The sequence below is a fragment of the Natrix helvetica genome, assembly GCF_964273705.1.
Source record: "Natrix helvetica genome assembly, chromosome: Z".
NCBI lineage: Eukaryota > Metazoa > Chordata > Lepidosauria > Squamata > Natricidae > Natrix > Natrix helvetica.
The window spans coordinates 23314926-23441504 of record NC_138554.1 but is presented as its reverse complement, the minus strand read 5'-3'; the positions used below and the strand labels follow the sequence as shown (position 1 = coordinate 23441504).

The 126579-nt window shown below is 43.0% G+C and overlaps 6 protein-coding genes across 15 annotated transcripts; 3 read left to right on the top strand and 3 right to left on the bottom strand.

The window, feature by feature from the left end:
* Nucleotides 1–11244: 11244 nt before the first annotated feature.
* Nucleotides 11245–20491, top strand: LENG1 (leukocyte receptor cluster member 1). The gene is made up of 4 exons (XM_081971560.1): nucleotides 11245–11527; nucleotides 15393–15560; nucleotides 16393–16652; nucleotides 18839–20491. Exons 1-4 carry the CDS (start codon nucleotides 11396–11398, stop codon nucleotides 19071–19073), a joined length of 795 nt encoding a protein of 264 aa, XP_081827686.1. The 5' UTR covers nucleotides 11245–11395; the 3' UTR covers nucleotides 19074–20491.
* A 629-nt stretch (nucleotides 20492–21120) lies between these two features.
* CNOT3 (CCR4-NOT transcription complex subunit 3) lies at nucleotides 21121–71121 on the bottom strand. 4 transcript variants are annotated; one of them, XM_081971556.1, is made up of 19 exons: nucleotides 70982–71121; nucleotides 59838–59885; nucleotides 57502–57576; nucleotides 57033–57100; nucleotides 56711–56785; nucleotides 54805–54894; nucleotides 45658–45786; nucleotides 41076–41171; nucleotides 40036–40255; nucleotides 38335–38468; nucleotides 37877–37933; nucleotides 36231–36546; nucleotides 34554–34659; nucleotides 32469–32646; nucleotides 30483–30582; nucleotides 28086–28287; nucleotides 24147–24279; nucleotides 23862–23987; nucleotides 21121–22442 (listed from the first exon to the last, which is right to left on the bottom strand). In XM_081971556.1, the coding sequence occupies exons 3-19, from the start codon at nucleotides 57524–57526 to the stop codon at nucleotides 22344–22346; spliced, it is 2154 nt and encodes a 717-aa protein (XP_081827682.1). In that variant the 5' UTR covers nucleotides 57527–57576; nucleotides 59838–59885; nucleotides 70982–71121; the 3' UTR covers nucleotides 21121–22343. The 4 variants fall into 4 exon arrangements, with proteins under 4 accessions (XP_081827682.1, XP_081827684.1, XP_081827683.1 ...); XM_081971558.1 differs by lacking the exon at nucleotides 70982–71121 and adding an exon at nucleotides 70845–70877; XM_081971557.1 differs by lacking the exon at nucleotides 70982–71121 and adding an exon at nucleotides 62587–62767.
* Nucleotides 71122–73556: 2435 nt separating this feature from the next.
* PRPF31 (pre-mRNA processing factor 31) lies at nucleotides 73557–87760 on the bottom strand. The gene is made up of 14 exons (XM_081932061.1): nucleotides 87610–87760; nucleotides 85660–85845; nucleotides 85287–85347; nucleotides 84997–85080; nucleotides 83525–83622; nucleotides 82163–82269; nucleotides 81106–81275; nucleotides 80457–80614; nucleotides 80282–80371; nucleotides 79077–79204; nucleotides 78170–78242; nucleotides 76781–76909; nucleotides 75473–75571; nucleotides 73557–74659 (listed from the first exon to the last, which is right to left on the bottom strand). The coding sequence occupies exons 2-14, from the start codon at nucleotides 85831–85833 to the stop codon at nucleotides 74531–74533; spliced, it is 1500 nt and encodes a 499-aa protein (XP_081788187.1). The 5' UTR covers nucleotides 85834–85845; nucleotides 87610–87760; the 3' UTR covers nucleotides 73557–74530.
* Nucleotides 87761–87876: 116 nt separating this feature from the next.
* TFPT (TCF3 fusion partner) lies at nucleotides 87877–95254 on the top strand. Of its 4 annotated transcripts, none has more exons than XM_081932062.1 (7): nucleotides 87877–88122; nucleotides 89513–89545; nucleotides 90312–90538; nucleotides 90804–90874; nucleotides 91256–91325; nucleotides 92265–92489; nucleotides 94108–95254. In XM_081932062.1, the coding sequence occupies exons 3-7, from the start codon at nucleotides 90314–90316 to the stop codon at nucleotides 94240–94242; spliced, it is 726 nt and encodes a 241-aa protein (XP_081788188.1). In that variant the 5' UTR covers nucleotides 87877–88122; nucleotides 89513–89545; nucleotides 90312–90313; the 3' UTR covers nucleotides 94243–95254. The 4 variants fall into 4 exon arrangements, with proteins under 4 accessions (XP_081788188.1, XP_081788191.1, XP_081788190.1 ...); XM_081932065.1 differs by having other exon boundaries at nucleotides 92265–92500; nucleotides 94108–94231; XM_081932063.1 differs by lacking the exon at nucleotides 87877–88122 and adding an exon at nucleotides 88163–88297 and having other exon boundaries at nucleotides 89509–89545.
* Nucleotides 95255–96704: 1450 nt separating this feature from the next.
* Nucleotides 96705–105064, bottom strand: NDUFA3 (NADH:ubiquinone oxidoreductase subunit A3). Its single transcript, XM_081933662.1, has 4 exons — nucleotides 104982–105064; nucleotides 101482–101556; nucleotides 100263–100340; nucleotides 96705–96890 (listed from the first exon to the last, which is right to left on the bottom strand). The coding sequence occupies exons 1-4, from the start codon at nucleotides 104995–104997 to the stop codon at nucleotides 96802–96804; spliced, it is 258 nt and encodes an 85-aa protein (XP_081789788.1). The 5' UTR covers nucleotides 104998–105064; the 3' UTR covers nucleotides 96705–96801.
* Nucleotides 105011–123665, top strand: TARM1 (T cell-interacting, activating receptor on myeloid cells 1). 4 transcript variants are annotated; one of them, XM_081933659.1, is made up of 6 exons: nucleotides 105092–105138; nucleotides 106950–107002; nucleotides 112405–112689; nucleotides 113986–114273; nucleotides 115438–115698; nucleotides 122975–123665. In XM_081933659.1, exons 3-6 carry the CDS (start codon nucleotides 112449–112451, stop codon nucleotides 123103–123105), a joined length of 921 nt encoding a protein of 306 aa, XP_081789785.1. In that variant the 5' UTR covers nucleotides 105092–105138; nucleotides 106950–107002; nucleotides 112405–112448; the 3' UTR covers nucleotides 123106–123665. The 4 variants fall into 4 exon arrangements, with proteins under 4 accessions (XP_081789784.1, XP_081789785.1, XP_081789786.1 ...); XM_081933658.1 differs by lacking the exon at nucleotides 106950–107002 and having other exon boundaries at nucleotides 105011–105138; XM_081933660.1 differs by lacking the exons at nucleotides 105092–105138; nucleotides 106950–107002 and adding an exon at nucleotides 107918–107939.
* Nucleotides 123666–126579: the final 2914 nt, after the last annotated feature.

The window sequence follows — 126579 nt, the reverse complement described above, 5'->3', positions numbered from 1 at the left end:
TTCAAACTTGGCAACGTTAAGACTTGTTGGCTATCCTGGCTGGAGAATTCTGGGAGTTGAAGTCCACAAGTCTTAACGTTGCCAAGCTTGGGGATCCCTGCATAGTCCAACTGTGAAATGGGAAGCATTCCTGATGTCAAGTCTTCCCCATCCATGCAGCACTGCAATCAGGGGTAAAATCCAACAGGTTCTAACATGTTCTGGAAAACTGGCAGCGGAAATTTTGAGCAGTTCAGAGAACCGGCAAATGCCATCTCTGGGGTGGGAATGGAGATTTTGCAGTATCCTTCCCCTGCCACGCCAACCAAGCGACGCCCACAGAACTGGTAGTAAAAAAGTTGAATTTCATCAGGGCTGCAAGTGACATTAATCTAGCATGTAGGGAGAAATGCTAAAGTGTGTTTTAAAAAGCAAGTGCCAGTCTTGGTGTTACAACCACAGAAGAGATTTTTCAGCATTCAACAAATATAATTCTGTAGTCGAAGTGCGGTCACTCCAAACCAATGATTTTCCAAACCAATGATTTTCCAAACCAATGATTTTCCAAACCAATGATTTTCCAAACCAATGATTTTCCAAACCAATGATTTTCCAAACCAATGATTTTCCAAACCAATGATTTTCCAAACCTGGCCACTTTAACATGTGTGGACTTTAACTCCCAGAATTCTACAGCCAGCATGTCGTCAAGTTTGAAAAGCACTAGTCCAAACCAATCAAATAGCAGGTAGGGATAAAGGCGAGCGAATGAGAATTACGGATGAACCAAGCCCCCATGCGCTTCCGTAGTGAAACTACCCCCGCAATCAGGCACAAATATTGCATCAGAACATAGAGCAGAAGGGTGGGGCTCAATGGCGAAGTCTGTGGAGATTTTAGCACTGTCATAAGCAGCCAGAATGAATATTCTTCCCAAGAAGTCGTGGCACGTCCGCAACAAAGACAATGTGGCTCGCGTACGACGGGACGAAGCGGAGGCTGAAGTTCAGCGGCAAAAGAGGGAGGCCCGAATCCTCTTAGCTGAAAGAGAGTTTAGAAGTCATCAAGGGGCATGCGCAAAAGTTTGCAATTATTGCATCGAAGTGGTCGCAATAGTTTTAAATAGAACATTCTACTGCGCATGTGGGTAGTGTCCATCTGTTTTGTGTTTGTTTTCCTCTGAAGGAAAGGTATTAACATTTATTTCTTTTTATAGCGAGTTTGGGGTTATGGTAATACTTTAGTACATGCATCTAATCAAATCCATAAAAGTTAAGTGCTTCCAAACGGACAATCTCAACTCCCTAGTGTGGAAGTGAGGTAAACATTATTTCCAGGGATCTAACTCCCATTTGGCCACTGTTCAGAAAGCGTTATAGTGCTAAAGGTTTATATGGAATCTGAACATTGTGTCTGGATTCTATCACTTTGTGAATTCTGCGTACAGAATAATCCTGCATTCATCTTCCTGGATGGATTAATAAAGAAACAAAGCCAAACCTGAATTTTATCCAGACTTAGAAAAAAAATGAACAAGGTGGCAGTTTGGTTTTGACAACAATGGCATTCCATTGTTGTCAAAATCAAACTGCCTGCCACCTTGTTCAATTTTCTGTATTCTAACAACAGAAGCATCCTGTTTAAAAAAAAATGCATTCAAACAAACCAGAAAGATGACTTGAACCTCAAAGTTATCTTTGGGATGTTCTTAAAATACTCCAAGCATGAGGGTTTTTTACATTTCTGGGAGGAAGATATTCTAATAACATGAGCTATCCTTTGAACAGGCTGATAGTTTTTTTTTTAATCTAAAGATCTGATTTACATACCTGGCCATCTCAACAATGACTCTGAAAGGGGATCAGTGATTAAAAAAACAACATCAATGCACGTGCACACACAAACCAAAATACACGGTAGCTGAGAAAAAGAAGAGTCTTCCACCGATGCAGGACCTGATCGCTTGGCATACTCTGGAGATACAGCTTCAAACACACTACCATATCTTTGAAGCTTTATAAAAGACAGCAGTTCTTAATTGGCAGCTAATTTTGAATGTGAAACAGCATTCAGTATCTGGGATCCTTCTGTACATCTGGCCTGAATGGATGAAATATGAGAAAAACCTGATTTAAGAATATTCTGAAAGATTTTAAAATAAGGAACTAAATTTTTACCAAAATGGATTCTACTCAATCTGGGATTTGATTGAAATCAGGATTTCTTCTGTTATTAAATCAAAGGAAGAAAGAAGAAAAGTGACAAGGTGTTATAAGATCATTTTTGTTATTATTGTGAATGTTGGAGGATCCCATTGTTGTTTCCTTTAATCTGAATCTTAAATTAATATGGAGGGACCAAATAAATGAGATGCAAAGCTCTGCGTGATGTATTAAAGTGCCTTTTTCTGGACTTCTGCCACACTTATATCCTAACATTCTTTTAATATTAATTATTTCCTTTTCCTTTTCTGACAGTCTTGTATATCCCGAATTGAATAATTTATCCCCACTTATGATAGGCAGTCCCAGAATTCTCCAGCCAGTTTGTGGCCAAGTTTGAAAAGCAGTAGTCCAAACCAATCAAATAGCAGATAGGAATAAAGGCGAGCCAATGACAACTCCGAATGAATGAAGTCCCATGCGCTTGCGCAGTGAAACAATCAGGTGCAATATTGCATTGGAGCAAAGGGGCGGAGCTCGACGGTGACGTCTGCGGAAATTTTAGCACTGTCATAAGCAGCTGGAATTAATATTCTTCCCAAGAAGTCGTGGCACGTCCGCAACAAAGACAATGTGGCTCGCGTACCATGGGACGAAGCGGAAGTTTCAGCGGCAAAAGAGGGAGGCCCGAATCCTCTTAGCTGAACAGGAGTTTAGTAGTCATCAAGGGACATGCGCAAAAGTTTTGAATTATTGCGTAACCTCTAATCCAAACGGTCGCAATAGTTTTAAATAGAACATTCTACTGCGCATGCGGGTATTGTCCTACTGTTCAGAAAGCGTTGTAGTGCTAAAGGTTTATTGGAATCTGAGCATTGTATCTGGATTCTATCACTTTGTGAATTCTGCGTACAGAATAATCCTGCATTCATCTTCCTGGTTGGATTAATAAAGAAACAAAGCCAAGCCTGAATTTTATCCAGACTTAGAAAAAAATGAACAAGGTGGAAGTTTGGTTTTGACAACAATGGCATTCCATTGTTGTCAAAATCAAACTTCCTGCCACCTTCTTCAATTTTCTGTATTCTGTAACAACAGAAGCATCCTGTTTTTAAAAAATGCATTCAAACAAACCAGAAAGATGACTTGAGCCTCAAAGTTATCTTTGGGATGTTCTTACATACTCCAAGCATGAGGTTTTTTTACATTTCTGGGAGGGAGATGTTCTAATGACATGGGCTATACTTTGAACAGGCTGATATAGTTTTATTTATCTAAAGATCTGATTTACATACCTGGCCATTTCAACAATGACTCTGAATGGGGATCAGTGATAAAAATAAAACAATGCAAGTGCACACACAAACCAATATACATAGTAGCTGAAAAAAACAAGTCTTCCACAGATGCAGGACTCCCATCGCTTGATATACTCTGGAGTCTCAGCCTTGAACACAGTGCCATATCTTTGGAGCTTTATGAAAGACAGCAGTTGTATCCTATTGTTGAAAGAAATGTCCTCCTGGGTTCGGCTCCAAGTGGGGAAAAAGACACTGGAGACATGGAAACTGCTTGGAAAGATGGTTTAATGGTGGACAGGACTACATGGCTTGAATCCTGAACAGAAAAGGTGATCGCATGCTTCAATGAAGAAGAGAGCAGAGGAGAGAGAGCGAAGGGACTTGCTGGGCTTTTTATAATCTGTTCAACCCCACCTCTCTGTTTCCTGTTCCTGTGTAAGAAACATATTCTGATTAGTTGTAAGACTCCCATGGGGCCATGCAGGGGCAACTCTCTAGGCCAGGGGTGGCGAACACGCGGCTTGCGAGCCGCATGCGGCTCGCGGCCAAAATAAATGAGGCTCTTTGCAACTCTCTAGGCCAGGGGAGGAGGAGGAGCTTCCGGCGATGGCGGTCGCCTTCCTAAGCTCCTAAGCTTACCATGGAGCATCCCGACTGGGTAGGAGGTTGCTGCCGGCCCTCATGTCATCGGAGGGCCGAGAATTGGGTAGCCCGACCACCCTGGCTTGTTTTGGGCTCGTTTTAGCCCACCAGGGTTGGTCGGAGAAGAACGGAGAGTGGAAGGAGCGGAGCGGCTGTGAGCGGCTGAGGAGGAAGCCGGGAGGCAATGGTGGCGGCGCGCGCAGCGGCGCGAAGGCGCGAAATTTGAACTGCGTTGCGAAAAAAATGCAAAAAAATGGGGGAAAAGCAAGAGAATGGCACCAAAGAGAACAAGGTTCTCCCTACGACTCCAGAGAAGACAACGAGGCACTGGAGGCTCCGGAGAGGTGAGCAGATCAGGGAGACAGTCAGGAACGGCAAAGGGAGATGGCTGCAGCGTTGGAGGTGTGGAAAGAGCTGCAGCCAGGGACTCCTCTATGACATTTGGCTGTAGCCTGGCTGCTCCCATGCTCCCGGGAACCTGGAGAACCTGGAGAATGTTCCTATAATTTTTGAGAGCTTTACCCAAATTGCAATGATCAATGAGGCGCCGGATGGGGACCAAGATGAATGTGTTGGGGAACCAGAAGTGAGGAGAGGAACTAAAATAACGGCTGGGGATGGCCTAGAACTTCAGAGGCCACTGGAGGCCCGTTTCAGGGCTATGGCTGGCCTGACTGATTGCCTAGATTAAAAACAGCTGGGCTCAGAATGCTCCCCCCACCCACTAAGGATCCCACATCTGTAATTATATCTATCCTCAACCACCTTAGACTGTTTCCCATTTTTATGACATCTCTGCCTTGCTCCACTTTGGGAATATTTGAACATTTCCCCCCCGCCCTCTTTCCAAGTACTATCTGGATACTAAAGCCTCCAGCTAAAGTACTTTCCAAGTACTATCTGGATACTAAAGCCTCCAGCTTTAGTATCCCATTAAGACCTTAGCCCTCCGGCTATTGACTTTTACTACCTGCACCCTTATCCAATTGGGCTTTAATATTCTATCAATTTATTCAAGGTTAGACCTGCTCCGCCCGCGGGAGGCCCCTCTCTCTCAGGTATGGCCCTTGGCTCTTACAAGGGCCTGCCTTGATGACGGGTTTGTGAACCCTGAGAGGTGGAAGAAACGGAAGCTGAGGGGATTTTTAGTCAAATGTTTTACATTGTTTTTAGGGGGTTCCAGGGAGGGGGGGTGGGTTAACCAGGCCGGGAGGGAAGCCAGCGCCAGTCGAACAGGTGAGTCCAGGAGGGAAGTGAGCGGGGTGGGGGGGGAGAGGGAACAAATTATTCCAGTAGAGGGTTGTTTTATTACATCGGTCGCGGGGAGGGGGGGATGCGAGGACAAGAGAAGATCACAAGGTCGGTTGGGAGACCGTGGCTGTTGGCTACGCCCGGTCGTTTGTACCAACCCCCGCAGCCTAGGTGGTCAGGAACTACAGAGCCAGGGCCTGCGGCTGATGCTTTGCAATGCAAGGTCCGTAACCAACAAGGCCCCCCTCATTAGCGAGTTGATCTCGGAGGGGGAGCTGGACCTTGCAGAGATAACGGAGACCTGGTTGGGCCACGAGGGTGGTTTACCCCTCGTGGAAATGTGCCCACCGGGTTTCCGTGCATTTCATCAGCCTCGGGCCCTGGGTAAGGGTGGTGGGGTGGCGGTAGTTATACGGGATGGTCTGGAACCGAGAGAGTTCACTGTTCCTCAGATACCCGGTTGTGAATCCCTAGGTGTGAAATGGGGCCCAGGGAGGCAGTTGGGCCTGCTGATTGTATACTTGGCTCCTCGCTATACATCAGCGGCCCTGCCCGAGCTCCTCGAGCTGATCTCAGAGACGGCGGTTGAGATCCCCAGGCTTTTGGTCATGGGGGACTTCAACCTGCCGTCGACGGGAGCAGCATCTGAGGTGGCTCGGGAGTTCATGGCTTCCATGACAGCCATGGGCCTGACCCAATTAATTCAGAGCCCCACACACGAGGGCGGTCACACACTGGACCTTATTTTTGTATCTGAACAGTGGACGAGTGAACTGGGAATAGGGGACTTAGTCATTACTCCCCTGTCATGGTCAGATCACTCATGTCTCCGGCTCGACTTCCCTTCCGCTACCCCCCACCGCGAGGAGGCGGAGCCAGCCTCTCCAAGCTGGTACCGCCCCAAGCACCTGATGGAACCGGATAGGTTCCAGACGGAACTTGGGCCACTACCTGTAGCCCTGACCCGCGCTCGGTTGGAGGACCTAGTGGCCGCCTGGAATACGGCGGTGGCTGGGGCCTTGGACCGGGTTGCGCCTTTGCAACCTCTCCTGCGGCAGCGATCCACCCGAGCTCCTTGGTATACCGAGGAGCTAAGGGTGATGAAGCGCCATAGGAGACGTCTAGAGAGCAGGTGGAGATCCTCACGCTCCGAGTCTGATCGAACACAGGTAAGAGCCTATTTATGGACCTACCTTGTGGCATTGAGAGCGGCCAAACGTAGACATTGTGCCGCTCTTATTGCGTCCGCGGATAACTGCCCTGCTGCCCTGTTTAGGGTGACCCGCTCTCTCCTGTCACAGGGGACGCGGGGGGCACCCTTGCAGGGTAGAGCAGAGGAGTTTGGGGAATATCTGCAGGACAAAGTCGCTCAGATCCGGAGCGGATGGGCCCCCTCCAGTGGGCCGGACGAGCCGTCAACAGTGAGTCTTGTGAGACCATTCTGGGAGGAGTTTGACTCTGTTGCCCCCGAGGATTTGGACAGGTTGCGTGGACAGCTGCGACCCACCACATGTTCAATGGACCCGTGTCCCTCCTGGCTGGTACTGGCATCCTGGGAGGTGACACGAGGCTGGCTTCTGGGCCTGGTGAACGCCTCATTGGGTGAGGGCTTCCTACCAACTGCCTTGAAAGAGGCGGTGGTGAGGCCCTTGCTCAAGAGGCCTTCACTGGACCCAATGGAGCTGGCTAATTATCGTCCAGTCTCCAACCTTTCCTTTTTAGCGAAGGTTGTTGAGAATGTGGTGGCACAGCAATTTCCACGACACCTTGACGAATCCGAATATCTAGACTCACGCCAGTCCGGCTTCCGACCCGGGCACAGCACAGAGACAGCCTTGGTCGCGCTGGTTGATGATCTCTGGAGGGCCAGAGATAGAGGTTGTTCCTCTATCCTGGTCCTATTAGACCTCTCAGCGGCTTTTGATACCATCGACCATGGTATCCTATTGCGCCGGCTGGAGGGGATGGGAGTCGGAGGCACCGTTTTACGGTGGTTCGGCTCCTACCTCTCCGACCGGTCGCAATGTGTGTTGACGGGGGGGGCAGAGGTCGACCCTGAGGTCACTCACTTGTGGGGTGCCACAGGGGTCGGTCCTCTCGCCCCTCCTGTTCAACACATATGTGAAGCCGCTGGGAGAGATCATCCGTGGTTTTGGGGTTGAATACCATCTGTACGCTGATGATACTCAGCTGTACGTTTCAACCCCAAATCACCCCAGCGAGGCTGTCGAAGTGATGTCCCGGTGTTTGGAAGCCGTCGGGGTCTGGATGGGGGACAACAGACTCAAACTCAACCCCTCCAAGACTGAGTGGCTGTGGCTACCGGCACCTCGGTTCAGTCAGCTGACTCCAACGCTGGCCATAGGGGGCGAACAACTGCCCCCTGTGGAACGGGCGCGCAATTTGGGCGTCCTCCTTGATGCCCGGCTGTCAATGGACGACCATGTGGCAGCCGTGGCTAGGGGGGCATTCCACCAGGTTCGCCTGGTGCGCCAATTGCGCCCCCTTCTGGACCGGGATGCCCTACGCACGGTCACTCATGCACTGGTGACGTCTCGCCTGGACTACTGTAATGCTCTCTACATGGGGCTTCCCTTGGGACGCGCACGAAGACTGCAGCTAGTCCAGAACGCAGCCGCGCGGGCAGTCATGGGGAGTACTAGATACTCCCACGTAACACCGCTCCTGCGCGAGCTGCACTGGCTACCTGTGGTCTTTCGGGTGCGTTTCAAGGTTTTGACCACCATCTTTAAAGCGCTCCATGGCATAGGGCCTAGTTACCTGCGGGATCGCATCCTCCCACATACATCCCTGCGGCCAATTCGCTCTCACAGGGAGGGGCTTCTCCTGGTGCCGTCCACTAGGCAATGCCAACGGGCGACACCAAGGAGTAGGGCCTTCTCTGTGATGGGCCCAACCCTCTGGAATGACCTCCCCCCCGACATTAGAACCACCACTGACTTCCGCTCCTTCCGGCAGAAACTGAAGACTCACCTGTTCCGACTGGCTGGTCTGGCATAATTCTTAACGTCTACCTCCTGGCATATATATTTCCTACTGGTTTTTTAGGGGACTTAATTTTATAAGACACTGGGGTTTTAAACTTTGTATATTTTAAATTATTTATTTAGCAATTACAGTTCTGTCTATTTTATCCTCCTCTTATTTATGTATTTATCCATTTAATAATTTTTAATTGTTATTATGTATGATGTTTTTGATATGGACTGTACACCGCCCCGAGTCCCTTTTGGGAGAGGGGGCGGTCTAGAAGTGCTAATTAAATTAAATTAAATTAAATCTTACCATTATTTAGTATGCTGTGGCTCATCGCGCGCTAAACCCGGAGGTACGGTCGACGCGACGATGCTCCAGGCAAGCGTCGTCGCGTCGACCGTACTTCCGGGTTTAGCGCGCGATCTAAGCCACAGCATACTAAATAATGGTAAGAGGCAAAGAGCCTCATTTATTTTGGCCGCGAGCCGCGTGTTAAGTTAAGATGAAGTCTTAAGTTAAGATGAAGTGGAAGATGGGTAATAATTAGGGGAATGGAGACTTTGGGTTGTGGAGTCCACTTTTTTAAAAAAATACAAAAAAACCAGCCCTTAGAACTTGAACTTTGCTAATCAGAATAAAATGCTAAGACTAAGTAGTCAGAGGAAGGTTGTAGCAGTACTGTCAGTCACCTATTGCACCTCATCATGAATCAAGTATTCTATATTTTAAAAAATACAAACTTATATCTTAGTTACTAGAGATCAAAGTGTCCAAGGAAATAGATTAATTCAAATGCAATGAATTAATCATTATACTGAAGTTAAAAGACAAGCAATTATCAGAATGGTGGCTATGGCAGAGATCTTTCTAAATTTTTAACATTTCATTTAACTTAAAATACTGGAAGTTGGAAAAGATTGGTGATCTGCCAATCATTTGTAGATATACCAAACCCATAGAAGCACAGGGTTGGAAGGGACCACAGAGGTGATTGTTCAATTTTATCTTTAAATAAGATTAAGACAATTTGCTTTGTAATCCATTCTAAGATTAAGAAATGCTGCTCCTCTATATCTTTCTTTTGAGTCTTGTATGATTTTGAATCTTGCTCCCCCACCCCACCACCCAGCTTCCAGTTGGTGCCATTTGGAATAAAACATTTATCTTAGATAATATCTAAGTTTCAAGGAATTGTTCATTTCATTCAATAATTTGTTATAATTGTTTTCAAATGTATTATTATTATATCCTATTAAATAAGAGTTCTAGATATTTCACTATATTTTTCTCATATCCCAATCCCCCTTTTCATGTTTTTTTTTTCATTGGAAATTGAATGCCTTATTATCTTACTTTTCATTTAATTTTTTATCTCTAAAAGGTAGCCAAAAATCTTTGGATTCTGCCATTAGTATCTTATGGAGCTTTGTGTTTGCATAATCGTTACTACTATATCATTTGCATAGCATTTCATCTTGTATCTCTTTCTACCTGAATCTTTAGCTGAAATATTTGTTTAGCTTTTCAGTTCTGGCCCGCCAGGACCTCCTAACCCAGGGGTGTCCAAACTTGGGAACTTTAAGACTTGTGGACTTCAACTCCCAGAATTCCCCAGCCAAGTTTGGACACCCCTGTCCTAACCAATTATAAATAATAAAAGAGAAAATGCCCATCCTTGCCTTTGACTTTCCATATTAAAAGATTGTAGAGATTATTCCATTTACTGTGAATTTTAACTTGTCAAAAGCTTTGTGTCTAAAAATATTTCCGTTGCCTTCCGTTGCAGCTCTAATGGGTTTATAAAAATTTATAACAAAAAACACCTGACTGAGCATGTTATATTATGTGTTTAATATATTATTGTTAAAATTATATGCTTTTGTGTGAGTGTTTGTCTGTTTTGGCAGGTCACTGCGTGGTGTGGCTCTCTGACTCTCACAGTTTAAAATTTTGGCTCTTTTTGTCGAACTTGTTCGCCACCCCTGCTCTAGGCTATGTTTTGAATCCCAAGTTTGATTGAATTCTCAGATGCCATGTGGCGACTTGGGTAAAGGGCTAATATTATCATGCCTTAATCCCATCACTCTGGAATTGAAGAGGAAATCTCTTTCTTATATAGTAGATTGGCTTGGGCATCTTAATGGCCCATTGATAAAGGGGGATGGGGAGGAAGCTGCAGGGAGCTACTTTGTCTTTAAAACGTGTTTCTCTCTTTTCACATCCAGGAAAATATAATATTCTGCTTTTTCAAGATATTTCATTTTTCTAGGAGAAGGATGGGTCTTAACTTCCTATACTAGGTTTTAATTGGCAGCTAATTTTGAAAGTGAAACAGCATTCAGTATCTGGGATTCATCTGTACATCTGGTCTGAATAGATGAAATTTGAGAAAAGATTGATTTAAGAATAGCTATTCGGAAAGATTTTAAACTGATGAACTAAATTCTTTGCCAAAATGGATTCTACTTAATTTGGAATTTGATTGAAATCAGGATTTCTTCTGCTGTTATTAAATCAATGGAAGAAAGAAGAAAAGTGACAAGGTGTCGTAAGATCATTTTTATTATTATTGTAAATGTTGGAGGATCCCATTACCTGTTTCCTTTAATCTGAAGCTTAAGTGAATATGGAGGGATCAAATAAATGAGATACAAAGCTCTTCATGATGCCTTTTTCAACTGTCTTTTTCTTTTTTTTCAAATACCCTTTTCTGAACTTCTCCCACACTTATATCCTAACATTCTTTTAATATTAATTATTTTATTTTCCTTTTCTGACACAGTCTTGTATATCCTGAGTTGAATAATTTATCCTTACTATGATAGTCTATCCCAGAATTCTCCAGCAAGTATGTGGCCAAGTTTGAAAAGCACTAGTCCAAGCCAATCAAATAGCAGGTAAGAATAAAGGCGAGCCAATGAGAATTCCGGATGAACCAAGCCCCCATGCGATTGCGAAGTGAAACTAACCGCAACCGCAAATTATTGCATCGGAACAGAGCAAAAGGGCGGGGCTCCACGGTGAAGTCTTTTGGAGATTTTAGCACTGTCATAAGCAGCCGGAATGAATATTCTTCCTAAGAAGTCGTGGCACGTCCGCAACAAAGACAATGTGGCTCGCGTACGACGGGACGAAGCGGAGGCTGAAGTTCAGCGGCAAAAGAGGGAGGCCCGAGTCCTTTTAGCTGAACAGGAAGTAAGTAGTCGTCAAGGGTCATGCGGAAAGGTTTGGAATTATTGCGTAACCTCAGTATTTCAAGTGGTCGCAGTAGTTTTAAATCGAACATTCTACTGCGCATGCGGGTTCTGCCCATCTGTTTTGTGTTTATTTTCCTCTGAAGGAAAGGTGTCAACATGTATTTCTTTTTATAGCGAGTTTGGGGTTATGGTAATACTTTAGTACATGCATCTAATCAAATCCATAAAAGTTAAGTGCTTCCAAACGGACAATCTCAACTCCCTAGTGTGGAAGTGAGGTAAACATTAGTTCCAGGGATCTAACTCCCATTTGGCCACTGTTCAGAAAGAGTTGCAGTGCTAAAGGTTTATATGGAATCTGAACATTGTGTCTGGATTCTATCACTTTGTGAATTCTGCGTACAGAATAATCCTGCATTCATCTTCCTGGATGGATTAATAAAAAAACAAAGCCAAACCTGAATTTTATCCAGACTTAGAAAAAAAATGAACAAGGTGACAGTTTGGTTTTGACAACAATGGCATTCTATTGTTGTCAGAATCAAACTGCCTGCCACCTTCTTCAATTTTCTGTATTCTGTAACAACAGAAGCATCCTCAGTTTTAAAAAAATGAAAGATTTTAAACTGCGGAACTAAATTCTTTGCCAAAATGGATTCTACTTAATCTGGGATTTGATTGAAATCAGGATTTCTTCTGCTGTTATTAAATCAATGGAAGAAAGAAGAAAAATGACAAGGTGTCATAAGACCATTTTTGTTATTGTAAATGTTGGAAGATCACATTGCTGTTTCCTTTAATCTGAAGTTTACTATTAATATGGAGGGAACAAATAAATGAGATGCAAAACTCTGCATGATGTATTAAAGTGCCTTTTTCTGGCCTTCTCACATACATACATCCTAACATTCTTTTAATATTAATTGTTTTCTTTTCCTTTTCTGACACAGTATATCCTGAATTGATATATTGTTCTTTTTTTTCCAGAATTATTTTTATTTTTTATTCTCTTACATACCATTTTAAGTATATCTTCACATAATTGTTATTCTTCTTTACATTTATCATTTTTATACATTTATTGTTTCATTTAATAGGTTATAATATACAGTTTGGGTTGCTTTTGTTTACCATCCCTTCCTCCTGTTGTAACACCACCTTATTTTCCCTTTCTTTTCTCCTTCCCTTCTCTACTTCCTTCCTTCCTCTCCTTCCCCTTCCTTCTTCCCTTCCCTTTCTCCTACTCCTACTCTTCCTCTTCCCCTTCCTGCCCTCTCTCCTTCTCTTCCTCTCCCTTCTATCCTCCTCTCCTTACCTTTTTCTTCTTTCCTCCATCTTCCTTTCATTTTCTCCTCCTCTCTCCCTTTCTTTTCTATTATTGTAGGTGTCTCTTTTCGGTCTCAGTTTATGTTTCCTTGGGATGGTATTTCCGCAAACCCAAATATAATTTAATATCATTTCTTATTCCCTTACCTTCGCTAATCTATCCTAACTACATCCCCCCCCTTTGTGTCTCCCTCTTGGATATATACTTATATATTTAATATTTTCTTTTCTGTTTTCCTCTTCACCCCTCCCCCCTTTTCCATTTAACAGTGCATTGTCTGGGTTCTATATCCCTACTTTCTTTTCTAGTTTCCTTTCTCTAGTCTAGCCAATCATAAAATCTTCCCCATGTCTTGAAGTACTCCAATTCCTCTTTTTCCTTTATTTTCATTGTCAACTTACTCATCTCTGCACAATCTAATATCTTTTTTATTATCTCTTCATCTGTTGGTAGCTTATTTAGTTTCCAATTTTGGGCAAATATGATTCTTCCTGCTGTAGTTACATGTATAATCAAACAAGTATCCTCTTTCTTGAATTTCTCTGGGATAATACCTAGTAAAAATATCTCTGGTCTAAATTCTATTTCTTGTTGTAACATTTTCTTTAACCATACTCTTATCTTAGTCCATATTTCCTTGCTTCTGCACATGTCCACCACATATGATAATAGGAAGCTATTGCTTGTTGACACTTCCAACATTTCGCTGATTTGTTTTTAAACATCTTTGCTAATTTTTCAGGTGACATGTGCCATCTATAAAACATTTTGTATAAGTTTTCTTTGTAAGCTGTTGACATGGTTAATTTATAGTTCCTTTCCCATAGTTGTTGCCACTTTTCTAACTCAATCGTGTGACCAAAATTCCTTGCCCAAGTTACCATTGTATCTTTAACCACTTCTTCTTCTAACCTAGTTCTTAGTAGATAGCTATATAGTTTCTTGATTATTTTTTCTTCCGTTCCCATAAGTATCTTATCCAACTCCGAACTTCCTAGTTAAAACCATATTCCCTTTTATCTTTTTCATATCTTGATTGTATTTGCAATTGTGAAAACCATCCTATATCAATCCCTTGTTTTTCTAATTCTTGTTTTTGTTTTAGTTCCCCTCTTTCTGTTAAGATATCTTTGTATCTAATGATATTTTTCATACTACTAATATTTGGATGTGTCAATGCTTCCATTGTTGAAAACCACATTGGTACTTCTAAATAGTGTTTCCCTTTCACTCTATCCCATATTGTTAACAATCTATCCCTTACATAATGTCTTTGAAAATAGCCACGTGCCTTACTTTTACCATATCACAAAAAAGCATGCCAACCTAGTTGCAAATCATGACCTTCCAATGTCAATAATCTTGTATTACTCAGTAAGATCCATTCTTTCATCCAAGATAATCCCGCTGCTTGATAATATAATTCCTAGTTTGATAATCCAAATCCACCTTGAACTCTTGCATCTTGCAACATTTCTATATTAATTCTTGCTCCCCCCCCCGCCATATATATTTTCCCACTATTTTATTCATACTTTCAAAATATTTTTTCTCTAATTTTATCGGTATTGTTTGGAGTCGGTTTAGCAGTCTTGGTAGTATATTCATCTTTACTACTGCTATTCTTCCCATCAATGATAATTGTAGGTTTTTCCATCTTTTCAGATCTATTTCTTTGTTTTCTCACCTTATAATAGTTATCCTCCTTTAGTGTTACACACCTTGAAGTCAATTGAATACCCAAATATTTCACTTTTTTCACCACCTATATGTTCAGTTTCCCCATCAACTCTCTTTTCTGTTTTTCTGTCATAGTTTTCACCATAATTTTTGTTTTATATTTATTAATCTTCAAGCCCGTTACTTCTCCATATTCTTCTACTATTTCAACTAGTTTTGGCCCTGTTTCTATTGGATCTTCCATAATAAACACCAAATCATCTGCGAATGCTTGTAATTTATATTCTTCTTTCTTGACCCTCATCCCTTTTACTTCTTTATTTTGTCGTATTTCTCTATTCAAAATATCTAGTGTCAGTATAAATAATAATGGTGATAGTGGACATCCTTGTCTAGTTTCCTCCGTGATCTCTATCTTTCCTGTCATCTCACCATTTACCATTACTTTTGCCAATTGGTTATTGTATATCGTTTTGATCATATTTATGAATCCCTCACCAAATCCCATTATTTGAAATTGCATTATCATAAATTGCCAGTTCACATTATCAAAGGCCTTTTGTGCATCCAGAGATAACAATGCCATTATATGTGCTCTTGATTGTATTACTGTACTCCTATCATCTGAGGAGATCTGGTATAGTCTAATTTAAAGGTTAGCTGATTTATCGATATTCTATTTAAACACAATAATTAAATGTAGACTCTGTGGCTCGAATGTGTTAGATTTGTTTTTATTATCACCTTACTTGCTCTTGACTTGAAACACACAGAGGCTTTCACACTATTTAGGAAGTTGTCTTGGACAAATTGACCTAAGTGTAAGCCTTGGATAGATATCTGCCTTTGATTTTAGGCCCGGACCGAATTCTTACGGAAGAAAGCACGTCTGTCAGGAGGTGATAAGAGTGGCTCAGACCTTGTTTCTTTGGATTCAGAAAAGCCCTCAGGACATCTTAACCTCTTTCAGGGGTTGCAAGAGAGTGGCAACAAAGAATATGAAGAGGAGAAGAAGCAGGAAAAGGTAATTGTGGAAAAGTGGGAATGCAGTTTGCCAAAAAAGTTTACCTAAGTGGGCACTGAAAGCCTTGAGATAGGCAGACTCCTGTTTATGAGCTGTGAGAACGTAGTACGAACAGTAGTATTAATATTTAGGTACACATCTTTTAAATAAATCTGCTTGTTGATGAATAGAATCCTGATTTAGCAGGTTTTTTTTAACCCTAAATGCATTATTCCTTCCTGATAATCTAAATGACCAGGCTAATATGTCAATGTAATATGTCAGTCATCCAGGCAAAAGTATCTGAAGGTTGAATCATGGCAACTGGATTCAACTTTCAGACACCTTTGCTAGGATGACTTGAGAGTTTTTGCATTGACATATAGCAACGCATTTTGGAGAGGAAACCCCTGAAGTTGTGGTAAGAGTTCGTACATTCCAATGACACTTTGCCTAGCTAGCTTGCTCTGATTGATGAAGCTGCCTTGAGAAGCACTGAAACGTCTAAAACTAACAAAAATATTAGTCCTGTTGACATGATTCAACTTTCAGACAACTTCAGCTAATTTTCGTATCCTAAATAATCATATTCTTGTACTTTAAACCATAGTAGCATAATGCCTAGTGGTTACTGTTAATTAAAACATGTCAGGAAAAGGGTGATTATTAGATGATATTCTGCATTGGATCACACGATGTTCACTGAATCCACAGTAAGCAGTTTACTTTACAGAAGAAGAATAGGGAAATACTCCTTTGATTAGAATTGTATACTTGGAGCACTAGAATATGTATGTGGGGGATGGATGGATGGATAGCATGAGTAATTTCCTTGGCTTTATATCCCTTACAGGAACGAAAGGAAAAAGCTCTAGGAATCCTGACTTATTTGGGCCAAAGTGCAGCAGAGTCTCAGACATCCATTCCATGGTACCAGGAGCTGCCAGATCGTAGCAAAATCAATGCCAAAGATGAGAAACTTAAGGGAAGGCTGGACCCCTTGGCTGAGATGGGGAAACATTTATACAAGAAGAAGTGCTCTAATAAAAAGGAAGAAAAGAAAGAAAAAGGAAAACCAAAGCACAATGAAAGCAAAGGAAACCTAGCACTTAGGTGGGTAATCCCTTTCGTTGTGCACTCAAGAAAATTGTCAATATCGAGCAGCAAATGGCTGTTGTTCAGTGAGGGATTTTCTGTTTTTGGAAGGACCCTGCAAAGCAGAATATAGGGTGGTGGGCCTACTAGTATTTAAGGATTAGATCTGATTTTGTATATGGCTGCCAAGTTATCTTTGTGAGGCCGGTGTTTTATTGGGATGCAAACCGGGTTGCATCTTTTGTTTGCTTGGAATAAAGCCAGCTTATATGTAGCTATTATAGGATCACAGGGCATGTGCTGAAGGTACACAACAGTGTCAACCATGTTGGAGCTAATCTGATTAAAAGAATAGCCCTTCTGATTCTGCAGAACCTCATATTCTATGCACGACCATATTATCTGCTCCTTTTAAACAGGCCCCGGGGAATATAAAACCAGAACTGTACTACTGGTAGTCCTCGACTTATGACCACAATGGAGCCCAAAATTTCCATTGCTAAGCAAGGCAGTTGTTAAGTGAGTTGTACTGCATTTTATGACCTTTTGGCTACAGTTGTAAGCGAATCACTGCAGTTTTTAAGTGAATCTGGCTTCCCCCATTGACTGTCAGAAGCCAGCTGGAAAGGTTACAAATGATGATTGCGTAGCTTTGGGACAGCGCAAATATCGCAAATGCCTGCCTCTTGTCAAGCACCCAAATTTTGAACAAGTGACCATTGGGGATGTTGCAACGGTGGTAATAACATCATGTCACTTTTTTCATTGGCACTGTAATGTCAATTGGTCACTAGATGAATAGATGTATGTCGAGGACTAATGCTTATATACCATAGTGCAGTGATGGCTTAACTTTTTTTCCTAGAGTAGCAAAAGCACGCATGTGCCCACATCCATAATGTAATACACCTCCCATGCATCCCACCCCCTGCACATCCGAGTGTGACATCCCTGCACTCCCCTCAACCCACGCGCATGCCCCCCCATCCCAAAAGAGTGCTGGTGGGAGGGAAAGCCTCCCATCCCAAAACAGCAATGGGGAGGGGAAAAAAGCCTCCTGTCCCAAAACATTACTGAGAGGGGGGAAATCCTCCCTTCGCAAAATAGTGCTGGGGGTGGGGGGAATCTCCGGAGATCTGGGAAGGCACAGACTACAGAAAGTGAGGAGAAAGGTGTTGTGGCCCAGCAGCGGCCGTCTGAGCTGTTGGTGGGCTCTGACAGCTCAGACCATTAATGGACTGCTCTGGAGGATGAGGAAGACTCTGGAGGGTGTTTGGAGTCAGAGCAGGAACAAGAGAGGCCTGTTGGCCACCATGTGGTATCTGAGTCAGGGAGCAGTGAAGAGGAACAGAGGGAGGTTGTCCCTGATCTGTGTGTATGTAGAGCTGAGAGGAGAAAGGAACAGCTGTGGAGAAGATGTCATAGAAGGGAGTAGGGACAGCTGGCTAAGGTTGTGGCCCCTCCCAAAGAGTTTATAGGTGGAGCGACGGGAGGGGAATCTTTGCAGGAAACAACAGTCCATTTTACTAGCCATTGAGAAAGCATTCCGTAAGTCTAATCTTGGTTTCTTGAAGATAGTGTTCTAGGCTCCTAGCCAAGGGGTGGCTTTATCTATGTAATAAGTTGTGGCAGACAGCCAAGCCGGTGTCTGCATATTCATTGGAATCACGGGACAGAACAAAAGATATGCACATGTGCCTCCCGCCTGCAGAGTAAACCCAAAAACCAGCTGGCCAGCAGGAGGCACACGTGCTGGGCAACGGCTTGCATGCCCACAGAGAGGGCTCCGTGTGCCACCTGTGGCACACATCCATAGGTTAGCCATCATGGCCGTATTGCTTTACAGCATCCCTGAGCAGTTTACAAATATTAACATACTGGCCTCAACAATCTGGATCTTCATTTTACTGATCTTGGAAGAATGAAAGGCTGAGTCAAACTTGAGCGCTGCCAGGATCGAACTCTGGCTGTGGGCAGAATTAGCCTGCAATACTGTGTTCTAAGCATTGCACCACCATGGCTCCTACAACCTGTAATTCCTTCCCTAAAATTCAGTGCATACTTGGAGATCCCCAAACCCCTGATTATTGCAGAGATAGAATTTAGGCAAACCGTATCTCTGCCTCCCCTTGTGGATTGATGAACTTTCCTGGGTCCCATCTCTCTTCCCTTTCTTTCCTTTTGCTTTCCCTTTCCCTTTCTAGGTGCCCATCTTCTTCCCCATCATGCTCTCTAGAACAGCTCCGCCAGGAAAGGTTGCAGAGGGAACAGGCAGAACGAGCTCGAACCGAATCTCTTCTTGCCCAGAGATCTGGAATGGGTCCACGCCGGGAGGAAGAGGAGGAAATGGATGAAAGGAAACGTGGCTACAACTCACAGTTCAACCCCCTGCTGGCAAGACAGAGAGCAGTGAAAGACAGTCGAATTGAGTGGGTGTAAAGCAGGAAGTTAGTCAAACCAAGTTCTTCAGCTGTGAAACTGTTGAGTGCAAAATGCTTCATAGAATTTCTGGCCGTAAAAAATTCTATGAAGAAATTCTATTCTGAATTGATGTAAACATTTAGTAATACAACACGATGTTGGCTATGTAATAGTATACATGTGGTTATGTTATGAAAAAATAAAAAAACTTTATATATAAAAGATTTCTGGCCATAAGCCTGCAGAATCAGGCCAAAAATGACTTGTCGTATGGCTTCTAGGACGACTTTTGCTCAATTATAATTATCATTCACTAGAAAACAATATTGAGCAGGAAAATCAGCCAAGCAATTAATGAATCTATTTTCACTGTTTGCTCTGAACTGCCAGAAAAAAACCCCTCAAAGCTGGATTAAAAAAGGATAAAATTTCCTGATCCAGTAACCTCGCTTTATTCTTTATAGCCTTCCTGAAAATAATATTTTAGGGGGCACCATGTCAATGATTCTGAATTTAATTGTAAATATAGAAGCAGCAAACCCATCTCAGGCAGTATGGAGAACTGAAGCAGTGCCATGTACATCTGTCTTGAAATAATAGTTTACTGCCCTAAGAGATGGACCAAGGTACTAGTCAAAAAGCACTAAGCCTGGAATATACTGAGGAGACTTCTTCAAGAATAAATGGTGGAAGATCCTGGAGGTGGTGAGGGGTCATTCTTTTTTTAAAAAATGTGGTTGTCAAAATTAGCATTGCCAGTTTTCCTGCCATTGTAATTCAGTGCTCATTTTTGTATGTGACCTTCTGCCATTAGAAAAATGAGCATGAGAAAGATTTTGGCCCACTGTGAAGATTTATCCTTGTAATAAGAGCATTCAGAGGCAGTAGTTGTAAGGTTATGTTGTAAGATGTGAAAGACTGGAGTACTTCATGGTAATGTAGGCTAAGTGATGTAGGAGAGATGGTGATGTGCTAATTAGCCAAATTATGCAAAAACAGGACTGTATTGTCCATAACGTGAACCTGCAAAAGCACATCTTAAGAATAAGATTGGTTTGTTACTCTGGACTTAAAGCTTAACATGCTATCTATGTATTATAAACAAGTGATGATTGATTGTGACCATATTACTGAATGAGATTGATTTGTTACTCTAGACCAGTGTTTCTCAACCTTGGCCCCTTTAAGCTTGCTAGGGAATTCTGGGAGTTGAAGTCCACATGTCTTAAAGGGGCCGAGGTTGAGAAACTCTGCTCTAGACTTAAAGCTTAACACGCTATCTATGTATTGTAAACAAGCGATGATTATTTGTGACCATATTACTGCAGAATTCTCTAAGATTGGTTGGAAAATAAGCAGCCACAATTTGCTTCAAATGTTGCTGGGTATCTGGCTGCTTATTCATTATCCAAATAAACATTTCCCTTTTTAGTATATTCCCGTGATGTTGTCCTGGTCAGCCATAAACTATATTATTTTGGAATATTACAAATTCTCACAAAACTAGCAAATGGATTGCTCAAAGCAGGCCAAGGAAATTTACTTATAGTCATACTTATAAAAATGAATGTTCTTGCTTCAGGCTTCTAAGTTGGGGTTTATAGAGAAAGGTGACCTTATCGTCACCACACGAATACCTCACTGAAAAAAGTTACTTATGATCGCTTTTCCATTTACGACTATTGCAGCATCCCAATGGTCATGTGATCAAAATTCAAACATTTGGCAACATTGGATTCATATTTATGACGGTTGCAGTGTCCCAGGTTCACATGATCACCTTTTGACAAGCAAAGTCAATGAGGGAGCCACTTAACAGTTACTAACTGAACAACTGCATCAATTCACTTAACAGTGGCCAGAAAAGGGCATAAAATGGGGCAAATTTCACCTGACATCTCGCTTAGCAACAGAAATTTTGGGCTCGATTGTAGTTGTTAGTCAAGGACTATCTGCATAGGGCTTGAATATATTGTGCATCATTCTGACTCACAGCTCATACCCCCAAAAATTGCAGAGTCCTTTCTCCCACCCCCCACCCCCGCGTACAACAGAAGAACAACACTCATATAAAACTATTTATTCATAAATATTTTCCAAAATGAAAATAGGCTTACGAAAAAATATCTTAACAGCGGTGTGGGCAGGATGCTCCAGTTCAGGGGGGCTGGTTGAGAAATCAGTCCCACCTCCCCCCCCCCAAAGTTTTCCCAAATGTCTCCCTTTCCAATTAGGAATAAATTGCAAATCTTATTGGGGAGAGTGGGGGTGTCTTCCTGTGGGAGGAGCAGCAGATTAGATACAAGCTCTTAAATTTATGGTGGCAATATTTTGGAAGGCTGGAAACGAGAAGCAGCATTTGGGACCAGGGGACGGGGGGGGAATGGGAAGAAGGTAGAATCTCTAAAGTCATCATTCCAGTCCGCAAAGGGACTCTTCCAAATGAGGAGGATTAAGGGCATGATGACAGTAGATGGCCTTTAAGGGGTTCTCCTTACAACTTGCAAAAAAAGCAAGTCAAAAATTATGGCCAAAAACTGACAGGTGCCAATCCACCAGAATTTCCGTGGTCACCGGGAGCCTTGGTAACTTGAGGTTGATGCTTCCAAATTTGCAAATCCTATTATTATTTTTTGCCAATTTGCCATTTCCAGCAGTGGCAAGTGGACGAAGGGGTCGGAGAACGGTCACCACAAAGCTTCATGGGACCTGATATTGTCAAAAATCATACTTGGGCATCTAGCCAAACCGGGGGGGAGGGACAGGGGGGGACAGGGCGGAGTTTGCACCCAAAAAAAAGTTTGGGGAGGGCTAGCAAAAGGGCAAGTGGGGTGTTTGTGTTTGCTGCAATAATTACGGGGCTGAAATGCTCTTATTTAGAACACACACACAAAAATGGAGAACGGGAGAAGCCACTCTTTTGGTGAGATTCTCAAATTCTTTTTTTTTCCTTTTAATCTCCATTATGGCACCCATATTTGGTGCGTAGGAAGGGTGTTTTCCCCCCTCCCACTTCTGACCTCTTCACGGGCAGAAGAGAGCAAAGAAAAGGCAGAGGAGAAGCCTGCCACTGCCGCTGCCCCTCTTCCTCCGTCCTGCGGTCATTTTTAAAACTTGCATGCATTTTTTTTAAACATGCGGCTTGCCCCCTCCCACCCCGGTTGTAATTTGGGGAGGAAGATGAAGAGAAGTGAGGGGTAGGTGGGTCTTCCTTTGCCGCTGCCCCCAGCACATCACCACAGCTGTCTCTGGAAGGAAAACTTGGCACCCCCTGTTGGCCCCAGGGCATCACTGCAGGTCCCGGTCTTCCAGGTAGCGGTATTCAAAGGTGAAACCCTCCTTTTTGCGCTGGCCCCATTTCTCGTAGTCAAAGTAGATGTAAGTGCCCTGAGCAGAAACAGGAAACACAACACAATTTGTGACCTCTTGCCTTACTGAACACATTTAAAAAGTAATCTAAAGGAATCCTGGACTGTTGCTAAATGATACCTGCCCTCCTACATGAAAGCAGAAGTCCTGTGGCTTTCAGTGGGCCTGGTTCCTTGTCATGCAAGAGCCTCAGAGAATGTTACTTGAAGTTTACAACTTTGGCAATTTTGGAGGAAGCAGTAGGAAGTTATGGCCTATTCTTGCTATGTCAATACTAAGGAAGAATAGAGAATTATTGTTTGAACCTCTATTTCAGATTTTAATCTGAACCCTTGCATCCTAGACATAAATTTTAATCTAACCCTTGCATCCTGGACATAAATTGTTTCAACACCTACTTCAAAACGATGCTATAGAGCACTGCACACCAAGACAACTAGACACAAAACAGTTTTTCCCCTAACGCCATTACTCTGCTAAACAAATCATTCCCACAATACTGTCAAACTATTCATTAAGTCTGTATTACTATTAATCTTCTCATTTTTCCTATCACCTATCTCCTCCCACTTATGACTGCATGACTATAACTTTGTTGCTTGTGTCCTTATGATTTATATTGTTTCCTGGTACGATTTGATTGCTTATTTGTATCCTATGACTATTAAGTATTGTACCTTGATTCTTATGATTTTTGAAAAGCGTATCTTGTCTTTTTATGTACACTGAAAACATATGCATCAAATTAAATTCCTTGTGTGTCCAATCACGCTTGGCCAATTAAGAATTCAATTCAATTCAATTCTTATTCTATTCTTTAAAAAAAGTGCCCCTTATGACCTGTATGGTAGCTAAACCCTGCATTGCTGCAATGAATACAAGGTCATGGCTGATGCTAATCTGAATACAGCTGGGTTACTTTTCTTTTTAACTATTTTTATAGATAGTCTTTGACTTACAACTTGTTGCTCAGTGGCTATTCAAATTTACAATAGCACTCCCCAGGCCTACAACCCAGATTCAAAGTTCTGATGTCCTTCCTCCACCAAATTGCCTCTTGAGTATTCAGCAACCTTCCGTATTTATGGCTGCTTGACATAACAAAAAACACCCATTGTGGACAATGGATTTATCTAATGATTGCAGTGTTTGCTTAATGACCACTAAAAAAAAAAGTGTAGAGTCAGGAATAGTCACAGGGTGACCTGCTTAATGACTGGCATGATTTACAACTGTAATTTTGGGTTCAAATCAACACTACCTGCATATATGATTTCCCCTCACAAAATCAAAATGCCATGTTGTGTGAAGTGCTCTGCTCAAAATGGACACATGCACGCACAGTTGCGTTCTTCCTACGAGGAATGGACCCTTCGTCCTTGCTAATACAGATAAAATTGCATTGACGGGCCCATCTTCCGTTACCTTCACCCTCACCTGCTCAAACTCATCAGTGATGGTCTTAGGTTCTTCGTGCCGCTGAAACCACATCATGTACTTTGTATGGAAGCGCCACGATTGCTTCTTCAGTGCCTTTGCTGCCAGGTATTGTGCCTTCGTACCCTGGGAAGCGAGAGAGGAAAAACAGATCAGAGCTCTGGGATTTGCAGGTTGAGAGGAGAGATGCCGATCCAAGTAATACTTAGGCATGACCCAGCGAAGGGAGGCAGCACGATTCCTCTCCGACTACCAAAGGGGATGGAGGGAGGGACTGTCTGTTACCTCCAGGTAGTAGAAGATGAAGAAAAGGGTCTCTGTGGAGAGGCGCTGGTAGAATTCCACCGTGTCGGAGTGTGGAGGAGGCATCTGGTGGTGGTATGGAGGAGTCGGACAGGGATTCCGAGGCAGGTATTGCCTGTGGGATGGGGACAGGAAGGGAGAACAAGAGCAGAAAAGACAGAAATAAGATGAGGAGAAAATCAGAGAATTCACAAGATTTCTGTGTGTTCTCCCCTTCATAAAGATACAGACTCCTACCATATTTTTCGGAGTATAAGACGTACCAGAGTATAAGATGCACTAAGATTTTAAAGAGGCAAATTAAAAAAAGTTTTTGCACATGCAAACCTCCCCAAAATGGCCCATTTTTCACAAAAACAGGCCTGTTTTGTCAACAAAAGGCTTTTAGGAGGCTTATAGAGTGCTCCTGGGGGCAAAAACGAGCAAAAAAACTGCCTGTTTTTCGCTCATTTTAGCCCTCTCCAGCCCCCAGGAACACCCTGGAAGCCGCCTAAAAGCTATGCACGGTCATTTTGGTGAAGGGAGACCAAAAATGGGAGGCCAACAATGCTGTATTCAGTGTATAAGACACACCCAGCTTTTCACCCTCTTTTTTTGAGGGAAAAAGGTGTGTCTTATACTCCAAGAAATATGGTAAGTGTGAGGAATAACAATATTCGGCCTCAATCCTTCCTCAACTGATGGCTACCTGAAGGCTGGATCCTGAGGTGGTCAGGCTCCATTCCCATTCCCTCCCTCAGGCCATTTAATGGCCGGAATTCTCATCTACAACATTAGGAGCTAATCCCGAAGGTGCATTTAAAAGAGGCAACTGGGCTTTCTGGTTTTTCTTTGAAGACGTTTTGCTTCTCATCCAAGAAGCTGCTTCAGTTCTGGAGAAGTGAAACATCTTCGAAGGAAAACCAGAAAGCCCAGATGCCTCTTTTAAATGCACCTTTGGGACAACCGTGACCTGGATGACTGGGAATCTCCCCAGACATTAGGAGCGAATCTTCCCAAACAGGTCAGCCCTCCTGAGTTTTAGGAAGTGACCCAAGGAAGAAAGAGGAATACTTTGTGTTCATGATGAGAATTGTGGCAAGTTGAAGGAGTTTCAAACTGGGTCGTGACACTTAAGTGAGGGGGTGGGGAGGCAACATAAATTTTTGTGGGACTGGAACAAGCAAAGCGAAGATTGCTGCCATAATTTGCTCCTTTTGGTGCCCTGACAAGCATTTGTCAAGCAGAGCAGAAGTGTGGTCAGACAGAATCTAGCTACATTAAATCTATTTATTTACCTCAATGTCCAACCAACAGCACACCTGTGTGTATATGTGTCCCAGGATAATGTTGCAGGATCCAAACTGGGTTGGTCACTGGGACTAGAGCTTTAGTCTTCCGAGCTTTCAGACTCGTGCTGGAGCTTGTCCTTAGGAACTTCTCTGTGTGCTCTGGGCTGTTCTGTGTGTGGTATTTATTGGTGCCTGTTGTGTGTAGTTTTTTAAATGTAGATTCAGGGTGTTGGAAGGCTGGCTATTATTGACTGTTGTTTCCTTGTGCTGCCAAGTCCCTGTCTCCTAAGTACTTGGTAAGTTGGGGATAAATCAGCACTCCTGTTGATTGACAACGTGCCTGTTTCCCAGGCTTCAATCACTTCCCTGGCTGTTTTTGTGCCTGCTTGTCCAACAATCTTAGTAGCTGCAAAATTGAATGTATGTCCTTATCTATTGCAATGTGAGGCTACAAATGAGTTTGGGTCGCCTCGTATGACTCTCACTTGAGTCCTTGCAATCCAGCGGTAAGTGGATCCCCTGCAGGAGTCCATTAACTATTGTAGGACAAATGAGGAGGAAGCTACCCAACAGATTCCAAGGGATTAACCCCCAGGTTATCAAGTATTTAGGAAGCGGGGGAGGGGAGGAAGGGGAACGGACTTTGCAGTACAAGGAACCAACAGCCAACAGCAGCCAATGATAGCCAGCCATCAAGACCCTAATCTACATCTGAAAAGCTACACACAATAGGCACTAAAGTGCACAGAGAAGTTCTCTGAAGATAGGCTCCAGCACAAGTCCAAAAGCTTGGAAGACAAAACCTCTGGTTCCGTTGACCGACCCAGGTTGGATCCTGCAACGTTTTTCTTTGCTTCTAATATGTTGTTTGCAACCTCTCCCTCCGCCAATCCCAGGGAAAAGGCTAGAGAGCAGCTTCTGCAGCTACATTCATAGCCTTCTAATGGCAGCCAGGATACAACAGGCCTTGCTCTACGTCTGGTTTGTCTATCTGATGTGCTCATCAGCATCTCCTGATTGCATGAATGCGCATGGCAACTGGATCAATATCAGAAGCAGGCAAGGATGGTGAGAGAGTCACAGATAGTCACCGACTCAAGGACTGAATGTTTGAGCAAGGTCGTAATTGAAAGGCCAACCCTGGTGGCTTACATGCCCACACACAGGATCACTGTAATGGTGGGCTTTCCTTCCATTTGCTTGTCCAGGCAAGAAGAAATCCTGACAAGGCTCCAATTCTGGATTCACAAGCCTCCTGGCTCACACATCTAAAGCTGAATTGCTGCCAAAATAACTCTTGTGCTTCCCAGACAATCCATTAGCAAAGTCAGGAGATATATTTATATATATATATATATTAATCGATGATGCTATAAAGCAGGGGTGTCCAAACTTGGGAACTTTAAGACTTGTGGACTTGAACTCCCAGAATTCCGCAGCCAGTCCACAAGTCTTAAAGTTCCCAAGTTTGGACACCCCTGCTATAAAGCATAAATTCAAAAAGCAGGGAACAAAAAGCAAGAGCAATTTTCTCAAGCAAGAGCGAATATTTCAGGAATTATGCAAAATTAGCGAGCTCATCCTTCTGGTTAAAAAGTAGCTTGAAACAAAAGAAGAATAGAATTCAGGCAATCCTTGATCTACAACAGTTTGCTTAATGACAATTCGAAGTTACAATGGCACTGAAAAAAGTGACATTATCATTTTTCATACTTAGGACTGTTGCAGCGTCCCCCATGTTCACGTGATTTACATTTGGACGCTTGACAACTGACTCACATTTATGATGGCCCCCGTGTCTAGAATATAAAATGGGAGCAAACCCTTCTAGCACTGATGGTGTTACCTAGTTTGGTAATAAAATGTCTGCAAAAAAGCAACCAACCAAGCACCAGGTACCTCCCAGTTCTACCTCAAGATACAAATATTCTCTTCTATCGATATTACTCTTCATGTGATCACCCCCAACGTATTTGAGGACTTCCTTTTGTCCAGCAAAACAGCCATTTTCAAAAGAAAGGCTCTGGTAGCCATTTCCAAGGTTTCTCTTGGAGTTGGTGGTTCTGCACTCCTTTAACATACTTATTACATTTGATAAGGGACATTTAGCTCTATAGGCAGTCCTTGACTTGCGACCTATTTGTTTAATGCCAGTTCGAAGTTACAACACTGGAAAAGGGATTTTGCCACCAGTTCTTGCCACCCCACAAGGTCATGTGATCAAAACTTGGGCACTTGGCAACTCGCAGGTGTTTACAACAGCCGCAGTGTCCTGAGATCACATGATCGCCATTTGTGACCCTTCCAACAAGTGAAGTCAATGGGGAAATCCAGATTTGCTTAATGACCACGTTTCACTTAAGAACTGCAGCATTTTGTTCAACAACCATGGCGAAAAAGGCCATAGAATCAAATGTGCAACTCACCGCCTTACTTAACAACAGAAATTCTGATCTTGGTTGTGGTTGTAAGTCAAGGATGACCTGTATGCTCAGGAACCATTAAGAGAAGATGCTGGACTAATTTGAAAACTACATCAACAATATAAATTTCAGAGCCCTGCAGCCTTCCCCCATTTCTCAGAGGAGATGGTCTATTGTTACTCCAATGCCCTCATGACCCCAGGCTTTTTCCCATGGTTCCCCCTTACCGGATTCTTTCCGAGTCAGAAGGGTGAGGCATGTGGTGCCAGGCGGCCTCTTCCATGGCCTGTTGGTAGAGCTGCTCCTTAATGAGAGGCACTGGCCCCAGAGGGCACACCCCAAGGGAAAGCGGGATGTTCACCTCCGATAGCTGGATGGGGGGCTGGTTGGAGGCTGGCTGAGATGTTGTGCTAGTAATTAAGATGTCAGCTGGAGCAAACAAAGGAGGAAGAAACACTCAGAAATTGTACACTTAGGGTTGTAGTTATTTTGATAATCCCTATTCCTCTCCAAATCCTACATTTTTCTTTTTCAAACCTGGCAATCTGAAGATTGATGGACTTCAAACTCCAGAATTCTGGCTGGCTGGGAAATTCCAGGAGTTGGAAGTCCACATATTTTAAAGCTGCCAAGTTTGAAAAATGCTGTCCCTGGATGCGACCAAAAAGATTTGCCTGGAAAAAATAACGAGAGCAAAAATAGGTGAAAATATAAACCAGGCTTCAGTGGTATATTCTATTCTTGACGTCTAACCTGGGAATCATTTTAGAAAATTGTAAGCCAACCCTTTTGGAGCACACCAAGGTGGAGAAGGCTGATGGGGAGGAAACATTTTCCTCCCCCCCCCTTTTTTTGAAGACCTCCATTTTTCCCTTCCAGATCCCTTTCTCCTCTTTAATTTCCCTGATCCATGCTTTTGCCGAGATTCTTCATTTTGCTGTGCACAAAAAAAAAATCAAGTATTCTCTTTGTTTCTTACAATCCAATGGATAAAAAAAAAAAAAAAAAAAGCAGTCGGCAAGTCACAGGCTAACTCCTGGCCTGAAGAGATTTATTTTGATGGATATCCTGTTTTCCTTCCAAAGCAGAAGGCTATTGATTTCAGAATTGCCAATATATTGGATGGCCGAAGCAAGAAGAAACATTTGGGATTTCAGGAACAGGGAAGATTAGAAGAATTTGGGTCTGATGCTTTATTAGGACAGGGGTGTGTGTGTGTGGGGGGGGGGGGGCATATAGCAGTAGCACGTAGACATATATACTGCTTCACAGTGCTTTTACAGCCCTCTCTAAGTGGTTTACAGAGTCAGCATATTGCCCCCAACAATCTGGATCCTCATTTTAACCCACCTCGGAAGGATGGAAGGCTGAGTCAACCTTGAGCCAATGAGAATCTAACTGCCGAACTGCAGCTAGCAGTAAGCTGAAGTAGCCTGCAGTGCGCACTCTAACTACTACACCACCTTGGCTCTTATGCATGGGAGTTAAATTTTGGTGGCCAGGGCTATATTTAACTTTGCTAGGGATAGAAGGATCCAATTGCAACGAATGGGACCAGGTTATCTGAAGAACCGTCTCAGCCTAATGGGATTGGCCGCCCCACTCATTTTGGCAGAAGGGACATGCTGTGAACCTCAGCCAAGGAGTTTCGGCTACAGGGTCTAGGAGAAGAGCGTTATCTCTTTGTTCTATGGAGGTACCCACCCTTCTGCCTCCCAGAAGACCATTAAAACATTGTTCTGCTAGTTAACTTGGGGTCTTGATGGGGGTGCTCTATGCTTGAGAGGACTGGTGGACTAATTGGGAAGATGCCATCAATGTGCCACTCTTGCTTTTGGTTTTCTAGTTTTGCACCCAATTCTTATTAATTTTAATATTTTAAATCCATCCATCCATCCAATGGGGCTTCATCCCACATGTAGGCAGGACTGGGATTTTTCAGTGTGTGTGTAATTAGGCAATTTTCAGCTGCGTTTAAGAACAAAGATTCTTGAGGGTACACAAAAACAAAATCAAATTAAAAGATGGAGGAAGGACCATCGAACCAGGAATAACATTAAAGGAGGATATGCCTGAAGGATCCACCTCCCCTATACTACTAGGAGGACCCTGAATAGGTTTGTGAGTTGGAGTGCCTAAGTGTGAAACCAGTATGCTCAAGTGGGAAGCTCTTGGCAGATAACAAATACACTGTGTGAATATGGAGAGACGCAGAGCCCGCCCCATCTGCTGGTATGTCAGCTGTATCAAAAACATGTACTGATAATGACTTATATCTAGCAGTTTAAAAGTTTGATCTAGACATGGAAGACGCATTTAGGATTTAAATTACAGTTTTAGGTACTTTCTGCTTCAAAATACTGGGAAATGAAGTTACTGGATTTCAGCAGGAGATCTCTCTCTTTCATACGAGAGGGAGGGAGTAGAGAGGGAGACACAGAGAGAGAGAGAGACAGACAGACATCTGCACAATTTCCACCCATCACAGCTCTCCAGACACACAGGCTTTTGATGCGGAATCTAGCTTTTGACACCCTGATCCTGAACTTCAGAGGTTTTGCACTGGTTGGCTTTGTTTCCGACCATAGCTTAAGGGAGGAGATGCCCCCTTTCTCACTACTTACCCCTTTCAGCCAGGTGAAGAGATGGCACAGGGTCTTCTATGCTAGAGCTGATCGCTGCCCTCTCAGCCATGGATTTCAACGAACTTAGAGGTTCAGGTGCCTACAGGGCAAAAGAGACATCCAAAGGAAAGGAGGTAAGGAAGAACAGATATGTGTTTAAAAACTCTGCTAAAAACAAAACGAATAAACAAAGTTTGTGAGGGAGCTCAAGCCAATCATGTTTTCTCTGATTAGCAAACCTTACAGAGCTGCTGAAAGGCTAACATGGAACAAACCCAGCTCCATGTATCAGCTCGTGTGGTTCTGTCCTAAAACAGCTAAAGCCATGCTGAACCACATCAAAGGCCTTTGTGGTGTCCACAAGAGCAAATCAAGGATTTTCTTAGAAATTCTCAAGCAGACAATTAGAATGAAAACATCCCCAGTATTTAATCCCCCCAAATATTCTGCCCTGGTTTTGAAGGAAATGTATTTTGTACCATGGCCAGCAGCCACTCACACATTCATCTTTTCATCTAGATTCTTACATTTTGTGACACTCAATTCCACCATGCACTGACTTTAAAAAAAATTATCCTATTTCACTCAACTTCACCAGAAAGACATAGACTTTAATATTATGGGAAATGGATAAAAAATATTTCCCCCATGTCTTGTGGAATTTTATACATCCCTACTGTGTTCTCCCTTACTTCTCTTTTGCCTCTCTATAGTTTAAAACAACTTATTACATTTCTCCTTGGAAAACTGCTCCAATCCTTCTACTATTTTGGTCATTTCCCTTTTCTAGGATTGGGGTATCAATTTCAGCCTATTATGCTAAAAAATGAACATTGTATTTCAAATCCAATCATACCAGTCCCAAAGGTGCTTTTTCAAGAGGCAACTGGACTTTCTTGCTTTTCTTTGAAGGAGTTTTGTTCTTCAGCTCTGGCCGGATGGTGGGGAATGGAAAGATTTATTCTCCCTGCAAACAGCTGGTCTTTGCATTCTTTTAGTGAATCATTAAAGCCACCTGGAGGTTTATCAGTGTCATCAGAGTAACCTGAGTGGGTGCAAATAGGTGTGGAGCCTTCTGGGAACTGCTGAAAAGACTGTGTTGCGGACCGGAGATAGATGATGTTGTATCCCTTCCCCTCTGTTGAGAGAGGGCTGTTCATCTATCTATCTCTGGTCTACAACACAGTTCTTTCAAAAGAAGGCTCCACACCCATTTGCCCCACTCAGGTGATTCTGAGAACATTGATAAACCTCCAAGTGGCTTTAAGGACCCCTAAATGAATGCAAATGACCAGCTGTCTGCAAGGAGTATAAATCCTTCCATTCCCCACCATCCAGTCAGACATGAAGAAGCTTTTTGGATGAGAAGTGAAAAATCTTCAAAGAAAAACCAGAAAGTCCAGTTGTGTCTTGAAAAAGCACCTTTGGGACAACCATGACCTGGATGAGTGAGATTGTCTCCATAGACAATCATACCACAGATTTATTAAAGGGAATTAAGAAATTGGCAGCTTAACATCTAATTTTATTTCTAGTGATGCCCGACAAGAAATCTGGCTTTTTCACAATTTCACTCATAGCCAAAAAAATCCTCATAGAATTGATAGTTTTATCTAGCTGTGTATCGCAAACTCAACCTGTTTCCTAGCCAACCATCACCAGCTCATTTCCTGCCAACACGTACATGATAAAAAAAATTTAATTTCTTTAATTTTGTCAATGTCTCTGTCCTGAAGCTTTCTTTGGAAAGCTTGTGCTGTGCCAGTTTTATTTCAGACATCTAAACAACTGAACACTTTTTTTTCATCCTAACACTGGTCCACAAGTTGGAAAACTCTGGTTATAGCACAGGTCTTGGCATGTCCCAGATTAAAATTTTCAGGTTCTGAATATTCTCCCAGCCATCTTCCCCGAAAGTCACTGCAATGCTTTGAATCTGTCTGTTGGTTGAAAAGTATGGCAGAAGAGAACCCGAGGGCTTCTAACCTTGATCTCAGGCGTGGAGCTGAACTGGGGTGGCCCGTTGAGCAACGTCTGGGCAGATTTGCTGTCGGAGAAGCTGGGTGTGGGTGAGGCAGGTGGGTTGGCAGTCAGAGGCACCAGGAGGCTGGATCCAGTGCTATTGCTGACACTTGATGGCTGAGGAGCTGCACTGGGCTCTTTCCTACCAGAAGGAAGCAAGACAAAGATATCCCTTGGGCAGATGGACCCCTATTTCTTTGGGAAAATGAGTCAGAAGAGGCCTTACAGATTTTAAGGAAATAACTTCAGCTGCAGATCAGAGGTGGTCCTTGCCTTATGATTACAATTGGGGATGGAATATTCTTTACTAAGCAAGATGCCCATTAAAGGTAAAGGTTCTCCTCACTCATGTGCTAGTTGTTCCTGACTTAGAGGGTGGTGTTCATCTCTGTTTCAAAGCCAAAGAGCCAGCGCTGTCTGAAGACATCTCCGTGGACATGTGGCCAACATGACTAAATGCGGAAGGTGCGCGGAATGCTGTTACTTTCCCACCAAAGTTGGTCCCTATTTTTTCTACTTGCATTTTTACATGCTTTCAAACTGCTAGATTGGCAGAAGTAACAGGAGCTCACTCCGTTACACGGCGCTAGGGGTTCGAACTGCCAACCTTTCTGATCGACAAGCTCAGCGTCTTAGCCATTGAGCCACTACGTCCCAAGACGGCCATTAAGCATGTCCAATTTTGGAACTTCTTTTTTTTTTTGCCACGGTTGTTAAAAGTGAATCAGGAAGCCATTAAGTGAATCTGGCTTCCCCCTTTGACTTTGCTTTTTGGAAGTCGGCTGGGAGGCTCGCAAATAGCAATCACAAAACCCCAGGATGCTGCAGCTCTTGCAAATACGCGCCTGTTGCCAAGCGCCAGAATTTTGATCATGTAGTGGGGGGGGGGGGGGGGGGGGAGAACTGCAATGGTCTGGAGAACTGATTGTAAATCTTTTTTTTCAGTGCTCTTATAACTTTGGATGGTTGCTAAGCAAATGATCATAAGTCAAGGACTACCTATACCTCACTAGCATGGATCTGCAAAGGAACCGGACTGAATAATCATCGTTAAGCCAAATCACTCTCTTCTTAAAAAGCAAACTATTACTTCTTTTCCCCAAGTTATTCATGTTCCAGGCTGTATGCATGTTACATCATCACATGAAGGTGGAAATCCTGTATTTCTGAGGAATAATTGGCATGTTGGCTTAATCTCTGTAACAACCCAGCAGAAAGTGACTGAGGCTATTATTCAGTCAGTCTGCTATAGATTTTCTGCAGTTATGCTAACACGGAGCGATTCCCAAACTGTAGGGTGACATTGTTAAAAAACAAACTGCTTTTGAAAACCTGTCTAGAATAGGAATGTTTGGGAGTGGGAGGGTGTGGGAGCCTACAGATACAGGTAGGGCTACGTTTGTTCAGTAACGGTTCAAAGTTAAGTCAGCGCTGAAAAAAGTGACATGATTACTTTTCATGCTCATGACCATTGCAGCATCCCATGGTCACAAGATTTACCTTCAAATGGTTGACAACCGGTTCATATTTATGACCGTTGCAGTGTCCCGGGGTGTGTGTGTCATGTGATCACGTTTTATGGCCTCCTGACAGGCAAAGTCAATGGGGAAGCCAGATTCATTTAACAACCAAGTTACTAATTTGATAACTGCAGGGATTCACTTAACATGTGACAAGAAAAGTCGTAAAATGGGGCAAAACTCACTTAACAAATTTCTCACCTAGCCCGCAGAAATTTTGAGCTCAATTGCGGTCGTTACGTCGAGGGCTACTTGTAATATTTTCAAAGGGGAAAGAAGAAAGTAGCAAGATATTCAAAACTATTTCTCAGTTCCTGAGAGTTAACATGAATGAATTTTATCTTTTGAATTATTTAGATCCTGAACTACTTAGAATTTTAAACACATTGAAACTGAACCTGTACCTGGAAAAACACGCGATGGTGCTGGTGAGACTGCAGTTACTGGGGTCCAGCTGCCAGGCTTATAGGGAAAAAAGTTATATTGAGAGGGAGGGAGGGAGGAGGAGCAAAGGGAAGAAAATACTCACGTGGAAGCACTGGGTGGGTTGTGTGACGTTGTCTGGTTAGGCAATGACTGGTTGCCGCTGCTTAGTGTAGAATCTGAGCTGCTGTCAGCTACCACGGAGCTGTAACCTGGCAGGAGACAGAAAGGCTAAAGGTCTCTGTAGCACAGAGCTCTGGATCTCTCGATTCCTGGCTTATCCCATGCCAGATTTTTCCACAGCTGGCTGCCCTCTGGATGAGCTGCACTTCAACTGGCTGCCATGCCTGATAGGATTTACGGGAACTGAATCCCACAAACCTGGGATTCAGCTAAACTGCAGGAGATTGTCCTCTATTGGTAAAATAGTCTACATCAGGGGTATCAAACTCGATTTCACTGAGGGCCGCATCAGGGTTGCATTTGACCTTGGGGTGGGGGTGGGCAGCTCGATGTCACTCATGTCAGGGGTGCCTTGGTGGCCCGAGCACCCTGCCAATGAAAACGGGCTCCCGAGCTACATTTCCAGCTGGGACGGCCTCCTGCAGCCCTCTGCCAGTGCAAATGGAGCTCCAAATGGGCTGCATGTGGCTCTCCCGAGCTCCGTTTTGGCTGGCAGAGGCCCCGTGGGCTAGTCCTTTGCTGTTTCCAGGGCGGTCCTGTGGGCCAGATCTAAGCATCCCACCGGTTGGATCCATCTCCCGGGCCTTGAGTTTGACATCCCTGGTCTACATACAGGTAGTCCTCGGCTTTATGACTGGCCGCTTAACAACCATTTGAAATTACAACAGACCTCCCCAGAGCAATTTATAACTTGTTGTCAGAGTTACAATGACTATATATCCGCCTGTGGTCACGTGATGGCATCTTGGGGGTTTGGCAGCCAGGTCATCTTTATTATCAGTTTGCAGCATTACGTGAAACCCAATTTACGTTTTTTGCTGGTTTCCAGCGTTTATTTCCATTTTTCAGTAAAAAACACCCATTGGGGACAATGGATTAGCTTAATGATGGTGGTATTCACTTAGTGACTGCAGTTGCTCTTTTGGACGCCTCATGTGGATGTCTCGCCTTAAGACTGCAATGACCCACAACTGCTAATTCTGGGCTCAATTACAGTTGTAAGTTGAGCACCACATATACTGAGCTCACCGTGGAAGTAACAGCAAAGATATTCAGGTAGTCCTCGACTTACAAGAGTTCATTTAGTGACCATCCAGAGTGACAAGCGCAGTGAAAAGTGACTTATGACTGTTTTTCATATTTACGACAGTTGCAGCATCCCCGTGGTCACACAATCAAAATTCAGACTCTTGGCCACCGACTCATACTTATGACGCTTGCAACGTCCTGGGGGTTATGTGATCCCCCTTTTGAGACCAGCAAAGTCAACGGGAAGGCCAGAATCACTTAACAACCCTGTTACTAACTTAACCACTGCAATGATTCACTTAACAACTGTGGCAAGAAAAGTCATAAAATGGGGCAAAACCCGCTTAACAAACGTCTCACCTTGCAACATAAATTTTGGGCTCCATTGCGGTCATAACCCAAGGACTGCCTGTATAAGCAAAAGCTCATCCATGTGTCCCAAACAACGGGAAGAAGCTTCTTTTAAAGACCGTGTTCTGCAGCATGACTGCAGGGTCTACACCCCAGGAAGCCTGGAAAACCCGAAAGAGGAGCCACCCTGACACCTGGGGCCCGTCTGCAGCAAACTCACTGGTTGCACCGTTCTGCTTGCTGGCGTTCTGCTGGGTGCTGGGAGGCCGGGGCTGGGAGGCGTTGGTGCTGGGAGGCGGGGGCGCCACAGCCTGTGCGTAAGGGGTTGGGGTAGTCGCTGCATGCCCTGCCGGAGGGTTAGCTTTGCTACTTGCATTCCCGCTGCCAGCGATGGCCCCGTTGCTGTTGGAGCCAGGCCCATTGCCCAGGGAGGACGATGTGCTAGAGCTGCCGCCCATCGGGTAGCTGGGAGGGATGGTGGGAGGCGGCTGGTGGTGGTTGTTGTGGAGGCCTTTTGAACCGTTCTTTGCTGGGGACTAAGGCAGAACAGAGAATGGAAGGTTTGTTTTCATCTGTCCACCCAAAGAATCCCCACTTTCTCTGATCAAGCGGAAGAGACTCCAGGCCATTCATATCTCAAAACCAAATACACAATGGAAGAGATTAAAAACAAATCAATTACAGGTAGTCCTCATTTACCGGCTGCTTGTTCAACAACCGTTCAGCGTTACAGAGGTGATGAACAAGTAGGTTTATGACTAATCCTAGAACCTGTGGCTGTCGCAGTATCCCATGGTCATTTAACAGAATGACAGAGTTGAAGGGGATCCTGGAGGTCTTCTAGTCCAACCCCCTGCTCAAGCAGGAGAGCCTATACCAGGGATGATCTATAAGCACGGTCAACTTAGATATTTCCAATTTTTTGACATTTTCTTATTTCTATCATTTTTTTCCTTTAATTTTTAAAAATGCTTTTATTCTAATAAATATTAGTAAAATATAAAAAAAAGAAAATAGATTTAATGTATCATAATTGTTTTTTGTATTTTTTGGGTGTGTGTGTATGTGTGCTTGGCCACCACCATTCATTTACAAGTCGCAGTGTCCCAAGATCAAGATTACAATTTTCACAGTGGGCTTCTGACAAGCAAAGCCAATGGGGAATATGGCAGGAAATTGCAAGTCACAGTTATATATCATGCCTAATGACTGCGGGGATTCACATAACAACCACAGTCAGAACTGCCATCATAGCTTGGGCGGACTTATGTGATGTGTCACTTTATGACCACAATGCTTATGACGCAGTTGCCAGTCTCAACTATGGTTGGTGAGGACTACCAGAAAAACAAAAAACAAATAGAATTGCTATATATATATATATCCCCATCACAAAGACAAAACCGTAGGGATTTTCAAATTCTGACTCCTTTATCCTTTCTCATAAATAGCCAAATGAAGCATTTCAGTCATACCAAAGTACAGAGCTACCTGTCTTTGAAATTCCTACATGGAATCGGTCGAGTGAAATGCATTCTCACATTAATGTCACTTTGCTCGTAGAAGCAGGTGCAAGTAACCCCAAGAGTGCCTCAACAGGCAGTATTTCTGCATGCAAAGAGATCTGAAGTGGATGGATTTCTCAGAGCGATATCTCTGGGGTAATTCAGGAAATGGCTCAAGACACCAAAACTAGATTGTACTATTATCAGGAACAACAAAGCTCCGTTAGTTCTAACTAACTAGTCCCAACACTTCCTCCCCAAAAGAGTCCCAATGCCCTTCCCCCTAACCAAAACTTGACTGTTTTCAGGCTCTCCCACCATCTTCATTACAAGATGAAGAACCCCGGGCTTTCAAACTCACTTGGCTGACTTCACTGTCTGTTGACCGTCCTCGTTTCTTATCATCTTCAGAGTTCTCCTAAAAAGGAAAAAGAAAGGTTACATACCTCAGCAAAAAGCAGCATCTAACCAACTCTCTAAGATGAGAAGCCAGTTCAGCCCGGCTTCATATTTGGAGGGGAGACTGTCTCGGCCTTTGAGGGGACTGAGTAGACTAGTTAAGCGACAAGCATCTCCCAGAAGGCGGCAATGGCAAAGCACATCTGTAACCTTGCCGTGTGAACTGAGTGGATGCAGCTAGCGGGCCCCAAGTGCAACTCAAAGGCATCTAATTGAACATCATCACAGGAAAATGTGTTCTCCTGCGGGTAAACATGGAAGCTGACCTCATGAAGCCCTCATCAGAGTTCATGCATGAATGCTTTGTTCCCACAAACCCATGGATGTTCCCTCAGCATCTTCATCAAGGACCCTCCTTACCGTTGTGCAGTTTGCAGGGCTGGGTGGGATTGGGGAGCTGGATGTGGTCGAGGTGGGTGTGCTGCTGGACTGGTTGAACATCTCATCTTCCATGTGGCTATGGCTGGGTGGGGAAGTGGCTACCAGTGCCTGTGCTGGAAGACCAAGAGCAAGAGAAGATGAAGAAAGACGCTTATGCACTCAGGCAGAAACATTATGGCCAGTTAAGGCAATCACAGAAAACATAGCTCAGTATATTTGAATTCTAGATCAGGGGTCTTCAACCTCCAGTACCTGGACTGGCCCTGGGCTCTGGCATGCCAGAAACCGGGCCAGGCAAACAATCAAAGCCCTCTCTGTGGGATGCTGGCAGCATGAAAACATGCCCCCCCCCTCCCCCAGTCCATGGAAAAACCTCTCTCCACGGAACCCTCCCTGGTGTCCAAAAGAATGGGGACATTGTCCTAGATGTTTAAGTGCAATAATCACGGTAGATTTTGTAAAATATAACAATCTTTTTGCACCTTGCAGGCTAACCAATGTCTTATGCAAAGCGTTCATGGATCACACTTACTCTTACACAGGTAGTCCTCAATTTACAACCATTTGTTTAGTGACCATTTAAAGTTACAACGGCATCAAAAGTGACTTATGACTGTTTTTCACACTTACGGCCGTTGCAGCATCCCCCATGGTCCCATGAGCAAAATTCAGATGCTCATGGGACCATATTTATGATGGTTCATATTTATGACGGTTCATATTTATGACGGTTACAGTATCCAGGGGCCACATGATCACCTTTTGTGACCTTCTGATAAGCAAAGCTAATGGGGAAACCAGATTCACCTAACAGCCCTGTTACTAACTGCAGTGATTCACTTAACAACTGTGGCAACTAAGGTCATAAAATGGGGCAAAACTCACTTAACAACTCTCTCTGAGCCAGAGAAATTTTGGGCTCAATGGTAGTCATAAGTTGAGGACTACCTGTACATAAAAATAAAAGGAGAGCTCATAGCAAAAAAAAAACTATTTTTTTTTGTTTAAAGAAAATCCCATCATTATTTCTTGGAGGAAAAACAAATTAATTCTGAGAAATAAGTAAAAATTACAGCTATGCCTTGTTTTGCACCTACCTTAGTTGGCGACTATTTGCAAATACAATGGTAATAAACAGTATTAAAAATAACATTTTCCCAGTGTGGGTGCCTGACAATGAAAGCCATCAGTATAAAACTGATTTAAGAGTTGGTCAGCTTCAGGTTCTAATCAGCTAATTAAGGTCACAGAACCGAGCCTAGTTAACTTGCAGTTAGCATGTCTTAGGAATACACTGGGTTGGGGGACAAAGGCAGTTCAGCAAGAAATCACTTGTTTAAGCAATCTCTCCATTCTGTGAAGAGGCGGGGGGAAAAAAAGGGGGGGGGAATGGTTGGACACAGGACACTGTACATCTCCCTCCCCCTCTCTCTCTCTCTCTCTATATTCACAGTGTCTATTTTGCTTAACAACTGTTGGAATGGAATGCACTTGTTAAAAGAGACTGTATAATGATGACTGCAGTTCAAGAAGCAAAAGAGGATCTGCGGGGAAAGATAAAAATATAAGGGGTTGTTTTGAAGGTCTTGAGTTTTATGGGGAGGGAAACTATGGTGATTTTATTGCAACCACTTCAACTGTCATCTCCCCCATGACTGTCCGCCCGGAGGCAACACTTACGAATGTCTTCTAAGTCGAGGTCATCGTAGAGAAACTCGTTCTCCTCAAAATCGGGGTCCTGCGAAGAATCTACGTAATACTCCACATCATCCTTGATTTTGCGGATAGAGTCCACGTTGATGGAGTCGTTGTCCAGCATGCGCAGGATTGTCTCCAGCATCCGGATGTGGTACCGATGCTTCTCAATGTGCCGCTTCAGGCCCTCGATCCGGTCTTGCTTCTGTTTCCCGTGGGAAGGACAGGTTGGATCACACGCTAAGCCAGCGTTTCTCGACCTTGGCAACTTTTAAAATGCAGGCTGGGAATTCTGGGAGTTGAAGTCCACACCTCTTTAAAAGTTGCCATGGTTGAGAAGAAGCGCTGGGCTGAGCCATAAGGGGGGCTTTTTGGGTTCTGACTTAGTGAATTCCTAGTCTTTGGGTTGGGATGTGGACATGCACATTTTATAATGCGCCATTTCCTGACCTCCAAATGTGTTGGTGTCACAAAACTCCTGGAAGGGGGAATCCTGTCTCTCCAATCTTTGGAGAGCACAATGCTAAAAAAGGCTCTAAAAATGTTGTTATTGGCTGCTCAGGCTTATTGGGAAAAGAAAAGAAAAGACAGGTAATACATGCCTCTGAAATAACTGCCAATTTTGGATACGCTATGTTCTGAAATGCTAAGTCCAACTCAGACATGAAACTTAGGCTATCCACTTGCAATGCAAATTGACTGCCAATTCACCCTTTCGGTTCACCTGTCTCCGATATAGGAATGATTCCAAGGAGACCCAGTTTCTAATCCATCCTCAGTCATGGAAGCTCCTTGGAGTACCCTCTCCCTCTCTTCAGCCCAGCTCAACTCACAGGGCTGTTGTGAGGGAAATAAGAAGTAACCAGTACACTGTCTTGAGCTCCTGAATGAAAAGAAGGGTCGGATCTTATCAATAAAGGATTTCACAAACCCTCAAATGCCTGGATTTTCCACACTGAGCTCCATTCATTAATCCCCAATACACTGTAGGCACAAACGTCTAAAGAGCCATTTCATCAACTCACATCCTTGTCTCCTTTCTTCTTGCGTGTCTGGACCGAGAGTGACTCCACTTCGCTCTCAAACTGATCCACCTGCATGTTCAAGGTGTCTATTGTATTCTGGGAGAAAGGGAGGGAGGAGAGAGGAAGCAGACAGACAGATCATTATCCAGATTACAGACTAACAAGAGTTGGAAGGCCATCTAGTCCACACACACACACACCCTGCCTAAACAGAAGACCCTACACAATTCCTGACAAGGTTACTTAGCTATGCAGGAAAAAGGAACGAACTAGGCTTGTTAATGAAGCAAATCACTGCCGACCACCTAATGAGTAAAAAATAATAATTAATCTACAGGGATTTCCAACTGGAAAGCCCCAGAAATTCTTGGAGATGTGTGAAAAATTGAGAGCATATGGGGTAACACCTTGTGTGCCAGCTGGAAGTTTTATCTTCTTCAGAATTGCAATTGTATTACCATATTTTTCAGAGTATAAAACGCTCCAAAGTATAAGATGCACCTAGATTTTCGGGAGGAAAACAAGGGAAAAATATCTGCCTCTCAGCAATTTGCTTCCTTGCAACAAACAGTACAGACAATATACACTGTTTGTAGTGTTATATTTCAGACTATACTTGTACAGATGCTGCTAAAATTGATATACTTATTTATTTTTATTTATTTTATTTGATTTCTAGACCGCCCCCTCTCCCCGAAGGGACTCGGGGAGTCCCCGAAGGGACTTTCTGGAAGTATAGTTATTCTCTGCTATTTAAAATAATAGCACTTTTTAAAACAATACTACAGGGCCTCTTCAGATCAAGCATTTATTTTAAAAAGCTTCTTCATTTTGCTAAGTTGCCTAGAACAATAATAAAGCAGTCTTTAAAAAATTAAGTCTAATAATTTGAACATTCTATAGGCATTTATTGTTGACTTACCTCTTTGCAGCAAACAGCCTGATTAGCTGTTTACTGCAAATTAAGAAAAAAAAATCTGCCTCCCAGCAATTTGCCACCAGCAAACAGCAAGTTTCACTTTCAATTTCTCCAGATCATCAGCTGTTATAGGCTGCAGGGATTGCTACAGCTCAGTGATGGCAAACCTTTTGTGGCTTGCGTGCCAAAAGCGGGGGGAGCACAGAGGGGTTGTGCGCAGGTGTGCCACACCCATAATGCTATGCGCACGACCCCAGTGTGCATGCGTGCAGGACCAGTCCTCCCCCCCATTTTTTGCATGCTTTTTTCGCCCTTCCCAGGCTCCAGAGGCCTTATGAGCCTGGGGAGGATGAAAACAGCCTCATCCCCCTCCCCAGAGGCACTCCAGAGGCTTCAGGAGCTTCCCTGAAGCCTCAGGAGCACGAAAAACCAGCCCTATGGGCAAACCAGAAGTTCAGGAACAGACTTCCGATTTGCTCGTAGGGCCAGTTTTCGTTCTCCGGAGCCTTCGGGGCTCCAGAGGGCTAAAACCGGCCCTATGAGCAACCCAGGAAGCTCCTGAAGCCTCCGGAGGGTGAAAAATGGCCTCCAAAGAAGGCCGAAGTCAGCTAGCCAGCGTGCACATGTGCGCTGGCCAGCTGACAGGGCAACGCCTAACGTGCCCTGACAAATGGCTCCGCGTGCCACTTGTGGCACACGTGCATAGGTTCGCCATCACGGCTATAGCTTACTGAAGCCTCTGCACCCTTTGCTGCAAACAGGTAAATTGCTGGGAGACAGAGGCCAAAGGGTTGGGGCCAGTGGGCGGGTGGGGCTACATTCAGTGTATAAGACGCAACCAAATTTTCACCCTCTTTTAAGGGGGGCGGGAAGGTGCATCTTATACTCCAAAAAATACGGTAGCTTCCAGCCTATGATCTATTTTTTAAAAAGCGTTTTATCAGTATCATTTGCTGGGTAGCATAGAGCAGACATTTGTACAATTGAAGTGTCTCTGGTGGCTCTCTTTAAAAAGACCATCTGATTTATTTTAAGAATAACATTTCCTGGGCTACAATCCATAGATCTGATGAAATGATATCTTGAATGGCAGAGGCTGTTTCCTGATGAGGCTTCTGCAGGGCACTGGGCTGCTCTGAATGCCAGCGACAGACTTCTTATTTTCTGGGCTATTGTTTTCTACCATTTCTGGTTATATGTACATACATGAACAGTATATATGTTGGAGGGAGGGGGGAGGGAATGCTTTCTGTGTTTTCTTCATTTAATTTCCTCCTGATCTCAGTGTTTCCCTTTCTCTTTTAAATATACAATAAAGAAAGCACAGATGGTAACGATTAGGTATTACTAAAAGCAACCAGCTTCCCACCCAGTTGTTTGTGATGGTATTCTTAACAAGCTATGTGCATTAATTAGCTTGGCAATGCTAGGATCTCAGGGCTATAAACAACCATTTGGCCAATGGATCTTGCAGCTCTTCGTAATCAGTCTCTTTCCATTATCTATACCCAGAAGGGCCCAATATTAACGCTAACTGGAGATGCTACTTTTGTCATTATCAGTCCTTGCTGCATATTCATTCCTTCTGACTCTACTTTTATTTCTTCTGCTTCATTAAGTTCGGAAAGCCATTTAGGGTCATGATTGAGTTGTGCAATATGTAAATAAATGAGTAACTGTGCACATATGTGCACAAAAGCTGTACTCAAATGCCACTTGAGCTCGTTTTTCCTGCATTTGAGGAAGGATTGCCACAAGATTGTGTTTAACTGGCGCTATCATTTGTCTGGAGCACACTAAAACACCCAATACAAAGATAAATCCTGTAAGACGCCACTTTTACAGCCAAATATTTCAACTTTCCCCAATTTCTAAGCCTGAACAGAAACCAGCCCTTGTAAATTGCTTCTTTGCTGTTAGAAAATCAGGCCAAGTTGCAATTTGAATCAAATAATAATCGAAGCAATGTCTTTTTTTAAAAATAATAATAATAAGTGAGCCCCACAACGGATGAACCGCTGCAGAACTTGGTGGGAGTTAGCAGAGATAACCAAACTGACTGCCTTGATTAAAAACAAAAATACAACTACTTTTCTTTCTGCTTGAAAACTGCTTCTGGACTTTGTGCTCCAGTGGGAAAAGATATATGACACGCTGACTTTGGGTTTTACTGATTAGATATCTACTAATTAGATTTTTGTTGTTGTAGAAATAGCTAGTTTATACTACTATCTAAAAGTAAAAAAAAAAAGAGGTTTGATGCTGTTATTTTATTCTACTGCAGCAAAGGAAGTTAGAAGTCAACACCATTTCTTTTCCTTTTCCCCCACACTTTCCCCTCGCCTATCTTTCCTACTATTTTCTTTTTGTATTTCTGTATTTTATAGTATTATACAATACAATAGTAGAGTTGGAAGGGACCTTGGAGGTCTTCTAGTCCAACCCCCTGCCTAGGCAGGAAACCCTATACCGTTCCAGACAAATGGCTATCCAACATCTTCTTAAAGACTTCCAGTGTTGGGGCATTCACAACTTCTGGAGGCAAGCTGTTCCACTGATTAATTGTTCTAACTGTCAGGAAGTTTCTCCTCAGTTCTAAGTTGCTTCTCTCCTTGATTAGTTTCCACCCATTGCTTCTTGTTCTACCCTCAGGTGCCTTGGAGAAAAGCTTGACTCCCTCTTCTTTGTGGCAACCCCTGAGATATTGGAACACCGCTATCATGTCTCCCCTAGTCCTTCTTTCTATTAAAATAGACATACCCAATTCCTGCAACCGTTCTTCATATGTTTTAGTCTCCAGTCCCCTAATCCTCTTTGTTGCTCTTCTCTGCACTCTTTCTAGAGTCTCCACATCTTTTCTACATCGTGGAGACCAGAACTGAATGCAGTATTCCAGCAGTATTAATATATACATAAATAAAACTTTGGTTAAAATAAAAGTCAGTGGGCCAAGAGATGGGAGACACACAACTTGTTAACAAACTGCCATTTTCCAACAGCATGGCACCCCAAATCTATTCCCCAAACTACACTGGTTACTGACAACTCCTGTGAATTGACTTGAAACTCCCTCTGGGCTCCCTCCAAGGTCCTTCCCAGCCCTATGATTCTATGGCCATCTTCAACCTCTGTCCTGCATTCAATAAGTTCAAAGATACGGCTGCATTCTTCTCATTGTGCAACTGTCTGTTTAGCCCAGGGTCATCACCACCAGAACTTCTCCCTTATTCAGGCAAGAGAATTTCTTTCCAGAGAATTTCTTTCCATTTCTTGTCATGAGACTTTTTGCCATTGAGCAACCAAAACATCCACAAGAGTCTCCTTCTTGGAAGACAAAAATCCTGGCTTCGTTCTTTAACCTTAGAGGAGGGGGTGAGGGAAAGGGCTCTTTTAGACTGGCTGGGGAATTCTGGGAGTTGAATTCCACAAGCCTTAAAGTTCTCAAGTTTGGACACCCTGCCTTAAGGCCATCAACCACCGCAAAATTATAGAGTTTCAGGATGCTCTTCACCCTACCTAGTAACTTCTGATAAGTCACATAAGTAATTTCTAAGATGGACCATTTACATTTTCAGTCTAAGGTTGGGGAAAATGAGTTCTGCTCCCCGCTTTCTCCAGAAGCTGCTTTGCCACCCAATCCAGCCAACATTCCCTAGTTCTCACCGTCAGCCACTGCCCAACTTCCTCTTTCTCCTTCTGAGCTGGGTCCACTTTCTGGGCCAGGCCCAGCCCCTCTTTGGAGTAGGCTTTTGTCTTGGTCTCACGTTCCACTACCTTGAACCGCTCCATTTGCTGGAAAGAGAGATTACAAAGTCTCCGTGAGTTAACGCAAAGCAGGAAACAGTTCCCAGGGGGGTTCAGAATCCAGCCCCTAGCAGGCATTTTCCAGCCTTCGATCATTTGAAATGAACGTTTACACTGCAATAAAATAAAATAAAAAATAAGTGCTCTGATGAATATAACTTCAACCACCATTTTTGATCTGAAAGGAGGGTGGGAAAACCCCAAAATGCTTATGGTCAAATCATAGGGCTCCTCCATATGTAATATCTCCACCACTCTCAAATTTTCAGAAGTGGGTGAACATATACAATGCCATTGTTTGTATTTGGCAGCAGAATCAATTAATTTATATTGGACTCCTTGGTGCTTGTTGAACTTGGTTGTTTGCCTGAAGAAATTTCATTGCCCATCTAGGCAACATCAACACCGTTGTTACCTACAATACTTGGGTACTGAAACATCTGTAAACAAGCAATCAACCAAGCTCAGAGAGCACCAAGGACCCCAAAGTTCAACCCCGACTGACAGATATTTTCTTCTATTGCAACTAACTTCTGGCTCTGCTTCAGGATAAGCAAAGTCACCACAAAGACAGAATGAATGAATGTGCAGAATGAATTATGGAGTCTGAGGTGGTGGTTGCATCTCATTGCATCTCCCATAAATTCTACATCCTCGGGAAAGTTTAAGCTACCAAGATACTATTAAGCTATCCTTTCATTTTCTCTTTTACAACTGAACAGCTTCCCCCCTCATGGTGACCAGTCTGGTTGCTTGAAAATCACTGAACAGGTGGGAATGACCATTGGCTTACCTGAAGGGTCGTTTTCAGGGCGCTGCGAAGGAGAGGCCAAGCAAGGGTTAAATACAGCCAATCTGCCCAGAACTGAATTGAAACTTTAGGCCACACCCTCTGGTGCTGATTATCTTCAGATTTTTTCAATGAAGGCGTGGAACTGTTGTGCACTGAGTAGTCCAACAATATATTCAAAACTTTTCCAATAAACCAGAAATCCAACTGGAACTGTAGACTTCTAACTGAAGACCAGCGGAACTAGACCTCAGGGTGGGGTGGCCTCTCCTTCGCAGCGCCCTGAAAACGACCCCTCAGGTAAGCCAATGGTCATTTTCCAGGGCGCTGCTCTGGAGAATCCAAGCAAGGGACATACCCAAGCCAAATGTCACTAGGGCAGGAAAGCAGCTGCATTCAGGGTCTCTCCGCTGATATGAATGCCCTGAAGAACTCGTTTTCCTAATGCCCCTTCCGCTGAAGCAAACTTGTCCAACTTATAATTCCGGACAAACAGGGACAACAACGTCTAGGTGCCCGCTCTGCAAATCTCCTCGATTGGTGCTCGAGTCGCCCAGGCTGCCATGGTGGCAGCGCTCCTAGTAGTGTGGGCCGTGATATGGTTAGGCACCGGTTTGGACTGCAGAACGTGAGCGAGGGCGATGCAGGTCCTCAGCCACCCGCCTATCGTAGAAGAGGAAACTCTCTTGCCCTGGGAGGCCGGTTGGAACGAAACGAAAAGAGATTCAGATCGACGAGAGGCAGCTGTGCGTTTGACGTACCTGCGAAGCGTCCTGCTGACATCCAGCATGTGCCAGTGTTTCTTCTTTGGATGTCTAAGATGCGGGCAAAAGTTCGGGAGAACTATTTCCTGGGCCCGGTGGAACCAGGAGTTGATTTTGGGGATGAATGATGGGTCCAGTCTGAGGACCACCCTGTCCTGCTGAATTAAGCATAAATCCTCTCAGACTGACAAGGCTGCCAGTTCTGAAATACGTCGCGCCAAAGTAATGGCAACTAAAAAAACGGTTTTAAATGTCAGATGTTTAATGCTGGCTGTCCGGAGGGGTTCGAACGGAGGTCCAATGAGGGCACGCAGAACCACGTTGAGGTCCCATGAGGAGTACCTATGAACCACAGGAGGCCTCAGATTAGTTGCTCCCCTGAGAAAGCTGCGGATGGTAGGATGTCGGCCGAGAGATAAATGCTCCTCAAGGGCCAGGATGGTGGAAATTGTGGCTACCTGACAGCGTAGAGTGTTGGGCGCCAGGCCTTTGTCGAGGCCCTCTTGCAGGAAGTCCAGGATGACGGGAACCGAGGCTGAGGATGCAGAGACCCCACGAGAAGTGCACCAGCTGGCGAATGCCCTCCAGGTGGCGTCGTAGATCTGGGTCGTGGATGGGCGCCTGGAGGCCTGGATGGTGCAGATGACCTTGGCCGAGAGGCTGCCACTACTCAAGAGGTCCCTTTCAAGTGCCAAATGGCTAGTTGCAGCAACTGGGGCTCCGGATTTTGAAAGGCCTCTTGGCTGAGGGAGATCTCCTGCGGGGGGATCCGCCAAGGTGGTTCAATGGAGAGGCTCACTAGGTCTGCAAACCAGGTTCTCCTGGGCCAGAACGGTGCCACCAGAAGTACCTCCACTGCCTCCGACAGGATCTTCCGGATGACTCTGGGAAGGAGAGGTAACGGTGGGAACGCATACAGCAGACCCAGCAGCCAAGGGCAGTCCAAGGCACTGACTCCCTCGGCCTGTGGGACATGGAACCTCGTGAAGAAACTGGGGAGGTGCGAGTTGGTTGCGTAGGCGAACAGGTCCACCAGGGGGCAGCCGAACCTCTGGGATATGCGCTGGAACAGACACGGATGTAGTCGCGACTACGAATGGTTGATCGTGGCCCTGCTGAGCGAGTCTGCTTGAGTGTTGGATGTCCCTGAGATGTGCTCCACCTGTATCAACAGGAGGTGCTTCTCCGCCCACCGACCTAGGGCGTCGGCCTCTTACATCAGGGATCTGGAGTGTGTTCCCCCCTGGCGGTTGAAGTGCGCCTTTGTCGCCACATTGTCCGTTAGCACCCTCACGTGACACCCCTGAATGCCATGCTGGAAATGCAGGAGGGCCAATCGGACTGCCCTCAGCTCCAGCCAATTGATGCTGTGAGCGGCTTCGGTTGGGGACCATCTGCCCTGCGCAAGTTGACTGTGGAAGTGGGCCCCCCACCCGAACAGGTTGGCATCTGTGGTGATGGTGAGACAGGCCTGCTCTCGGAACTGGGAGCCCTTTGTCAGGGCTGGAGACATCCACCACCTTCGTGGAGATCGGAATGAGCCTCATCGAGCTGCTTTCGTTGGCCCTCTGGTAAGGGAGCAGAAGCCACTGGAGGGGGCGGGAATGAAGTCTTGCCCACGGAACGATGGACAGGCATGAGATCATTTTGCCTAGGAGTTGCGACAACTGCACAACCTTGGCTTGAGGGGATCGCTGCACTTGTGCGACCCTTTCCTTGAGGCTTGCCACTCGCTTTGGGGAGAGGGAAACCTGGCAAGAGATGGTGTCGATGACCGCCCCCAGATGCTGTAACCTGGTCGTCGGGTGAAGATGACTTTTCTCCAAATTTATGGAGAACCCGTGGTCTTGGAGGACCTGCATGGTGTACTCGAGGTCCTGGGCTGCTTGCTGGGGTGGGGACGATTGGATGAGGACGTCGTCTAGGTAACAGTGTAGCCTGATCGGTCGGGATCTGAGGAAGGACGCCACTGCCGCGAGGATCTTCGTAAACGTCCTGGGGGCAGACGACAGGCTGAATGGTAAGGCCCGGTACTGGTAGTGGCGGCCGGCATAGGCAAATCTCAGGTACCAGCGGTGGGCTTTGCGAATGGGTATGTGGAAGTAGGCCTCTTTGAGGTCTATGGATGTCAAGATGTCTCCTGGTCTGATGCAACCCAGGATAGACTGTAGGGACTGCATCTTGAATCTCCGGTAGGTTATGTGATGGTTTAACCTTTTTAGATCCAATATCCCCCTCCACCCCCCGGAGTTTTTGGGGACCAGGAACAGGATGGAGTAGAATCCTGTTCCTTCCTGGCCTGTCAGAACCGGTTCTATGGCCCTGATATCCCTGAGGTGCCTGATCTCCTGCTCCATGAGAGCCCTCTTGACCGGGCACGAGGGTGGGGCACCGGATGAAGTGACGTGGAGGGAGGGAGAGGAATTCCAAGGTGAGACCTAAGCGGATGGTTTGTAGGACCCATTGGTCCGACGGGTTAGGAAGAGCTGCAGACGACCTCCTATGGGAGCTGACCGCTGATGGTCACTTGTACCTTTTGAGAGGACGGGAACCAGATCCCCCCTGAAAGGGGTGTCTGGAATAATGTTGTTGGTGAACTCTGTCGCGAAAGGACTGACGGTCTTGGGACCGATCAGTCTGCTGTGGGTACGCCCGATGGAACGGGGCGGAGCTGGAGGACGGTTCAGAGTTCTGTAGGAGTTGGAGCCCTTCCTGTCAGACTTTTTTGTGACCGATGGCATCACTTTCTTTTTATTGTTCTTGTTTTCTACTAGGACTGGGTCCAGGACCTCCCCGAAAAGCTTGTCCCCTTTAAAGAGGGCCGAGACTAGCTTCCACTTGGAACGCATGTCCACATTCCAGTACCTGAGCCACAGAAGGCGCCTAGTAGTGACGTTGGACGCCAAGGCCTGAGATGCAAATTTAGCCGCACTCAGGGTGGCGTCCGCTGTGTACTCCGTGGCTGCCATGATCTTATTGATATCCTGCCTCAATTTGATATCCCTGGCAGGAATTTTTGTCAATAACTGTCTCAACCTGAGGAGGGCGGTCCTAGAAAGGAAGGAGGCTGAGGCGGACATTTTGATCACCCAAGCTGCCGCCTGGTGCGTTTATGACAAGCGGTCTCAGTTTTCATGTCCTCCGCCTTCAGACCCTCTAGCAAATCAATGGGAAGTACAGAGGTAGAGGTAAGAGCAGCAACCGGAGGATCAATTGGAGGTAGCATAAGCAAGTCCTCCAGGCTGGCATCTACTGTGTACAGCTTCTTATCATTGCTGGCTGGTTGTGCCCATTGCTTTTGAACCATGTTGAGGAACAGCTTGGGAACTAGAACTATCTCCTGGACCGACACAGGCTCCTCAAAGAGGTCCCCAGATAGATCATCTGGGTCAATAGTCGCCTGAGCTGGGGGCGTGGACCCCAAGCGGGTCGAAATCTTGGCCTTATCCAGGATGGTCTTAAAATTGGTAAGTTTAAATAGGCCCGAAAACACTGTTTTTTCGGAAGTGCCTTTTTCGTCCCCAGAAAACTCAGCTTCCTGTCTAGGGAGTATGTCGTCCTCCTCCTCCCAGTCAGAGTCCTCGGTGGCCACAGAGGAATGAGGGGATTGAGGTGGCTGGGTAATGGTTGCCTCTCTGGGAGCTTCTTGGGGCTGTAGATGATGGGTCTTGCGTGTGCGCTTACCCCTCTGTTGCATGCCCGCCTCAATGCCCTGGGCGATAGCCCTATTAATGATTTCCTGCATCTCTGCAGAAAGGTTAGGCCCCTGGTCCTCAATGGGGCGAGCCCCTGGAGTGGGCCTGGGGAGCGGCTGCTGAGGCACCAAGGGACCCACGGGAGCTGGCCCCTCCTTCAGGTCAGAAGGACAGGCGAAGAGGTCGGCCTGGTCAGCCATTGAGGGGCCTGGAGAAACTGTCATGGCAAAGGAGGTTGTAGGAGAAAATTCTTGGCCCTCCTCCTCACTATCAGAAATGGGGCATCCCTGAGCTGGAGGAACCTCCCTAGAGGGCTCCTCGGGAGTCACTGATAGGAGGGCTTGGGCCTGTTGTTGGGCCTTGGAAAATTGTTTTTCTAGGGCCTTCTGGCGGCATAGGGCGTCCCTATCCGGGCCTGATCCCTGCTTTGGTCCAGGCCTGGAATAGGGCTTGCTGCCTCTGATGGCCTCCCTGGAAGCTTTGCCGGTCTGCCTTAGGGAGGCCTGGAACAGACCCCCATTTGCTCAGGATTCTCAGAGATCTGATCCACCATGGTGCTAATTTTGGGCCTAACTGGGACAGGTAGGGACCACCTCCACTAACCACCTCCACAGTAGCCCTCCGCAGACCAAAGGTGCTCAGGAAGAGGCACAGAAGGTTGCAGGGTCGGATCCAGCCAAGCAGGGGTTTGGCGTGAGCGTTGTCAGCTCCTAGCGCCTGCAGGAGAGTTCATGATGCGACCCAGGAGGCCACGATCCCTCGCTGAGTCAGGCTGCTGGCAGCTGCGGCATGCGGTTGGGAGCGAAACCGAAACCGGTGGAATTCAAAATGGCGGCCGGAACTCTCCGCCGCCTTTTCGCGCCTTAAAAAACAGTCGCCGGCAATAGCATGCAGCCCTAAGAGGCCGCGCTGCACACCGGCTTCAGGAAAGCACGGACTGCAGCAACGGGCTCACAGTGGGGAATCCCACCACACCAGGGGTGCTGCGGCGGCGCTGGCGGTGGCACTCCAACCCATGCGCCTCCCTCAACAGCTGCCTGTGGTCCCAAGGTGTCTGGGCGAACCCTGGACACCAAGGGAATCGAGGGGGTGAGGAACAGCCAAATGTAAAGAAAAAGGAAAATTTTGTCTCACCAAGCCTGCTCTGTTTAATTCTTTTCCTAACCTCTATGGAGAGTCCAAGCAAACTACCAGAATTGGAGAGAAACCCAAAGCGCATCCACTGGGCTACCTGAATTGAAAAAAACTGGAGATAAGCAGCACTAGAGGCGTGGCCTAAAGTTTCAATTCAGTTCTGGGCAGATTGGCTATATTTAACCCTTGTTGGGACTCTCCAGAGCAGCGCCCTGGAAAAAAAATGTTGGGTTGTGGGGAGGGACACAAGATTAATTGGATGTGGATTTATGCAGTCTCCCATCAGTTGGAGAAATTCCTAACCAGTTTAGGAGAAGCAGAAGCAGAAGCAGCAATTAGAACAGGGGTGTCCAAACTTGACAACTTTAAGACTTGTGGACTTCAACTCCCAGAATTCCTCTTAAAGTCTTAGTCAAGTTTGGACACCCCTGAATTAGAATGATTGCAGAGCAGATTAAAACAAGAGGGAAATCTCAGACCATTTAAAGTGGCTTTTGTCTGCATCTTAATTTCACTTTCGATCTATTTGATTGCCACTTGTAGGTTAAGTTTCAAAACCATCCTTAACCTGATATTGCTTGGAAGTGATGAAAGTTGGCTCCAAAAAAACCAGAAGGGAATCCTGCTGAGGAATCTTGTCCAGAGATAAATTCTACTGCCTATCCTTGAATTCAGAGTCTTAGTCCTTTAAAAATAGGGACTCACTCTATTTCTTCCTATTCAGGAATCCTGGCTCCTGAACTGTTGTGGTAACTTCCTTAACAAAATTCCTAAGCTTATTTTGTCTACAATGCTGAGTTATTCAAATAAGCAGGCCAACCCAAACTAGTGAATCTCATTAACATGGTGCTACTACTATAGTGGGACTGATTTTTTTCCTAGCTGAAAGTATCAAAAGAATGGTTTTGCCACGCCCATCTAGCTGCTACTAATATTCTCATTGTCATGCCCTTTAATTGGGCAAAATGATGCATCATATGGCAACAATTAAGTACCTTAAATGGGCTAATTTATAGAATGTATCCAAAATCTGGGACCCAGGACCTTGAAATTTGGAGAAACTGTAGCTGCTTCAGTGCTATTGGCTGCTGCTGCACTGAAATGATTTATATTTTTTTAATGTTTCATGATAGTTTCCCAGCCAGTCTTGCAATCCCTTGCTCTTTCTCCCACCCTGGAGCAGTAGGAAGTGGAGAGAAAAAAGGAAGATTTCTGATCCTCCTCACCAAATTCCCACAAAGAAATTCAATGAGAAAATCAGCAGGAAGTCAGAGGTCAATCCTGCTCTTATAGTTTTTTTTGTTGCTTTCTGCTTCTCCATTTAGGAAGGGAAATATATCTGAAATGGTTCCCCAACAGGGCGCGGGTTGTCTAATTCAAATGCTTTTTTAAATCAGTATTTTAATATTTAATTGCTTCTACATAATATATATTGATGGCTATATATACATAAGTGAGGCACAAAAAGACATTTTCAGTCACAAAGTTAGTAACAAGTATTGTCCACAAATACCCAAAGCAGTGTCACATGGACCTGTGCAGAGATGGGTTGCTCCTGGTTCAGCCCAGATTGGGCGAACCAGTAGTAGCGTTGGCAGGAGGCTCTGTCCACCCACTTCTGCACATGCGCAGAAGCGTCGCACAGGCAGGAGCATGCCCGAACCAGTAGTAAAAAAATTGGCAACCCACCACTGGAGCCATATCATAGAGAACAACCCCAAATCATGAATGATGCAGCAAATAGCAATAGCCCTTAGACTTATATACCACTTTCCAGCCTTCTCTAAGCAGTTTACAGAGTCAGCATATTTCCCCCCAACAATCTGGGGCCTCATTTTATCAATCTGGAAGAATGGAAGGCTGAATCAACCTTCAGCCAGTGAGATTCGAACTGCCAAACTTCTGGCAGCTGGTAGTCAACAGAAGTAGCCTGCAATACTGCACTCTAACCACTGTGCCACCCGTGGCTCTTAAATATGCATTTTTGTCCCCACAAACAGATACTGATGATCACCATCAGTCCTTTTTAATTACAGTGCTTAGATTTGACATTAGAAAAATACGACAGGGAGGTTTGTAAGAACCCCCAGAAAAAAAAATGTATAAAATGTCTACTGATTCAGGTTGCCTAGGAAATACAAGATACAGCTTGATCCTTGCAAAGTCTCTTATTTCGAAGTCTCCACTCTCAAAGTTTAGAAAACCTTCCACAAGCACTACCAGTTAAACCCTTAAACTAAGAAGGTCTTACGGTCTATCCCATGTTGTCACTCTAAGGAAGGTTGTGTGGAAAAAGGTCCTGGGCTCCCCACAGAACCCCTTTTCTATCACTTACTCCACTTAAGTAATAAGTGAGATGGCCAGGTGGCTCACCTTTATGAGGTCACACTGCTAGCAGCCAATGGCAACACTGTTAAAGAGGAGCTAAGCATAAAAATATCAAGAAGTCTTAAATGCAAAAGCTGGTAAGAACTAAACCTATAACTGGACAAAATTAAACCTGGTTCATTTAGTCCTCCAAAACCACAGAGTTTCCTTGAAAAACATCCATTTCACCTGAATTTTTGCTCAGCACTGACACATAATAGCTAGTAGATTCTTTTCTCTCAGTTTGAATTTTTACCGTCTCAATGAGTTTCCGGTTGTCTATTAGCTGCCTTTTGTCTTTAATCTCATTGGATGCAACCCATGTCTTGATCTGGTCCCTCAATCTCTGCAGAAAGAGAAAAGTAGTTCCATGATCAAATTCTGTTCCCTTTATCACTAGATCTTTCCAGCAGAGACTAATCCTAGAGTAACACCAATAACAGTGAAACTTTTTAGAATAGTCTTTACCAACTTAGTGCCTTCTAGACATATCAAATTCAAATTCCATAATCCACAGCCAGCCAATGATCATGGTGGTTAGTAATTATACAAAATTCAACCCTTCTGGGTGTCTTCAGGTTAGGGAAAGCCTGTGAGTACAGAAATAGTCAAACATAAAGAATGAGTATGGGACTCATTTCTATACTCCTCTGCTATACAGATACAGACAGTCCTCGACTTACAATTGACCCCACAATTTATGTTGCTAAGCGAGATACTTGTTAATTGAATTTTGCCCCATTTTACAACCTTTATTGCCACAGTTTTTAAGTGAATCATTACAGTTGTTAAGTTACTAGCACGGCTGCGAAGTGAACCTGGCTTCCCCACTGACTTTGCTTGTCAAAAGGTTGCAAAAGGTGATCACATGACACCAGGACAGTGCAACCGTCATAAAAATGAGTCAGTTGCCAAGTGTCTGAATTTTGATCATGTCACCATAGGGATGCTGCAACAGTCATAAATCACTTTTCAGTGCTGTTGTAACTTAGAACAGTCATTAAATGAATTGTGGTAAGTCGAGGACTACTTGTGGTTAACCCATGACCACAACTGGGACAGAATTTCTAACTAACAACTAAGCGAGGCAGTTGTTAAATGAGTCATACTCAATTTTGCAATCTTTTGTGCACGGTTAAGCAAATCACTGCAAGTGAATCACATGGTTGTTAAGTGAATCCAGCTTCCCCCATTGATTTGGCCTATTGGAAGTTGACTGGGAAGACTGCAAATAGCAATCATGTGACCCTGGACACCGCAACCGTCGTAAATACATGTTGATTGCCAAGAGTCCAAATTTTCATGATCATGTGATCATGGGAATGCTGCAACAAGGACCAGTCCTAAGCCACCTTTTTCAGTGCTGTTGTAACTTCAAATAGTCAGTAAATGAATGGTTGTAAGTCAAGGACTACCTGTAACTATTTGATTTCACTTTCGTACGTTACAAGTCAAGCCATCAATAACTCAACATAGCTTGCTAGACCAGTGATGGTTAACCTTTTTGGCACTGAGTGCCAAAACTGGAGCACTCGCGCTTGCAAGTACATGATTGCGCCGGAACCCAGAAGAGAGCAGCTGGTTGGTGCGCGTGCATGCTGGACTGTCTGGTGCACGTGTGTGATGGAATCCAGAGTATCAGCTGTCAATGGTGCATGTGCCCACAGAGAGGGCTCTATGTGCCATCTCTGGCACGCGTGCCATAGGTTTCCATCACGGATCTAGACCTATAGATTACCGGGCTAAGCCCGAGGGAGGGTCAAGCATGTCATCGGTCATGAATCCCTTCTTGTCCACAAACGATCTATGTCCAGCCCACTTTGAATTCCTGTGACTCTTATCTACTGTAGTTCAGATTCTTGCAGACATCACTTAAGCTTGCAATAAATATTTATACCCATTTGAACTGCCTGGATTCCATGATTTCCTTGGAACTCCACAAGACCCTTTGACACACACAGGAATTCTGATTCAGTCTCCGGCAGAGGAATGCAAGCACTGCATTGCAACTTCATGAACTCCTCATCCCCTCTTCTTATCCAACAAAAGCCTTTTGGGGACGAAATTTCCCATCTGCCTTTCCCTGGATTTAAGGCTATTTCCCATAACTAATCTCCTGAGATTGGGTTGTCAAAGAATACTGAAGCTTGGCTCATTCTTACCTGGAGCTTCTTAATCTCCTTTTTCAAATCGGCTTCATATTTCTCCTTCTGATTGGCATTCGCTGCATTATGGAGCTGTAACAGAGAGAGGGGGGGGGGAGGGAATCCCAAGATGTGATGAAGGCTGGAGTTGACAGTGTCATGGAAGAAGTGGAGGGCAAAATCAAACTGGATAAAGGAGGAAAAGCGGGAGCTAAATGGAAGCCTCCCCTCCTCTCCCTGATCTTCCGTCCCCCAAAATAAAATTAGGATGAAGAACTACATGGGGTGATAATAAGGAGATTGGACAGAACCCAGGCAGAGAGACGACAACAGCCCTCACCTTCTGCCAGATATCTTCAAACTGCTCCACACCTTCCGATACCTTTTTGAGACACCGATCGATCTCACCTGCAAGAAGGGGGTGGGGTTTGTCCCAAAAGATAAATTAGTTGAAAGCAATCACAGGAACTAAAAGATTCATACCTTCCCTGAAGCCTAAAAGGGGAAGAGAAAGACAATCTGAATTTTAAAACGCTGCCTGTTTCTCCTTCTTCCCAAATTCGAACACCTTTGCCCCCATTTTAGTGATTTCCTACACCAACAGAAAACCTAACTCTTTTCGCACTACCCTAATCGCATCCCATACTCGTTTGGAAAATACAGCCTCCTGTGCCAGGCATTCAAAGAAAGAATCCTGTTTGCCTTTTGCTAAATTTATGCCCGTCTCTTTCTTCTGCACCAGTCTAAGTGAACAGGCCCTCTGCTCTTCTGCTACACAACCAGGCTCCTAGCCCAGCCACGGAGCTTACCTTGTAGCTTCCTCTTATCTGCCATGTTTCCTTCACTATAGGGGGGCTCTCTTCATACTTTATAGAGCGTTGACACTTTTAAGGAGAACAAGCAGAAAAAAAATTACAAAAAATAAGGCAAAGAAAAACCAGGTGTCCTAAGCCTATTTTCCTTCTACATTCCCCCATACCCCAAAATCTACTCTGAAACAGCAGCATAAAGTAGAAAATCAGGGATGAGGTATAGTCTTCAACTTACAACAGTTCATTCAGTAACCATTCCAAGTTATAATGGTACTGAAAATAATGGCTTATGACTGTTTTTCACACTTACGACTGTTGCAGAACCTCCATGGTCACATGATCAAAATCCAAATGCTTGGCAACTGACTCCTATTTGTGACGCTTGCAGTGTGTCCTGGGGTCATGTGATCAAACTTTTGTGATCTTCTGACAAAGCAAAGTCAATGGGGAAGCCACACTCACTTACTATCCATCTTACTAACTTAACTGCAACGGTTCATTTAACAAGTGTTTCACTTAGCAACAGAAATTTGGGGCTCACTTGTAGTTGTAAGTCAAGGACTACCTGTACTTTTCCATTCCATGTCCAGAAAATCTTTTCTCCATGGGGTTTTGCCAATTAAAGATACAGAACTCCCCCCCTCCCAAATAAAATCCATAAAATCTACCTGAATAATAGGTTTGCAAAGAAAAGGTGTGTGTGTGTGTGTGTGTGTGTGTGTGTGTGTGAGAGAGAGAGAGAGAGAGAGAGAGAGAGAGAGAAATATCAAGAAGAGCTTGGTAGCAAGTTTTCCAAATAATGAATGTTATTAAAAAGCCTGAACTAGGGCTCACAAAAGCTTATGCCTTTGAATGAAATGTGCCAGTCAGAAAAGAAGCTACCAGACTCCTCCTGAAATTGTAGGCTCTCCTCCTCCAATGTCTGCAAAGAACAGAAGAAGGAGGGTAGGAAAAACAGAGAGGGTTTTTTTTTTTCCAGAGGTGCTGAAAGCATTTTTCTCTCCTTCAGAGAAAGCCTGAACAGGAAAGGCCGAAGAAGGGCATTTCTAGGTAGGAGAGATTTGGAGAGGATTTAAACAACATCGCAATTTTCAACTGCTCACTTTTGTCAAACCATGTTTGTTCAACTATCGCAACTTTTAAAGACCAGTGGACTTCAATTCCCAGAATTCCCCATGCCGGCTGGGGAATTGAAGTCCAGTAGTCATAAAGTTACCAAAATTGAACATCTATGCTTTAAAACAATGCATTGGTTTTTTTTCCCCTCAACATCGCCTATCCTGAGGTTTTGGAATGTTAGGCAATGCTTTTCAGAAGTACAAACACAAGGAAGGAAAAAGAGCCCCCTCCCCCCACCTTCAGTCCTAGTGGCCAATTTTGAGCCTTAAAGTGGGACTGTCCCTTTCCTTTCTTGTGTCTCTTTAAGCCAGTGTTTCTCAAACTTGGCGACTTTAAGTCCTGTGGACTTCAACTCCCAGAATCCCACAGCCAGCATAGCTGACTGGGGAATTCTGGGAGTTGAAGTCCACAGGACTTAAAGTTGCCAAGTTTGAGAAACACTGCTTTAAGCCATCGGATCCAAACAGGCCCTGAGTGGAAAAGAGTCTCTGCGGTTAGCCTCCTAACATCCCCCAGGCTGCATTCCTCAGTAAATCTCACTTGGGCTTTAGAAATAGCCCTTCGAAAGGCCAAATCGAGAACAGGTAGTCTTCCATTTATGGCCACAATTGAGCACAATTGATGTTAAGTAAGACATTTGTTAAGTGAGTTTTGCCCCATTTTACAACTTTTCTTGCCGCATCTGTTAAGTGAATCCCTTCAGTCGTTAAACTAGTAATTGGTGGTTAGGTGAATCTGACTTCCTCATTGAGTTTGCTTGTCAGAAGGTCTCACAAGATGACACCGGGGCCCTGCAGCCGTCATAAATATGAACCGGTCGACAAGCATTCGAATGTAAACCAAGTGACCCTGGGGAGGCTCCAACGGTCACAAGCACGGTCATAAAAATGGTCATAAGTCACTTTTTCCAGTGCCGCTGTAACTTTGAACAGTCACTAAATGGACTGTTGTAAATTGAGGTCTACCTGTAGTTGCTTGCACCTCTCAAATGTCTCGTTTCCTCAATTGGAAAACCAAAGCAAACTAAGGATGAAAATGAAAGGAATCTTAACTGAAAGCCATACCTTGAGTACATATACAAAACTGGAACAGGAAGGACATCTTAAGCATCAACAAGCATCAACTGTTATTTCTAGTCTAAGTTATTCAGCAGAGCAGCTTTAGCTGGGAGGCCCTGGGCCTTTCTGAAGAAAGCAGATCAATCTTGTACTTACCTAGAGGCCCCTGGGCACTTGCTGTTGACCTACTCTTCGGCCAGGTTCCTATAAAGGTGAGAAAATATATGGCTAGCAGGAGGAACCATGCTCACCTTCCTGCATGCCAGGAAGCTTAAGAGAAAATCTATACAGATCCCCATGGCTTAATCAACATGCTATGCTATAACTGGTTCAAACTCAGCCAATTGGGGGACAGGTTTGGAGTATGTATTTATGAGACATGTTTATCCATAGTTAACTGAGCCACGGTTCATGGACTTAACCCATTTTTTTTCTAGGATTACCTAGCAGACTTGACTCTAAATTAACCATGTTTTGGGTTCTGCACAAATCCAGCTGTTATACAATTGGGTAAGAGAACTGAGCACAACAAAAACGGTAGTTTGTTTTTCTCCTCTCCCTCCCCCCCCCAAATAACATCTAGGTCACCATCCCTCACATCTGCAGTATGTTTTTTTCTCCCTACAGGCTTTCAGTGCTTTTAAAAGCCACCGGCCATGCCGAAGTAAGCAGGTTAAGCTTTTGCCTGCTAGGCAGAGAATCAAGCTAGCAAGCCTTCCGGTCACTAGCATGAGCAGCTGCTTGCTTTCTTGACAGTGATAAGAGAAAAGCCTCCAGATGATCACAAAGGGGCATCTCTCTCTTTCTTGACTGAAAATGTGCTAAGAAAAACCATGAGCTGCCTGTGGGGGAAAGGCTGGTGAATATTAGGGATTAACTCCCATGGCTGAACAAATTTTGTGCCCCACTCCTCAAAATATCACGAAGCTGATGTTTTCCTTCTCTTTTTAGAAAACCCCCGAAGTCTAGTTCTCAGAATTTTGCTCTAAAGCCAATTGCATAAATAAAATAGCATCTTGAAGTGATAAACTAGACAAGTTTATACTTGGAGAAATATCATATTAGGTGGACCCCTTATTTTTTTTTAAAAAGTCCCTAAACTTAAAAGGTGGTATATAAAAAGATTAACCCTGTGTGCTCTTTGCTTTGCTAGTTTTCAAATCTGGTAGATTTAGGCACATACAGAAGATACTATTATCAGCCTATCCTATTATTCTGTTCTAGATCAAATCTGGACTGCTGAAGTCCATTTCTTTCCCCAAATTCTCTACCTGGCCTGGCATAAATTTCCTGAAATTGTTCTTTCAGGCACCTTCCTTTTCTGCTAATAACCAAATTCCACCCCAAACTTGTCAAGGGAACTATGAGTCCAAAATGGCTCTCCCATCTCTGTCCCCATCCTATGCAAGTAATCCTTCATGAACATGAATTTGTACACAACATGCTAGACCAAAATGTAATTGATCTAGATAGCTTAATATGTGGTGAGAACCGAGACTATTGTGGTTTATTCCACAAATTATGGCTAAGCAGTGGTTTAATGCCCAAACCTCAGAGAAGTACAAAGCCTTGAGTGATCAAGGGAAGTTCTGGCTAAGCCACGATTACTAATCAGCCAAACCTTAGTTTGAGCAATACAGTGATCGATAAATAAACCACAGTGACTGGGCTCATACATTTTAAGCCAAATTAGCTAGCCATATTTTAGCCCAGTGACCCCAACCTCTGATAATCAAAGGCCTAGATGCATTTTGTCTTCACTCATTTCTACTCAGAAGCAAATTACAAAGTTAAGAGAAAGAATGGATAATAATGCAAGCACAAGATACATTCACACATTATACATAAAGGCTTGCTTAACCCTGGTTTACTAAATAAGTTACTATTATGCACATTTAGCAAACTGAGGGTGTAAACTTTCCAGAAATGTTGAAAAATAAAACTTGTAGAAAACAATTCAAAAAGCTTTTCCATTTTTGGGAGGTGAGCAGAACAGCATTTAAAATACGAAATACTTATGTTTAGCATTCTTTGTAAGTATAGATAAATGGATGCTACTGCCAATGTTTACCCCATTCCCAGGGTTTTGAAGACTAGTGAAGGACAGGCCACAATCCAGCAATCTCTACATCAATAAGAGGAAGGAAGCCTATTATCAGAGATAGGCTGAGCCCTTCCTTCTGCTGTAAAAATAAATGTCAATGCCTCCTACATTTGTATTTCAGAGTTACACTCTAGTGTACTATATATGATAATGCAATTAATATTACATAAAAGTCTTACTATATAGTTTTCATAAATCATTTGGAGGTAAAAATTAGGAAACAACATGGGAACATTTCTTTTAAAAATAATCAAGCTATATTTCATAATCCATTAAGAAAGAAAACAAAAACATAAAGGAAAACAGCAGGGAAGCTTTCCCCCTCCATTTTTTAAATCCCACAGCTTACACATGACTGCATCTAATTACATTAAATCAGGAATGGGTAACCTTGAGATCCAAAGACTTTCACAGCTCCCCACAACCCTTCTTAGTAGCCCCATTAGTCACCTCTGACTGCAGTTACCAGAAATACACATCACAGCTCTCTTCCATTCCGAGGTGGGAAGTAAATAATACACACACAGACTAAATAGGTACAGCACAATTCTGATTCCAGCTGCTGTGCTTCTCACCTCACCTATTATAGCGCCAGCCACAAAAAGCTGTCCACCCCACCCCCCTTGCTCTAAAAGTATAAGGCTGTTTTACAAACCACATTTCCTGGTTCACCCAACAGACTAAATCAACAAAGAATAAAACCTGGTTTTAGTTTAGTGTGTTCTGTGAGCCCAGCAAGAGAGCTGCCACTTCCAAGTAGCCAAATTTCCACCTAATGGGAGGGGAAAACGGCATTTATACCTCTAAAATCAATCTTTGCAAAAGAAGAACCTCCCAGCTACGGTTTCAACCAGACTGGTCACTTTTGCTTGCTCTGCAAACCCCTCTTCTTCCTCCTGCTGAGGAGGCAGCATGAAAATCCTGCTAATTACAGGAAGCCTGGGTGGAGAGTGGACCATGAAATCTGCCATTGGAGGAACAGAGCTACGCTTTCATTGCCCCTCCCTCCTTTTATCTCCCCAATAGTTGTTCCAGACCATTAAGAGCAGCTTCATTTGCTGTCATTTAGCAAGTGTTGATCTCTCTTTTCTCCCAGCTTTACCTGCCAATTTTTGCACGTTACTGCTGTTGAAAAGGTTCACTAGGAAGTGAGGTCAATTCCTGAGAGTTAGTTTGCAAATTCAGGTTAACATCAATACAGCCATCTTAAGACTTCAGCTCCCAAGTTTCATCATCAGCCGGTATGGGCTGTAGCAGAAAATCCTGAGAGCTTTCCCACACTTTGGAAAGGCTGAGCAAGAAAACTGATCTATATTTTTAAAAAAAAAACTGGCTGAAAGGAGGATTTTGTTCAGAAAACTGAATAATTTGTCCATCAACAGGCAATTTGGTTTGGTTAGTGTGGTGTTTGTCCTGCTGGCTAAGGAACTACGAAAGTTGAAGTCCACACATCTTAAAATTGCCAAGGATGAAAAATACTATGTAAGCACATAGTGGATACTATGAAAGTGTATGCCAACACATCTGGAGAACACTGGATTGGAAAATGGTACTCTGTGGGATAAGCCCTAGGAACCTTAGGAATGGGGGGTTTTGCTACAGATTTCCACTTTGCTTATCAAAACGCTTACTTACATCTTTATTTTAAATTCCTTACATCTACTCTATTAAACAATTTAGTGATTTCCTAATATTCTAAATTTTAATGGGAAGCTTACTTAGTGAAACAGTACATGGCCAAACCATTCTATATTTATAAAAGCTTATAGATTCACCACTGACAGTCAAGTATGAAGCATCTGGCAAATAAGAATAAACATAAAAATGCAGGGCCATCTGAGACCATGTATTTGTGATTACCGTAATATCATACTCCATTATCAGATCATTTTGCAGAAAAAGCCCTTCCTGGTTTTCATCAACCAAAGCAACAGAAAGGAAAAGCGCTTTAACATGGTTTGGCTGTGTTCACATAATATGCTAACTATACTATGGTTTATTGAAATGCCCAAATTCACTTTTGCTAAAATATAATCAATTCATTTATGGATCAGTGTGTTGTGTAAATAATAAGATTTATTCAATTAAACATGGGTATGTGAAAATCCAGACACACAAATTTACCATCCACATTTTAGCCAGCTGTATGAGGTAAACCCAGCTTTCCTTCAGAAACTAGGTAACTATAAATCTTTCTTGATCTACAATAAATTATATAGAGGATACTACTCCAACTGTCTCAAATAACTTCCAGCCTATCCTGGTTTAGGAGCTCTCTCAAGTTTTACTTAAGCTTAACAGTGACGTACAAAGCAGTTTTCTGTTTTTAGGAAGCTTTTTTTCGCCTCACTTCTTTAAAAGAATTCCTGACTGGTTTCTGAAAAAAAAAAAACAATAACAGAAAACTTCCCAGTATATAAAGGTTCATTTAAAGGGTGAATTGTTGTTTACTGTGCAGGCACAAATGACTTGGTCTGAGTCAAAGTGGACCAATTTTAAAACAAGACAAATAATGATTTAATTTGCCCAGTATCAAGGCTAATTTAAACTTTATTTCCCACTGTTTTAAGGCTTAGTCCTAGATACATCTCTGAATTCAGAGGAAGAAACAAAAAGACTTGAGCTGTTCTTTAATGTGCACATTAAGTAGTTGCTAGAGCTACTAAAACGTATCTATCCATCAATACCAAGAGACACACAAAGGAGCATAAATCCACACTTCCTGCTTGTATAAGCCTTAGGCCTCTTTTGCAGATGGATTTTTGTTACTTCAGTGAAAACTGATTGTTTGCCAGGCACCAACATACCTGCTTGAAAATATAACCACAAAGAAGAAAATGCTATTAATTACTGGGCAGATTTATGTTACTCCAAGGAAAGTATGCATTAACTGGCTAATAAGCCAACAATGCAACTATATTTATTCAGAAGTAATCTACGTTTTGCTTTAGTTCCTTCTTTTATGCAGAAAAACAGCTTCTTGACTGTAGGGGGGGAGGGGAAGTCATTAATATAAAATTACATTTAATTTTTAAAATCAATTATCCACCATCGGTTACCTCGGATAGATTTTCCTATATTATTTTGAAGATAAGGAAAAAAAATAGATGGTGATTACCCACATAGTCTTGGAGATGGGGTGCTTTATGTAAAATACAAAAAACAAAAATAACAACCCATATTGAGGGGGCTGATTATAACTGCGGAAGAAAACCAACTGAGGACAATTTAGCCACCATATTTATAACATCTGACCATTGATTAAGAAGAGATAAACAGGAATATCCCCCAATTTCTAAAGTCTCAGTGACTTAGAAAAAGGAGAGAAAACATAAATCCTGTACAAGTTTCCCCAAAGCCAGTGGAAGCGAAAATGAAGCATATGTTGGATTAAAATAATAATATCAGACCAGAAAAGAACAACCTGGTAAACTCTAAAATATTTAGAATCCAGTTCCTACTTGTTTCAGCCAACTGGATTGTGGAAATTGTAGTCTAAAGCATCTAAAGAGCAGCAGGTCTTCCATTCCTGCCCTGAGACGATATTATAAGAATGAAGCTGCTGTTGAATTTAATTCCTATAATATCTAGCTTGTTGTCTGGAGCTGATGGAAACACACATCTGAAAGGCAACAGGCTGGAAAATGCTGCAGTAATACCAATACATAGCAAAATAAATTGCAGAAATGAGTGTTCACAGATGTACCCGATAAGCCTACTTCCGTACGTTGCTTTGTCTTTTTTTTTAAACCCATCTCTGTATTACACCATTGCTAAAATATATGATAACAGAATCTGAAAGTTTACTAGTCTATTGCATGTAGAAACACTTTCTTTTCTCTATCCTGCAACCACTCAGATTTCTCTGCTGAGCAATAGTGTGTTTACAGCACAATTTCTCAACCTTGGCAGTTTTAAGATAAGTGGATTTCAACTTCCAGGATCCCCGGGGGAGCATGGCTAGCTGGGGCATTCTGTGAGTAGAAGACCACTCATGTTAAAATTGCCAAGATTGAGAAACATGGGCTTACAGTATAGCATTTTAAGAGTCTTGTTCTATCTATTCTAACTGTCCCAAAAAGTGACCCAATATGACAGTTAGTCTAAATGGGACTTGAAGTAAAATTTTCATGTTCCTTATTCATCCAATATAAAATGAGACTTTTTTTTTTTACAAATTTTGTCATCTCTGCATTGACCCACAAGGGCCTACAAAATCCATTTCAGCTTCATTTTCATTTTGATAGTTAACAGAATAACAAGAGTTGGAAGGGACCGTGGAAGTCTTCTAGTCCAACCCCCTGCTCAAGCAGAAGACCCTGTATCATTTCAGACAAATGGCTAACCAGTCTCGTATTTGAAAACATCCAGTGTTGGAGCACCCACAACTTCCGAAGGCAACTCATTCCACTGATTAATTGTTCTCACTGTCAGGAAATTTCTCCCTGGTTCTAGGTAGCTTCTCTCCTTGATTAGTTTCCATCCATTGTTTCTTGTCCTGCCTTCAGATGTTTTGGAGAACAGGTTGATCTCCTTTTTTTTTCTGTGGCGGTCCCTTAGATATCGGAACACTGCTATCATGTCACCGCAACTAGACATACCTAATTTCTGCAACCGTTCCTATGTTTTAGCCTCCAGGCCCCTAATCATCTTTGCAATTATGCAGTTCTTCATATTCTCCTTTACGCACATACTCTAAGCAACCAATGTAAAATATGGATATTAGTGGGAACTTGCTGCAGCACATACCATGAATACAACTGTTGCAATGACAAATAACCTTGAACCACTAAGACTGAAATGCCATTTGCAGAGAACAGGCTGTTGTGAAGGGGTAATAAAAAAGAATTCCTCAACCAGAACCTAATCCTCGTAACATTCTTTCACATTTTCTTAATATTGGCTCCCATATATGTATGGCAGCCTTCATAGTACACCATTCTGTACTTTGCTGGCATACAACCTCTCAGAAGTCAGATCTTTTCTTGATGCAAATAGCCTTGCTTTTCTCAGTGCTAACACTGCACCAGCTGAGGGACTGAGCTGCAGATTAAGAATCTAACTATGAATCTCCTCTGTTATGAACTCACTATAGGTGGTCTAATAGAAAATGCTTTCTCTGTAATGCTCCTCTAAGATGTGGGGATGAAGATATAAAAGGGAAAAAAGGTGAAATTGACACGACTGTTCCCTTTTGAACAGAGAGCACTGTAGGAAACAGAAGCACACAAAGGTTGAACAAATATCTCCAAAAGGACTGGAGGCAGCTTATAAAAATAAGGAGAAGCTTCTGCCAATGTCTAGTTGTTTTATCACTGATCTTTCAAAGAGCCAAACGAGGACCACTGCAGCTGAATGGGAATTCATAGTGCTGGGAGGGACCTTGGAGGTCTTCTAGTCCAATCCCTTGCTCAAGGCAGGAGACATTATACCATCCTGGCCAAATAGCTGTCTAGTCTATTTTTGAAAATCTCCAGTAAAGGGTCGCTCACAATTATGGGAGGCAAGCTATTCCACTCATTAATTGTTCTGTCAGAAAGTTTCTCTTTACTTCTAAGATGGCTCTCTCTTTAACAAGTTTCCACCCATTACTTCTTGTCCTGCCTTCTGGTGCTTTGGAGAATAAATTAATCTCCTCTTCTCTGTGATAGCCTCACAAATACTGAAATATTAATTATCATGTCTATCCTAATCCTTTTCTTCAATAGGCTGGATATACCTAGTTCCCTCAAGTATTCATCATACAATTTAGCCCCCAGACCCTTTATCATCTTTGTTGCTTTTCTCTGCATACTTTCTAAGATCTCAGAATCTTTTTTTTTTGTATTGTGGTGACCAGAACTGTACAGATGCAATCTTAATATATCTGCAGGCTTTCATGTTGTCCAAGCAGAGGTTGGATGGGTATTTGTTGCTGATGCTTAAATTTCAATTACTAAATCAGAAGGCTTGCTGGATTCAATTATCTAAATAATCCCCTTATTTTCTATGAAGGGCTCTTGAAAGATTTCACAGCCAAAGAATAACTTTCATTGTACCACAGGGTGGGGGTACATTTAAAGGATTGTACAATGGGCAAAGGCCTACAATCAGTTTTTACATTCAAGGCACAAATGCAAATATGCTACATTGAAGGGAAAATCTGATTTTTCTTAGCTGTATGTTTTATGTGGAGAAAATCCTACGTTGCTTTCCTGTACCAACACTTGTAACTTCAAATAATATCATTGAGCTCTTATGCTTTGAAAGCTTACCATCTGGAAGTATGCTTTCCACCTCAAGGAAATGAAATCATGCAATATTTTTATTGACTGCATTTTGTAGCGTAGCCCAACTTTCTGGGTAAACAAGCTACCATTAAGTTATAGCAAATGCTCAATCAATCTGGGAATTCAAATCCCACCATAGCTGAGGCTCTGTGTATCCTCCTAGACAACTCAGTATATTAAACGCATCCTCCCACACACATCCCTGCGGCCAATTCACTCTCACAGGGAGGGCCTTCTCCTGGTGCCATCCACTAGGCAATGCCAACGGGCGACACCAAGGAGTAGGGCCTTCTCTGTGATGGGCCCAACCCTCTGGAATGACCTCCCCCCCGACATTAGAACCACCACTGACTTCCGCTCCTTCCGACAGAAACTGAAGACACACCTGTTCCGACTGGCTGGTCTGGCATAATTTTAACGTCTACCTCCTGGCCTACACATTCTTACTGGTTTTTAAGGGGAATGCTCTTTTAAAGTTAATTTTATAGGATTTTGGGGTTTTAAATGCTGTACATTTTAAATTATTTACTTAGCAGTACAGTTCTGTATATCTTTTTATCCTCCTCTTATTTATGTATTTATCCACTTAATATTTTAATTGTTTATTATGATGTATTTTGATATGGACTGTACACCGCCCCGAGTCCCTTTCGGGAGAGGGGGCGGTCTATAAGCGCTAAGAAATAAATAAAATAAATAAATAAACAAACAGTTTGCTTCCTGTCTGCTAGTATCAAACATACTGCAATTAAATTACCTCATATGAAATGAGGCCACTATATTGGCCTGCTGTCTTTTGCAAATGGCATCGGTTCCTTCTGGCCTCTTCTGAATCTCACATGTAAGAGCCCCTTTAGCTCAACCTTCCCCAATTCAAAACCCTCCAGACTTTTGTATCTTACCACAACTGCCAAACACAGTTAGGATAGACAACTGTCATGAATGATGAGAATTGCAAGCAAACGTATCAGACAAGATTTAGACCAGTGTTTCTCAAACTTGGCGACTTTAAGTCCTGTGGACTTCAACTCCCAGAATCCCCCAGCCAGCTATGCTGGCTGGGGAATTCTGGGAGTTGAAGTCCACAGGACTTAAAGTCGCCAAGTTTGAGAAACACTGATTTAGACTGAAGACTCCTGCTGGTGTGGAGACTCCTGCTGGGGCATTATGAACTTGCCGACCTGATGTGGCTTTTAGTTACGAATTTTTGTCAGAAATTTGGTTGGTGATAGTATGAAACAGTTTTCCTACGCAACTGCAGCATTCAGGTTACAGAACCCAAGAGGTCCAGACGATTATGTCTCTTTAAGCACACAAAACATGGTTTGTTTTGAACAGTTTTATCACAAACCAAAACATGGTTTGTTTTGAACAATCTCGTGGGTGGATATGAGCTGATAAGCAGAATTTAAAATAAATACATGAAAAAGAAAGTGTGTTTGTTTGCTGAAAAAAATCTACCGTGCATTTGAAACTAGGATTCAGCAAATCTAACAGGGATTGGATCTGTATAGCACCACCCTGTTGATATTATGTTCAGTATTAATGACCTATCAAAGAGGGAAGAGAATTTCTTTGATTAAAATCAACTAAACAACAGCCCAGAGTTATACATTGATAGCAAATAGTTGTTGCTTATTGTCCAGAATCTATTATATACCTGGAGATCATTGTCTCCTGGAAAATATCCTGTTTAAGGCATACAAATACTTCAATAGTGTTACTCAGATGAATGAGGATATTAAAAGATAGATGAATATGGCAACATAGCTTTAACTTGTAAATAACTACACTGTTGAGTCTTTCCCGCATTTTTTTCTTTTGAAATAAATTTTGTAAGGCAAATCCTACTTACGACGGTGGTCTCCACAAGTCTGGGATCCTCCAGATGTATTCAAACTTCATAAACCTCCAACCAGCACAATTCATTTGTGGCAAGGTGATATCCAAAGACTATACTACTGTTGTTTACATGCAGAAATCAGGCAGAGTGCAGAGTTCTGCATCTTAAAAATTCTTAAAAAGTCAAGAGTTTCTAGCTCTTGATTTTGTTAAAAGCATGGAGGCAAAGCCCACTAAAATCTTAGCCAAGGCAGAATGCACTGGAAGGAATAAACCAAGAAAGGTCTATGTACTTGTATTATCTAGGCTCCTAAGAGTGATGTACTCTTTGGATATCACCTTGCCAGAAATGCTTGTGCTGGTTGAAAGTTTATGAAATTTGAACATATTTGAAGGTTTATGAAGTTTGAATATAAGAGAAACTCCACTGAGACATATCCTTATCTCCCCTGAGGAGTTTCTTGTAGTTGGAGGGATCTTTGCCCTGACAGGCTAATGGGCCTACCCCAAATCAACTCTACATTGGAGAGAACATTTCCACAGCTTTCTTCCCCAGACTTTCTCCCCGTGCAGGGTTGAAATGGGCGAGGGGTTGCTCTGAAAGCCTCCTCTTTCCAGGCAGAGCTAATGACCTGGTTGCAACTTTTAAGTGATTCCGCTGCTCCCTCTTGCACAGACCCCACATCCTCCATGGGCACCTTCAGCATCACCGGTAGAGAAGACCAAACCTCCCCCTCAGAGCATCCCACCCGAGGCTGCCACACCGGCTCTGCCTTGCCCTCGGGGGCCTAAGGGGCCCCAATGCTCACAGGCGAGGGGGGGGCTCATCTTTACAACCCCAACCCGGCCATCCCCTCTCCAGGGCCCCACTGATCGTCGCCCCGAGGCCCCCGGAGGAGCTCCCTTCCAACGCCAGAGACGCCGCCACCCCCTTCCCCAAAGACTTACAGGAGCAGCTTTGCCCTAAGCATCGTCCACCCCCTATGGAGCCCCCAACAAACACTTTGGCCCCGCCCCCTACAGAGCCCGTAGGCACCTGCAAGCCCCGCCTCTAGGCCAGGCTCCGCCCCCTCCCGCTGTCTCACCGACAGCTCCGGCGTCTCCGGTTCTCTCTCACTCTCCTTCTTTTTTCCCTCTCTCTTTCTCTCGCCCCCGTCTCTCGGGCTCCGCGGCATCCAAGATGGCGGCAGCCTCCCCCCCTCTATTTTCTCTCGGTCCGCCCTCCCCTAAACTGCATTGGCTAATCCTCCCGCTCCTCAAGCCTCTGGCCGTTTCGATTGGATAATAAGGAACTGGACGGAAGGGGGAACGGGGAGGGTGGGACGACGCGGCGCAGCCGCAGCTGTCATTAATAGAAATACATGGGATCTATTTGTCAAGAGGGGGTGTCCTTCAAAGCGCTCTCGTGCTGCCATTGGCTGAAGAAGCGCAGATGGAGTAGTAGGCGTGGTTACGCCTACTACGCGAAAAACAAGCCGAGTGGGCGGAGTTTACGTCAAAGCCTGCCTCCTAATGGGCAATAAAAATGTCCCTCAAATCTCACTCTCATATCGCTTCCTGTACACGAATACTGGCAAGAGTAAGAAAGGCTATTGGATGGTGGCCCTGTCATTCATTCCTTAGTCCTGCTGTTTGGCTGAAACTGATAAAAAGGCGGTAGCGCGAAAGACTTTGAGCCTTTGCCTCTCCATTGGCTGTAAACAAGCAAGCCTGCACATGTTGCATCCTCATTGGACCGTTGCGTCGCCCCGTAAAACCTTCCCCTTTTTGTACTGGCGTGCACGTTTTGAAGCTGGTTGCATTAAGGTAAAAGGGGTCGGGGCGGGACAATATGCAGGAAACTCTTAAAAGGCAACCTGTCAATTAAACCCACTGTATCCAATCAGGGAAGGAAGAACGACCATCCAAGGTAGATTTTCTTCTATCCGGGCTTTAGTCTAATGATTTATTTCAGCACTTCCTATCCAGCTATCACAAAGGCTTCCCACAGATTTAGGCGGACGCAACAGTCTTCACCAAGTGATAAAAATGAAGGTGCTATTGAAATATGCACAGAATCTCAGCATCGAAATAAAACAGGTATATGAAAGAGAGAGACCAACTTTACTAGTGATATAACCCTTGGTGTGCCGAATCATATTGTTGCATAAGCTGCAAGTCTGCATTTACAGCATATCAAGCAAACCTCACTGTTAGTAAGCACACAGGAACTTATCTTTCTACATCTTCCTTAAGGACTCTTTAAGCCCCTTGGTAAATCTGTGGTTGGTTTCTGGATTTCTATTTTTAATACTTAAAATATTTTTAAAATTCTCATACTGGTCAGTTTATTGGCAATACTCTCTTCCTAATTCTTTACAAATCTAACTCACTACATGTTGGATTCCTTGTCTTTGCTTATTGGAGGCAGCGTTTTGCATTTCCTGGAGGTACTGGTGTTTTGTTTTCAGAATTTATTTGGTCATGGTTTTGGGTCATAGGATCGCACAACAGATTATAAATTCTATCACTACAAAGAAAAACAAGACTAAAGAGCTGCACCTCCTGAATACTGCAAGCATGATTAAGCCTTTTGATTCATTTGGAGACAATGGAAAATGCCAGATTAAATCTCTGGTCTTGCAATGTTGGTTATTACTAGAGGGAAATTTCACCACAGAGCTGGGGTTTTGCACCCATCCTCACAAAAACATAATCAAATATATATGCCAGGAATGGAATTATTATGTCAATTTTGGGCAACACCCATCACTATGGAGGTGGGCATAGTTACAGTATTTTATAACCAAATGCATGGTGACATTTTTTGTCGATGCTAAATTTCATGTGAAAAAATCTGTGGCCTCTTAGTGACAACTCTTGATGGCACCTAATCTGTGCTCAATTTACAAGAAGGTAAAGTCCTATTGCAAAGTTATAGAAAGTAAGAGCTATGCTTAGAAGAATAATGTCCAAGCCACAAGACAACAGAGATAGCAAGAATTCTAGCCTGTTCTTACTCCACAAAACAATTGGATCAGACACAGGCATTAATAGAGTTTCTTCTTCTGAACTTTACACTGAATGCTATTTTCAAACTATTGTAAGTAAAATCTATATATATATATAAATGGCTGTGTGTGTGTATTCCAGCATAAATCTGGAACGCCTCCAGCAATTTCAACTAAACTTGGTACACAGATGACTTACTCTCTGGAAACAAATACTGTGGGGGAAAGACACCCCTAAAACCCCTCGGGGTGTGTGTTCTGTTAAGATGTGCCTTCAAATGACTTCTACCGTACTGCAGTAAAATGGATTCTACTGTACAGTGCTATGGAGTTGCCATGGTAACAGCTTCACAGTACTCCACAAGGGGGCTCCCTCTGATAAGGGGGAAAATCCAACATTAGAAATTGTGGCGACGTCTATGGAAGGAGGGTTGGGATAAATACCCAGGCAATGCCGGGTTATCAGCTAATATACTATAAAACTCAGTTATGTCACCACCCTCTAGTTGTTCTCCCTTAAAGTAATGAAATGTCAGTTCAGATTCATTTATCTTATTGTTACATACACATATCCACTATGATCCTGTGCTCTTAGGTGAAAAGGAGACTGATTTTTTAAAACCACGGTGGTTTTAATACACCAAATAAAACCCTCATTGACATCTGGAAGTAAAAATGTATTTTAATTTATTTCTGTATTAGAAATAGAATGCAATTTCTCCTCACATTCCCACAATTACACTCAACAACATTTATTTACTTTGTTACTGACACAAGTTGTGGGCTAGATTCATACTACTCTCACTTCTCCCCCTTTAAATAGAAGTAACTTCAATCCTAACTCTGTGCTGCCCAAACATCTTAGATTGCAACTCCCATCAACTTTAGTTAGCATGGCCATCTGGAGGACATGAATTAAAGAAGGTGCAATCCCAATTATAGCAGTGTTCCCCAACTTTGAAAACTTTTGTATGTGTGGAGTTTAATCCCCAGTATTCAATAATAGTCATGTGGCTGAGGAATCCTGGGCCCAAATCCACATAATAGGGAGACAAACAAGTATACAAACATTATTAGAGAAATTCTGTCCAATGCTCCACCTCCTACATTAAAATGTAGTCCTGTTAACTAATCCCTGGGCAATATGTAATCTACATGCGTAGGAAGCAAAGTGGTTTTAACTCAGAATCTATTAGCCTAGATACTAATGGAGAAAGAGTGGCAGCATCTCAGGCTGTTATTTACAAAATTAGTTTGCAATGAAGTTGAAACACAAGACAATCCATGGTAGGGGAAGATAGGACAAGCACAGCTCTTTATATGCCATTAAACATCTTACCACTTAACCAAATTATTTTGAATACTGAAGGAGAACCACGGCATAATTCTATTAGGCCATTCCACCACATCAATAGCTAAAACAATAGCAAGCTCCCTGGTGGACTATATGATAACAGAAAGTGGGGGGGGGGGGGGGGGGACGACAACTGATATTATTAGGATATTTGGAAAGAACCTCGAGTTGAGTTGTAAAGATCAAATGGGCTATTGTGCCTCAATAAGGTCCACATCCAGTGTAGACTTTCCTATCAGCATGTGTGATGTGGTTCCAACTACTGGTCGAAACCTCCGCATCCATATTTGTTATGAAGTGGACATGATACCACTCTTCTCACTCTTTACTTTTAAGAATTCTGCCATGCTGGAAAAGTATTTCTGATTGGCTTCGGTGACCTTCTTCTCAGCTGCCTGTGGATTCACAATCTCCAGACCCTGAAAATGGATAGGAGAAAGATTGCATGGGCAAAATAAAAAACAAAGAATATGCAGAGTTTATCCAATCTGTCATCCTGTAACCATGGAATTCTAGGAGTTGCAATTGCAAAAAAAACCACCTGAGAGCATCAGGTTAAAAGAGGCTGCTCTGGAGTAGAGGAAGGGCTGTAATATACCCCAATTCCTCCAGCCTGGAGACAAAAAAATACCAATACAGGAGAATATTTGCAACCCAAAATAGAAATGAAGGGTTCTTGTTGCTCTCGAGCTTGGTTGTTTTCTTACAGATGTTTCATTAGCCAAACTAGGTAATATCTGTGCTAGCATGATGACAATGTTACTTACTTAGTTTGGGTAATGAAACATTTGCAAGAAAATAACCAAGCTCAGACAGCAGCAAAGACAGATAATTGCTTGCAGTTGTTTGGTCTGTTTTGCAAAAAGAAGGCAAGGTAGAAGATTCTTAGGCAGTTCATAGTCCTCCCAAGCATGACCTACACTTGCTAAAACCCTTTGGGCACAAGGGAAGAAATATCCATCTTCAGGACTACAGGAAAAGTTATATATTTCTCAAATTTCTACAGCACAGTGTATTCACATTCCTAAAAATTTATTATTAAAGGATACTTTCCCTCCACTATGCTTGAGCAGATTCATTTCTATACTATACCCATGCTCCATTTTTCCAAATTGGAAAGAAGTTACTATTCCAAATTCTTTAGATGAACATACAGAAATTTCCTCCTTTAGTGCTTTCCAGTCATGGATGAGTAACGGGAAAGTGGAATATAAGCCATGAGCAATGCTTACCTGCAGTGGAGTGAATGCCACACTGGAAGCTGTGCCAGAGGAACGGTCCCGAATGGTTGACTTTCCCCCATACACCATGCTTTGCTTCTGGAGTGTGCGCTGATTGGGACAAAAAGGTGACATCTGGGGTTTTAATATGTATTGGATAATATATATAGATAGGCTTAGACTTACAACCATTTGTTTAGTGACCAAAGTTACAAGGGCAGTGAAAAAGTGACACGTCTGTTTTTCACAGATTAAAATTCAGATGGTTGGCAACTAGAATGTATTTATGATGACTGCAGTGCTCTGGTGCCACATGATCACCTTTTGCGACCTCTTAACAAGCATAATCAATTGTTAAGATTCTCTTAACTATGTTACTATCTTAACAACTTCAGTGATCCACCTAACAACCATGGCAGGAAAAATTGTAAAATGGGACAAAACTCACTTAACAACTGCCTTGCTTATCGGAAGTCTACGCCTTTGTTTTTCTTTTTCCACTTCTTTTCTACACTTCTGTCTTCCCCCTTCCCTCCCTTCTGTTTCCTACTATTTGCTTTTGCATATTTGTATTTTATATTGAAAGCTGATAAAAAAACTGTAAATGCTTATCAATGGAAATTTGAGGCTCAATTGTGGCTGTAAGTTGAGGACTACCTGTATTTAATATATTATGTATAGAAATCAGTAGCTAGAAAAGATAACAATCAAGTATTCTAGGTGTCCTCTGGGAACATTTGCAGTCTTCCTCAAAGTAAAATCCTAACGATTGCCGCTAGAACAGACAGCTAAATTAAGGCCCAGTAGAACTTTCAGGCTCCAAGAAGTACTTTACCCAGGTAGAAGGGAAAAGGTTTTGGGCAGGGAGAGACTTCCAAAGAGCCCTTCCAAAGCAAGACTCAAGCACACATGCTTGAAACAATCACAGAGTGATGAGATTAAACAGTTGATCTTGTGACTTTGACTGTACACAATGACTGAACCACAATTTACAAACTACAGTGGTAGCATTCACGTGCAATAAAGCAGGGGTGTCTGACCTTGGTAACTTTAAGATTTATGGACTTCCAACTCCCAGATGATTAGCTGAGGAGCTCTGGGAGTTGAAGTCCACAAATCTTCAAGTTGTCAAGGTTGGACACCCCTGAAACAAAACATTAAATTGCAGCATGTTGCATGAATTTGGTCAAAAGCACGAACCCAATTCTGGAGGCCTGTACAAGCCCGGAGGATTTGCAATGAGATAGAGCCAAATTTGCTCCTTAGAAGGACAAAAACAGAAATTAGACATTGCAATTTGCTGAGCCTTCATTTCCTCACCTGCAGTGTTTTTGAGATGCGGGCCTTTGTGGCCTCGTTGACTTGTGTCTGCCGGACACGGCCACTGCCTGATTTGCCTAAGTGTCCAAGACTGAACCCAAGGTCTTCTTGGTAAGCATCTTCTTCAATCTAGAAAAAGCATGAGAAGAAGTGAAGTAAATAATGTAGAAGTGAAGTTTTATGTCATTTCGATACCACCAAAGGACTCCTTTCATTTTACAGAAGCTGTACCCAAATGGACCACATGGGCTGGTTCTAGCTTAAGCAGATGGCCCTTCAGATACCCGAACACCTGGACAAATATAGCAATTTAGGTTTAAACCAGCACCTGGAATTGTATTCAAAAGCCTATTGGTAGTTAATGCCGTGCTTACAATACTGTTATATAGCATTGGTAGACCTCACCTATTAGCAGCATATGAACAGCTGCATTTTATGCCAATGGCATACTCTGGGTAATCTTCAAAATAGGTTGAAATATGTACAGATAATATTCAACTTATGACTAATCATTTAATAATCATTTGAAGTTACAATGGTGCTGAAAAAAATGACTTATGATCAGTCATTGCACTTATGAGAGTCAGTGTCCTGGTGGTCTCGAGATCCAAATTTAGGTGCTTGGCAACCAGCATATATTTATGACGGCTGCAGTCTCCCAAGGTCACATGATTGCCATTTGCAATTGATCCAGGCTTCTGATAAAAGTCAATGGGCAAAGTCAGATCTGCTTAATGACTGCATGATTCACTTACCTGTGACTCCCTTAATGATCACACCACTTAGCAATGAAGATTCCAGTCCCAATTGTGGTCACAAGATGAGGACTACATGTACTGCAATAGTTGATTTAAGAGGTAATAAGGACACAGGGAGTTGCCGGAAGGGAACTCAGGATGTCCCAGGAAAGGCTATAAAAATGATGCATCTGGTGCCTCACTCTCCCCTGTCTATCTAACATCACTTGTAAGATTAGGAATACCCCCAAATTGTAGACCTGTGGTTTCAGGGGGGATGCTCCCCAATCCAGAGTCATCAGGAGCAAAGCACAGGCATGGATACTGGAGCATCAGCTTAAACGTTTATGAAATGTTGTCTCTTTTTTATCAGATTAGTTATCTAGAGGCAAAAATGTTTTGCATTCTCAATTCAAATCTGTATGTTCGGAAAGCAGCCCTGAACATTTTGAATGTAGATTGGGCCTTGAACTGACAGAAGAAAACAACCAAGTTCTGGTAGTTATTTACCACGGTAACAAAGTTACATTTTTCTTATGAAGAAAACATTAAACTTCCATATATAACTTGGTATTCCTCAAATGTGAAGAATGGGAACTCAAGACATTTGAAAGCAACAGAAAGAGAAATGTGGCTGGGCAGAATCTCATACCTCTCCAAAGCTCATCCGGTTGGCTTGCTTCCGGATTTCTGTTAAACCAAGGCGTTCTTTCATCTTACGATATCTAAAGCAAGCAAAAAGATTATTAAAAAAAACAACTGAAAAATGCCAGGAGCAAATTTATTTTATTATGACCCAAGCTAGCCTAGGACCGTAATAAGGATCATTTGATTTAGATTATAACCTATGCCTTATATATAACATCCAGATGAGTTATGAACTATCAGAATCCCTGGGTATGGGTCCCTGACTTTGTGTACTTAATCCTTCCCCCCCTTTCCAAATATTTGGAAGCAATTATTAGCTCTACTACAATAAAAATGCACGTCCTGGTCAATAAACAAAATAAAGTTACTGTCTACAGGAGGAAAAGAAATGGCATTGAGGAAACAGGAGTGATGTCTAGAGATTGGCAGCTATTACAAGCAGGCAAGACGATTATCTGTCAACTGCCATGACCACAAGCTACAATGAGCAGCACATCCTTGTGGGAATCCTGTGGGAGCTGGGTAGCAACTCAAAGAGGAACCACCACCCTGAAGCAACACCTCATCCCAACTACGGTAAGAACTTTTGGAAGGAGGTGAAGGTTTTACATTTTATGGATATACATTTTTGCTTCAAGTGAGTATTAAAGGACTGAGTATTAGCAACATATTTATATGGAAATATCACTTGCAAGTCGTAAAGGGTAGAGAGCGACAGTCTATTGATGGGGATGGTGTGTGCTGCAATAAAGCACTGCGTACAGATTGGCTATGCTGTGGTGTGTCCAATCCTTGGAAAACAAAGGACCTTGACAGACAGATATGAATGTGAGCTGATTCTCACTTCCTGGCATTTGACCTGACCTTCCCCTTAACTCTTCCAAACCTTTGTGCCTGCCCGCCCCCCCTACCTGCGGCCTCCCCGTTTCTTCCTCTGTCCATCCAGAGGGGCTGGCAGTGGCTTCACTTGCTTCACTGGAGGTGGCTCCTGCCACTTATCAAACTTCCTCTCAATCTCTTCCTTCAGATCATATCCAACCTGGATGGTTAACAGAAGGAAAACATGAAGTCACAGCACGTGGAGCTGGAGGTCACAATAGTGGAAAGCTCTGGAGAGCAACATTGCATCCAGGTGGGGAAAGTGAGGGTTCCAACTTAGGCTGAAGAAAATTGGTTGCTATGCCTGTTGTTCATAGACTGCATGCATGCACTTAAGTAAAACCCTGCCATAAATCCAGGTTCAGATTTTTTCTCTGTTTCCTCTGTTATCCGAAGAGGTTGTATTCTGGGCACATTAAAAACCAGAATGACTATGTTCCCATAAAGTTGATCTATTGGCCTTCTCAATTTCTCCTCTTGGCCTAGCTGTACCTTTGTAATATTTCCCTAAAGAAAAAAACACTACCTTCAGTTTTAATCTCCCTCTCACAGTAGATCCATTCCCTAGGCCAAACTGAAAACTCTCTTCTCACAAAAGCAGGGAAGTGTAATAAATTACAATAGAACCTGGAAACTCAAATCCAAAAATTATCCAGACTCTGACAAAAGCTAGCTAATCTTCCAATCTACTATATCTCAGAGGTTTGGTGTAGATATAATCAGGATTGTAAAGTCAACTCTGTTCTTCTCGAGGTTCCTTAGAAGAGGAACAGGAAGGTATGCAGCCTTCTTCCTTGTCTTGACAGCCCTCTTTCACTTAGGGGAATTAGCCCATTTCCTTATTTAGCCTACAGGAATTCTCCACAATGTTTTTAAACACAAAAGCAATAATTACTGCAGGCACCCAACTTTCTCCAAAAGGGTTAAATAGCTTTCTGAGGAAGGTCCTTATCTTAGCTCTTGCTGCACATCTTTGGCGAAACAAAGTCTTTTAAAATTTCACTTAAGAGATGTCCCAGGAAGTCTGGCTTATGTTTCTATCCCTGCTACTACCCCAGTGCTCTAGAGCATGGGTCTCTAATCCTGGTCCACCGCCTAGTGCCTGGACGTATCCATTTAAAACTGGGCCACGGAAGTGGTGGGTGTGTGCCTGTACATGTGAACTATCCCCTCCCCCCCACTGCCTCCTCTTCCTCGGCCAGGAAGATTGGAGACCCCTAGAGCCGCTTCACCTCACCTTCCCTTCAGAACTCTCATGGAAGCTGTCCACTCGAGCTGCTAGGGTGCATTTTGCTGCCACCAAGCGTGCCGCTTTCCTCCGCAGGTCCTACAAAGGAGGAATGAAAATCAACGCTGGAGCCTCATGCACCAACACACCCAACAGAAAAGGAGATTTGGATTCTCACACCTACCGGGGGCAATGACTGTACAATGTCACTGTGGTAGATGTAGCCAGTGTGAGGCAATACAGAAGTGCTGGAAAAACCCGAGAGAGTTTTCCTCTGGGCTCCCAGGAGCATGATGTTGCAAGCTGGCATCTTGGAAAGGTTGGTGAGGCCACCGGCAATGCCTTAAACAAAGAAGAAGCAGAGAGGGAACATCACACAGCAGGATCAAACAGCCAAGAAGCTGCAAGGCTTTTGTTCAGCCGATTTTTGGCAAGTTACTTCCCCCGCTTGTTGAGATTTGAAGAAAAGGGCCTCCCCCTGGGAAGCTGTGCTTGCTGTCCACAAAGAAGGATTCTTGCTAATCCTTCTTTGGAGATTTGCCAGGATTAATCATATTCTCAGAAACAGAATCTTCACTGTTCAGCAGGGCATTTCTTGGTTCCACAGTTTTAAATGAAGAAACAAAAACAGCTCACAGGTGAGCTATTCTGACAAAACTTTGGACAGCTGAACTATAAAAGGTAAAACAGTTTCCACTAATAACAAAATAAAGTCAACCTTTCAGAGGGGAAAGATTTCACTTCCCTCTAAAGACCACATTATTTCCTACAACTCTACAGTTTAGTCAAAAACTCTTACGCGCAAACGCACAGCTCTCCAACAACAGACTTACCCATGATCTTGGCAGCAGTAGAGGCCCCAACAATGATGGACAAGTTTGGGGCAATAAAGGACATGCGGGACTCCACATACTCATAGATGCGGTGCTTCGATTGGTTCAGCTCTAAAGCCATGTCACAGGCCTCCTCGATGCGTTCCAGTTCCTCCTCTGTCAACTGTTGCCTGCAGTGACAGAAAGAGCCCTCTTGAGATCTTCCTATTTAATTTGCACCTCTGATATTAGCAATGTGCTAAACCACGGTCCTTTTCATTAGTGTCTCTCGGTAGCATCCCTGTAGATATTAGTTCCGTCGCCCCTAACCTGGTGGGACTGGGTTTGGCTTTAGATGTGGTGGATTGTACATTAACTCTTTTAATTCATTTATCTATGCTGGAATGTGGAGGGCACAGAGTTAGGGAAGAGAGAGAGAAATGAAATCTGGAGACAAATAGCCCTTTTCAGAGTTTGCAGGATTCAGGAACATGTGTAAGGGCAGAGATAATAAATAAGGTAACATTTTCCTCCTTTGGTTTTGATCTTCCGCATGCAGGTAAGCTGCATCAAGAATATTTGAATTATGCTAACAATTTTATTTCTGCTCTAAAGTGTGCTTGGAAAAAAAAGATATTCACCTTTCTTGTCTCCCTACCCTTTCTCATATAGTCAGATAGTAATGATTGTCAGACATCGATGTACAACTGGCACAAACCTCCCACTCCCCTACTTTCATTTGAATTCCAGCACTTTTTCACCCATCATGCAGAATATAGAGTCCTCTAAGAGAAAACTACTATAATGGTTAAAAGTAAACCAGTTCTGCAGGAGTGTTACTCATTCTTGTAAGCTTTTTTAAATACCTAAGAGATCTTCCTCTGTTAGAGGAAGGTGTCAAAAACTATGCCAAAGAGAACGCTGGAAGATTTTTCCTCTTAGAATTAGGAAAAATTGAAAGAATGTCTCACCTTCAGTCAGAAGTGGAACAATTGGGGGGGGGGATTTGTCCCTAGACCCTAATCTCCCACACCCCTTCTAAATCCTCCCCTCAGTTCTTTCAGATGACCCATCTTACCCTTGAGTAGTAGATGCGGTGACACTGACCACCATGATTGTGGCATTGGTAAGGATCTGTTGAAGGTTCTCATTGTTCTTGCATTTGTCCAAACTGTTGCCCAGTTCCTGCAAAGGTCCGACATTTGAAGGGAGGTTGGTTTTTGACCAGGAATTTTTGTATAAATATATGTTGGGCTGACAAGCACTGTGAGAAATACCATACTTCATTTGATTTCAGGCCATCAAGAACAAAGGAGTTGAAAGATATGCCTGTTCTGGAATTGTTAATTAATAGATGAACCATGAACCACCAAACTGCCAAATCTTCTATTCTCCATATTCTAGTTTTAGTCTATTTCCTATAGAATATTATCTAACCTGTCAGCCTCATCCTTGCCAAATATAAAGCACTGCAAGGTACCTCCTTTAGCTTTTGTAACTAAAATAATTTTTTTCCTCATCTTTTTCTCATTCCTTCTGCCATGTCTTGTGTACAGCAAGCCTGAGGGAGAACTTTAGTCATCTTTTTAAGTTAGTGTGTGCACACGTGAGAACAAAGTTTTAAAAATATTTCAGAGAAAGCAATGCTAATGTTCTCATTGTTCCTAGATAGAACTTGTGTGACTCAGTAAGGATCAATACCAGCATTTCCTGCACCCGTTTTTATTTGACTTTTATTCTACTTTTATTATTTTTATAATAATTTAAGGCAGGAACCATGCATAATACTTCCTCTTCCTATTTCTCCCATAACAACCCTGTGAGGTAGGTTAGGCTAAGACAGAGGTATTGGCCCAAGGTGGCTTTCCTGCCAAAGGTTAGACTGGGTCTCACCTATATTTTCCATTTCTGTATTTTATTCCCACCATATGTACAGGATTACAACTTTTAAAATGGGGAAAATGCCAGGATACCAGATAAGGGAAAGCTGAGGAAAAGTACTAAGTTTCAATCCAGCAAATCTAAACGCAAATTCTTATAGGGCCATAAAATTCAGTGAATCAGCAACAAAATAAAGCAATGGGGTGTGGGTGTTAAGAATGCAGAAGCAAGAATGGACGATGATGGTAATAATAATACATTTAACTTACTTGCCGCCACCTAAATCTCAACTTCTCTGGACAGCTGACAACAAACAAATGTCAATAAAAACAATAAAAATAAATATGCACAATGGCAAGTGTGATGAAAGGATGGGTTTCAATGTCCCTCACTGAAGTTATGGGTGAAGAGCCAGGACTTTGCAGTTCTTCTAAACAACAGCTGAATGGCAGCCAACTTAATCTTGGAGGGGATCTCATTCTAGAAGGCAGGAACTTATGGTAGTCATGACAGTAAACAGAAGAATGAACTTTGCATATTTTAAGAAGAAACACAATACCTTAACAGTCCGGATGTAGTCCAAAGCATTGGGAACAAGGGACTCTAATTCTGGGAATCGCTTGGAGTATTTGTCTCGGATAAACTTGTGAATAATATCTAGATACAAAAGACAGCAAGCATTAAGGTGATTGGTAGGTTGAACAGGTTTCCTCAACCTAATAATCCGTAGATGGATTAAACTTTAAACTTTGTAATTCCAAGGCAGGATGGGAATAATGTTAAATTCTGATTCAATGCACCTGGCACTTGCCAGGTGGGGAGGTGTGATGGAATGTATTCCAGATTCCCAGGAGGGAAGGAGTGCATTCCAGAGGAGCAAGAGACTTTGTAGTTTAGAAAATTTATGTGAAAGAAAGAGGGTGAAGATGGCTCCTCCTTAGTAGTTCTCAGAGTGTACATTTTTATGGTGCAAATAGTCATTTTTAGTTTGGCAAGATTTTAGCCAATAGGTGACAAAACAATACAGATAGTCCCCAAGTTACAACCATTCATTTAGTGATCAAAAAAAGTAACTTAGACTTTTTCATATTTTTACAACCATTGCAGCATCCCTATGATCACATGATCAAAATTTAGATGCTTAGCAACTGGCATGTATTTAAGATGGCTGCAGTGTCCCGTGATCAACTTTTGCAAGCTTCTGACAAGCAAAGTAAATGGGGAAGCCAGATTCACTTAACCATCATGTTAACTGACTTAACAACTATGGTGATTCACTTAAGAAATGTGGCAGGAAAGGTTGTAAAATGAGGAAAAAACTTACTTAACTGTGTTGCTTCGCAATGGAAATTTTGGGATGAATTGTGGTTGTAAGTTGAGGACAACTTGTAAAGGAAACTGCTAAGAGAGTCTCAATGAGTCTTTCTTGGTTTTAGAACCTGATAGAAGGCAAGCCACCAAAAATGTTCTGCCTCAGTTCTTTTTAGTCTGCTGAATCAAAAGGTCCCTCCAGAAACAGTCCAGACTAGATTTTTTGTTGCTGAAAGAGGAATGCCTATGGAGACTCTCAGTCATCCAGGTCATGGTTGTCTGAAAGGTGCTTTTTTAAGAGGCAACTGGACTTTCTTGTTTTTCTTTGAAGATGTTTTACTTCTCATCCAAGAAACTTCTTCAGCTCTGGCTGGATGGTGGGGCTGAATTCTTCAGTCAGAGCTGAAGAAACTTCTTGGATGAGAAGCAAATCGTCTTCAAAGAAAAACTGGAAAGTCCAGTTGCCTCTTGAAAAAGCATTTTTGGGACTGGAAGAGGAACGTTTCTTAAACAGCTTTTGAATGGTCATGCATTTTATGGCATAACAATGAGCCCATTCATATATCCTTGCATCTCAAACTTCTACACTGTTAGTTCACATTTTTTCTCAGAAACCCATAGTATTGATACCAATACCGATGTATCCCTATGCAACACCTATAGTGTTTCCAGTATGTTTCTAGCCCTGTCCCAAACCAGCAGTCAAGATTTTTCACTCACTCAGTTCATTTTCAATCTCTACGGTGAGGTTGTTGGCATCCACAATGACTCTGTATTCAGGAGCAGCCTCTACTGGACCTAGAACTGGAGAGAGTCAAATAGAATGGTCAAAATCTATGCTATGCAGCTGACTGTGTGGTGGGTTCATAGACATTGCCAAGCTTTTGACTGAAGGGAAATGACTTGTCTTAATGCAGGAGCAGGATGTGACCTTAGTAGGTTCAAAAAAATTAATGGAAATGTTATCAGTACTGCTGTTTCTTCATAAACAAATCTGAACTGAACAGTACCTTCAGATGCTTTTGGTTGCTTGCTGATGTACTCCTCAATCTTCAACATAATTTCAGCAAACTGCACAAAAGAAATAAAAAAATCTAAAGATGTTTCCCTTCCATCTTGAACTTTAGAGTGTAAAACAATAATGGCAGATTACTCAACATACCATGTTCAGTCCAAAATCAATTTTGAAATTTTACTGCATTCTGTAAATTATTACTGGATTACTGTATTCAACCTAAAGCCATTTAAGGGACATGTTGTATTTTCCTAATTTCTAAGGTATACTTTATTTCTGACTTCACTTGATCAAATTGGCATGATCCACAGAGATCACAAACATATTAAACTGATGAGTCCTATGTGAAAGATCTCTATTCCTTTTACCATTTTGCTATCCCACAGCTTGGCAATACTCTTGACCGAATCAGTTGCCAAATCCAGTTGCATCTCTTCATGGACATCTTCAATGGGAGACTCGTCCTCTTCATCTGCAAAACTCCCATCTTCTTCCTCCGCTGCTTCTTCAAGGTCAGCCAAAAGCTCATCTGCTAAAGACATGGTGGATCAAGGCTAGAAAGAGAATAAAACTGGATTAAAGAAGTAAGTCAAAGCGGGTTAATAAAAAAGAAAAAGTAGTTAAATGAAGATTCAGCCTTCTATTAATATTTTCTCTCAATACTGTCTTGGAAAGTGTCCCAATTCTATATTTCTCCAACCAACCTTTCTTCAGAAGGTAGGATTTCAGTTTCTAGACGCCACTATTGGAATATAATCCTTGGTAAAATACCATGTAATAATTGTAATCTGTAAAACACTCTAGAAAGTAATACACAATCTTAGAACCCCAAATAAGCACAACAATCTAGAATGATAAACTCTTCGATTCCTTTCTGGTTCATTCTGTCTGAAGGAATAGCCTTCTTATCACAGTTGTAACTGCTTTCTTATTAAATCCATTTCAGTCAAAAATTTCCAGATCTTACCAGCTCCTTCCAATATGTCTTTTCTAATCTCTTAGTTTCTATCATAGAATCCTTCAGCTTTCCAGTTCTCCCAAACAAGATATGATATATACAATCATTCCTAGAAAGCACATGAACTTCCCAGCCTTCCCCTCTCCCATTTGGGACCCCAAACTGCTGCAGAATTGAAGTACAACAAATATTATATATTGTAATCAAATGAAGCATATTGTAAAAAATCCTACCATGATACTAAATGTGTAACATTGTTAGGCAGAACCTAATAAAAAAGAAGAGTAAAAATAATTACTGCTCCAATGAAAGAAAATTGCGAGGGAACAGCGAGGGAATGGTGTTGAGGTAAAAGAAGGGTGTATATAGGAACTCATACTGATCTCAAAATTATGACATACACAATGTTGTACAAATGCCACAATTACATAAAAGGAATGTGACACAAATTCCTAAGTTGCAGCACCTGCATGACAATATAAAGACCTATCGTGTCTCCACACACATGAAGGCTCATGGAGGTGCATCAGAAAAATGGGAGAGAGGGGGCTGCCCCACCATGATCCTTATAATAACCATATTTTCCTGGAAAAAATGAACAACAAAAATGCCATATCTAAAAAAGGTTCATAAAAATAAAATAATTGTTTATAACTCTGCTTTACAAAGAAAATTTGAAGAGCAAATCCAAGAAAAACAAATTAAATTGAAAGGGCGGCTTCCTGAAATAACAGATCATTCTTTACAATATAATGAAAGGCATTTGGGAGTTGATAGTAAGATGAATTGATGTAAAGATTTAATAATACAATACGATGCTGGCTATGTAATAGTGTACATGTGATTGATTATATGTTATGAAAATGAACAAATAAAAAACTTTACAAAAAAAGGAAGGCCTGAACAAGAGGGGCAGAATTGGGTACTAAGCTGATGTCTCTGGAGGTATATCTTTCCCAAGGTGTGGCATTTCACTGCATGGACCTTGTCCGTATGTTTATGGAATCGTCTAACCAGCTCTTCTTTTTCTACAAATAAAAACTGATATTTTTTTCCCAAGCCTTTTTGAGTCTCTCTCTCTTTGGCATTCTGGTGACTCAAGTACATTTTGGAACCTTACAGTATAACCGAGAGGTCAGGCAGTGCAGCTGCGAAAATCCTGGGGAAGAGCCAGTTAGGACCCCTCAATGAGCGACTGGGGTTCGCCAAACTCAGCAGCCCCTCTTGGCCTACCTCAGAGGGTTGTTAGGAGGACTAGGGGGAGAATTGGCGCTTTAATTCAGTATGTAGATTAAACAAGGCAAGGATTAGAACAGCCACCTCCCCTTTTTCAGGATTCCCATCGCCCCCACCCCCTCACCGGATTCTTCTTCGCTTCAACGCCGCTCCGGCTTCTTCTCGGTCCCTCGTTAAAGTCGTCACGCGACAAAACACGTCGCTCCTACGTTCATTATGGACGCCGCCAGAAACCGAAGAAAGAAATAGTTTATAATAATAATATTACTTCCGATTCCGGTTCGGCCGCTATTACTTCCGATTCCGGTTCGGCCACAGCTTTTCTCCTAGTCCGGAACCTATGGTGACATCATCATCATCATCCCTTTTTGCGCGGTCGTCCCTCGAACGTATCTAAGGGAGGAACAGGATTCGTTTTACGTAAATGCGATGCGACATACTTTTCTGTTTCTGGTCCGATCATGTGATGCTCAGAGATCATCGGCGTGCGCCGCCTCCTTTCCTCCAATTAAACTCCGGGCATGAAACTTCTTTGTTGCTACAGGTGTTTTGTTACGTCATCAACCAGCGTCGGGTCATCGGTGTATTTTTCGTGGCCTCATTGAAAAAGGTGGGAGCGGCGTAGAGACGGAGGTAGGTTGGATGTCGGAAAAAGTCCATTTTTAGAAGGTAGCCTTTTGCAGCCTGACACCGTTCGCTTGGGTTGGGCTCTTACAATTCCCCGTCCGGAGTTGTAAAGCCGTCCCTTGGAGATCCTCTTTGCTGAATCGTTAACGAATGGCCCCTTTCTTCACTTGAATTAAACCCTGCTGGTCAGTTCACTAGAATGATTTGTACTTATTTTGTGTGATGCTAGAATTCAAACCAAGCATAATTGAGCTTGGTACTCTGAATGGGTTGAGATTGCATTTTCCGTTTTCTTAGCAAGTAATGACGATTGCTTGGAAATTTCCAAATAGACTAAATTTCAAATTTAGACGCCGTGGCTCAATGGCTAAGACGCTGAGCTTGTCGATCAGAAAGACTGGCGGTTCGAATCCCCAGCACCGCCTAATGGAATGAGCTCCCTTACTTGTCCCAGCTTCTGCCAACCTAGCAGTTCGAAAGCATGTAAAAATGCATGTAGAAAAATAGGAACCACCTTTGGTGGGAAGGTAACAGGGTTCCATGCGACTTTGGGGCATTTAGCCATGCCAGTCACAAGATCACAGAGACGTCTTTGGACAGCTGTGGCTCTTCAGCTTTGAAACAGAGATGAGTACCGCCTCCTAGAGTCAGGAACGACTAGCACATATGTGCAAGGAGAACCTTTACCTTTACCTACTAATGGTGATTGCCTGAGAATTTTCAAATACACTAAACTCGAACAGTTTGGAAGTTTGTATGTGGGAAGCTCCTTCCCCAGAAGAATGAAATATTTTTGGAAATATTAAAAAAGGCAGAATATTATATTTCTCCAAAGGGAGAAAAATGTTTTTAGAGGCAGAAAGCAGCCCCCAGTCTTTCTTAATAGCCCACAGCAGATGCCAGCACTTAAGAGATAAAGAGATTACTGAAAGAGGAAGCCAACTATCTAGATGCCCCCATTCATAAGCATAGCAAATACTGCAGGCAGAAATCCATTCAAGAAAAGATATTTTAAAACGGCTTGCAGCAAAGTTTGACAGCTAACAAAAGCAGAGTAATAGGATTAGAATAAGCAGCCCCTCACCTAAGATCCAGCATAGGACAAAAGCCAGTTAGCCACAGTAGGAATTACACAACATCCTTTCAGAACGCAAACCCCTTCATGGCAGTTTAAACTTCAAAGTCTCAGAAACCTATAAAGATCCATCCACTCATTCAACCATTTGATCAGCTGCCCCAGAACCATACACCCTGGTGGTTCTGTTCACCAATAAACATAATCTTTCTTTCCAATCAACCTCCATGTTATTTCCAGTGTCTTGGAACCGAACTAGATTTTCCTTACAACATTTCTTTGTTATATTGTCTGTTCTTAACATTTGTTTTCAACTTACAGGTAGCTCTTGACTTGGGACCAGAATCTTTGTTGCTAAGTGAGTGGCACCTGATTTTGCCACCCCCCCCCCTTTTTTTTTGCCCACGTTGTTAAACAAATTACTGTAGTTCAGTGAATCACAAGGTCATTAAGCAAATCCAGATTTCCCATTGATTTTGCTTGTCAGAACCTGGCCAGGAAGGTTACATATGATAAACACATGACCTCAGATTTCTACAACCGTGGGAAATATATACCAGTTGCCAAGCAACCATATTTTGATCATGTGATTGTGAGGATGCTGTGACAGTTGTAAATGCAAGGCCTGGTTGTTTATTTTTTCAGTGCTATTGTAACTTCAAATTGTTGCTAAACGAATGGTTGTAAGTCAAGAACTACCTATAGTAACCAAAGGGAAACCGGGCAAACTTATATGATGAAAAAAAACAGGTCACATTTAATTGAGTAGGACTTATTTTCACAAAATATCTACAGAATTATTATATACTCTAAATAAGTTGAAGTTTCATATAAATCACCTGTATCCTTCTGTTTTAAATGTTGGATGAAAAGGGAATTTACCTCTTAATTTCATAGATCCTTTCTTCCCTCCCTCCCTCTTTTCTTTTTCTTTTCTTCTATTTCCCCTCCCCCCATAACAACTCTGTATGGTAGGTTAAATTAGGCTGACAGACAGTAACTAGTTCAGATATTTGGAAAGATGTAGTGCTTTTCAAGTGAATCCATGAATTATTTTACTGTGATCAAGTTGATGTAGCTGGTTAGTTTATATTTATTGCTTTCTTTTTAAATTTTTTGAACAGTCATGGCTGCTGTGAGTTTTGAAGAATTTTCAGTGCCTCCTGGCTCAGAGCTGGCATTGCCTCCTCTTTTTGGTGGAAATATCTTAGAAAGTGAGTTAGAAACTGAGGTGGAATTTGCTGATGGAGGGATACCAGAAGATGAGGAAGAGGAGGATATGTTGCGGCAACAGGAGATGACTCGGCGCAAGTGTCAAGTGCTTGCCCGACGATGCAAGGAGTTAGAACAGGTACATGACGGGAGTGGATATGTTTTCTCTGTTTATTAACAATGTTTCTAACAATAATTGAACCTAGGTCTTTTTGGCCTCAGTCCAGCATGCTATTTATAATAGTGTAATATGTGTTCAGGAAAAAGGACTATGTGGATACTACATAGAACAACAGTGAAAAATGTAAGCAACATGACCGTTAAGTAAAGACTTAGGTGGAAGAGGAAGGAATTGTTGAGTAAGTGAAAAAAGATGAACAGCTAATATTGACCCCCCATTATAGGTGAATGAGAGAATGTTAAACCGGCTCCATCAGGTCCAGAGAATAACACTGCGTCTCAAACAGGAAAGGAGGTGAGTCGGAAGATACGGTAGGTGCAAAGTGTGTTAAATATATTCCCCTTTGTGCAGTACTACAATTTTAAAACTAGTTGCATTTGGACCCAGAGGATATTTAGTTTAGGATGGGGAACCTGTGTTTTTCCAGACTTTGCTGAGCTGCCCTTCCTAGGATTGCCAACAATAACCTGGGAATTGTACGCCATCAAGGTTTAAGGATAACACTGCTTCTGAACTTTGGCACATTTATACCAAAGAAATGAATTTTTAACTTCTTTCATCTAAACTATCTGTTTATACCCCATTTTTCATTTTGTGAGGCAGGATTCTGGTTAGAAAGGGACACAGTTATACAAAATGGTTGGTTTAAAATAATGTCTTTCTACTTCTCCTGAGGTTTCTCATGAGAGTTTTGGATTCCTATGGTGACGATTACAGACAAGGCCACCTTGATATTGTCTTAGAGGTAAGAAAGAATTTTCGGGTCAGTAGCCTTGTTAATGCTTCTTTGGTCTCCAGGAAGGAATATTATCACACATGCTAATACTGCGTTTCTCCGAAAATAAGACCGGGTCTTATTTTCTTTTTACTCACAAAATATGGCTTGGGCCTTATAAGGGGAGGGTTTATTGATTTAGGGTTGCTGGGCGGCTGCTCTCTTTGAGGGGAACAGGCAAAACCTATCAGGGAAGAACAGGGAACAGAAACAGATTTGGAGGTGGTTGTTTCCCCTCTTTCCTTATCATGGATTTGATTCCTGGTTGTAGTTTACATTCCCTTGTAATTGTCATCCTCCATCCATCCACCCTCCTATCTTTCCGCAAGAGCCTAAAGGCCAGGCTTTGTTGGTTGGCTGGGATCCAAATGGGGGAGTTTCACAGTGGAGGTGGCTGCTGGATTGATGGTAGACTTCACCTCCATCCCCCCCTTCTCTGCTCTCTACACATTAATCTTTCTTTTTTTTGGTAATCGTGTTATTGTATTCTCATTGTGTTCTTTTTCACTGTTCTTTTTATTCTGTTATCATACTTCTGTTTACGCTCTTTCCATTTCTTCCTTTTTATTGTTGTAAGCTGCCTAGAATAGCCCCACAGCAAAGTAGGAAGCAAATAAATGTAACAAATAATAAATTTGTCGCCCCCCCCCAACAAGTAGTATTCCAGAATTGCTCCTTTTCTGCACTTGATTTCTGCAAAAATAGAGTTTGCTAGCCAAATGCCATGAAGTTGTGAGTGCCTTTGTATCACCCAAATCGTATAGAAAAGAAAGGCCAAGTCTCTCACTCTCTCTCTGTCCCGTCCCCCCCGCCCAGCCCCCTTCCATATACTGTAAATGCTATATGGCCACCTATTGGGGGCAAATGTGAAAGTGGGAGAATTCTAATTGCATTGCTTTCTCTATTTAGGATGAAGGAATCCAGAGTGCCGATGTTGCAACCCCTGGCAATGCAGAGAATGAGCCCTGTGGGAAGGAAACCTCCAGGTGCCTGCCTGCCCAAGAGCCAGAAAGCCTCTCCCCTAGCGAAGGCCCCGTCAGCAAGAAGCGGCGACGTCATCTGCGTGAGGAGAAGGAGGGGAGGATACGTCGGGCAGCCCCAACATTGCTGCCCATGGAGGAATTTCCTGTGCAGGTACTGGGAAGGTTTGATGATCCTAAAATGTAAATCGGCTGTCAGGTTTCCAAGTGATGAAACATTTTCAAAAAAGAAATATGCAAAGTCCATCTTCAAAAACAAAATTATTTTATTTAGGTAGGCATCAAATTCACAAAGTCTGTTGTAATTCCAGATTTGACACAAACCGGAATTACATCACATAATATTGTAAGTTGGAAACATCCCACAAAAGTCACATTCTCCAATATACTATCAATTCACATTGCCCTGTGTCTTCAAACTCCACCTTCCGTTCTCAGCAGGAGCAGCCTCTGTTCCCACGGGAAAGAAGGTCACCTAGTCAAAACAATCCTCACTATCTATTCGCTCCTCCCTCCCACCTTAAGAATGTGATGAGCCTGAAAAACCACCCTTACTTAGTAAAGAAAAAGAAAGGAATAAACGAGTATGATAGAGAGCTAAATAAAATGGCTACACATATTTCAATTTCAGACTCGACATCGGCCTCATGCCATAAAATATCTCCCACCCACCCACCATCTGCCCTTTGGGCTACCGTATTCCATTGCCCCCACCTGTGCTGCCCCCACCACTTTACACTCCCCATTGCCCCCGACCTTCGCTGTCTTCTTCATCATGCTGCTGTCAAGATATGCCTGGCCAAGGCAGCTGCTGGCCCGTTGTGAGGTCTCCACACAGCCTTCACAGGCCTTGCGCAGCTAGCAGCTGCCTCAAGAAGAGCCAGGTTTGATATATCCTAGCAGTGGGAGGAAGAAGATGGCAAAGGTCAGCTGGGGTGGCAGACTTTAGGACAGCCAAAAAGGTGGAGGGGGTGGGAGATAGACGGGTGGTGGAGTTGAAGCAGAATCAAGCACAAGGCAGAAGCAGCATGAGTTCTGGCCTATGGAGCACAACCAAGACTATTGGAACGGCCACTAGAATGCAGTGTGATTGTGTGTTGTGTGGCCTTAACAACTCCTTAGTTCGTTGATGGAAATTCCTGTCCTACTTAGGACAGTTAAGATGGGACTATCTGTATTTATATACTGTAGGCTACAATAACAGTATCTTGAAACATGACGGTGTTTCTTCCCCTTCCCTCTCTTTTACCAAAGAGAATCGAGATGGGACAATGTCCTAACACTTGTTCTTCTAGGCTTTTTCACCTTTTAAATAATGGTTACCACATATTTTCTCCAAGACTGTGTCTGTACTCCGGTCCATCAAATTATTGCATATATGCTTATTCAGAAGTCTCAGGAGTGAACATTATCTAACATGGGTTTAGATTGGAAGATATTTTTTTATTCCTTCCACTATGTTATTTACAGATAGTGATGAAGATAGACAAGCGTTCACTCAAATCCCAGAAGCTGGGGAACAGATGCATTTGTGTTTTCTTTACATTAGTAAATTTGGCCAAACTTAAAAAGCTATTTTACTTGTTCTGAGTTGTTCCTGAGGGAAATCAAAATCTGGAGCTGATTGATATATTTATTGGGAACAATTAAAATGACACAAAAATACAGCATGTCAACTTATGTGAATATATGCAACCTGGCTTCTTTTCACTGCGGAGATTAATGACTCCTTCACAATTAATGATAATAATTTTTGGGTTTTGTGGCTGCAGATAAAAGCTGAAGAAGATTTCCAGTGTGAACAGGATGATGTTCTCAGCTCTGCCTGGCAGCAATCCAGTCCCCAGGACAAGTTACTCCATTACTCAAAGTTTCCCAGCCCTGGTGTCTGTTCTGATTTTGACTGAGGCTGGCCATTCATCTAAAGGAAAGCATATATACCCATGTGGCAGCTAGGCTGGCCATCAGGGTGCCCAAGAAGATGAAAATTCCTGCAGGCGTCTTCTTTCCTTATAGATATCAACCAGCATCTAAGGAACAGCAGGACATCAACCCCATCTGACTCCTCAACTCCAATCCAGTGAAAGATTATCTGAACTGCTGGGGGTGGGGGAAGTGGTAGGAGAAGCGGCGATGGAGTTTAAGCAAGGAATCAATGTGTAAAACTTTGGAGTCAATGTGTAAAAATAATCAATGGATTAGCTTGAGTCCACAATGGACTCAACTTATGTCCATAAACTTTCAACGGGGACGCCTATTTTGAGCAGAAACATTTGTATCCTTTCAAGATTGAGGAAGGACCCTTTTGAGAGGTCAGTGTTCAGCCTTTCCACATTTGCCCTTCTGGTGGGTAGAGGACAAGTGGTTTTTGTGCATTAGAAAGTGCACAGAAAACAGCGATTGCTGCGTTCTACCATGTCGTTTTCTGTGGATGTTCTTGGTTGGAAAAAACCACGTGTTGAGGGAAGGCTGAGTTCTTTCAATCTTTCTTCAAGGTTTTTAACCGTGTCTTGATCTATGGTATCATGAGATCCAGCGTGATTAAATGGCCAATTTAAGTCTGTATGAAAGGAAATAATTTGTGTGCTATTGACCTGGGTATTTATGCAAATTGTTTCATGTGTCAGTTTAAGAACCTAGCATATCTTTGCCAGTCCAAAAGAGAGCAAGAACTGGCACCCTTTTCCTGTCGTTTCCTCCTCAAAGAAAGATCCAGTTTCAAGACTAGCTGTACGGATCAGGAACTCTCCCTTCCCCCGCATATACCCTCATGTTAGGAATGATATTTGAACAAACCACACTTTTGCTCTAATTGCATTTTTAGATTTCAAAGGGTTACAGAAATGTAACTGAACAACAAGTTTATGGCTTCTACTTTGTGGCAAGATTTGAATGAGGTATTAAACCAATCAAACGTGACTGTGTGTCTACTCTCATTAACAGTGCATCTTATGGGGTGCCCCCTTTAACCAAAATCTAAGGTGTAAGGGAGCCAGTTTGGTGTAGTGATTGAGGCAACAGGCTAGAAATTGGGAGACCATGAGGTCAGCAACCTTAAGCACTCAAAGAGCCATTTGGATCCGTTTCCCACAGAAAAGATCGGGAGCCACAAAACCAGGGGTTGAAAAGCTCAATAAATCGTGTGCCGGCGGGTGTCACACATTGGTGGTTGTGACACATATTTTGAGTGACGGAGCTGCAGCAGAGGGATGAAATAGTCACGTGTGGCTCCAGAGCCATGGGTTGCCGACCCATGCCCTAGGCACAAAGCCAATGAGGTGACATTGGCGTCACTCACTCTCAGCCCTAGGAAAGAGGCCAGGGCAAACCTCTTCTCAAAAATATTGCCAAGAAAACTTCAGCCTCTTGTCCAGGAGGGGAGAGGGGTGGGTGGGCTATCCTCAGCTTACACAAGTCAGAATTAAAGTAGCTAACTTTATTTTTAAATGCAGTTCTTTCCTAACATTTTTCTAATTATCGAAGAGGGGAAACACTATGGTTGTAGCAATGCATTATGACACAGACTGTTTAAAGGGAAAATCTCAGTTTCTGTAAAGAAAACTGGCAGTCATTCTGAATTGACACACATTGTCAGCCTTAAAAGCTCAGCACACTCCGTAGGGGAGGTAAGACGGAGGCAAGCATACTCTTACGAACTAGTCTGCGTGGCTTAATACATTGCACAAATTGTGCCTGTAGTTTTTTATTAGCACCCCTTGGCTCTACTAAAGAAAGTGAAACAGGCACGTAAACCACAATTAACCGGGCCTCTATATATAGCACATTAAATCATTGACTGACTGACGTAAGTTTAGAAATTAACTGTTGCATTAATATATCATGCTACGTTGAAACCAAACAAACCATATTACAGCTTAGCATGTATAAACACAGTCAAATTTTCCTCCAAGACTTTGGTTCAATGTCCTAATTTAGAACTGGGTGGTAGAAGGAAGGAAGCCGTGTCAAAAGAATTGGGGATTGAAATACCCCCCCCCCCCCATATTTTTTCCAAACAATTTTATGACACTGCCTAGCCTTGTCTTCTCTTAAGGAATTCTTATATTTCTTGACAATATGAAAAACAGAATCTTCCTCATCTCCCCCCCCCCCCCAAAAAAAAACCTGGTGTAGCAGGTTGTCAGTGTTTTTCTTTCACAAACTGCTGTTTGTGACAATATGTGCAATGGTATCAGACTCTTAATTCAAGAAAAATATTCCCAACTCCATTAGTTAAAAAAAGCCCCATGACTTGATTAAGTCTCCTAAGAACTTTAACTATCTGATTTTATGAGGATAGGTATTCCAAAAAAGTGCAGTGTTCCCCCTTGGATCTAAATTTCCAGCCACAACAACCAGAGAAGTCTGCTTTTAAATAGAACAGGAAATTTATTGCCCCCGAGAATAACACACATGTACATCCAAGGCAGGGGAAGTTTTGGGGGAGATCTACCCTCTGCCGATTCTCATTTCCTCAGCCACTCAAGTTGTTCACCTTCCTTGTCACAAGGATGAGCAGGAATATCTGCCATGTTACCATCATCTCGAACTGGCACTATGATGAAGAAAGGACAATCATGAACATGAACCAAATGAGCATTCTGTAAATGTTCAGCAGCAGCACTTATAGAATTACATAGGGTAAGGAAGGACATGGACCACTTGATTCAATGCCTGGATTCATATAAACTATAATGTGCTTCTTTTGGCCTAGCATGGAGAACAAATCCTGCCTCTGTGCTCTGTAGGTTGTGGTAAGTTAAGTAGATAAATCTATTCGGGCCTGATTTCATATCTAACACGCTAAGGCAAAATTACCAGATTTTTTTGGACTATAAGACGCACCAATGTATAAGACGCACCAAGATTTCAAAGAGGTAAGTCAGAAGAAAAAGTTTTTGTCCTCCCCGGTCCCTAGGAACACTCTGCAGGCTTCAGCAGGGCTTGGGGAAGGCAAAAATGCCCCCATTTTTCACCAAAACGGGGGCATTTTTCCCTTTCCCCAACCCTGCTGAAGCCTACACAAAGCTTCTGGGAGGTGGAGTAAGGCAAAAACAGCCAGTTTTTTGCCCATTTTTCACCGAAACAGGGACATTTTTCCCTTTTTCCCAGCCCTGCTGAAGCCTGCAGTGCTTCTGAGGTGTGAGGGAAGGCAAAAATGCCCTCATTTTTGCGAAAAAAGGGATGCGGTGGCGGGGCTTCAGGCGATCAAAAATGGCTGTATTTGGTGTATAAGACGCACCAACATTTCCATGCTTTTTTAGGGGGGGAAAGGTGTGTCTTATACTCCAAAAAATATGGTAGCTCTTTTATTTGTAGCTAAGCATTCAGGTAGTCCTTGATTTATCATCATTTGTTCAGCGACAGTTTGAAATTACAATGGCACTGAAAAAAAAATGACAACCGGTCCTTGCACTTATAACTGTTGCAGCTTCCCAGCAGACACATCATCAAAAATTGGGCGCTTGGCTACTGGCATTGATTAATGATGGTTGAAGCATCACAGAGTCACGTGATCACTATCTGACCTTCCCAGCTGACCTTCCCAACAAGCAAAGTCAATGGGAGGGAAACTTTATTTACGGAATGACACAGTGTTCATTGGATAACTCTGATGATTCGATTAATGACCATGGCATAGTCATTAAAATCAGGTGCAACTCGCTTAACAATTGTTCCACTTAGCAATGGAATTTTCGGGCTCAATTGTTAAGTCGAGGACTACCTGTACTGTACAGATAGTCCTACGATTGTGACAACAATTGAGTCCAAAATTTCTGTTGTTAAGTGAGACATTTATCAAGTGAGCTTTGCCCCATTTTACAACATTTCTTGCCACAATTGTTAAACGAATCACTGAGGTTCCGAAGTTAATAAGAGGACTGTTAATTGAATCTGGCTTCCCCATTGACTTTGCTTGACAGAAGGTCACAAAAGGTGACCTCATGACCTTGGAACACAGCAATGGTCATAAATATGAGCTGGTTCCCATGCATCTGAATTTTGATTCCATGATCCTGGGGATTCTGTGAAGGCAACTGAAAATGATCATGTCACATTTTCAATGCTACTGTAACTTTGAATGGTCTCTAAACGAATTATTGTAAGTTTAGGACTACCTGCCTTATGTAAGCACATTCCCCATCTTTTGAAAAACATCCAATGTCAATACAGCTAATTGTAAATTCATTTAATCTCTGGTTAAGTAAATTCAGCATCATTGCATGAGATTTAGTTCACTGATTTACCTACAACTGAATCAATACACTAAGCTATATCTTGTGGTTTATACACCATAATGGTTAGGATGCTCAAATATCAGAAATCTACCCATGGCCAACACAGAGAAATCTGCAAATAGGAGTTTTCCCTCCACTTTTTAAAATTTTGTCTCTGATGCCAATTCTCTGCCTGCCCAACCCAATAATAACTAAAGCAGGAAGAAAAATAGTTTAAATTGCTCCAGAACATCCCATCCTTCTGGCTCTCTTCATATAGGCAGTCCCTGAGTTAAGCATTAGATCCATTCCTAAGACTGTCTTTAATTTAAATCTGTATGTAAGTCGGAGCCTGTGCTTAGAGACAGGTTGCCTATTACTAAAAACGTTAGCATTCTCCTTCCTTCAGCTGATGAAATACTGCAATATTTTCATGAACCCTGAAAACAGGCTGTATATTAAAAATGTGTGGCCTCAGCAATTCATGAAAACAATCAAGAGTTTGAAGGGACCTTGGAGGTCTTCTAGTCCAACCCCCTTCTCAGGCAGGAAACCCTATACCATTTCAGAGAAATGGATATCCAACATCTTCTTAAAGACTTCCAGTGTTGGGGCATTCACAACTTCTGGAGGCAAGCTGTTCCACTGATTAATTATTCTAACTATCAGGAAATTTCTCCTCATTTCTAAGTTGCTTCTCCCCTTGCTGAGTTTCCATCCATTGCTTCTTGTCCTATCCTCAGGTGCCTTGGAGAATAGCTTGACTCCCTCTTCTTTGTGACAATCCCTGAGATATTAGAACAATGCTATCATGTCACTCCTAGTCCTTCTTTTCATTAAACTAGACATACCCAGTTCCTGCAACCGTTCTTCATGTTTTAGCCTCCAAGCCCCTAATCATCTTGGTTGCTCTTCTCTGTACTCATTGTGCCGACCAAAGCTGGATACAGTATTCCAAGTGTGGCCTTACCAAGGCATTATAAAGTAATATTAACATTTCACGTGATCTTCATTCTATCCCTCTGTTAATGTATCCTAAGACTGTGTTGGTTCTTTGGGCAGCTGTAGCCCACTGCTGGCTCATATTTAAGTGATGTGAAAACTTTGTGTGGCTTTAGTGATTTATCAGCTCAAGGAAGGAGAAGGTCATATACCATTTTTAGAAGCAAGAAGCCTGTTTGTAAGTATGAGTTGTCCATAAGTTGGACATTCTACATGCAGGGACTCTCTATCCCTCGCTCCCAAGAAATTAATACAATAATAATACAATAGTAGAGTTGGAAGGGACCTTGGAGGTCTTCTAGTCCAACCCCCTGCCTAGGCAGGAAACCCTATACCGTTTCAGACAAATAGCTATCCAACATCTTCTTAAAGACTTCCAGTGTTGGGGCATTCACAACTTCTGGAGGCAAGCTGTTCCACTGATTAATTGTTCTCACTGTCAGGAAATTTCTCCTCAGTTCTAAGTTGCTTCTCTCCTTGATTAGTTTCCACCCATTGCTTCTTGTTCTACCCTCAGGTGCTTTGGAGAATAGTTTGACTCCCTCTTCTTTGTGGCAACCTCTGAGATATTGGAATAATGCTATCATGTCTTGTTCAGCCACATACATCTCTGCAACATGTTACATATTAAAAATTGATGGAAACTGCTTCTTTGCTATCGCTAAAACACCAAAACTGCTTCTAAAAAAATAGAAATGTGTATGTACCTGGGTAGTGATACGGCATGCGCTCGTTCATTAATGTGGAATAACGGGTAAGGGGGCTCACCCATGGCAGGGCTACAGCTGAAATAATGAAAACAAAGATGCATGCCAGAAATACATTTGTATAAAGCTACCATAAATGAATGAATGAATTTATTCAGAATGATTTATCATGGGAGTTACAAGCTAAATTTGATCACTAGTCACAGAATCAATCAAAAAGCTAAGTTTCCCTGAGCATAAGTCCTTGAAACAGTGGGCCAATCTTATAGTCCCATGATTCAGATATTTGCCAACATTATCTAGAATCACTCCTAGTGGTATTCCAAGAATTTCCCAAAAGGAAAGTGTCTGGAAATGAATCTGATTTTCTTTACACTTAAGAAGTGCTTGTAGCGGAGCCCGTCTATACCCCATATCAAAGTCAAACCTGTGTTGCAAATCACGAGGGATTTGGAAAGAGGCCAAAATTGGAAATATGAAGAATGTAATCTAGAACAGAGTTACCCAACCTTTGCAGGTTGGCGGCCCGGAGTGGGAGGAGTGGGATGATTTTGTGGGGGGGGGGGGGCAGGTGCACGCATGTGTGCGCACACCTACTGCTCATCTGAGTGGGACCGTGAATCCCCGTAACAATGCTCACGCAAGCATGTATGAAGCCTGTTGTGACATTCACATGAATGGGCTGCAAGTGCCCGTGTGAGTGGGGCCATTAGTACCTGTGCGAGTGGGGCTGCGAGTGCCTGCGGCAACACTTGCTCAAATGGGGCTGTGCATGGCCAGCTGCTCACGCGGCCTGGTGGCCAATAGACCACAGACCAGTAGCAGGCCGTGGCCCGCAGGTTGGAGAATCCTGATCTAGAATCTTCAATGCAACATAACTTTTAAAAAACTAATCCTGGTTTTGCTTAATGCCCCAGTGTTAGGAATGCTACAGCTCTTCTCCCCCTTAGTATTTCAAGGATACTAAACGTTGAAAGAATAAATTATCTATGGAGATTCTCAAACATCCATCTGGTCATGGTTGATCCAAAGGTGCTTTTCCAAAAGGCAACTTCTTGGTTTTTTTCTTGAAAATGTTTCACTTCTCATCCAAGCTTCCTCAACTTCTTGGATAAGAAGCGAAACATTTTCAAGAAAAAAAACCCCAAGAAAGTCCAGCTGCCTTTTGGAAAAGCATCCAAACATATTTGGATTCCAGGGAACATCAGTGTACACTCACCCACAATTGCAATGACTACGGAGCTTACGATCACTGGTTCCTTGCCCCATGCAGTTTTCACATATGTTACCATTCCTGCAGAAAGATAAAGAGGCATTTTTTGATAAGCAGATCTGTCTTCCACAGTAGCATCTGGAACTGTTTACTCAGCCTTCTGAGGTAGCAATCCAAAATGCCTTCCCAACTTTCAACTGATAGTTAAGATAACCCGTTCAGCTACCGTATTAAGAAACTTCAAAACTTGATAAGGGGAATCTGGATAGCTCCTTTTCCAATTAACATTTCATTAAAAAGATACAAAATGATGTCTTTTAATAAAACGTGTTAATCAGAAGGAGTGTAACCAGACTCTTCCTGGGTTTTTTCTTGCTAATTTGACTGCGTAGCTCTTCTACGATGAATATTAATTTGAATAAATTTGGTTCCTCAAAGCCACTGTTAAGACGTTGCTTTAGAATTGATTAAAATGGAAACTTTGCAGCCCTCTGACATCAAATGGACAATTCTCCATTATTTAAAAACAGCCAACGTATTCTTATACAAGTGTCTGGAAAACTTTATTTTATTACACGGGGTTTTGTTAGATTTTGCTTTTTTCCTGGTCTTTATTTTTTTATAGGCAGTTTACTTTTGGTTTGGACCTGTTCTGACACTGTGAACATTGTTAATGGAAACTGATATTTAAGTATGTTAAATATATGAAAGTACAGATAATTCTCAACTTACAACCACAATTGAGCCAAAACTTTCTGTTGATGAGAGTTGTTAAGTGAATTTTGTCCCATTTACAAACTTTATTGCCACACTCGTTAAGTGAATCACTGCAATTGTTAAGTTAGTAACATGGTTGTTAAGTGAATCTGGCTTCCCAATTTTCTTCGCTTGCCAGAAGATCACAAAAGGTGACCGCATGATCCCAGGACACTGCAATTGTCAAAAATAAGAATCAAGCATCTGAATTGTGATCACGTGGCCATGGGAATGATACAATGGTTGCAAATGTAAAAAATTGTTGTTAATTCACTTTTTTCAGTGTCCTTATAACTCTTAACAGCCATTAAACAAATTATTGTAAGTTGAGGACTATGTAAATGTACCCTGGGGTATCTTCCTTAATTTTAGAAATAGCTTTCATAGAGAAGTATTCTTAGATTAGTGTATCTATAGCTGCAAATTTTGGGAAGGATTTGACAAAAATAACAGACTGTGGCATGAAATTTATCAGGAATAGGAAAGAGAGGAGAGACTTAATGAGTTCTGATGGGTTGGAAGTACAACATATGTAAGTCCAGGCCCAGATCCATCTTCACATCTGCACTTAACTTTCCTACATTTTAAAATCAGGGATGGAATTATTTATTCATTCATTCATTCATGTTTATCCCATCTTTATTGTTTTCATAAATAGCTCAAGGTGGAAAACATATCTAACACACCTTCCTCCTCCTATTTCCCCCACAATAACAATCTTGTAAGGTGAGTTGGGCGAATGATTAGCCCAAGGTCACCCAGCTGGATGGTTACAGTGGGATTTGAACTCCTAGTTTCTTGCTTTCTCCCTGGTGCCTCAACTGCTACACTTATCTGGCTCTCTAATTGCTTGTTTGTTTGTTTATTGGATGTATATGCCGCCCTTCTCCCAAAGAACTCAGGGCGGCGTACAACATAAAAAAAAACCCACCACATATTACAAAAGTTAAAAAAGAAATTAAATAAAGTATCCAAAAATAAACCCAATTAATATTTACAATAAAAATTTAAAAATTAGATTAAAATTAACAATTAAATTAATCATTTATTTTATTCTGTTCAGGCCAGGCCGGCTTGCTGGAAAAGCCAACATTTTAGGGCACGTCGGAAGGACCGGAGGTCGGGGACTATGCGAAGCTCTGGGGGCAGCTCATTCCAGAGGGAAGGCACTCTCACAGAAAAGGCTCTCCCCCTGGGGGTCGCTAGTCGACACTGTCTGGCCGACGGCACCTGAGGAGGCCAACTCTATGGGATCGCACTGGACAGTGGGAGGCTACTGGTGGCAGTAGATGGTCTCGCAGGTACCCTGGGCCTAAGCCATGGAGCGCTTTTAAGGTCATAATTAGTACCTTGAATCTCACCTGGAAAACAACTGGCAACCAGTGCAGGCCGCCTAAAAGGGGTGTAACCTGGGAGCACCAAGGCACCCCATTATAACCCACGCGGCCGCATTCTGGACCAGCTGAAGCCTCCGGATGCTCTTCAAGGGCAGCCACATGTAGAGAGCACTGCAGTAGTCCAGGCAAGAAAGGACAAGGGCATGAGTGACTGTGCAAAGAGCATCCCGATCCAGGAAGGGGCGCAACTGGCGCACCAGGCGAACCTGGTAAAAGGCCCCCCTTGTCACGGCCGTCAGGTGTTCTTCTAAACTAAGCTGCGTATCCAGGAGGGATATAATTGCCAATCATTTGCAAGAGTTTCAACAAATGACAGTCCTGTCCCTCAGAAGAAAACTTGAAATTGATTTATTGGTGGGGGGAGGGGGGACAGGGACAATATCTACCCAGCAACTGCTTGGCCTACATATTTTGCCAGACTTGTCTTTGGCGGCAGGCAATCTCAATGTTGCATTTCTGGTCTCTGTCGACCTTGGAAGTCCAAAGGAGCTGATAGAGATAGGCCTCACTTGCCATTAGCATGAGGAGGACTTTGGGAATTAACTACCATCCTACCATACCCTACATAGGAGTTCTGAAGGGCGATGGACCGAATACAGGTAGTCCTCAACTTACAACCACAACTGAAATTTCTGTTGTTAAGTCAGATTTTTAAGCAAAGTTAAGTGAATTTTGTCCCATTTTACAACCTTTCTTGCCAGTTGTTAAGCAAATGTTCAACTATCAAACAGTTATTTGCTTGCCCGAAGGTTGCAAAGAGGGGACCCCGGGACACTGCAACCATATTCAATAAATATGAATCAGCCACCAAGTGTCTGAATTTTGATCACGTGATCCTGGGCATGCTGCAACGGTAGTAAGCATGAAAAACAGCCATAAATCATTTTTAGTGCCGTTTTAACTTTGAATGGTCACTAAACGAATTGTTGGAAGTCGTGGATTACCTGTACTACGCTTTGAGGTGGGGGAAGCGGGATTTAAATGTAAATTTAAGTTTAAATTTAAACGATTTAAATTTAAACGTGCCTACCATCCCTGTCCTACTATCCCCACTTATTCATAACTATGTTTATACTCATACCTGTTACCTTATACATGCTTGACAAAACAAATGGAACAAATAAAGTAATGAATGAAACCCCCCTCCATGACGTCATCGCCCTCCGTTACATGACATTCCAACAACCTCTGCACAGTATCTACGGGCTCTTCATCGCCCTTCCATCCTCCTCCTCCGTCTTTCCACCCTCGCACCCCTAGGCACCCTCCACCACAAAAGCCCGTCACGCATCCCTTCCCCTCCCCCAAGGACACGGTCCTCCCGCCCGCCAGAAAATCTTTTCTCGCACTTACTGCTTAAGGAAGACATCTTGAAACCCAGGAGGTACGGAGCTCTGAGGCCTTCTGGGAGGTGTAGTTTTCCTTCTCCTCCCTCCCTCCCTCTGATTGGTTGGCAAGGCCCTGTCTGAAAGCTGTGCCAGGCTCTGCTTTTCTTTTTAGTTTTTTATAGGTATGTATTTGTTTCTGTACGTCAGGGATCATACACCTTATTTTTTCCCCGGCGATATAAATTTGTTTGCTAATTCTGCATATAAATAATTAAAGCTGGGTTTCGGGGCACGTGTGATTCCTAAAAAAAAATGTTTCGTCTCGTTTCCTGTTGCCTAGGTTGCAAAGTAAAATATTAACATCTAAACCACGCAGGTCATGCATAAAGTGCTCCTCGCTATCCCTTTCTCGATGGAGAACGCGTGAATGCGTTTGCAAACGGGTAGAATTAACCGGAAATGGAATGAGGCAGAGAATGCAAAAAAATATTTTCTAACAACCACTCAAGTTTTTATTTTATAAAGTGTTGCAAGCTTGGATTCAATTTCTCCCTCCCTTTGGATTTTGTCATTACAAAGCTTCTTCAAGGAAGTTCAACCTACAGCGAGGAAAGTTTCTGTCCAAAACATATTCCACTTAACATGCAATTACCCCAAAATCACGTTCTTGCAATATACTATGCCACGATTCCTTTAAATCTATATAAATCTAATAAATCTAATCCAATCCAATTATTATTGCATAAGCTATAATTGACTAGACTCAACTAAGCTAAGCTCAAACCAAACTTGTAATAATTATAGGTATGTACATAAGGGGAAAATGTGTCTTTAATAGAATAGAATAGAATTCTTTATTGGCCAAGTGTGATTGGACACACAAGGAATTTGTCATTGTTGCATATGATTTTAGTGTACATAAAAGAACAAGATACATTCGTCCAGAATCATAACGTCAGGGTTCTAAATAGCATCCTCAACTAAATCAGAATCCGAGGCAAGAGGTTCCTCAAAACTTCAATTTATTATAAGAGCCATGTTAGCACATCTGGGAAAACTGGAATCTGAAAGCTTCCAGGTTTTCCCCACCCAGTTGAAAGTTCAAGATCCTGCCCCTACACTGACAAGTCTATCACATGGTCCAATCAGTCATTGCCACGAATGAAGATTCCTCCCATCCACATCTGTCCAAGTGCAGGGACAAGGCAACTTGACTTTCTGGGGAGGAATGTTATTTTGGCTACACAGCTCCCAAGCTCCATACCATTGCCCCTCCTAGTTTCCCATAGTAGACTATGTTTGAATATGTGGCAGGCTTGAGGCCCTAAATCCTGATGGCTTCCAAGCCTGACACATAAGGTACAATACTTAATGATAGTCATAGGGTACAAATAAGCAATCAGGAAACAATCAATATAAATATAAATATAAATCATAAAGATACAAGCAACAAAGTTTCAGTCCTGCAGTCAGAAGTGGGAGGAGATGGGTTATAGGAACGATGAGAAGATTAATAATAATAGTAATGCAGCATTAGTGAATAGTATGACAGTGGTGAAGGAATTATTTGTTTAGTAGAGTGATGGTGTTTGGGTGGGGGGGAACTGTTCTTGTTTCTAGTTGTCTTAGGGTGCAGTGCTTTAAAGCGTCGTTTTGAAGGTAGGAGTTGAAACAATTTATGTCCAGCATGCGAGGAGTCTGTAAATATTTTCACGGCTCTCTTTTTGACTTGTGCAGCGTACAGGTCCTCAATGGAAGGCAGGTTGGCAGTAATTGTTTTTTCTGCAGTTCTGATTATTCTCTGAAGTCTGTGTCTGTCTTGTTGGGTTGCAGAACCAAACCAGAAAGTTACAGAGGTGAGAGATTCAATAATTCCTCTGTAGAACTGTATCAGCAGCTCATTGGGCAGTTTGAGCTTCCTGAGTTGGTGCAGGAAGAACATTCTCTGCTGTGCCCTTTTGATGACGTTTTTGATGTTAGGTGTCTATTTTAGGTCTTGAGATATGGGAGAACCGTGATGGCGAACCTATGGAACATGTGCTACAGGTGACATGCAGAGCCCTCTCTGCGGGCATTCCAGCTGTCACCCCAGTCCAACTCCACCATGCATGTGTGCGCGCATCCCGCTGGCCAGCCGGTCTTCGAGTCTCTGCCACACGTGCATGTGCTGGGGGTGCTTGCATTGCATTTTGGGGGTTCACGCATGTGTGTGTGCCCCCCGGTACCCCACTTTGGGCCTGGAAGGCCTCGTGCACAACCTGGCAGCAAAAAATGGGGACGGGACGAGGGGGGTGATGTACATGCATGGGGGGCGTGTGCGGATGCATGGGGTGGGGCATGTGTGGGGGCACTCACATTGCATTTTGGGGTTTTGCTGAGCACTCAGCACCAAAAGGTTTAGCTATCACTGGGATAGAACCTAGAAATTTGAAGATCTCTACTGTTGATACTGTGCTGTCTAATATTGTAATGGGTGATAGTATGGGAGGGTTTCTCCTAAAGTCTACCACCATTTCTACGGTTTTGAGTGTGTTCACTTCCAGATTGTTCCAGTCGCACCACGAGGCTAGTTGTTCAAACTCCCGTCTGTACGCGGATTCATCATTGTCTCAAATGAAACCAATCACTGTTGTAATAATGCTAATATCCATGGATAGCAAAGCCAGTTGATCGCAATGGTTTGCGGATAAAAATGCAAAATTTATACAATCACTTTCAATTCCTAATACAATATGTATAATTAATATGAATGCATAATTATTTTGTATTTACTTGAGCTCATGTCACACTGTGGGATCTGTTAGACCAGAGACAACCCCACAGAAAAATGACTAACTGCTGCTCTCTTAACCATCCTTTTTTCCTACTGAATCATCAGGTTCTTTCCCAGCCCTGAGTGAAGGACATTTTCAGCATTGCTTGGTCTTGACAACAAGACTCCTGGTTTTGAGAAGGAAAAAAAAAAAGTTAGTTCCCTTTTGAAGTAAGTAGGCTACAGTAAAAAAATGTTGTGTTTTGTGCAGCTGTAGAGTGCGTTGATAGTGACTTCCCCTTATAATTTTTCCTGCATGCTATAGAAATTCAGGGAAAGAAAGAAAGAAAGAAAGAGAGAGAGAGAGAGAGAGAGAGAGAGAGAGAGATGATGGATGGGTGGGTTTAGAGGCAGACAGACAGACAAATGGATGGATGGATGGATGAAAGATTCATCATCAAATGCTGGTTAGTCAAACAAACATCAGTTCTTCCTCTTAAAAACCCAGATAAGCAATAGATGCAAGGAATAGTTATTTGGTAGCACCATCATGGTGACTTTCTACTTTTTTTGCAGCCCATATCTGTTCTACAAAGAAGGATCTCTTCAGTGAATCACACTTCTGTGATCATCTCTTATTCCTTGAAAAAAGAAGAGACCAAGCTTAAGAGACAAGCTTCTAAGCATGTGACTAAAGTTTGAGTGAGTCACTAGATTTACTGGATTTCTATTGCTGCTCTAAATCATAGTTTGAATAACTGTCATTTAGGCTGTTGAGAGTCAAATGGCATACAAGTTAAATAAATTATCTGTTCACAATAATGGGAAGTCACGGCCATGAGTTCTTTTCCTGGTGTTGCCCCTCGTACACGTTGAATTCTTCTCAAGAACCTAGGATGTCATAAGGCAGGGGTGTCAAACTCGATTTCATTGAGGGCAGCATCAGGGTTGTGTTGGACCTCAGGGGCTAGGGTGGGCATGGCCAGCTCGATGTTGCTTGTGTCGGGGGCGCATGTGACCAAGCATTCTGCCAGCGAAAACGGGCTCCCAAACTCTGTTTTCAGCTGCGACTGCCTCCTGCAAGCCTCTGCCAGCAAAAATGGAGCTCATGAGGACTGCATACGGCCCTCCAGAGATCCATTTTCACTGACAAAGGCATTATGGGCTGGGCCTTCATTGTTTTCTTGGTGGCATCGTGGACCAGATCAAAGCACCCTGCGGGCTGAATCTGGCCCTCAGGCCTTGAGTTTGATACCCTGTCATAAGGTATCAGTTTGACACTTGTGTAGATCCAAGAAGTGTGTCTTTTTACAATTGACATACAGAAAAATTGTCAATGTGCAGATTTTCTAACTGCAAACCAACATTTTTTGATAGCATCCAGTGTGGCGATAACCACTGGGACCACCACAGCCAGTTTAGGGTGTGGTCAACTAATCTTTCAACTTTCATTTTCAGGTATTGATACTTCTTCTATTCTGCTATCTCCTAGTATTGCCAGATTAATTATCTACACTTTCTTCTTTAAATCTGTTTTGCTATGTGCCAAGAATTTATTGGTTTGTGTTCAGAAACTCCACAATATTTTAACATGCTCATTTTCTATTTTTCAACTCTGTGTTCGCACCAATTTTTCATTACTGGCACAGGATAATTTTTACAGATGTTTCAGTGAATCGTTTTGGCAACTGTGCTATGTCATTCTTTATAATCTGTTAATTATCTTTTTTGCATAAGATACTGGGTTGTTGTGTTTGCCTGTTTGCAAGATCTGCATTTTGAATCATTTGTCAATTTTTCATTATTATTATTATTATTAGGCTAGGCACACCAACAAATTGCAATGCAAATAGCTGAATAACGGTGGTTTGCATACCGCAAAAGATGACTGCATATAAAACATGATGGCTATGCTTACATAATGTATTAATTCAAAATGTGATTTGTTCATTTATTTTATTTTATTATTTGTATTCTGTCTTTATTATTTTTGCGAATAGCTCAAGGTAGCAACAACCCTGTGAGGTGGATTGGGTTGAGAGAGAGTGACTGGCTTAAAATCATCCAGCTGGTTAAGGCAGGATTTGAACCCAGCTGGCTAAGGCAGGATTTCATGGTCTCTCGATTTCTAGCCTGGTGCCTTAACACTGGAACAAACTGGCTCTCAGTTTGTGATTAAGGGTGTTTTGTGGATCTAGCAGACATGATTTGCAAGCTTTGTGCTAAACTACTTAGCGTAACAGTTGTGTTGTACACAAAACACAAGTCCAAATGGGATTTACTGTACTTGTTTTTGGCAAACAAATGAATATGAGGCACTATGGTTTATAACCCATGGTCATAGCGTAACATAGTGTTTGAACCCCATCCAGTAAGGATGGTTTAGTCATCCAAAGTAAACCATGACTTAGTACGTAGTATAAATGTAGACATTATCAAGATACCAGGTTTTGGCAGATTTTTCTGCTCATCTTAAAATAAATCTTCTGAAGCTCATTTCAAAGTAACTGAGCAGTTCAAATCAGAATTCTTTTATTCTTCCATTAGTTAAATCCCCCCCCCTTTTCTACTTCCCCTCCTAACTATCGTGACTAATTATCTATCACTATTTCCTGGGAGGGAAAAATCACATTTCTCGGAGCCTAGAGCCCTTTTCCTCCTCATTTGCAGGCTGCATCTCTCTAGCGATGCCCGTTACTCTCCCTTTCCTGCTCCTTACAATCTGTGAGTATTGGTGGGAAGAGTCCTCAAGACTCCATAACCCTTCATCCTGGGAATGGATCTTCTAGAGGTGGAGCCAGACTTACCATTGAGGGACAAAGGGGCTGTTGGCCAGAATAAGATTGTTTGGGGTGTTATGAGAAGGCAGAAAATGAATACTGTAATTATTCATTCATTTATATCACAGCTTTTTAACTGGTGAAAAGAGGCTTTCTTCCTTGCTTTCAAGTCATTTTTTATTCCTGGCAACTGCCTAGACAAGTCCTTGCAATTTTACAATACAATACAATAGTAGAGTTGGAAGGGACCTTGGAGGTCTTCTAGTCCAACCCCCTGCCTAGGCAGGAAACTCTATACCGTTCCAGACAAATGGCTATCCAACATCTTCTTAAAGACTTCCAGTGTTGGGGCATTCACAACTTCTGGAGGCAAGCTGTTCCACTGATTAATTGTTCTAACTGTCAGGAAATTTCTCCTCAGTTCTAAGTTGCTTCTCTCCTTGATTAGTTTCCACCCATTGCTTCTTGTTCTACCCTCAGGTGCCTTGGAGAATAGCTTGAGGACAGAACAAGAAGCAATGGGTGGAAACATTTTCCTGGCAAGATGTTTGGAAGTGGTTTGCAATTGCCTTTTTCATTTTCACTTTCAGAGAAAGTGGCTGGGCCAAGGTCACACGGCTGGCTTTTTGCCTTAGATGGAACTAGAACTAACAGACTCCTGGTCTCTAGCCTGGTGCCTTCACCACTGCATCAAAGTCGCTCTTAGGGTTTTCTACTGGGCACAATAACTTGTGGGGGAGGGATGGACTTGTTATTCCATCTGAAGCAGGATTGCATGTGGTGCAATTCAGCCGGTTCTACTTGGTTCGGGCAAACCGGTAGTGATGGTGGCTGGAGGCTCCGCCCACCCACCCAGACATCATCATGTCCCATTTTTGACGCTCTGCGCAAACACACAAGTCTTGTGCATGCGTGGAGTGGTGGGTGTGCTCACATTTGCAAACCGGTAGCCAAGGTAAGTTGATTTCTTCCCTGGAATCTGGCTCTTGGGATAGGCGTGATGCATGAATCCAATCAATTTCAGCAGATTCTGCAAACTACAATAAAGCAAAGCATGGTTTAGCATGACACTGAATCAAGATTTTGTATGCCTGTCAGCCTTCCCCAGTCCAACATCTTCTGGTTGTGTTGGAACTGGAATGTTTGGAGTTCCAGAAGTTACAACCCAACATTTCTGAATTCATCAGGCTAGCCATCTCAGATATAAGATAAAAATAAGATTTCTGAGCTTCTTGGATGATTCTTCTGCCCATAGTATTGCAGTGGGAATACTTGATCTAGATTTGGCATCATGTTCTCCCGGTCTGCATTCACACAACTTGCTGACCCGTCAGAAAGAGTAATGAGAATATGCCCACAGTCTTTTTAATATTTCTTCCTCCTTCAAGGTTCATTAACCAGAGGCAGACATTTAACCCAGGGGAAATAATATAATCTGAATCCAGAGTGGCTATTGTTGTTAGAGCTGCCAGTACAGGTATGCAAAAATCTAAATGAACACTAGACAGCAATAAAAAGATGTTAATCTTCTGCAGCCATCTGGTGGTTGTGTCAATTTTTGCAGCCTAGACTGATAGCTGTAACAGTTGGTTTTTGAAGAAACTATGGAGGTTTGGGTTTAAATTCTGGTTTCAATGAAGCCCAACAGTTCAGTTTTGGAGAGGACAGGGCACCAAGTAAAATTGCAGCACATTCATCTTCATTCCCTCTTGTCTATGGGTTTGTTTTTGGTACAAATGTAGACTCTCTTTGGCTGGCATTATTCATCATCTTAGCTAGGTTTACCTAATCATGGTTGACTGAGTAACCTTCAATTGGAATGATTTACACTGCATGCATTAAACCAAAACCAAACAAATCACACTTGGCTTGGCACGTTTGGTGATCCAAGCCTCCCCATTCTGTCTCTTCTTTAGCTCTGCCAAAGCCATCCATTGTATGGCACCAAGCTCAAGATGTGATGGAAAAGCACCAGCTTCAGTGCTCCGCCCAGGAGGAATACGCAGGCAGCTGGTTCTCCTTATACGTGGGAGGCAGTCAGAAGCTCGTAGCTCAAAAGAAAGCTTTGCCAACAGAATCTAGTGCCACCTTTGAGGTACATGAGGTTGGCCCAGATGAGCAATTCCATTGTAGCTATGAAATCTTGGAGGCTGGAAAGGCAATCCGTTCTCCACTCAGCCAGCCTGCAAACATTACAGAAGGTGAGTATTAAGCTGGATCTATTTTCTATTTCCCTCCCAACGTCCATCCATCCATCCATCCATCCATCCATCCATCCACCTTACAACAAATTGTAAGTCAAAAACTACTTGTACATCCTATAGTACTCTGGTGCAGAAAGCTGAAAATTGGTTTCTATGAACCTCATTTTATTTGCTATTCTCTGCAATCAAAAGTAATTTAGCTTCAAAGCTTAAAAGAAGGAAGGAAGGAAGGAAGGAGAATTGCATTTTTTTTAATTTTGAAAAGCAATATTACATTTTAATCCTAACTAAGGATCGGTTGTTTGAAATATGTACAGACTAGATCAAATGTTAACCATGCTCCAAATTGGGGCAAGATACGTTTCCCCGAAAAGAAGAATAGGGTCTTATTTTCTTTTGACCCCCCAAAATAAGCACTTGGCTTTATTTTCGGGGAGGTCTTATTATTTTTGAGGTGCAGGAGGCAGCAAGCGTGGTCACCTCATGACTGCTTCTGTGTTGCAATATTTTTGGAGAGGGCTTATTTTAGTGCACGTGCTCAAAAGCCCAATTGGGCTTATTATTCAGGGAGGTCTTATTTTCAGGGAAACAGGGTAGAAGAGCTTTGGAATGGCAATTACTTTCAGTTGTAAAATTACTTTCAGATTGTAAAATTACTTTCAGTTTGTAAAAATTCTTCAATTCCCATTGTCGTCAGCCAGTCCAGCTAAAAGATGGCTTGCCTAGGAATGCTGACTTCTAACTGTACATATAAAACCTTGGTTTTTATCTATGTTAAAAAAAACCAATAGAAAAAGCCACCTTTTATTTAAATTAGAAAAGCTTGCTTCCAAGAAACAGATCTAGTTACTATTCTGAAAGGAAGTATATTGTTTTTCATATCTCTCTGCCTGGGGTACTGGCATATACTAGGCAGAGAATAATTTTTTATTATGTTTTGCTTCATTTGATGCTCTAGAACAGTGTTTTCCAAACAGTTTTAAGATGTGTGGATTTCAACTCTCGGAAGTTGAAATCTACAGATCTTTAAATTGCTGAGGTTGAGAAACATTGCTTTAGAGCAGAAGTGTCCAATGTTGGCAATGTTAAGATTTGTAGACTTCAACTCCCAGAATTCCCCAGATCAGAATGGCTGGCTGGGGAATTCTGGGTATTGAAGTCCACAAGTCTTCAAGTTGCCAAAGTTGGGAACCCTGCAATAAATAGAGGGGGACGGGCACATACATTATAATAACCATAACCAATTAACTTGGTTAGACCTGAAGCTAAATGTAAGGCTTTTGTCTCTTCCAGTGCATTACCTCAAGCCCTCAATTGTTGCAAGTCCCAGCACAGAAATCTTGGTGGGACAGGACTGGACACTCCATTGTTCGGCTCCCTTTTCCGGTATCAATTTCGTCTTCTACCAGGCCAGGGACTTCCGGTATGAAGTCACTCCTCAAGGGAATGCCAACATGGCTGAATTCTGCCTGAAGAACATCTCAGAGGCCGATGAAGGACGGTACACATGCTATTACCACAGTCTCACTGACCCGGTCATCTGGTCCAATGCCAGCAACCCCGTGGTGCTCAAAGTCCTGGGTGAGGAAAGGCAAGGAGGTTGCCAGAATTAAAGCAGGTGGCTCTTTTCCTGAATTGTACGACGAGTGGAGAATGGTGCCTCCATGTTGGGATTGACTGAGACACAGTTTGATGTAGTGGTTAAAGGCACCAGATCAGAAACTAGGAGACTGTTAAATTCTAATCCTGGCTTAGGTGTGAAACCTGGCTAGGTGGCTTTGGGCCAGTAACCAGAACACTGTGAGTTCTAGTCCCACCTTAGGCATGGAAGCCATCTGGGTGACTTTGGACCAATCACCAGGAGCTTGTGAGTTCTAGTCCTGTCATAGGCATGAAAGCCAATTGAGTGACTTTGAACCAATTACCAGGAACAGAATTCTAGATCAGCCTTAAACATGAAAGCCAGTTGTGTTACATTGAGCCAATCACCAGGGGATTATGAGTTCTAGCCCTGGCTTAGACACAAATCCAACAACATATTCTTAGGATCAGTTCTTCTCTTTCAGCTCCAGAAAGAAGAAGGCAAGGGGAAAAAAACCCACTTCTGAATATATTGCTGAGTCAAAACTGAATTTAAAGGCATATTTGGATATGATTAAATTGGCTGATTTTATCCTGATCTCCCACCTAGTAAACTCCCTTTGTGAGTTTATTCTTTTGAGTTATTTAATATACAATTGCCGTTTTCTGTGAGATCTTTTGTTTGAAGTAAAGAAAGAAGGGAAAATATTAGATTACTCATAATTTAATTCTTGCACTATTCTCTCTCTTACTTAAAGATACGCACACAACACACAAAGGTACACAAAATTTATTTCAGAGAACAGTTTGTTCTCTTGCTTTCTTGGTCCTTTCATTTGTGTGAAAAAAGTACATGGAAGAGTTCACGTCCTTACGCCCTGCATTATCTGAAATTCTAATAATCTTTGTGGGAATGACTGAAAATTAATAAAACTGTCCAGCTTTTGTTTCTGAAATATGGTCTGGGGATTGAAAAAAAGGGTAATAAAAAGAAAGCTGAGAGACCCCCCGAGTTCTTCCTTATCAGCAGAGGGGGACAACATGGCTGCCACAACTTTACAATCCAAACCCCATCATCATATTGACTTTTTTGACCCCTTCCCCACGGACTCCATTGCTTACTAGTTTTATTGCCTTTTACAAAATAATTCTTTTTCCCCCCAGGTAGGTCTGATGTTAGCAGATATCAGGAGGTGATGGTTGACTCTGCAGGGAAGCATCGAGTGAATTGTTCAATGCCCACCGTAGCTGAGGGATGGTTCCATCTTTATGTTGATGGGGAGTTTTTTGCTGAAACCAGAGCATGGCCAAATGGGACGAGCACCAGCTTCGGCCTCACAGAAGATGCCCTCAGCAACCTCAAGGGCAAGCTGAGCTGCCAGTTTGGGGAAAACCAACTCAATGACACCATAAGCCAGACACAAGGTGAGCCCAGAGAATCTAAGGGCAGGAGACACTGAGAGGGTGATGAAGGTGATGGACCATTGAGGTAGATGAGGGTTTGCAAAGCCTTCATCTTGAGGAGCTTACAGTCTAACCCAGTGATAGCTAACCTTTTAGGTCGTTGCGTGCCAAAAACGTGTGCATGCGCGCATGACAGCCCACACCCATAATGCAATGTGTGTGTGACCCCCCCCACCTGCATGCACCCTGCTCCCGTACATGTGCGTGGAACTCCCCGTGTGAACCCACCCCCTGTGCATGCACCCCACCCCCCCTTGCCCATTTTTGGCTTCTAGGTTGGTGCAGGAGGCTTTCCAGGCCCAAAACAGGGCGCAGGGGTGCACCGCGAGGCCCCAAAGTGCAATGCAACCATCTCCTAGTGCGTGCGCTTGCGTGTTTACTGTATGCGCTCCGGCCCCCACACATGTGTGACAGAGCTCCAAATACCAGCTAGCTGGTGGGAGGCGTGTGCACATGCGCGGTGGAGCTGGGCTGGAGGACGGCTGGCATGCCCATAGAGAGGACTCTGCAGTCTCCTGTGGCATGCCTGCCACAGGTTCGCCATTATGGGTCTAACCTTTGAAGAAAATGCCACTGGTTAAACAGAAAGTGTGAGGTCCTTAGTGCCTTTCTGAGCTTGGTTATTTTCTTGCAGACGTTTCATTTCCCAACTAGATAACATCATCGCTGCAAATCCCACTCCCTTCTAGCACTGATGATGTTATCTAGTTGGGTAATGAAACGTCTGCAAGAAAACAACCAAGCTCAGAGAACACCAAGAGCTACATAGTTCAACCGAGAGCTAGAAGTATTTTCTTCTTTTGGTTAAATAGGAAGTACGGTAGTTGGCAACTTATAACAACAATTGAGTCCGAAATTTCTGCTGCTAAGTGAAACATTTGTTAAGTGAGCTTGCCCCATTTTATGACCTTTCTTGCCATGGCTGTTACTTTAGTAGTTAAATTAGTCAAACTGTTGTTAAGTGAATCTGGCTTCCCCATTGACTTTGCTTGTTAGAAGGTCACAAAAAGGAATCATGTGACCCCGGAACATTGCAATCGTCATAAATAGGAGTCAATTGCCAAGGGTCTGGATTCTGATCTCATGACCATGGGGATGCCACAATAGTCCCAAGTGTGAAAACTAGTCATAAGTCATTGTTTTCACTGCCATTGGAACTTTGAACAGTCATTAAACGAAGAGTTGTAAATTGAGGACTACCTGTACAGCAGTGCCTATTTGGGGGAAACTGTCATGGGGTTTTTGCCTGTTCCTGAGTTGAGATGGTAACCACCCTGGAATCAACTCTCTCAACCTGGCCTTGTTCCCCACATTGCTGGAATCAGGGGTGAAATTCAGCAGGTCCTGGAGAACCGGTAGCGGAAATTTTGAGTAGTTCGGAGAACCGGCAAATGCCAACTATGGCTGGCCCCAACTGGGGTGAGAATGCGGATTTTGCAGTATCCTTCCCCTGCCATGCCCACCAAGCTACACCCACAGAACTGGTAGTAAAAAAAAATTGAATCTCACCACTGGCTGAAGTCTATCCTGCAGCTGTTCGCAATGAGTGTTGCTTCCCGGAGTCTGCATAGGTAAGGAGAGTTAAGCAAACTGATTGGTTGATGCTTCCAGCTTTGCATGACATCTCTGGAGGTCATGAGCTGGCAGGGCTCTAGATTATAAAGAGGATGGCTTTGAAAGAAAGAGGGAAGATCTGTTATCAAAACTGCTAAGTAGGATAATCCAAACGGTGGAGGAGGAGGATTATAAAAGTGTTTTAGACACCATCCTCCTAATTCACATTGTTGTGGCGGATTGGGGTCTTTACCTCAATGCACGCCAAAGACGGGATGTGAGACCACGAAGGTGCTAGAGAAAACAGGTTTATTGATGCACCGAGTCCAGTGTGTTCACCCACCAAAATCTGAACTGCCTTGGCTGTGCCCAAGACATTACCTTTATACTTTCCTTGCTCCTGAGCTCGGGCAAGGCGTTCCCCAGTATTGAGGATGGGTGCCCACACCCCTGAGATAACCAGCTGGTGAGGGGCGTAGGTTTCACTTAGTCATCAAAAGCAACGTATACATTTCATATTTATGTCTTACAAATACATTATGGAAAGTTACCGAAATTACAGAAAGAGAAGTGAAAAAAGTTAACATCAGCAACCCTTCAATGCCATGTTCTATTAATACGCTAAACGGGGGTTTCTATCTTACACAAACAACATCTGCTTCCTGTGCCCATCTCTTAAAGCGTTTTGCAACTTATGTTCCAGTAAGATTTGTAACAGATATTAAGAAAGAAGAATCAAAGATCAATTAATATGCTGGCTCGATTGACATCAACCAAAGGGGAGTCTAGGGGCTCCTATACCCTAAAGGTAAGCTGGCTAATATTACGTTACTATTCTCCTGCTGCCTCATTCCCCCCTTTTGAAACTATACCTCCTCCGTATTAAACTTTAATGTGCAGTTTCATATATGGGTTCTGGGTATTCCGGATGAAGTAAGGTGACGTATTCCCCAGCCTCTTCGTAAAGGGCCATTGCTTTTACAGTCGCCTTTTGTTCCACCAAAAGTGACAGGCTGTTACTGATGGTTCTTACAAACATGGGGAGAATGCAAGGGAGGATTACGCATCCAGCTGCAATGAGGCCAATGAGGGCTACTATGGCCTGTAGGCCAGGGAGTTTTGGGAACCAGGATCCAAAGGTTGAGGAGAAATCGAACCCTTTCCAATCCTGTCCCTCAAAGTGGGTGAGTTGCCTCATTTCAGTGGTGAGCTGCTTTATAACAGATCCGGTTTCATCAATTGGGAGACAGCAGTTAGTAAGATTAAATTTTCCGCAAACCCCTCCTTCTTTTGCCAGAATGTAGTCCAGAGCCAGTCTGTTTTGATAGACTGCTGTCCGCACTTTATCTGTGGCTGTGGTTAAAATATTGAGAGATTTATCTATTCTTTCCCCAGCTAAATTTGATTTAGGATGTATATAGGGGTGCGGTATCCCCAGGATCCGTCTTCTGCCCATGTGGCCTTCCCATATGTGCAAACAATACGATCAGAATCCCAGAACGTCATTCCTTCATATTCAGCCAGGTCCTTGCAAAGGAAGTTGGAGAAGGCAGTATCTGCTTCCCTCTTCGGCCTGTTTGTACCTATGTGTTTATATAGGGGCACCCCTAATACTTGCCGTTTCTGGATGGGGAGGAGGAAAAACGAGGGTTTTATCCATCCTAAGATGAAAGATCCGGACCAGTCATGGGGAAGAGTTTCATAAGCTATATTGCCACAGATCCAATACATATTGCTGGGGGCGACCCATAAATTAGAAGGGTCATGGTTTTTGCTGATAAAAGGCAACAGAGCTTGGTGAAAGCGGGGCGGGGCTGGCAGGCCTGAGGGTGAGTCCCACTCCGTATAGTTAACATCCCATGCACCCAGACAAATCAAGTGGCCGACTGGGAAAGAGACAGTTCTAGTAAAACAATTTAGACCTACCAAGTTGGTGGTTAGGGTCCACACTATCCCAGAGGGGTCTGTTCTCTGGGTGATGTTGCCATCCCTTGACATGTTGTTATAAACCTCAGGGCTGGCTTCCAGTGCTGCCCATGGCCATTGTTCTCCCATATTGGTCCCTCCACGCACAAAACAGTTTTTAACTGTGAGGGCTTTAGCTACTTCCTCTGCCATCTCTACAAGTAGATTTACTGCCTTAGTACTGAGGGGGAGGGGTTCTTCTAGTTCCTGCAGTTTGTCATATACTGACCACCCAAGGGATTTCCGCTCCCCCTCCCGGATGGTCTGGACGCGGACAGTCATAAAAGTGGAAGGGTCTCTTCCTGTACCATCAATTCCAATTCCATAACTAACCTGGACGGGGGTGATTCCTAGAGACCTGAAATGATACCTTATTGCCTCCAGAAATCCTGTGGAAATTAGAGATGTGGGCAGGTCCTGCACACCCACCCCCCGTGTAATCACAAACACAGCCCCACCCCGTACAGTCAGTTCGTGCTCCACAAGGAATGAATTGATCCGGGTTTCCATATGCCCAATTAAGATTTCGCATACATATGTACTTATGGTGAGACTGGTATGTGTCCCTCCAATCCTTGTTTCCACACGTTATGTAGACAGCTTTGTCCATGGCTTTACAAAAATCCACTGTTACCTGAATGGGCTGATGCCCCTGTTTCAGAGCGACCGTGGAAGATAAAAAATATAAGAGGGACTGTTTTGGTTCTTTGGTTAGGGCCAGGCCTGCCCAGATGGTGACGTTGAGTCGTACTGGGAGTTCAGGCTGAAAGCAAACCAGATTGTGTTGCTGCAAGCAGTAGTTATACATGGTGTTATTAACTAGGCATGTCTTAGATGACTCTTAAGAGCGTGCGTGCGGAGAGAGTCAGGGAACAGGTTTTCGTGGTGATGTTTTTTCCGATTTGTATTCGGGGCGTCATTTTGCTCACCATGGTTTTTTTCACCTGCTGTGAAGTGTCCCCGTTCGTTGTAGAGAGCCCCATGGACCTGTATGGTATTTGGAATCTGTATAAATATTAACTCTGAGGCCTTGTGCTAATTCCAGAGCCCATGTGAGGGCATGTAGCCCGGCGAGTTGGGCACTTGTGCCTGACGGGAGTGGTTCAGCTTCCCAAACCTCCTCGAGAGTGACTATGGCATAGGCCGCTAGAATTCCCCTTTGGAGGAAGCTGGTGCCGTCCGTGTAGAGGGCGGCATCGGGGCGCTGGAGGGGCTCATCCTTCAAGTCTGGGTGGCTTGCATAAGTCTCAGCTATGGTTTGTAAGCAATTATGAGTGGTGTGGCCATCGGGTTCCAGGTTCGAGTCCCGGCGGAGTCGCCAGAAATGTTGCGGTGGATTGGGGTCTTTACCTCAATGCACGCCAAAGACGGGACGTGAGACCATGAAGGTGCTAGAGAAAACAGATTTATTGATGCATCGAGTCCAGCGTGTTCACACACCAAAATCTGAACTTCCTTGGCTGTGCCCAAGACATTACCTTTATACTTTCCTTGCTCCTGAGCTCGGGCAAGGCGTTCCCCAGTATTGTGGGCTGGGTGCCCACACCCCTGAGATAACCAGCTGGTGAGGGGCGTAGGTTTCATTTGGTCATCAAAAGCAACGTATACATTTCATATTTATGTCTTACAAATGCATTATGGAAAGTTACAGAAATTACAGAAAGAGAAGTGAAAAAAGTTAACATCAGCAACCCTTCAATGCCATGTTCTATTAATACGCTAAACAGGGGTTTCTATCTTACACAAACAACATCTGTTTCCTGTGCCCATCTCTTAAAGCGTTTTGCAACCACAATTGAGCAATATTTATGTTGCTAAATGAGAAATTTGTTAAGTGAGTTTTGCTCCATTTTACGAATTTTCTTGCCACATTTGTTAAGTGAATCACTACAGTTGTTAAATTGGTAACACAATTGTTAAATGAATCTGGTTGTTTCTTAGCAAGCATTTGACATTATAATTAGAGACCAAAAAAACCAATTTTTGACCTGGATTCAGAGTTCCAATGTTTGGGTCCCCACTGCAGTTACAAGCCTGCATTTTGGATGCTTGGCAATTGATCCACATTTATGGCTGTTTGCAGCATTCGTTGATCGCAACCATGATTTATGATATTTTTGCTGAAACTGGCCTTTATTCCCGATTTCTGGCAAAAAATGTGCCCTATTGAACAATGTGTTTGCTTAATAACCTCAGCATTGACTTAACAACCACCATATTGAATTTACGAGTGCACGATCCCTGAAAAACTGCTACAAAAAAGGTTGTAAAATTGGCTACGTTCACTCGCTTTAGTGACCCGCCTTAGAATTATCACGACAAAATTGTGAATTACAATTGCAACTTGAGAACTATTGTATTTCTCCCAAAATAAGACAGGGTCTTATTTTCTTTTGCCCCACGAAATATGGCCTTGGGCTTATTATAGGGGGAAGGCTTATTGTTTTGGGGTTGCCGGCAGCTGCTCCCTTGCGAACTGGCTCCCGAAGAGCTGTTCACAGCCTCAGGGGCGAAGCAGCCATGAGGTGACCATGCTCACGAGCAAACCCCATCTCCAGCCGGGCAGAGTGCCACTCCCCAACCTAGCAGTATCCCGAAAACGCCAAGCAATGTGAGCGCCTTCAAACCCCCTGGCTCCCATGGCTTGGTGCCTTCGGGATACCGCTACTTTGGTGAATGGTGCTCTGCCTGGCTGGAGGGGGGGGGGTTGTCCAGGGGGTTTATTTTCGGGGGTGAGCTTATATTTTTGCCCACACGAAAAATGTGGCAAGGCGTAAGTTTCAGGACAGGTCGTATTTTGGGGGAAAGACGGTATCTATATTTCTTGATCTGTTCTGTTCACCCAGAAAGACATTTGCCAAGACATTCTCCTCTCTAGGGATCTCACTGGGTGGTAGGAGAGAGAATGGGAAATAGGGGGAGGGGTTTGGAGCCTGTGGGACGCCCAAGGGTCCACTTATATTAAATTTCACTATAGTACAATTTCAGCTTTGGACAAAGCACTCTCACCAGTACTGACAGGGCAAGCCACTAGCAATATAGCAATAGTACTTAAAAGTAATATACCGCTTCACAGTGCTTTACAGCCATCTCTAAGCTGTTTACAGAGCCAGACTATTGCCCCCAACAATCTGGGTCCTCGTTTTACCCACCTCGGGAAGATGGAAGGCTACGTCAACCTTGAGCCTGGTGAGATTCGATCTGCCAAACTGCAGTCAGCTGGCAGTCAGCAGAAGTAGCCTGCAGTACTGCATTTTACCAACTGTGCCACCGCAGCTCTAGAATATAAACTGAGAACAAACCCATTCCTTACTAGCACTGATGATGTTACCTAGTTTGGGTAATGAAATGTCTGCAAGAAAACACCCAAGCTCAGAGATCCCCAAGGACCCCTCATGAGTATGCCAACTTATCCAGTTGTTTGTTCAACATTTATGGTTAAGCACAACGTGGCAATAAATTCCGGTTATGACTAGATTACAAAAGTTTGAAGGATCAGTTGCAAATCTTCCTTCCAGAGAAGATTTAATCAGTTGTGCTCAAGCCAGCCAGAACGAAATTTAAATAACAGTCTTATAATAAAACTATTAAAAGCTCAACCATTAAAAACTCATCAAATGCAAACATGTTGTTAAGAAAGTCAGAATGCGTAATAAAGATTTATTGTCGAAATGATTTTCTTTTTTGCAGTATATATGTATTTTTTTTTCCTTTAAAGATTCCATTCTGCTGAGCACTGATTTCACTGCAGCCAATTCCATACGGCTTGGCCTCGGGTTCACTATCCTTGTTGCAGCTGTGGCTTTTGTGGCTGATGCGTTTTGGACTGAGAGGCATCAGGGGGACTGAGCCAGACAATAGCTTCTGAATCAGCGAGATACGTGGAGTCACGCAAAACCATGGCTTGAAACGGTATTTTCTGGTCACTGAATCCAATGAGAAGAGGGATAACAGTCAAGTAAACTGAAAGCAGATTGAAGCTTTCATTACACAAAACCATTTATCAAAAAGTCTTATTGAACTTTGAGAAGTGATTGCAAATCTTTTCTTTAGCACCGTCATAACTTGGAACAGCCCCTGAATGAAGGTCTTAACTCGAGAACTATCTGTATCATAAAAACAATATCACTGAATGATCTTTATGTCATTTCAACAAATTACCCTTAATAATTTCATCCATTTTCATCTTAAAAGGAATACTGTGGGAGATTTTCAAATGTATTTTAGCCAATGTGGCAACCTTTAAGTCAATTTAAATTTAACTTGTCCTGCTGGGATGGGTAATGGATTCATGCATCATTACCCAAAGAAAAACTGCTTTTATCCAATTTGAGATAATTTGCCCAGATTTTGGAAGCACTGCTGTAGAAACTGTCTTCAAATTTGCAATAAAAGATGCTTTTATTTTATTTATGTCTTTGTCTTGTCTGTGGAAGATTGGAGGTAGATCAGAGTTTTATAGAGAATTATTGCAGTAACCAGAATATTGTCAGAGTAGTCCTCAATTTACTCCCTTACTTCTGGGTAGCTGTATTGAGGTGAACAAAATTTCCTGAAACAGGAATTTTGTTCAGCTTTGTTTTGTGGACACTTGTTAAAAATATGGAAGGTAGACTCAAAAAATACTGTAATATTTAGTTCAGGGGTTGATTCTGGCAGTGACATGGGCACATGCATGCACAGAGCAATAAAAATTGCTCTGCGCATATGCAGAAGCAAAAAATAAGATGGCAGCACCTATGGTGCCGCTGGGAGAACCGATTCGAAGAGCTGGCAGGCCTCGGTTGCTGCTGGTTCCAGCAACCCAGGCTGCCAGACTACTACCGGTTCGGCCAAACTGGTCTGAACCGGTAGGAACCCACCATGGATTTAGTTGTTTTATCTTTGAAAGAAAATTACAGTACCACTGATATTTCTCCCAGTGTAGCCAGTTCAGCCAATCAGAGCATAAAATCTCACTGATTGGGAGTAGAAGAGTGGTGTCAAACTTTAGAAACAAGTAGCATCTCCATTTGGCCCTTGCAGCTTGGAATTCTGGGATTTGCAGTCCAGCCCTCTATAAAGATTCCCATTTCTTGAGGGGCTGCCACAGAGGGGTGGGAAGGGGTTTCAAGCCATTTTCCAAAACACCTGAAGGCCAGACAAGGAATAATGGATGGAAACTGATCGAGGAGAGATTCAACCTAGAAATAAGGAGAAATTTTCTGACAGTGAGAACAATCAACCAATGGAACAGAAGTTGCCTTCAGAAGTTGTGGGAGCTTCATCACTAGAAGCTTTCAAGAAGAGACACGACTCCCAGCTGTCAGAAATGGTGTAGGACAGAGGTGTCAAATCCGCGATACACATGATGTATCGGGACTTTTTTCCTATTTCGCTAAACTGAGTGTGGTCGTGGCCAGTTCATGGCGCATCCAGCCTGCAGGCTAGGAGTTTGACAGCCCTGGTGTAGAGTCTCCTGCTTGAATGGGGTTGGACTAGATGACCTACAAGGTCCCTTCCGACTCTGTTATTATGTTATTCTATTACTATCCCTGCCGCCTGTACCTGGCAATGTAAACTAAAAATGGACCCTCATAGGGAAAGGGTTCAGAGTTAAAAATCTGGGAAAACAAAACGGGGGAGCTTAAAAATCCACAAATCCCAATCCTATGTCCCATTTCTTTTTCTCTACTATTAGACACATCAGAACTGGTTTAATAAGTAATTCAGTCAGTAATAGAACCCATTGGAGGCTTCTATTACCAACAAGTCCTGACTTGGTGCTAATTAATATTTCCAGACCTAAACAGCTGTTCCTGTGGCTGGTGGAAAAAATTGAATTCTTGGAAAGAGACTTCTCACATTGAAAATGATGAACATGTGGCCGTCCACAGGATGTGTGTATTTGTGAACAAGATGGTTGCAATGTGCAATCAAGCGTTGCCATGGTTTTCTATATGCCACAAGGCATGTAAAAAGAAAAAAGAAGGTCCTCAGTTGTGTGGTTGTTGCCACATCTTGACTTTTTTGACTATGAGACTATGGTGGCTCAGTGGTTAGAATGGTGGCAATTGAGACTATGGTGGCTCAGTGGTTAGAATGCAGTATTGCAAGCTACTTCTGCTGACTGCTGGCTGCCTGTAATTTGGCAGATCAAATATCACCAGGCTCAAGGTTGACTCAGCCTTCCGTCCTTCCGAGGTCAGTAAAATGAGGACCCAGATTGTTTTGAGCAATAGGCTGAGTCTATAAACTGCTTAGAGTGGGCTGTAAAAGCACTGTGAAGCATTATATAATCTTAAGTGCTATTGCTATAATATACAATTGCCAGATCATTATTTGCCACTAAACTAGTCATAGCTTAGCACAACCTAATATAAGAAAAAAAGAACACAAGGCCCGTATTTTGAATATACAAGAAATTAAATTAAATACAAGCTATCCATCCTTTGTGTTAACTCAGAAATAGGTCCAGTGAATGTCACTGTTTTATATACCATGTTTCCCTGAAATATGTATTTGTGTTACAACCCCTGGTGTGCCCAAATATTAGTGGCTTAGTGGCAATTACATCGGCCTAATATGCAATACAGCCCTGGTTCGATTCCCAGTAAGGGTATGGCTAGCTGATGAGACCTAAATAGGTTGAAATAGATCTATACTAGTCTCCCTTTATTTATTTATCAGCACAAATACAACACAAATATAAAAAGGCAACATTATATATGTATGTATGTATGTATGTATGTGTGTGTGTGTGTGTGTGTGTGTGTGTGTGTGTTACAACCCCTGGTATGCCCAAATATGGGAGGAAGCTCACTACTCCCTCTTTCTGTTGTTCGGCTCATTACAGAAGACCAGCCAGGCAGAAAACCATATTTTTATTTATCACTTGGCAACCGGCCTGGACTTATGATAGTTGCAGTGCCTCAGGGTCATTGATTGCTATTTTCAAACTTCTCAGGTGGATTCCAGCAAGCAAAGCCAATGACGGAAGCTGGATTCGCTTAACATCTGCAGTGATCCACTTAACAATGGCATTGAGCTGTTTAGCCTTGGCAAAAAATGTCATAACCAGGGGTGGGCTGCTACGGGTTCTCCCGGGTTCGGGAGAACCCGTAAGTAACATTATGGCCAGTTTAGAGAACCTCCAAATCCCACCCCTGGCTGTCCTGCCCAGCCAGCCTCCCCCCTCCCAGGAGTCTCCACGTGGCCCATTTTGGATGTGAGGTAAGTGCAGGGGCCACGCGGAGGCTTGGGGAGGGGGCCTCCAGGAAGTTCCGGAAGGCCAGAAACGGGCCCGTTTCCAGCCTCCAGAAGGCCCCCAGAGCGCAAAGGAGG

Excerpts from the sequence above, each read along its gene's own strand:
- LENG1 (XM_081971560.1), top strand. The coding sequence starts at position 11,396 with ATGAATATTCTTCCTAAGAAGTCGTGGCACGTCCGCAACAAAGACAAT. Across the intron at positions 15,561-16,392 it reads AGGAGAAGAAGCAGGAAAAG|GAACGAAAGGAAAAAGCTCT; the intron begins GTAATTGTGGAA and ends TATCCCTTACAG. Across the intron at positions 16,653-18,838 it reads AAAGGAAACCTAGCACTTAG|GTGCCCATCTTCTTCCCCAT; the intron begins GTGGGTAATCCC and ends TTCCCTTTCTAG.
- CNOT3 (XM_081971556.1), bottom strand. The coding sequence starts at position 57,526 with ATGGCAGATAAGAGGAAGCTACAAG. Across the intron at positions 37,934-38,334 it reads GCCCTGCAAACTGCACAACG|GAGAACTCTGAAGATGATAA; the intron begins GTAAGGAGGGTC and ends TTTCCTTTTTAG. Across the intron at positions 34,660-36,230 it reads CAAGCAGAACGGTGCAACCA|GTTACAGCTCCGTGGTAGCT; the intron begins GTGAGTTTGCTG and ends GTCTCCTGCCAG.
- PRPF31 (XM_081932061.1), bottom strand. The coding sequence starts at position 85,833 with ATGTCTTTAGCAGATGAGCTTTTGGCTGACCTTGAAGAAGCAGCGGAG. Across the intron at positions 85,348-85,659 it reads AGCTGTGGGATAGCAAAATG|TTTGCTGAAATTATGTTGAA; the intron begins GTAAAAGGAATA and ends TCTTTTGTGCAG. Across the intron at positions 80,372-80,456 it reads TTGTACAGTCATTGCCCCCG|GACCTGCGGAGGAAAGCGGC; the intron begins GTAGGTGTGAGA and ends CCTCCTTTGTAG.
- TFPT (XM_081932064.1), top strand. The coding sequence starts at position 90,314 with ATGGCTGCTGTGAGTTTTGAAGAATTTTCAGTGCCTCCTGGCTCAGAG. Across the intron at positions 90,539-90,803 it reads GATGCAAGGAGTTAGAACAG|GTGAATGAGAGAATGTTAAA; the intron begins GTACATGACGGG and ends CCCCCATTATAG. Across the intron at positions 92,490-94,107 it reads TGGAGGAATTTCCTGTGCAG|ATAAAAGCTGAAGAAGATTT; the intron begins GTACTGGGAAGG and ends TTGTGGCTGCAG.
- NDUFA3 (XM_081933662.1), bottom strand. Across the intron at positions 100,341-101,481 it reads CGTAGTCATTGCAATTGTGG|CTGTAGCCCTGCCATGGGTG; the intron begins GTGAGTGTACAC and ends TCATTATTTCAG. Across the intron at positions 96,891-100,262 it reads CATGCCGTATCACTACCCAG|TGCCAGTTCGAGATGATGGT; the intron begins GTACATACACAT and ends TCTTCATCATAG.
- TARM1 (XM_081933657.1), top strand. The coding sequence starts at position 110,396 with ATGCCCGTTACTCTCCCTTTCCTGCTCCTTACAATCT. Across the intron at positions 110,433-112,404 it reads TTTCCTGCTCCTTACAATCT|CTCTGCCAAAGCCATCCATT; the intron begins GTGAGTATTGGT and ends TCTCTTCTTTAG. Across the intron at positions 115,699-122,974 it reads CACCATAAGCCAGACACAAG|ATTCCATTCTGCTGAGCACT; the intron begins GTGAGCCCAGAG and ends TTTCCTTTAAAG.